Genomic DNA, 144,179 nt, shown 5'->3' on the forward strand with positions numbered 1-144,179 from the left:
GCTGATTGGTGCTACCGCGTGGATGAACCCTAACGCAAACATAAGTGAAAGCAGCCGGACACAAAAGGCCACCTATTTATTGTCTGCTTCCACCTCTAGGAAGTCTCCAGAGCAGGCAAACGTCTGTGCACAGGAAGCAGACGAGTGGTTGCCTGGGGACTATGGGGGGTGGGGTGGGGTGGGGTGGGGGACACTGCAGGAGGGGGCAGTGGCGAGTGACTGCCTGGCGGGTACAGGGGTTTCTCTTTGGGCTGGTGCCAACGTCTTGGAAGTAGATATATAGTCGTGATGGTGGCCCAGCACCGCCAGTGTATACTTGGTGCCCCTGGATGGCCCGCCATTAGCTGCCTTCTCTGTACAAAGTTCCCGTCCGGTGGACAGTGAGAGTTCCAGCAAAGAGAGGGTCCAGCGAGCACGGCGAGCAGGGTCCTGCCAGCGCCATTTCTTTGCAGGCCCAGGACCCCGGCGGTGGGGGTGGGGGCGGGGTGAGGTGGGGTGGGGGAGGGGCTATGGGAAAGCAGTGACCTCACAGGGTCTACGTGTTACGGGGCGTGCTCGACCCCCCCCCCCCAACCAATGAGGGCCCGGCCTGTGGTCGCTAGGATACGGAGTAGGGGCCTGAGAACACCGGTTGTCTTGAGATGTTGGGACCAGCAGGCACAACCGACCGCCCCTCATCCCAGCGCACCGCAGAGCGAGGCCGTCGCAGAAAGCTGCCCAACGGCCAGCATGCCGGGGAAGAGGGGCCGTGGAGGGTCACCCGGTCGCCGCTCCCGCACCGCCCGAGCCGAGCGGTCCTGCTCCGTGAGCCACCTGGAGCGCCTCCTGCGGGAGGGCCACTACGCCCAGCGCCTGAGCTCCTCCGCACCCGTCTCCCTAGGGGCCATCATCCAGTACCTGACGGCCAGGGTCCTGGGGCGGGCGGGCCATGAGGCCCAGAACAGCGGCCGGAGGCGCCTCACTCCGGAGCTGGTGGACGTGGCGGCCCGCAACAACGCGCTGCTCAGCGGCTTCTTCAGCACTAGCACCATCTCCCAGGCGGCCCCGGCCCAGCACTAGCTGCCCAGCGACACCTGGGTCCCCGGCCTCCGGGGGGGGGGGGGCGGGGCGGGGGGCGCGGCCGTCAGGCGCCAGGCTCGCTCACCGACCGACCGCACAGCCCGGGCAGGCCCGGCCTGCCCGCCCCCTTGGGCACAGTCATTGCGAGTCAATAAAGTGTTTCAAGAGACGCCCTGCGCGTGCTTCACTCACTTGGCGGGGGAGGTGGTGGTGGTGGGACACCCCTCGTCGGAGGGATGGAGGGCGGGGGTCTGGCCGGAGTTGGGGGGTGGGGGGGTGGAGTCGGGGGTGACAGACAGAGAGGAGCGGTCTCTCACGGTGACAGTGCACGGGGTGGCCCTGGGTGGGAGAGGCTGGCTGCGGCGGGGGTGGGGGCGGACTGGGGCCTCGGGTGAGGCCGGACAACGGAAGGCTCCCCCGCTGGCTCTGCGCAAGCCGGAGCCGGGCCAAAGTCCCCAGAGGGACGGGGTTCCTTGCGGCGGCGCTCGACACCGTGAGGGCAGCGTGGTGATAGGGCGACCGACCGCCCTGGGTGCGGGATGCAGGGGTGGGTGGCCAGAGCGCTGGGCATGGACTCCCATGGGGCAGGGGCTTTGACGGGAAGATGGAGGCGTGATGGGGATTGGGGTGGGCGGGACACGATCAACACAAAGGCAAAGTCGGAATTAGGGTCACGCGGGGTCAAGAGTTTTTGGCTGTGTTCCCCTAGAGATGCCAAGAGATGCCCTGCGTGGCAACCTGCGTAAACAAGCTGTCACCTAGCAACAGCGGGCGGGCGCTCGGCCAGGCCCCACCCCAGCACCCCTGGTTTGCATACGAAGATTGCACCAGGCACGGCCCCTCCCCTCAAGATTCCTGCATATGAATCTTGCCCCTGAAAGGCTTTTCTCCCAAACTCTCAATTTGCATATGTGACTTTCGCTGGACCAGGCTCCGCCTCCGATCACTCAATTTGCATGTCACCGTGGAAATGGCAGTTCAGCATAGAAAGCTAGAGTAGTAACCACGTCTGAGACCCACGTTTTTAAATTAATTCTATTTCTTTATGCCTTACGTAGTTTTGATTAGTAAGAAACTTTATGCCTACTGCTTCCCTGATAGGGTACTAGCCTTTTAATGAAATTTAATTTCTTCACTTTTAATAATGAGAGTGTAATACCTGCCCACCATTTCAGATTAGTGATTAGAAGAGTTAGAGAGAAATTACATATATATGATATATATATATACACATGATATATAATATATATAATATATAACATAAAATATATTTTTAAAATATATAAAAATATAGTTGTGCTAAAATAAGAATTTACCAAGTAGTGGGGATAGTACTGCATGCAGTCCATGGCACTCTGTTATTTCTTTTTTTTGTTTTATATATTATGCAATAAAATCACCCTCTTTTGGAGCCCAGTTCTATGAATTTAGCACATGTATATATGTGTGTATCCACCACCACATTCAGGCCATGGAACAGCTCCAGCAACCCAGGAAAGTCCCTGGTCTGGTACTGCTGGCCCTGTTTAAGTGCTTGATTTTTGCTAAACTAACGTTTGTTCAGTAGAGTCCTGGGTGGGGAGTTGGATGGTGAGCCAAGATTCAACAAAGAGCACAAGGGAACGTGAAGTAGAGAAGTTTATTGCTGTACTCACAGGTCCCGGATGAGGTACGCAGCACGCCTGGAGGGCCACGCAGGGTACAGGCAGCGGGCAAGCAGCAGGACCTGCGGCTTATGCCTTTATTAGGGTCCATAGGTGACGTGTTTCTGAGGTTCCCTGGATAAGGCCAGATTGGCAATTCAAAACCAAAAAAAGAGCAGGGTCTTGGTAAGCTCTGTGGGAGTCCTATCTAAGGGACCCACAAGGGGAAGGAGCTGGGAGGCGGAAGAGACTGTTTTATCACCAGGGGCTTTGGGGAACTCATATCAGTTACACTTTCTTGTGACTTTGCTGGCTGTCATCCAGGGCATGCCCTTGAGGTTAGGTGTCTGTCCACCCAAGGCCCCTGCAGGCCCCTTAGCCACACAAAAAGAATGCAGAGGCTGCAGTATTATGGAGTAGTTTAACTAAACTCTCAACAGTTGTCAAACTCTTTCTTCAGACCTAACCCTTGACAACCACTGCTCTGTTCTCCATCTCTAAAAAACTGCCTTTCCCATATGTCTTGCAAGTGGATTCATAAAGTGTGTCAGCTTTTGAGGCTGGCTCCTATCACTAAACATACTGCTTTCGAGGTTCATCTAGATCGTTATGTGTATCAATAGTTATGTTCTATTGTTGAGTAGTATTCCATTGTGTGGATGTACCACAGTTTGTTTACCCGTTGGCCTATTGTAGGACATTTTGGTTGTTTTCAGGTTTTGCAAATTTTTAATAAAGCCGATATGAATATTCATGGATAAGTTTTTGTATGAACTTAAATTTTCATTTCTCTAGGGTAAATACCCAGGAGTTGGACTGCTGGATCATGTGAAAAGGCTCCTCAGGTCTCGTCCCAATTAGCCTCATCCTCATCCCCTAGGGGCAACCACTGTTCTTATTTTTTTCACCACATATTGCTTTTGCCTGTTTTAGAACTTCAAATAATGGAATCATACATGTGAATACTTTCAGTGAAGCCTCTTTTGAGATCCACTCATGTTGGATGTGTGCATCAATGATTCATTCCTTTTTATCACCTAGTGTTATTTAGCTATATTGGTAAACTACACTTGATTTATACGTTCAACAGTTGATGGACATCTGGCCTGTTTTCAGTTCTTTATTATTATGAAAGAAGCTGCTATAAGCATTTGTGTTCAAGTTACTGTGTACACTTATCTTTTCATTTTCCTTGGGTAATTCTTAAAAGTGGAAGTGTTTGGGTAATAGCTTAGGTGTATATCTAGCTTTATGAAAAACTGATAAACTATTTTCCAAAGTGTTTGTACCATTTTATGCTCTCACTATGTATGAGGGTTCCGGTCATTCATTTATCCTTGCCAAAATTTGATGTTGTCAGCTGGTTAGTTTCAGCCATTCTGGTGGATGTATAGTGATATCTCATTGTGGCTTTAATTTGCAATTACCTAACGACTAAAGATGTTGAGCATATTTTCAATTTGCCAATAGAGAGATATTAAAATCTCCAACATAATTGTAATTTTTCTAATATCTAAATAACCATCCCAGCTTTCTTAGGCCTTCAGTTTGTACGGTACATATTTATACTTTTACTTTCAGTCTTTCTTTGTCCTCTTATTTAGAAAGCGTCTCTTTTTAAATTTTTATTTTATTGTGATAATCCTTAAAATGAGCTGTATCCTCAATACATTTTTACTGTACAATATATTATCATTGACTATAGATACAATGTTATACAGCAGATCTTGAACTAATTCATCTTGCTTATCTGAAACAATGCCCATTGATTAGTAACTCTCCTTATCCCCCTCCCCTTAGTACTTGGCAACTACCATTGCACTCTTTGATTCTACAAATTTGACTACTTTAGATACCTCGTATAAGTGTAATCATGCCATATTTGTCTTTCTGACTGTCTTATTTCACTTAGCATAATGTCCTCAAGCTTCATCTGTATTGTTAAAGGGCATTTCTTATAGCCAGCATATAGTCAGGTGTTGCTTTTATACACAGTATGATCATCATGTTAGTCTGCTATGTTGCCAGAGCTGAAAGTAAGTCCTATCAATATTTTAAAGATGTTGGAACCATGTCTTAGTTGGAATTCAGTTTCAAAATACTCTTTGCTCCTCTTTCCTTGGTGGCCTTTGCATAATAGGTTTCCACATGCTCATGTATTGGGAATGAGAATTCAGCATCTAATTCCCCATTCCACTTCTTGCTCCAGATATATTTCTTTTATATGTACAATGATTTATGGAATTTAAAAATCTTAATTAAGCTCTTTAATGTTTAAAAAAATTAACAGTGTTTCTCCAGGCCTACCTAGGATTCCAGAGCCAAAGATAGAGATGAGGGTTCTTTGTAAAAGGCCAAGAATTTGCTTCCTTTTTTAGCAACTTTCTCAAGGTTTTCAGACCATCAGATTGGTACTGTCATATATAGAGGCTTGGACTATCAGTCCTTCTGCTGAATACTCACTGAGTAGGGTAGATGGTCACATCTTATATTTTCCCATCTCTATCTTCTCTGATCATGTTTACTTAATGTTACAGACTATTTTTACTCAGGGATTTTCCTCAGCCCCTAATTTATACTTAACATTTTTTAGTTAATACTCTTCTTTATCATCATTTTAGACATTTTATAATGAGGAACGAATAATCTATACATATACAAACAACTTCCTAGTTTTTATTTTATAAAAAAAGATTTTCACACACAGCAATCCAAACTCAAGTAATATTTGTATGGGACCCTTGAACTGGAGGTGAGTTCTTGGATATTCTTTGTGTATATGTTCCCTCTACAGATAATGGTTTGACCTCATCGGCTGCAGTACTACAACATTAGGCTATAGACAAGAATTTTGCGTTACATATCAAACCTACCTCATAGTACATTAAGTGGATGGGGTTAAGGCAGGCAGAGAAGTACATTATTTCCCTTTTTTTGTCACTACGATATTAATTAGCTTTTAATATAAATTTATTTATTTTTGGCTGCATTGGGTCTTTGTTGCTGTGTGCGGGCTTTCTCTAGTTGCTGCGAGCGGGGGCTACTCTTCGTTGTGGTGGCCTCTCTTGTTGCGGAGCACGGGCTCTAGGCACATGGGCTTCAGTAGTTGTGGCACGCGGGCTCAGTAGTTGTGGCTCGTGGGCTCTAGAGCACAGGCTCAGTAGTTGTGGCGCACAGGCTTAGTTGCTCCGTGGCACGTGGGGTCTTCCCGGACCAGGGCTCGAACCCGTGGCCCCTGCATTGGCAGGCAGATTCTTAACCAGTGCGCCACCAGGGAAGTCCCTACAATATTCTTAACTGACCTCATTTTTCTAGTGAAAGCCAAAACCATAAACTAGTTCAATGCATAATACCTACTTAGGCTCTGTTGGCCCTTCAGATGATCAGTTAAAATGATGCATTTTGCATAACTGTGAGAAATAGTCTTTCTTTTTGCTTTTTCTTCTTATCTTTCCTTTTTTCTCTCTGGGTATGGATCTCTCTCTCTCTCTCTCTCTCTCTCTCTCTCTCTCTCTCTCTCTCTCACACACACACACACACACACACACACACAAGAGACAAAGAGTGGACTCTGTTTATAGACAATGAGGGTCTTTTAGAAGTTTGAGGCTAGTGATTCTGAATCCCAGTGCCATCGTGAGCTAGATGCGGGCAAGTGAGGAAACACGGCACCAAATGGCTATTCTAGGACAATTTCTGAGATGCACAGGCTTGCATTTTCGATCAGTGCTGAGTTGTTGTCTGTATTTGGCAGTTGTGCTGGAAGCAGTCCCAGAATTTTCAGGTGAGTTGATAATTTCTGATGCTGTCTTTTCTTTTGCTACTAGGACAATCTCCATCCCTACCCACCACACATTTAGTTATTACTGTTACTAGTTATTACATTTAGTTATTTTGGTATTACTCATTACTGTTGTGGAATGAGTATAGAAAACATCTGTGAGTTGATACATCCTGATATCATCTGATCAGCACCAGTGAAGAGGAAGGGAGCTGCACTGAGCCCAAGTATTCTTAGAGCACAGAGAATGAAGCTGATTTTGGAGTGAAATGTAAGGGAGAATAAGAAAATTGATGTGAGAAGATAGAAGATGAGATTTTCCTCATTATAAACCCAAGAGATGCACTTGAAAAAAAAACCACTTTCCCAAGCATTTCTTGCTATTCTGTGGACATGAGAGTCTTGTGTTTATATGCAGAAGGAAATTGTATGCTGTCAGGGAACTGCTAAAGCAAGAAGAGGAAGTCAAGAATAAATGGCCTATGAAGTCTTCTGAGAGAGATACCAAATACCTCTTTTCTGCAGAGGTCTGAATATTGTTTGGCTTTTGTGAATGTTTCAGAGTTAGGCTTCTTCCTGTTGATACTGAAACTATCCCCAGAGCCCAGGTTATAGAAAAATTATTTCAGAGAAAGAAATGGGTTCAAGATTAAATACTTTCCTGGAGAACAGAAAAATGGAGTCTCCACCAGCAGAGCAAAGTAGGTCCTCAACACAATTACCTTAATGATTTAGGCCAGATGTCTTGTCAGCGGGGGACAGACTGTATCAGATTTGGAGGATTTTATGCCTATATTAACAAAATTCACTACAAATATATCTTTCCATTTGGTTTATGTAGCCACAGCTCTTGACAGTCCTTCCCTCTGCTTCCCTCCAGAGGACTCTTGGGGACATTACATAAGGTGACACTGGTGAACATCAGCCCTGGCCTAAATGTCAGGAAAATGTATTCTTTCCTTGCTATATAGATAGGGAAACTGTGGTTGACTCTGGGAACAAGTAAGTGGAAAAGCCAAATCCACTCTTTTAAACAATATGATGGTTTGTATTATTCACAGCATCACTAGAGCTTGTGAGATAACTAAATTGTTAACTGTTCTTCAGTTTATTCTGAAGCAAGATGGTGGCTCATGATTTAATGTTGGAAACTTATTGTTACTGTTATTTAGTTGAGTCAATAGTTTAAATGCCACATTTGATGCTACTATCTTTTTTAATTTGTTTCATTTTTGAGGATTGTATTTTTGTTGTTGTTGAAAGTATAATAAGGTTCTTGTTCCAACTCTAGAAAATACGATCATAACTCAAAGCCACTAGGCTCCAGAGCCAAACTCATACTCTTATTATTACCTTTTTGTAGAAGAGTAACTTCAGACACAGAGAGATTAAGTGATTGAGGGAGAAAGGAAAGAGGAGGTCAGTGCTCAAGATCTAGTACCAAGTAGCAGATGTGAGGAGGGGGCATCAGGGTATAAATAAGAGATGAGTTGAGGTTTCTGCACCTGAGAAGTTCAGAAATTGGCAAGAGGTAGAGAGCACAAAGGATGGAGGGTACCAGTTCAGCAAAGAGGATGTGAGGAATTGAAAGCTTCTGTCTCTTCTGACTGGGGAGTTGTTTACATTTTACAAGGGCAGGATTGCTAGATTCCATGCCTGTGTGGGACTCCACCTTCTCCCCTCAGGCCTTCCCTGTTGGGCAGGTCATAGATGAACTACTTTCCATATTTTCTCAGTAAAAGTCTACATTGTAATCTGGAACAGATTTTAGGTAGGGTATGAGATTCTGTGAACTTGTATACCTTTCCCATTAAGTCATAGGCTGATACCTTTCCTATTAGATCATATATCAGAATTGGCTTTAATGACAAGTGATTCTAAGATCCCTACATTATATGATCTGATACTCATCAGAGTATATACGTTCTGGTCATTTGAATGGGTATAGGTGTGTAGAGTGTAACAGGAAATTAAAATAAGCTAAATGTACCAATAAAAGTTGAAGATGAGTGGTTGTGCATGAATCCAAGAGCAGAAGGCAACAGTGTAAACTCAAAAGCCTAGATTTGAGTTCTAGCTCCATAACATATTTGTTTATTTCTTATCAATTTCACCTGTTGATTCTCTCTGTATTCTGAAAGTATTTCTCATACTAGTCCTTCTTGTAATATATGTGATTTTCTGTAATGATGACTTATCTTTGCTGCTTATGTTAGTTTAATCTGTAATCATCTTCTTTCCTTACCTTCTCTCCCTAATCCATTTACTTCTTAGTTTCTTAACTTTCTTATTTGCTCCATTTTTAATTTGTGCATTCTCATGTGCACATCTTTCATCAGCTCAGGAACATTTTTCTTCTAGCTTTAAATTTGATTATTTCTTCTGCTTGTTCAATAGTAGGCTATTCCTCAAAAAACATCAAATATCAACATATTAGCTTGCCATTGTCTGCAAAAGATTATCTAGTTCATCTTTATCAACAATTTGATTTTATACACCAATGCATTGTTCTTGAATTATTTAAGACTCATTTTTTTCATCCATAAAGTAGATATTATACCAACCTTATTTTATGACTCTCCTTTCCACCCAACTTTGTTCTCTCCTTGTGATGTCCTACTACTATTGTAAACAGGACTCTTTTTTAGAAAAAAAAAAAACTCAGAAAGTTTATTCTGTATTTTGTAGATTATTTTGAAAGATATGCTCTTTTTCTGAATTAACTAGCTGCTCTTCCTTTCTCTTGTTCTTTATTAATTTTTAACTTAAACTTCACATTAGTTGCTTTTTTCTTTGTTCAATTTCAGGAAATATTGAGATTTGTCCTGATTAATTGTCTTTAGCTAGAGTGAGTTAACTACCTTTAGTTCTGCTCTATGTCTTCTTGCATCTTAGTCTACTCTACTTTTGATATCTACAGTGATATTTTAGCTTGACTAGAATTCTAACAGTTTTCAGTTCACATTACTCTACACTACTGATATGACTGCTTTATCCTGGACAAAAGTCCAGGACCGAATGTCTTCACTGGAGAATTCTACCAAACATACAAAGAACTTACACCCATCCTTCTCAAACTATTCCAAAAAATGTAAGAGTAGGGCACACTCCCAAATTCATTCTATGAAGCCACCATCATCCTGATACCAAAATCAGACAAAGACATTACCAAATAAGAAAATTACAGATAAATATCTTTGATGAATATAGATGCAAAAATCCTCAACAAAATATTAGCAAACTGAATCCAAGAAGATATATAAGGATCATACAGCATGATCAAGTTGGATTCATTCCATGGTCACAAGGATGGTTCAACATATAGAAATCAAGTAGTGATTCTTGATTGTCTTGAGTGTCTTCCCATTAACAAAAGGGAAGACAAAAGCCACACGATCAACTCAATAGACCCAGAAAAAGCTTTTGACAAAATTCAACATCCATTCATGATAAAAAACTCTCACCAAAGTTGGGTATAGAGGGAACATATCTCAACATAACAAAAGGCATTTATGACAACCCCACATAATACTCCATGGGGAAAAGCTGAAAGCCTTCCCGCTAAATTCAGGAATAAGACAAGGATGCCCACTCTCACCACTTCTATTCAACATAGCATTTGAAGCCTTAGACAAGCAATCAGACAAGAAAAAGAAATTAAAGTTATCCAAATCGGAAGGGAAGAAGTAAAAATGTCAGTATTTGCAAATGACATGCTACTGCATATAGAGAACCCTAAAGTATCTGCACAAAAACTGTTAGAACTAATAAATGAATTCAACAAGGTAGCAGGATACAAGATTAATGTACAAAAATCTCTTGCATTTTTTTAATAATGAAATATCAGAAATAAAAAGTAAAAAAACAATTTCGTTTAAAAACACATACAAGAAAATAAAATACTTACGAATAAACCTAACCAAGGCGGTGAAAGACCTTTACACTGAGAAGTATAAAACATTGATAAAGGAAATTGAAGATGATTCAAAGAAATGGAAATATCTCACTTGGGGTTGGGAAAATTGCTGCCACTCACACACAAAAAATGGGGCTTCTGTTAGTAAATAAAGGGAGAAATAAATACTGTGTATTTCATTAAAAGTGTCTGATGCAGGCTGATAAGACTTGAGACCATGGAATAGTATCCTGGGTTTCAAAATAGAAGAAAACAGTAGCTGCCAGAAACTACATTGTACTCTATTTTGTTCAGACTCATCTGATATTGTTTCCAGCACCTTAAGAAGTTTATTGTCAAACTAGACAGGATTCATAAGAGATTTCCACGTATGGTGAGGAGTTTGAAAACCATTTAGAAGGAAGAAAAGTTGAGAAAATTTGGTTTGTGATCCAAGAAAGTCCAAGAAAGTCACTGTGCTTAAACATCTAAGGAAGCATCACGGGAAAGTGAGCTCAGTCCTGTTCTATGTAACTCCACGTAATAGAAGTAGGATCATTAAATAGAAGTTGCAGCAGGGAGGCCAGGGTTTCAGTCAACTTGAGAAAACACTTTAACAGAACTATTCAACAACCATGTTTCAAATCCCCTGTTACTAAAAGGTGTTTAAGCAGATGCCAGATGACCAATTGCTGGGATTCTGTAAAAGATATTCAGGGACTGTGTGGCGGGCTAGCCAAGATGAAATTGGAGGTCCTTCACCCTACACAAAATCCTTTGGGAGTTATACAGTATTTTGCTCCATTGTCTATCTCTAAAGTTCCCTCAGGCTACCTAAAGAAAGTCCTGAAGAACCATACAGCTCACGCCTGTGAAGGAGAGAAACTTGGAATCACTTGCCCACAAAAGACATCTATCAGCATCCTTTCTGCTTTTTATGGTCGTAAAGTCCCTGATGAAAACTTTTGTCCAACTCTAACTGGTAAGACCAGTGAAAATGCCACCTGTGTGTCAATCACAGCTAGACAGGTAAGATCCAACTTCTCAGAAAGCAAGGGCCCAGGTAACTTTGCATTCAAAAGGAAACCTATCTAATTTTATTTGAGAAAATAGTAGATTAGATATGTAATTACCAGGGAAATGTGAGTAAAATGGAAAAGAAAGAAATTAATCATAGATGACTTGACTACACCATTTAGATTAGAAGAGTTTTGATTTTAGTTACATAATCTTAATTTGACCATTTCCCTTCCTCTCTCATATAATAATAGCTAACATTTTTTGAGTACTAACTATGTGCTAGGCATGTTGTTTGGCACAATACATGAATTCTCTCCTTTAATACACATAACCACGTGAAGTAGGCACTATCTTTAAATATCATTTTATAGATGAGGAAACTGACGATCAGATAGGTGAACTGATTCTCCCAAGGTTACACAGCTATTCAGTGATAGAGGTTATTGGTGACCTAGACGGAGCTGGATTAAGGTATCTATCATTTGGGAAGCTTCCTAGAGCTCAGTATCTAATAGAAGCTAAAATATACCTGAAATCAATTGAGAACATTATAGTTCTCCCTAGAGGCTAATATATAAGCAGCTTCCTGACTGACATCATTTAATCCTTATCTGCTTGAGAGAATACACTGTCCATCTTTACTTTCTTGGTAGCAATTCACTTAATCTTATTCCTGCCACCACTAACTCCACTGAGGTCACTATTGATCCTCATGAAGTTACATTTGATGGATACTTTTATGTTTTTATCTAATGTGACTTCTTGGTGTCATTTGACACAGTCTACCATTCCACCTTTCTTTAAACACTCAGTTCCTCTGGTTCTTATGATACCATGCTCTCTTGTTTTTTTTCTCACCTTTAAGTGCTGCCTCTCTCATTCCCATTTTAATTAACCACAATAATTGTTCGGCCACCTGGTGTTTTTAACCATTTCTAGAACCAGAGAGTATTCAACTTGTCCATATATTAAAAGCTTTCATTTCTGTATAAATTAGATTTGAAAATAGCCTTTTGCTTAACTTGTGCCAGGAATTCGTATCTCTATTTAACATACAAAGAAATACAATTTCACAGAGGCAATTTGTTGATAATCACATAGCAAGTAAGTAACAGAGCTGTAATTCAAGGCCTTAGTGTTTATGTCTAATCCATCACTATATATACATTCTCTTCTCAGAGTTCCGTAAATAGAATGTCTAGATGTCAGGGGAAAAAGAAACATTTTATTGGAAAGTTAAAGAATTTAACTATTTTAAATTTTGTAAAATTCATTAGTGGAAATAACACATTGATGTGAACTTTTATTCAGTAATTTCTCTCCCTTTTCCTTCTTCACAAGAAACTCCTGGATGAGTGCAAGGACCAACGCTGGTGTCAGATATCTGTGAATAGTCAAATGTTTGGACAAGATCCATGTCCTGGCACATACAAGTATCTTGTAGTATCTTATAAATGTAGACCAGGCAAGTTTCACAGCGGTATTTAAAATCAAGAGGGAATTTACCAAAAAGGATGGGACCTACATAGTTTGTGGGCTCATTTCTAAGTGCAGTTTCTGTTTTCATGCTTAGCAATTTGAAAAGCACTGCATAATACCTTAAGTTGTATAACCCAGAAACACAAAATACTTCTTGGTGACAGTGGCTTACTTCTATTCTATAATTAAAGAACGATTTGAAATTTACCTAAAAGTAAGAGCTTTAACCCTCCTCTTATTTAAAATTTTTTCATGGAATCCCAAATTTGGGTTGTAATCCTTCTGATAGCTGATTTCTACAAGTTCAGATGACTCTATTATATATTTCTCCTCATTTTAAGGAGGCTCAAACTATCAGTGCTTCAAAACAGTTTAAAAATATAAATGTTGGAATGTAATATTGAATTTGAAAGGGAATCTAAAGTATCAACCTTGTTTCCTAGTGAACTACCGAATAAAGACAGTATGTGAGAATGGTACGCTGAGGCTTCGGTGCAGAAATAAATCTGTCTTGACAATTTTCTCTGCAAATTATGGCAAATTCATGGAAGGAAAACAAGAATGTGATGTAATGAATAAAAATGGACCTGTCATAGGTATGTTGGAAATAGAAGACACACAAATCTACAACAGACTTTTCCAAATTCTCTGTTCAACATTAGTGATTTACTGAACTTTAAATAATGGACTAATATATTCCAGATCACTATGATATCCAACATATAAGCAATGTTATGAGACTAGCACTGAATACATAATATGTACATTCTCAGCTGGTTCAAAACTATATTATGAGCAAGAGTATAATCTTGATCAGCTAGTTCAGGGCCACAGAAATGTTGGTTTTGAAAGCTATGCCTTATATGTTTTGCAGAGACAGTGTGGGTGTAAGACAATGCTTAGTTTTAAAATGTGCAAACTCAGTAGCCTCTGCCTACTCCAATTTATCCTGAAGTGTATGCCACAGAAGAAATTAACATCCCTAAGAATTTAATTGGAAAACCCAGTTACATTGACATTCTCAGTTAATAATGCAACATTGTATCACATTATTGCTGAAGTGTGCTGAAACTTTAGTATCAATAAATAGGGTCTGTGTGCAATTTCCAGGGCCATAATTTCTGTCTTTGGCCTATACTGCTCTCATTTTCAGTGATGCTGCTCCGTGATTACTGTTGCATTGTGTTGCTTCCTGGTATATTCATGGTTCTCTAGAAGGCATGTTTCTTGAATGCTTCAGGTTAAAAGGCTTTGAATAACCTTTGTTGATTTGCACAAACCTTGGCATAGTTCAGGGCAAAATCTTCATGAACGTTTTTCCTATTACACAGGATTATGCACAGGATTATTTAGTTTACCTCTGGTCCAGTGATTCTCAATCAGAGGTGACTTTAACCTCTTTCCCAAAGACACTGTGTCTGGAAACATGTTTGGTTCTCACAACCGGGGGCAGTTGTTACTGACATCTAGTGGGTAGAGGTCAAGGATGCTGTTAAACATTGTACAATGCACAAGACAGCCCCCTACAACTAAGAATTATCCAGCCCTAAAAGTCAATAGTCCCAAGGTTGAGAAACTCTGCTCTAGTGATAGAGCGTAAGATACCTCTGACCTGGCTCCCTCATCCACACTTCAATTCCTTCTTCCGTAAGAGACAGAAGAAAATTAATATTAAAAAATTTTAGCCATAAGCATTTTCCAAGCCACTAGTCAGTACTAATATCTTTAATTGCTAAATACATATAGATACTGAAAATCTAAAATAATACACTGCAAACTCTATATTCAGAGCAGTAAAAAGAATTTGAGCTGGTAGGAGCTTGGAGAAAATTAGAATCTTTAAAACCCTTGGCAAACAAAAATTGTATTGCACTTTTTCAAGTACAAAAATCACAAGAGTTTCTTTCATGCATTTCAGAGGAGAGAAAAACCTAAGACTAGGCATTATTTGATATTGGCCAAGAACCTGGGAGGTCCTATGGTTTTGCTTCCTGGGGAAGATAAGCCAAGATGCTGGCTTCTCTCTAAGCCAAAAGACAGTTCTGGACCTGGTGTTGTGTTGAAGCCTGGCAGTATGATGTGACAGAAAAAAAAAAAATCAAGATTACTCTTTCCATCCAAGAATAATGTGCATTTGTTGCTGTTGCCCAGCATCTATTTTCTGTCCTACCAACATCCTGAATTTCCTATTAGGAAATTATTAACATCGACTATAGTCTAATGGGACAATACTATTCACTAGCCAAGGAGTGGGCATGCTACCCAAGTCAGGCCAATCCAGTAGATATTCTTTCCATGATCATTTGTATCTCAAGTAAAGTGACAAAGAGGATAACAGTATCCAGATTCATTTACCCCAGTGGTGGTACCCTGAATAGACTGTTTTGACCGCAAGACCATCCTTTTAGTTCTGTTTCCTTGCGACCTCAAAATATTTTGCATGTTAAAAAAAAAAACACTCTCAAGCCTGCATTGCAGAAATACCTATTCTTGTTCTCCTATGCATTCTACCTCTTTTTTTCTTCCCAACTCTCAAATTATTTGTTTGTTTGAATCATAACCAACAGAGTGCTTAGCTCCTGATGCTCTACAAAGAGTCTTGAGACAGTGTCAAAAGAGAGAAAACTGTACATTGTTTGCAGATACAGCTACTTTTGGTGAACCTTGTTTCCCAGGAGTGAAGAAACAGCTGCAAGTTTCCTACATATGTGGTAAGAAAAACAGGGTATCTCTATCACTTAATAAATTACTGTGAGAAAGCTACAATATTATAAATTATATTTTACAATTACAATAATAGCTAAAATCTGTATAGCACTTTTCAGTTTAAAATTTTTTTGGCATCCATGTTTCTCACTTGATCATTACAATAATCCTGTGAGGTAGGTATGTATTATTCCCATTCTATAGAAAAGCAAACAGAAGTTCAGAAAGAAGAAGTAACATGTTCAAGTTTATACAGTTATTAAGTGACTTTGGTTCCATACCTGTGAGATATTCAGGAGAAAATTATAAGTAAGCAGGTATATATATATATATATGCGTATGGATCTGAAGGTGAGGCCAGTAGTGAAGGTATTAGGAGATGTATCTTTTGGGGATGCTTAGGTACAAGTGGTAGAGGTCAACGTAAGCTGATTGAGCAGAAAAAGAGTTTATTAAAAGGGCAGTGGATGTCTCAAAGCAGTTATTGAGAAGGATGTATAACCTGTCTCAGCTATACACCGAAGAAAAATGCCCCAAACTGTACTTTGGAACTTTCTGGTAAGAAAAATGCTTATTCCACTAAACAGCTGCTGCCACCAAAGAGAGAAAACTTATGTCTCTAGCTTCCAAGTCAATCTGGCATAGACACATCTGATTGGGGGAGCCTAGGTCATGTTACAAATCCCTAGTTGTAAGGGAGATTGGAAAAGTCAGTATCTAGAATTTTCATCTCCTGTGATAGGAGGTAGATTTTTCTCTGCACAAAAACCCATAATGTGAGTTAATACTGCAGTCATAGAAAGGGGTTAAGTCTTTGAGTAGCCAAAGTGGTTAACATAGCTATCACTCATATATCTTAAAATATGCTTACATTCTCCTTAAAAGGTTAATGATATTTATCCTACTCATATTTATAGAACGGGGAAATCTCCAAACAATAAGGTGACCTAGCATGATAACTGTTGTGTATAGTTTGAAGAGAAGAGGGGCTAGAACAAAGTCCAAAGGAATATTAGCCTTAAGATACTTTCAGAGAAAAAGAGATTTCAAAGGGGACTAAGAAGAGATAAGTAAAGTATGAAGAAGATGAGAAGAATGTGATGTGAACGCATAAAGGGAGAAGACTGATGGAAAGGAAGAAGTAATCAACTGTGCCTATAATGTTAAGAGGGACAGTGAGATGAAAACTTAGAGATAGCTCTAAGGGGATGTGAGATCACAGAGAAATTTTTATTTTTGATTTAAAATATGTCAACACTTTTCTAAACTGAGAGGAAGGAGCCATTCCATACATTAAAACAATGGCCTCATCTTCTTTGGTTTTTGGCAAATCCTTATTTTGAAATTGCTTCAGTCCAAAGTCTTCAGTACTTTCCAGTTCAAGAGTCCTTAGTACTTAGTGTACACTCCTTACTTCTGTGCTTTGAAATGTCATTAGTTCATTTATTTCTTCCTCTGTTCTGTGACAATGCCTAGACCATTACCTGATTCAATACTTAGAATTTATTCCATGGAAATAAATAGGTATGATAATGCTGTCACTTTAAAATTCAGGTTTAACACTAATTTAGTCTCTCACAATATATTATTTTTTTAATGAATGTCCGCCAAATATCAACTTTCTATCCATCCCCACTATATGAACAGTAACTGCAATTCCCATGCCAAATTTTCTACTCCTTGATGTTTTGCATTTCAGTGCCTATAAAGCTGCTGCAACAAATGGACCATAGCTCACTGGACCCGTTTACACTGTCTGATTATATATATGGTAAGTATCAGAAGACATTCTGCATAGTAGGACTGCCTACAAGTGAATGATTAGAAATGGAATAGCTAAATAGTTTTATTTAATACTAAATTTTCTTTTCTTTATCCTTTCCCCCCTTAAAAAACTTGGATCCAAACTGATCTCTTGCAGAATGCCTTCCTATAAAATATCTCTTCCATTCTGACACAGTCATGGGAATTTAATCTAATCTAGAGAGTCTTAAGTGCAAAAATAAAGCCTCATAAAAATGGAATTTAATATTTGAAATGGTACTTTGTTGTCTAACTCTATTGGAAATCTTGCCTAGAATGTCTGACGGTGGAAAGCTTCTTCCATACAGTAGATCCCTTCCATACAAACAATCTCTGGGACTGAGATGTTATATCATAATTAGATATTTAAATTATAGAGTTAAATTATAGAGTTAATATATAATAGCAGAGTCTAAGGTGATTAGTCCAAACTTCATTAATATTTGACTCATTCTCAAATGGCAAACTTCCTCCAAAAAGTTTTCTTTTATTTCATTTTTTGCAGATTTTTGTAGGTATAATTTACATACCATAAAATTCACCCATATTAAGCATACAATTAGTGATTTTTAGTATATGCACAGAGTTGTGTAACCATTACCACGGTCACATTTTAGAACATTTTATCACCCCTAAAAGAAATCCTTTACCCAGTAGCAGCTTATATTGGATTCCCAAGAGACCTATTGGCTCAAAAATAGTTAAGAATACTGATATATTATCAGTCCAATGCAGTTTTCAAATGATGTCAAATGCTATAGACCTTTTTGGTGAAAGTATATGTAGAAAGGTGAATTTTTGAGCAGGTCCCTTATAGATGCTCCTAGATGACTCTGCCACTCCAACATACCCAAAGCTGGCCAACAAACTGGGGAGACAGAATAGGTTACCATTCCCCTGAGACACATTTCCCGTAGGGTTGACTCACTTCCTATATGGTCGTCAGGAAAAGAAGTATCCCTGCTCCATCTTATACAAATTACTCTCACAAACACGCATGCATCTTCATTCCTTGAGATCTCTGGCACATGGATGACAATTTTCTTTTCTGTAGTAATGAGTGAAGTGTTCTGTTTGTGACTATTAGATCAATATTATTAATTGTGTTGAGTTTTCACATCCCTCCTTTACTCCTGTAAGTTTTTGATTATGGATGTTGAGGCTATGTTATCACTTGCCTAAGATATTACATCATCCTGGTGCACTGACCTTTTATTTGTATGTAGTGACCTTTTAAGTCTTCAGTAAGTTTTATTATCCTAACGTCTATTGTGTTTGATGTTAATATAGTTGCACCAACATTTTGTGGTTTGCATTTTCCTGTTATAGCTTTAAAGTTCCTATTGCTTTCTACATTTCAGGATTGGCGAATTTTCATTTTATTCTGATTTTCAAATTTATTTGCATAGAGTTGAGCAAAGTAGACTCACATAGAACTTTTAAACTTTTAATTTTGAAATAACTTCAAACATATAGAAAACTTTTAAGAATAGTACAAAGAACTCACCTAGGTTCTCCATTTAAAAATATTTTTTGTACATCATGCAGGGACTTCCCTGACAGTCCAGTGGTTAAGACTCTGGGCTTCCACTGCAGGGGGCATGAGTTCAATCCCTGGTCAGGGGACTAAGATCCCACATGCTGTGTGGCCAAAAAAAATTTTTTTATCACATATGCTTTCTTATTATATCACCTAGCCATCTATCTCTGGGTATATATCCATAATACTATTTTTCTGAACACATTGAGGATATGTTGTAGATTTGATGCCCCAGTATTCTAAAGTAGTTCAGTGTATATCTTTAAAACTACAAGCATCTCTCATTCATAAGCATGGAGCAAAAACCATAACCATTGTATATCCATAAAACCCTTGAAATCTGGGAATTAACACTGACAAAAACCACCATTAAATCCAGATACCCTTTTCAAAAATTTCCAGTTGTTTCAATAATGCTCTTTATAACTATATTTTTTTCTGATCTAGGATTCAATACATGATCATATGTTGCATTTGCATTTCATGTTTTTAGTTTCAGTGTAGTCTCTTACAATCTGTAACAGTTCCTTGGTCTTTTCTCTCATGATCTTGACATTTTTGAAGAGGCATAGACCCACTGTTTTGTAGAATGTCCATAAGTTCAGATTTGTCTAGTGTTTCCTCATGATTAGATTCATGTTATGCACTTTTGGCAGAAATACCATAGAAGTGACATATTTGTCCCATTACTGATCATGTTATCTTTGAAAACTTGGTTAAGGTCATGGGTCCCAGTTTTCTTTACTGTAAATAAATTTTCCCTTTGTAAGTAGTACATATCTTGTAGGGAGATGCTTTATATGAATGTCTTGTTCCTCAACAAACTTTCACTCACTATCAGTGATTTTTGCCTGAAAGAATTATTATTTTGGTTGCAAAATAGTGATTTTCCAATTCTCATTTCTTCTACATTTGTTTGTTGTAATTCATTTTTAAAAAGAGGTTTCCTTTCTCCTCATTTATTAAGATACTTTCATTGGTTTTTAAATGCAGTGTCTAGATGTGGATTTCTTTTTATTCACCCTGATTGGTATTCATTGGAATTACTGAACCTGTGGATTTCATCAGTTCTAGAAAATATAAGCCTTTATAACTTCATATATTACCTCTGCTCAGTTTTCCTCTCCTCTCCTTCTAAGCCTCTGATTAACCATATAGTAAAGTTTCATACTCTATCCTTCATGTCTTTTATCTCTTGTATTTATTTTTTATCTCTATGCTGCATTCCAAATAATTTCTTCTGGTCTATCTTCCAGTGCTCTAAATTCAGCTGTATCTGATCTGCCATTAAACCTATCAGATTAATTTTAATTAAAATTATTATATTTTTATTTACAGAATTCCTTTTGGTTCTTCTTCAAATCTACTGGGTCATTTTTATGGTTTTTGCTCTATATGCATATTTTCAATCTCTTATTTACATAAAATATATTAAACAATGTTATTTTATATAGTGTTCTTGATAATTCCTTATGCTCCAAATCACTATACTGCTTCTGGATCCTTCAGGAATTAGGAGTAGGTTGGAGTACGAGAGAGAAGTAAGGAGACAAAATGGTTTTAACTGAATAGTGCTGTTGTAATATGGTATTAGTGTCCTGCAGGTGGCAGGTGCCCTAATGTTGGTTGTTTCCCTTTGGGGATCCTTTTGGGACGTTCAATACTGCACTCCTTCTGGACATAATGATGCACTCTTTGTCTTACCTCTCATGAACCTACACAGCTTTTAAGTTTCACTAGGTCCCATTTGTTTATTTTTCTTTTTATTCTCATTACTGTAGGAGGTGGGTCAAAAAAGATCTTGCTGTGATTTATGTCAAAGAGTGTTCTGCCTATGTTTTCCTCTAAGAGTTTTATAGTGTCTGGCCTTACGTTTAGTTCTTTAATCCATTTTGAGTTTATTTTTGTGTATGGTGTTAGGTAGTGTTCTAATTTCATTCTTTTACATGTAGCTGTCCAGTTTTCCCAACACCACTGATGGAAGAGCCTGTCTTTTCTCCATTGTATATCCTTGCCTCTTTTGTCATAGATTAGTTGACCATAGGCGCGTGGGTTTATCTCTGGGCTTTCTATCCTGTTCCATTGATCTATATTTCTGTTTTTGTGCCAGTACCATACTGTCTGGATTACTGTAGCTTTGTAGTATGGTCTGAAGTCAGGGCGCCTGATTCCTCCAGCTCCATTTTTCTTTCTCAATATTGCTTTGGTTATTTGGGGTCTTTTGTGTTTCCATACAACTTGTAAAATTTTTTGTTCTAGTTCTGTGAAAAATGCCATTGGTAATTTGGTAAGAATTGCATTGAATCTGTAGATTGCCTTGGGTAGTATAGTCATTTTCACAATATTGATTCTTCCAATCCAAGAACATGGTATATCTCTCCATCTGTTTATGTCCTAGTCACATTCTCTGATGTCCACTCTGGCCCAAGGGAAGCAATACACTTTATCTTTCAACCAAAACTTGGGCAGTGAAGGCTGCTCCTCACCAACTGTATCTCTGCTTTGTTATTTCAAACAACTCCAGCTAGCCTCTTGTTTCTGGACTTTTTAAAAAAGAGCCCGTTACCAAGTTCTGTGTCCTTCAAACTCCAGGGGATACAGATAAAGCTTGCTCCAAAATTCTCTTACATGTTTTACTTCAGTAGTAGTACAAGGTAGGACTGTAAACTTTTTTATCTCAGCACATCCAGCAGGGATGATGTGGGGTTGGAGGTGACACATCCATACTTTATGAGGGTAAAAATTTCCTCATGTGAAAAAGGATAGTGTATGAAAAGCACTTAACCAGGGAGGGGAAACAGCACTCCACACACTATCATCTGATGGAAGATGCTTCAAAGAAATTTGTGCTACCAGCCTCTTTCCACAAGCACTCTCTCATTCTTTTATATAGCCTGGAGATGGATGATTACGAGCTAGAAGACACAAAACTGTTTCGGAGTCAGCCCTTTATAAGTCCTGCTCAGATGAATGGTCAACTACCTCTCTTTAATGTGGAGGTACTTGGACCTATTGTTCTCAACAGCAATTCTGTGGCAGGAAAATTCCTATTCTAGTATCTGTTTTTATAGTGTATTCTAATTTTTTGTGCTCAGTGGCAAAAAATTTAAGGTAAAGTTTTCATCACAATCACCTTCTAAGATAAGGCATAAGGCTACTTGAGGGAGCAGCTGTTGAAATGATTAGAGTTTTAGACTGAGAGATACATAAGGGGATTTGAAACAAATTTTGTTCTGTGTGGTGTGTAACACATAAAGCTGATGTGCTTTAGTCTGTGAACAGTGTCATGGCTAAGAAGCACAGTTCAATAGCTGAATATATTTTTAAAAGAGATAAAGTTCTTTACTTTCATTTCTTAAAATCTTGAAAGGGTATATGTAGACCATAGCAACGTTTCTTTAAAACTCCTTTTCAAGCTTCTGTAGGACTTTGTTAAAGATTAACTTTTCATAGCTTTTTTGGGAAACATATTTGTGTTTCTTTTACACATCTTACTGAGAATCTTCGGGGATGGGGTGGCAAGAAGGCTGAGTTTCATGTGTCCATCTATTGAGGAGATTATGCTTTCTGAGGGCAAAGACTTCATTCATCTTTATTGTGTCACCAGCAGTAAAGTACCTAGCAATCAGAGGCGGGTAATAAATATTTGTTGAACATTTCATTGATCAAAGCAAGTCACATGGCCATGCTGGGTTCAATAGGAAAGGGATGTATAATGCTTCTATGGGAAGCATCACTTCATGGTAAAAAACTGGAATATCTGGTGATGTTTTGTGCTGGTCTCAGACTATTGATAGTGATGTCATCAGCTAGAAATGTCTAGAAGCACTCACTTGGACCCGTAATACTCATAGTGAGCTCCTAAAGACATTTCCCCTTTCAGAGCCAATGTTGTGGCCGGACCAGCCCTTGTGGTTATTATGATTGCAAGACACACCTCAACAACAAACATCAGGGAACGTTGAAAAAAATCAAAGCAAGTTTTATTATTCATAGGTCCTGGAGGGTACACAGCATGCCTGGGGCCACACAGTGAGGTCCCAGGTAGAGAGTGAGAGAGAGGATATGGGGTTCTGCCTTTATTGGGATTGAAGGTAGGGTGCCTAGAGTTTCACAGGTTCACTCTTTATTGGTGAATTTAAAACATAAGAATAGGAATTAAAGTGCAGGAAGGGAAAAGCCAGAGCTTTCTAAACAAAAGGAAACTTGGGGTTGGGGGTGCCCTGACTCTTTATCTAGTAGCTGGCAATGTATTTGTTTGCGATGGATGTCTTTGAACATAAGAAATCAAAAGCTAATAGTCAGGCACTTACACCACGGGTGAACAATAAAACCATCTAGCATGAGTTATCCTTCTGGTCACCAAATATTCAGTATGGACAATACAATTACCTATTATCTATCAAACAATAAATCACTCAGAAAGTCCCAATCACTGACTGTATTGAGCTCAAAGTTTGGGATCTCTAGGTGGTATGTGGTAGTCTCTACATTAAGTCCAGATATGACTCCTCTTGATCCAGAAACACCTGAACTAAAAGTGACCGGAGGTGGAAAGTATTGTTTGATTAGGCCTTTGTTCTGTTCCTTGGGAGTAATTCTCCCACTGTGTCCTTATCTATGAATCTTGGCATTTTCCTTTAGAAAAATCTTTCTTTTTCTTTTATTCTTTTTGGTAATATTTGAAATATGAGGCTGTAGTTAGGGGCTGAGAAGCTCTCTGCGAATACTTCTTATCCATGAAAGGGTTGTTTTAAAATCCACAACCATCATATTTTCCATTAGTTAAGACTTATTTTTATTTTAGCAGTACATTTTCTAAAATTTATTCAACTTTTTAGCTATTTTGTTTCAGTCAGATCCATGTACCAATAGCTGTACCCACAATATTTTTTAATGTTAATTTTATTGGAGTATAGTTGATTTACAATCTTGTGTTAGTTTCAGGTATACAGCAAAGTGATTCAGTTATATGTATACATATATTCATTCTTTTTAGATTTTTGTCTCATATAGGTTATCCCAGAATATTGAGTAGAGTTCCATGTGCTATACAGTAGGTCCTTGTTGATTATCTATCTTATATATAGTAGTGTGTATATGTTTATCCCAAACTCCTAATTTATCCCTCCTCCACCCACATTTCCCCTTTGGTAACCATAAGTTTGTTTTCCATATCTGTAAGTCTATTTCCATTTTGTAAATAAGTTCATTTGTTTCATTTTTTAAAAAATTAGATTCCACATGTGATATCATGATATTTGTCTTTGTCTGACATTTCACTTAGTATGATAATCTCTAGGTCCATCCATGTTGCTGCAAATGGCATTATTGCATTCTTTTTTTTATGGCTGAGTAGTATTCCATTGTATATATATACCACATCATCTTTATCCATTCCTCTGGCATTGGACATTTAGGTTGCTTCTATGTCTTAGCTATTGTAAATAGTGCTGCAATGAACATTGGGGTGCATGTATCCTTTCAAATTATGGTTTTCCACAGATTATATGCCCAGGAGTGGGATTGCTAGATCATATGGTAGTTCTATTTTGAGTTTTTTAAGGAACCTCCATACTGTTCTCCATAGTGGCTGTACCAATTTACAGTCCCACCAATAGTGTAGGAGGGTTCCCTTTTCTCCACACCCTCTCCAGCATTTGTTTTTTGTAAACTTTGATGATGGTCATTCTGATCCCTGTGAGGTGATACTTCATTGCAGTTTTAATTTGCATTTCTCTGATAGTTAGTGATGTTGAGCATCTTTTCATGTGCTTTTTGGCCATCTGTATGTCTTCTTTGGAGAAATGTCTATTTAGATCTTCTGCCCATTTTTTCATTGGGTTGTTTGTTTTTTGATACTGAGCTGCATGAGCTGTTTGTGTATTTTGGATATTAATCCCTTGTCGGTCACTTCATTTGCAAATATTTTCTCCCATTCTGTGTACCCACAATATTTTTAAAACATGTTCTCTCTCTACACTTAATTAAATTAAATCTTCCAGATTTCTGTAGGAGAACTACAACCTTAATTTCTTTTCCCTGCACCATTTTTTATTTTATACACCATGAAAGGATTTAATAGGTACCAAATTATTTGATTCAGAGTTTAAAATTTCTCCTTCATTTATGAAAGACATTTTTTTCTGGACATAGAACTCATTGTTAAAAGTCTTTTTCTTCTAGCACTTTAAATATGTCATCCCACTGCCTTCTAGCCTCAATGGTTTATTGATGGGAAATCAGCTGTTAAGATTATTGAGGATCCTATGTACATTATGAGTCACTTTTCTTTTGCAGGTTTCAAAATTCTTTTCATCTTAAACTTTCAACAGTTTTGTTATGATATGTCTAGGTATGAATCTCTGAGTTTTCTAACTTAGAGTTTGGTGAGTTTCTTGGATGTGTAGTGTTATGTTATTCATCAGATTTGGGGAGTTTTCTGTCATTATTTCTTCAACTACTCTTTCTGCCTATTCAACTCTCTCCTCTCTTTCTGGGACTCCTATTATGCATATGTTGGCATGTCTAATGGTGTCCCACAGGTCTCTGAGGCTATGTTAATTTATCTTCATTACTTTTTCTTTCTGTTTCTCAGACTGCATAACTTCAGAGAACTAAAGGAAAGTATGAAAACGATGTCTCACCAAATAGAGAATTTCAATAAAGAGAAATTATAAAAATTCAACTTGATATAAATTCTGGAGCTGAAAAGTATAACTAAAATGAAAAGTTCACTAGAGAGCTCACAGCATATTTGAGATGGCAGAAGAAAGAATCAGTGAAATTAAAGATAGGCCAATTGAAATAGGAGGGACAGATTCTCTAAAGAAAGCAAGTTGAAATAGGAATGATAAAATAGGTATAGGTATGGATTAGTTCAGATTAAGGAAGACGAGGGAGTTTCTTTTTTGAGAGTGGAGATAGGGATGAATAGGTGGGGCACTGTAATGGTAGACACATAACATTATGCATTTATCAAAATCCATAGAACTGTACAACATAAAGAGTGAATCCTAATATAAACTGTAGATTTAGTTAATAATAATATATCACTATTGATTCATCAATTGTAACAAATGTATTACACAAATGAAAAATGTTACTGAGTTGGCCAAAAAGTTCGTTTCGGTTTTTCCATAACACGGTTAGATCCTATAGAATATAAAGTCATTAAAACAAATTTAGGAAAATACCTGAAAGATCTACATCAAAAAGTTAACAGTCAGCATTCCTAAGTGATGATATTGCCGGTGGTTTTTTCCACTTTCTGTATTTTCTAAGTTTTATCATAATATATCTCATGTTTATAATAAAAAAAAGACAAAGATAAAAAGTTAATCCATCTCTCGGTGGGAAAGAAAGGCTATCTGGTCATTTCATGAAAAGATCATAATATTGTGAACATAATACTGCTCTAAAAAATAAAGTCCTTTTAAAAAAAACAAAAGAAAAAAGATAATACTGCATATATAATGTTATCTGCTTTTTTCCAAGTAAACTCTCAGTAGCAGTTTCTCCTGTCATAATAAATAATTTTTAGATATCCAAAAAGACAACTAATTATAGGTAAAGGTCATAAAAAGATAAATTCTTCTTTCTGAATTGATAGCAAGGGGAGAAATATGTGTCTCTCTGGTGTACTGTGTTGCATTTAATATGGAACTGGTGTGAAATAAGCACCTTCTTTGAAGGTAGGAATAGGAAGTGTACCATTTTATTCTCGGTAATTTGAACTTTGACAAATGAAAAATGCGTATCCAACTACTATCTTTTGTTTGAGACATTAGGAAAAACCCCCACTAAACCATGCTTGGGCTCTACATTTATAAAGATTAAATAAACACGAAGGCCCAGTCCAATTCTTATTCAATGTCTTAGTCTGCTCAGGCTTCCGTAAGAAAATACCATAGACTAGTTGGTTTAAACAACAGAAATTAATTTTCTCACAGATCTGGAGACTAGAAGTTTCAGATCAAGGTGCCAGCATGGTCGGTTTCTGGTGGGAACTCTCTTCCTATACTGTAGACATCTGCCTTCTCACTAGATGTCCTTAAATGGGAAAGAGAGAGAGGGACAGAGAAGGAGGGACAGAGAGAGAGAGGCAGAGAGACAGAGACAAACAGAGAGAGAGAGAGATCCTTATGTTGTCTCTTGTTATAAGGGCACTAATCCCATCATGAGGGCCCTACCATCATGACCTTATCTAAACTTATTTTCCAAAGGTTTCATCTCCAAATACCATCACATTGAGGTTAGGGCTTCAAAACGTGAATTTGGGGGTAGCTACGCAATTTAATCTATAGCATTCAGGAATACAAAACCATCAAGAGACTAAAGAACTGGTTTGTCATTTGTCATTTATTCTTTGTTTGTTTTAGTATTTCTCATATCTGCCCCATTATAGAGTATTCTCAGAAGGATCTACCTTGGCTAAGCGATGAGATCAATAAACACTTGTCTCCTTGAACGATGCCCATGATCCTTATGGGTCACTGGTTTATTGTTTTCCTCACAGGCGTCCCTGAGAAAATGGGCCTGTATTTCCTGTGCGGTGTCTCCGGAGGTCTTATCTTTCTATTATGCATCTTTACTCCCAAAGTGACCTTTATCCAGGACTTGAAAGAAGTTTTCTGGTGTAAAAATTCCAAGTTGGGCAAGAGAAAGCTACAGGACCAAGAGGAAGAAGAAGAAGATAACCACAACGATGACAGTTCTTCTGGCTCCTCTTTCCATCATTTTACTCACACCTATCCAGCCTCAAATAGCCTGTTTTGCCCTGAACTGACTGCAGTTTTAGAGCGTGCAGCTAAGGAAAGAAACCGAGAAAGAGATGAAATCTGGATAGCCAAAGAACCTAGTCCCTATGCCATTTACAAAGTCAAATCTGCCACAAAATAAAATGACCCAGAATATGCTATTTACCTGAGTACCAAGTGTAAAGACAGATGATCGTATGTTTTAAATACAGAAATGCCACAAAATACTGGGTAATAGGGATGGAAAAGTATTATTGTTTATATATCAGTTTTCAAAGGTCTGATTGAGACCATGAGCTTTCAGGTTACAGTAAGGCCCCATAAGCTATATGACCATACTAAATTTTTTAGAAAGGTCTACAAAAAGGAAAATAGAAATGAGGTCATTAGTGTGAAAGTTTGTTAATAAGCAGGGGAGTAAGCCCTGGAATTTTTGGTAGATAGGGAAAGAAATTACAACATATAAGCCTAGGATACTACCTATATCAATGAGTTCACCTGATGAAAAGATACTTTTAAGCATATATTTAGGATTTTATAAAGGCTCAGAGATGAGGTGGAACAAGCACTTGACAAGGAGTAGTAACAGGACACATGAACTTCAAGAGGTCACTCAATTTCTCCATTTTATGATCTATAAAATATACTTAAAATTGTGATTGTTTAGAAAATCAAATGGATTATTGTATGTAAAGGTGTTATATAAAATGTAATTTAGGGTGGCAGGAGTTACTATGTTCCAATTGTTGGCACTTTAGAATCTATCTATATTCAAAGGCAAATCAGCAAAAATACTAACCTTATGTGGTACAGTGGATTATTCATTTGTGGATTGTCAGGTGTTAAATACTGCCCATTAAATGTCCTTTTTAAATAATTCATTCATTTAACATCTCCAAATGCTGGGTATTGGGGATATAGAAATGAATAAGACAGCCCCTGCTCTCAAGGAGTTCACAAATTAGTCAGGGGAAACTGGCTCTTAAACAGAATATGGGGGTAGCATAAGGTGCTAATGTGCAAAGGGCTGAGGTCAGGGAAAAGGCAAAATAATAAAGAATATTAATAACTAAAACATACAGGGTAAAAAGAGGCGAGGCTACGATTGAATCTTGTAGGATGACTAAAAGTTTGCTAGGCACACTAGATGGTGGGAACATGGCATTCAAGGAAAAGGAAAAAGCATGTGAAAAGGCACAGAGACAGGGCCAGGCATGGCACGTTGGGGGAACTGCAAATAATTATATATAAGATAACGTGTAGAATAGTGTGCAGTTTTTAAGGGCCACTCTGGGTTCAGTATGGAGATTCAATTAGGAACAAGGACAAGAGTGAAGGCAGGAACATGTTAGAAAATATTTTTAAACCTTTTAGAAATGTTTAGCTAAAATATATATAAATACATTTTAATCTGTAAACTTGTATTGATATTGACAAATTGCCCACAAAATTTACTCCCATAAGATAGACACACACCAAAGAGTGTATGAATGCTCACTTCTCCACATCTTAACAATGCATACTAAAAATCTAAGGGAATCTACCCCAAATATGCTTCTCACCTTCCCTCCTATAAGCCTGAATTCTTTCTATATCTTTATTTATTGTCTTTTTCACTCATGTCTGAAAGTGTGAAGCACAATTTCTTTTTAAGTCCAGCTCACAATAATTGCAAGAAGTGTGTGTTTATTTCCACATGTTTTCTTTTTAAAAAATATTTCAGACATACAAGAGTGTAGATGATAATATAACAAATAACAATCTACTTACCACCAAGTTTTAGCTCTAAAGCATCACAACGATAGCTGAAGCCCCTGTGTATTCTTCCTTGATCTCATTGCCCTTTATTCCTCCAGTCCTTATTCCCCAGAGGTCATCATCACCTGAATTTGTAATTTATCATCCACACACAGATTTTTATTCTTTTGTTACATATTCATGGATTGCATAAAAATATCAGAGTGCTGTTCTGCCTTTTAAAAAACTTCATGTAATTGGTAATATATTGTACATATCTTTGTGCAGGTTGCAGTGCTCACTTAATCTTACGTTTGGGGAATATGTCCACTTGGGTAATCATGATGATGCAAATTGTTCTCAGTTGTGGCAGGATGATGTTTACGAGGAAGTCAAGACATTGGGATGTCAAGTAGCATTTACTACCTGTGCAGTGATTAGAAAGATGGTGAAGTCACTAGGCTTCTTATGTGTCTAGAGATGTGCTGTCAAATAGGGTAGCTATTTGGCCACATGTGGCTTTTTACATTTAAATGCAAACTGAATGAAATTGAAAAATCAGTTTCTCAGTTCCACTAGCCACATTTCAAGTGCTCAAAAGCCACATGTGACTAAGGGCTACCATATAGGACAGCACAAATAAGAAACCTCTCCATCATCACAGAAAGTTTCTATTATATACCAAATGGTGGGATTTCTATTATATACCAAATGGTGGGATTTCTATTATATCCCAACTTAACTCATTTGTTTCACTCCTACAAAAGACGGATGGGTCGTGGAAAATGACAGCAGATCATCACAGATTTAATTCGGTGGCAATATCAATTGCAGCTGAGATTTCAGATGTGTTGTGAGCTCTGGAGCAAATCGACAACCCACAAAGTTTCTTTTCTCCGGTTCCCCACGATAAACAAAATCAGAATAAGTTTGCATTTACAAGGAGTATTAATTTTACTGTCCATCCCTCAGGGCAATGCCAGATCCCTTGTTCTTTGTTGGGAGTTGTGATATATATATATATATATATATAAAATGTCTGCCATAAGGAGGGAGATTAAACTCTGTGGAAGTTCTATGGAAAGTCAGGATATTACTTCTTAAGTGAGAGCAAGTTGCTGCACCTCACACTACTTATGATTAAGAAAGAGGCACAATAATTGGTGTGTCTCTTTGGATTTTGAAGACTGTGTACATTGATTTTGTATCCTGCTACTCTACCAAATTCATTGATTAGTTCTAGTAGTTTTCTGGTGGCATCTTTAGGATTCTCTATGTATAGTATCATGTTATCTGCCAACAGTGACACTTTTACTTCTTCTTTTCCGATTTGGATTCCTTTCATATCTTTTTCCAGAATCCTCTAACCTCTCCCTCTTTGACTAGCTCCTTTCCTTTCAGTAAGAAACATGCTCCGGTCCACTCTCCCTTTCTGAAAATAAATATCCTCAAATGGATGGGTCTCCTCTTCCTCATCTTCCTCACAATGTCAAACTATGTGCTTCACTGTAGAGTAATCCAGCTGGGCCCTTTTTGGGGACACTTCAGTATCAATATCCTTAGATATTTTTCTCTTTCGTTGGTCAGATGGCCCACAGAATACTCCTCCAGCTGCCAGAATTTTAGGGTCAGAGTTGGAGAAGACTGGGGGTTTATAGCTTTCAGGGTGCATACCTCCACTTAAGCCCTCTGTTTTCAATATGAGACTCCAACTGTTGGCTATGTTTGGGAACTCCCAATCCAGATTGTCTCTGCTTTACCCTCTCCAGAGAATAACACTTCAGACTTCTGTCAGGGCAGGGCAGGGCCAGACACTCAGCGCAGGCAGGCATCAACTACAGAAAGGGATTTTGAAAAGAATCTACTTCTTACTTTTCAAAAACCCTCATTAGTTTGGTACCCACTCCCCTTTCACCTCCCCTTCCAGAGTTACCTGTTGCAACCCTTGAAGATTCTTGTGAGGAGTGAAGGGGGGTTAGTAAATCAGGTTGTTTTCTGGCTTTTCCCACTAAGGGCTTAGAATTCCTAGTTTGTGGACTTCTTAGTTGTCTCTTTTCCTGCTCCTCTAATCTTTTCAAATATTGTTTTATAGTAGTTTCAGTGGGGTTTTGGAAGGTGAAGTCAGATGTGGAAGTATCATTGCAGGCATGGATGTCTCCCTGCCTGTCTCATTCACCCTACACATCTTTGTTATCAAGCCACTCTCCCTAAGACACTCCAGACTCAGCTTTTCTCATCAGGCTCTCTGATCTCTTCTATGACCTTTCTGCTCTTTCAGCTCTCAGCCCTCAGACCACCTACCCCAAACCAACTTCCTATCCATAAAGGCCATGCTTGATGTTCAGACGCCTTGCCAGTACTTCTGCAATTCACGACCTGTCTACTCTCTCTGACCCTTAGCATTCCAAATACTTTTCCAGCTCTGACTCCCATAACTTTGCTCTTTCTCTCTAAGTAGAATGCTGATTTCTATCAAACACACAGGCTAACCCTGGTCTCTGCTATTTGTTCAAATAATGATATTGGTGACAATGATAAACTACTAAGTACTGAGTGTTTATTATGTGCTGCTCACTATGGTAGACACTTTATACATATGATGACCTCATTTCATTCTTTACCACAGGTTTATCAGATAGATGTCATTTTTTACCCCACTTTGCAGGTTAAGAAACAGAGGCTCAAGGAGAGAAAGTGGCTTCCCAAAATTCGCCAGGCTAGTAAGAGACAGAGGTGGAATTCAAGCCAAGGTTGGTTCAAGTCCATGCTCTTCCTACAACACTATGCTGCCTCAGTCAAGGTATGAGAGAGGGAGCTAGAAAGCAGAAGGTGAGAGGACACTGAGTACCTGAATTGGAGGGAGTTAACCACCATCAGTGGGGCAAAGGGTAGACCATAGGTAATGATGGGGCTAATAGAGAAAAGCCTTCACTGACTTCACAGGTTTGCATAGCATTGACCCTTGTGATCTTCACTTGTGCACACGATAAATTACCATGCTTATCCACCCACATAGAAAGTAAGCTAGAACACCACTATTAATCAATATAATACACACCTACATGGCTTAAGACAATGTATCACAATTGTAAGAGATGTTTGATTAGTGTTTTCGAGAAAGGAAGCTTGGATTCTGTTAATCAAGCTAAGACTTTACACTGTTTCATAGTCTGGCACAAAAACAGACATGATAGCGATGAGTGTGATCCACCAAGAAAGTGTGCAGTCATATTTTGCAAACTCAATTTAGGGAATCAGGGAAGAAGAATATCAATATGGAAAAGATTTCCATTCAAGATGTTACAGTGAGTTCATGCTGTGGCTCGCCTTGTGCTCCAAACACACAGCAATGATGGCAAAATATAAAAAGGTAAAATAAAAAAGGAATGGTCAACATACACACAAAAAGGATAATTGTCTCTGTGCTGAAGCAGCAGGCTTTTGCTGCACTGGAAGCAAACAATGGTGTCTAAAAGTTAAGCTCCTGCTATGAGCAAGATGGAAGCTCACTGCTTAAAGCCAAGAGCCAGGATGGAATTACCCACAAACCCACCAACCCCTGAATGTAAATCAGGAAAAAAAGAGCTACTACCAAATCTCCCAGCATCTTTGGCTCTCGTGAGCTGCAATCTTGAAGAGGTGAGGACACGGACACAGGCTGACCTCACAACTAGGAGCTGAGCCAAGACATCAGCTGGCTCTGTGAGTGGATCTCCAATATGCCCAAGAGCTTCCTGGGGCAGTGATGTGAATAGGTCCTGTAAGGTGCTTTTGATCTTAACAACTGACTGGTATTTTGCAAGATTGTGGTAAGAAGGAAATATGCTGAATAGGTTGATTGATTTCCTTCTATCGTCAAGGTTCCACCTTTGAAAGAGGTAAAATTAGAGAAAGTGAAGAACAGTTTTTAGAAAGTTGGGGGGGTGTTTGTGGATGTTTGCAGACTATTTGCAAAACAAATGTAGATATTCTCATGGTTCTTTTAAGATTTTTTGGGAAAGACTGTGAAAGTGGAGATGATTATTATCTATGATTGGTCAGCTAGACTGTGTAAGTATGGGAAAGGGGGGTAGGAATTAACATTTATTGAGCAATATAGCAAATTACTTTAAAGCATTGTCTCTGTGGCCAGACTGTGAAGGTTCTAATCCAAACTCTGACACTTATTTAGCTATGTGATCTTGGGTAAGCCACTTAATCTCTCATTGCCTGTATTTGTTTATTTCTAAAATGGGGATACGGTTGCTGTGGGGATTAAAAGCACTTAGAACTGTGTCTGGCACATAGCAAGCACTATGTAAGAGTTAGCTATTATTATTGGTCATTATTATGTGCCGCAGACATCTTAGTTAATAATCAGAAATTTGTCACAAAACCCTGTAAGGTAGGTATTTTCCTTACTGTACCCATATAAGAAAACTTAAGCGATGAGAGGCCAAACAAAATTACAAAATGGCACAGCCTTTAGATGCCACTTAGTCCAAGGCCTTCATTTTAAACTGAAGAAGAGAAAACTGAAAAGCAAAATGCAGCTAGCAGCAAGAAGGTAGGATCAACAGTCATGATTTGCGTGGGACTTTCCCAGTTTTAAAACTATAAGTTCTGCAGCCCAGGAAACCCCTCTCAGTTTGCACACACTTGAATGCTTGGTCTCTCTAGATGAAGATGAACAAAATTCAACGCCAGTTAACTGCCAAACATAAAAAGACACACAGAGAATGTGATATTTTCTGGTGAGTTTGTTTGAAAATAATTCGTTAATTTATTCTCATTACAACAAATCCGTATTATGAAATGATTATGTTAGGTGCTATGACACCATATTAGGTGCTGTGCTCTTGACTCTCTACTGACCCCATCCCACTATAGCAAAAGGTAAAAGTGACTCTACAGTGAGCTTGGTTGACACACACCCATGCTTACATTTTCAGGGACACCAGAAAGAGATGTGAAAAAGAAATCTCTCACGTAGAAAGTTGTCAATGACCATGATCAACACTCAAATAATTCCTTTTCCTCTTTCTTCCTCTGAGGAGAGTACACTGTAGAAAAGTATTGATTGAAAATTTAGGAACATGAGGATGAAATAATTAATGAATCAAGGTCCCAGGGAAGACAGAAGGTAAAGGGAGTCCTTCAGTAAGGGAGAAGATTGATCTGTGTCCTTATCACCCCAGGGCCATGAATATGTTCTTTCCTTGTCATAAAGCAATGCTGACCTCAGTTATAGTGTAATTTTCAAGGCTAATTTAGGCAAAACTTCAAAAAAGGTAAATATCCTGATGAAGACTAATGAATGGTAACATATTTTAAGAGTACATAATAGTACAGAGAAAAGGCGGTATGTTAAAATGTTGTTACTTCTATTCTAATTGCTAAAGGGTATACTCTTTAAGACGTGAACTTAATTATCAATCCTTTGACCTAAGAGGAAAACACATTTCATGGAAGACCCCTAAAGATTCCTATATAGTACAATTAAAATGCAGAAATATTTGAGAACATATTTTGGAGCACTGGATGGGTCAATAAAATAATGTATAAACTATTAAATGTGAACTAGGAACTTCCTGAAAGCATCAGATTACGCTCTATTCTCTGTCAGAATACTAACTTTTCTTTGACTTGTGACTCCTAGCCTCACTAATAATGCTTTTTTCCTCTTGTGCACATCCTAGCCTGGACTGTCTTTCATCATTTTATAGCAGTCAATGTGGTTATTGTACAGCTTCGCTTTCAATGAAAGCCAAGGGAGAATAAACCTCACACCTATCTCTCTGTGTCTGTCTATTTCTGTCTCTCTTTCCCTCTCTCTCTTTCCACATATAAAGGAAAGCCATTAAAAAAATAAAAGAAACAGGGTATTATACTTAACCCAGTCAAATCTTGGCAATTAACATGTATAATATTTTAAGATAGGGAAAAAAAAGATTAGCAGAAATGGAGGAAAACAGATTGTATCCTAAATTCCATCAAAAGCCAAAAAGCAATTTTGGATAGTAATCTCCAGTTCTTTGGAGGCACATTATCGATTGTGATGAATTCCCTGAACAATCTTAGAGACTACCCCTCTGTACCCTTTGTTGTGTTTTGTGTGTATGCACACAAGCGTGTGCATATGTGTGTGAATTACTATATGGAACCTCAGAAACGTCTAAAAACTTTCTGCAATTATCCCTCACAGAATTACCAAACTGATGGGTTTGTTTCACAGGAGCTATTGTGACTTCTCAGTTTTACTCCTCAAGAGATGACTTAGATAGAGATAACTCTTCTCACAAGCTAAAACACTCTGTATTCAGTTCCTACCTTATCACTGAGCTTGTGATATGAAGCAATTCCTACAATATCTGTAGTTCTAGGAGACCATAGAGAAAAATTTAGGGTTCCAGTTAAACTCTTTAATCCATAGGCCTATGTAAAGGACTGTCCCAAGGTATCCTCTAGCACACTGGTTCTCAAAGTGTGGTCTAAAGACACCTGGAGCAGTCCATGAGATCCATTTAGTGGGTTTGTGTATTAAAAACAATTTTTAATAACAACATTAAGATGATATTGCCTTTTTCACTCGAATTATCTGATGAATGTACAGAAGACTTTTTTCCAGAGGATACATGACATGTGATGATGTCATCTCTCTGATAGCTGATGGATGTGTGCTTTTTTGTTCTTAAATTTTAAACATTTCTAAGTTTTAATATCTAATACAATTAGGAGCAACAGATACGACCCACATCCAAGCATTCTTTGGGGTCCTCAATAACTTTTAAGAGTGATTAGGTGTCTTAAGACCAAAAATGTTGCAAATCTCTGCTCTATTAAGACTTTGTTATTCCTAGAATGCATTTCTTTTTAACAGATTCTGTTGAAACAAATTTTTACCTAGTGACTATTACTGTTTCTCTATCAATGTGGTGATTATATTTCTGAAGCAGATTGACCACAATTACATCAAAAGGTCCAAAAACCAAATGAGTCCATGTTATAACTTGGGGAAGAAAGCTACCATACTAGATGGCTGACATTGGCTATCTCAGAAGCCTCTCTCCAAGGTTTTCCCTATTAGAGAAAGGGGAGGTTTTTGTTTTGTGTGATGAGGTAAGGAGACAATTTGAAGTCGGTATTGACACAATATTATTCTGCTGATATGAACTCCGGTAGCCAGGTTGTCAGGTGTGTTCATAATACCAATGCTGTCAGTTTTAAGCCTGAAGACCCAAGAGACGAGCAGTGTTTAATACATCATCCCTTGTTAAATAGCAGCCACAGAGTTGGCGGTAGCCAGTGAAGGATTCCCTGCCATGTAGGACGCGCCAGTTGTCTATAAATAGGACCTGTGAATGGGGAAAAAAAGAGAGAAAAAACACTCAGAACAAGGGCAGACCAAAGGAACCCTAAATCAGAAGAGATCATTTAAAATAAAAGCTTTAGGTTGTTCTCTGGTTACATTCAATGAAGTGTTTTTCTTTTGAGATTAAACAAACATTTGGAAACTAGGATGTACATAGCTCTGTAGTAGGCTAAATGGACGTAACAAAGGTAACAGCAGGTTACAGGCCCTGAACTTTGAGGAGCTTGTATTTCTTGAGTAATTATTCTCTTATCAAAACAAAGCAAACCAGATCATTGGTTTCTTTTTTTTCTTTCTCTTTAATTGTTATTATATATGTTCTCAAAGAGTTCAACTATTTCATTATGTCTTATGCTAAGCTAGAGATATTCTTTATCCAGAGGAAATATCAAGAGCAAAAAAAAAAAAAAAAAGGAATCATAAAGCCAGAAGGACCCTTAGCTCTTAGGGACTATCTAGTTCAACCCCCTCATCATACAAATAGAGTCACTGAGTCACTGGCGAGAGCCTGCTTCTAGGTCATTTAGTGAGTGAGTGGTAGGACCAGGGCCAACACCCAGGACTCTTTTCTCTTTTTCCTTTGAGACATTTTGACTCACATATTCAATAGGTACTCATTCTTCACTGCTTCAGTATAACAAGCTTACTTGACATCTTTTGAGTTTGGCACCCACCCTGCCAGGCTTTAGTTTGACCCAAAACTCATTCTCAGGTTTCCTCAACTCTATTGTTAGAGTCCGGTGTGCTGTATACCAACGATGGACAACATCATAAGGTACGGTATTGATGACAGCCCGGTCATAGTTGTTGTACCTAAGGTGAAATTGTGAGAAAGAAAGATCTCCTCAAACACATGTTAAAGACATCTGTTGCTTATTAAGCAATTTTATATAAGCTTTCCCTATACTTATTACTTGTCCCATGATGAGGTAACAATAATAATGTTCTCTCATGACTATAGGATTTTAGAGAAGAGCTCCACTGCCTGTTGACCATATTTTGTTTTCTTTTGGAAAATCTGAGGATAGGGGATAGAAGAAAGCTTTAGCTGGTTTCTACCATCTTAGAATATTATGTTTTATCTAAAGAACATTCCCTTGGCCAAATTTCATAGAAACATTGGGGAAAGATCTGAGCTTTCTCCTCACCAAGCTTAGGTTGGCAAGAGTTTGTACTAACAAAGCTTTCTTTTTAATAGGATGACTTACAACTTTTCAGGTGTTTTCCTTCGTGGGAGAAATCCTAGCTACAGCCTAGTAGAGAGTTTACCCAGGAATCTTCACTGATTCATTCATTCAACCCTAACATTTACATGAGCACTTGCTATGTGCTAGGTGGTGTGTCAGGCATTAAAGATATAATGGTGAACACAGCAGACATGATCCCAGCCTTTGGGGATTTTACATTCTATTGAGAAAGATAGATGATGAACAAGTAACAAATACATAACTAGTTACAGATGTTATGTAGAAAAAAATAGTGTTAAGTGATAAAAGAAAATACTGGAAAGTCTATTTCAGAAGGATTGTTGAGAGAAGGACTTTTTTTTTTTTTTAAAGAAGTGACATTTGAGCTGGTACTTGTATGATAAGAAACCAGCAATATGACAAGCTGAGAGAAGCACGTTCCAGGCAGAGAACAGCAAGTACAAAGTCTTAGGGTGGAAAGTCGTTTTATGTTTGCAGACAAGTGAGAAGGCCATGTGGCTGAAGCTGAGTAACCAAGGGGAATAATGGTAAGAAGTGAAGTGGAGGAGGGCAGCCATGGGCCAGATCATGTATAGCTCTGTAGGCTATGGTAAGGACTTTGGATTTTATTCTAAGTACTGTGGGAAGCCACTGAAAAAGCTTTGCTAAGATATTGGATTTCTTTTTTACCTAAGGCAAATTAATTTTTTTACTGAAGTATACTACATATACAGAAAAGTACACAAATCATAAGCTTGATGAATTTTCATGATGTGAACACATCCATTTCACTAGCACCCAGGTCAATGCATAGATAATTACCTGAACCCCAGAACATTCCCTGTCCCCCTTTCCCATATTGTCTCTCCCCTCACCCAAGGATAACTACCATCATGACTTCTTTCAGCAAAGATTAGTTTTGCTTATTTATAAAACTTTATATAAATGGAATACTACAGTATGTACTCTTTTGTGCCTGGCTTCTTTCATTTAACATTATATTTAGGAGATTTATCATCATTGTGCTATATGGCAATAGTTCATTCATTCTTCATGTTGAATAGAATTTTATTGTGGGACTATACCACCACAATTTATTCATCCATTCTCTTGATGGACATTTGAGTCATTTCTGGTTTGTAACTATTACAAATAGTGCTGGAGGTTCTGGTCCATGATGGAAATCTAGGAGGCTCCTGAACTCACCTCCTCCCATGGACACAGCAAATCTACAGTTACACAGGGAACAATTCCCTATGAAGAAATCTAGAAACTAACTGAGTGACTCCTACACATTGGGTGAATGAGAATGTATAAGAAAGGCTGAGACAATCTTGCCATGACCCTACCCCTGATTCAGTGACATATAAACATATAATCATGTAGAAACTCACAACTCCCAGCTTCTCCTTGAGGACTGAAGGGTTTGAACCCAACATCTAGTGCCCCAACTTTTAAGACTTCCACCTGAGGGATGGGCCCCCAAAACACATAGCTTTGAAAGACAATGGGGCTTGCAATCATGAGACCCAAAGGACTATACCAAACAAAGAAACACTTCTTAATAGGTTTGTGAGGACTTATTGTGGCTATCCCCCCCCAGGCCTACCACAGAGACAGCAGACATAAACACTCATATCCCAAACTTTCCCTAAAAGAGGTCTATTTGCATACCTTAAAAGCTGCTGCCTGAGGGTCAGGTTTCTAATTTAGCACACATCTATGAACAGACTGTGACCCTCCCTGGGATGGGAAAGGCCAGTGGGCACCATCTTCACATTCTTCCTCTGGCCCACTCCAGGTCACCAGTGTCTCCCTGGAATGAGCTTGTATACATGTTTGGTAACCTGGTTTTTGTGACTGCTGCACAGGGGACACCCCCCTTGATCACATGGCTCTGGTAGTCAGTGGGGTTTGAGTTACAGAATCCACAGGACTGTAGCAAACAAAGAAACACTTCTTAACTGGCTATCTCTTCATGGCTTAGTGCAAAGAGGCCAAGCAGAAGCCCTCAGCTCCCAGTCTTTCCCTGAAAGAGGTCTACTTGTATACTTTAAAAACTGCTGTCTGAGGCTTCCAATCAGCCTGCATCTGGTGCTGACTGAGATCCTTCCCTTTGGGACACTGACAGGTCTTGACATACCCTCGACTACTGGGAGCCACTAAGAACAAAGAAGGCACCTTAGACAATCACAAAGGTTTGAGAGACAATCAAGAGGTAGAGCTGGGCTGAACAATAAGGTTCATCTCCTACATGAGACCACTCTGTCAAAACTGAGAGAAGTGTGAAAAACCACAGAGAATCAAGGAAAATGAAGAAACAGAGGAATATGTTATAAACAAAAGAACAGATAAAACTCCAGAAACAGACCTTAATGAAACTGAGATTAAATGGTTTACCTGATAAAGAGTTCAAAATAATGGTCAAAAGATTCACACCAGGTTAAGAGAACAATGCATGACAAAGTGAGAATTTAAACAAAAAGACAGAAAATATTTTTAAAAAATGTACCAAACAGAAAGCACAGAGTTGAACCCTGGGCCATTTGGGTTCACAGTTAATAGCTGAGTGTTAAGTGACCTTTAACAGATTCTGATTTTAATAACAAAATTTGATACACTTACATATTTCATTTAGTGTAGGATGTCAATGTTTACAAAACAGACATACTGTATGTAGCATTACAAATATGCTGCCTATTAAACTGTGACTTTCTCAACAACAACAACAAAAAAGAAAGCACAGAGTTGAAAAATATAGTAACTGAACTGAAAAGGTCAATAAATGGATTCAATAGCAGAATAGATAAAGTGGAAGAAAGGAACAGTGAACTCCCAGATAGGAAATTGGAATTATCCAATCAGAGGAGAAAAAAAAAAAGAATGAAAAAGAGTGAAGATAGCTTTAGGGAATTATGGGACTCAGTCAAGCAGACCAATATTTGCATTACAGGGGTCCCAGAATGAGAAGAGAGAAAGGGTCAGAAAGCTTATTTTTTTAAAAAAATAATAATGGCTGAAATCTTCCCTAATCTAGAGAAAGAAACAGACATCCAAGTCTAGGAATCCCAGGGATTCCCAAGAAGATAAATCCAGAGACCCGCACTGAGACACAATATAATTAAAATGCCAAAAGTTAAAGACAAGGAGAGAATCTTAAAAGAAGTAAGAGAAAAACAACTTGTTACATACAAGGGAACCCCCGTAAAACTATCAGCAGATTTTTCAGCAGAAACTTTTCAGGCCAGAAGGGAGTGACATGACATATTCAAAGTGCTGAAAAAAAAAATCCTCCAATCAAGAATACTCTACCCAGCAAAACTGTCATCCAGAATTGAAGGAGAGATAAAGAGTTTTCCAGACATGCAAAAGTTAAAGGAGTTCATCACTACTAGACTGGCCTTACAAAAAATGTTAAAGGGACTTCTACAATATAAGCTGAAAAGAAAAGGTGTTAATTAGGAACAACAAAACATATGAAAGTATAAATCTCACTGGTAAAGGTAAATGCATAATTAAATTCAGAATACTCTAATGTTGTAATGGTGGTGGGTAATCACTTATAAATTCAGTATGAAGGTTAAAAGACAAAAGTAGTAAAAATGACTATAACTACAATAATTTGTTAATGGTTACACAAGGTAAAAAGATGTAAACTGTGATGTCAAAGACATAAAACACAGGGGAGAAAGTAAAAATACAGAGCTTTAGTATGTGTTTGAACTTAAGTGTCAGCTTAAAATAGACTGTTATAAATATAAGATGTTTTAGATAAACCTCATGGTAACCACAAAGGAAAACCTATAATAGATACATGAGACAAGGGAAAAGAAATCTAAGCATAACACCTACAGAAAATCATCAAACCACAGAGGAAGAGACAAAGAGAAGAAGAAAGGAACAAAGGAATTACAAAATAGCCAGAAAACAAATAACAAAATGGCAATAATAAGACAGTATCTATGACTAATTATTTTATTTTTTATTATTTTTATTTATTTATTTATTTATTTATTTATTTTATTTTTGGCTGTGTTGGGTCTTAGTTGCAGCATGCAGGATCTTTGTTGTGGCACACGGGATCTTTTGCTGTAGTGTGCGGGCTTCTCTCTAGTTGTGGCATGTGGGTTTTCTCTCTCTAGTTGTGGCGCATGGGCCCCAGAGTGCGTGAACTCTGTAGTTGTGGCATGTGGGCGTTTACTTGCCCCATGGCATGTGGGATCTTAGTTCCCTGACCAGGGATCGAACTGGTGTCCCCTGCATTGGAAGGTGGATTCTTTACCAGTGGACCACCAGGGAAGTCCCTATCACTAATTATTTTAAATGAAATGGACTAAATTTTCCAATCAAAAGACATAGAGTGGCTGGAATGGATTGAAAAATAAGACCCATCTATATGCTGACTACAAGAGACTCACTTCAGCTTCAAGGACATACACAGACTGAAAGTAAAGGGATGGAAAAAGATGTTCCATGCAAATGGAAACCAAAAGAAAGCAAAGGTAGCTAAACTTATATCAGAAAAAATAGACTTTAAGCCAAAGACTGTAATTAGACACAAAGAAGATTATAATTTAATGATAATGAGGTCAATCCAAAAAGAGGATATAAGATTTATAAATATTTATGCACTGAATTTAATAGCACCTAAATACATAAAGCAAACATTAACAGACATAAAGGGAGAAATTGACAATAACACAATAACAGTAGGGAAGTTTATCATCACCATACTTACTTCAATGGACAGATCATCCAGACAGAAAATCAATAAGGAAACAGTGGCCTTAAATGATACATTAGACCAAATGGACTCTATATATATATATATATATATATATATATATATATATATATATATATATATATATATATATGTATATAGAACATTCCATCCAAAAGCAGCATAATACACATTTTTTCCAAGTGCACATGGAATATCCTCCATGACAGATCACATGCTAGGCCACAAAACAGGTCTCAACAAATTTAAGAGGATAGAAATTATATCAAACTACTTTTCCCAATTACAATGGTATGAATCTAGAAATCAATTACAAGGAGAAAACTGGAAAGTTCACAAATATGTGAAGATTAAACAACATGTTACTGAACAACCAATGGGTCAAAGAAGAAATCAAAAGAGAAATAAAAAATGTCTTAAGACAAATGAAAATGGAAATAGAACACACCAAAACTTATGGGATGCAGCAAAAGCAGCTCTAAGAGGGAAGTTCATGGCAATAAACACCTACATTAAGAAATAAGAAAGATCTCAAATAAACAATGTAACGTTACATCTCATGGAATAAAGCCCAAAGTTAGTAGAAGGAAGAAAATAACAAAGATGAGAGCAGAAATAAATGAGATAGAGATGAATAAGACAACAGAAAAGATCAATGAAACTAAAAGCTTTTTTTTTAAGAAGATAAACAAAATAGACAAGACCTATAACTAGATTTACCAAGAAAAGAGAGGACTCAAATAAAATTATAAATGAAAGGGGAGCTATTACAACTGATAGCACAGAAATACAAATGACATTAAGAGACTACTATGAATAATTATACATCAACAACTTGGGCAACCTAGAAGAAATGGATAAAAATTCCTAGAAACATACAACCAACCAAGACTGAATCATGAAGAAATAGAAAATCTGAACAGACCAATTACTAGTAAGGAGATTAAATCAGTAATCAAAAACCTCCCAACAAAGAAAAGTCTATGACCTGATGGCTTCATTGGTGAATTCCACCAAATATTTACAGAAAAATTAATACCAGTCCTTCTCAAAATCTTCCAAAAATTTGAAGAGGAGGAACACTTCCAAACTCATTTAATGAGGCCATCATTACCCTGATACCAAAACTGATAAGGACACTACAAGAAAAGAAAACTATAGGCCAATATCATGGATGAATATAGAAGCAAGTATCTTCAAAATATATTAGCAAAGCAAATTCAACAGTCCATTAAAAGGATCATACACCATGATCAAGTGGGATTCATTCCAGGGATGCAAGAATGGTTCAACATCTATAAATTAATATGATATACCATATTAACAAAATGAAGGCTAAAAATCATGATCATCTCAATAAATGCAGAAAAAGCATTTGACAAAATCCAACATCCATTCATGATAATAACTCTTAACAAAGTGAGTATAGAGGGAACATACCTAGACATAATAAAGGCCATATATGACAAACCTACAGCCAACATCATACTCAACTCTGAAAAGCTGAAAGCATTTCCTCTAAGATCGGGAACAAGACAAGGATGCCCACTCTCACCACTTTCATTTAACATAGTACTGGAAGTCCTAGGCACAGAAATCAGACAAGAAAAAGAAATAAAAGGAATGCAAATTGAAAAGGAAGAAGTAAAGCTGTCTGTATTTGCAGACTATGTGATATTATATATAGAAACCCTAAAGACTACACCAAAAAACTGTTAGAATTAATAAACAAATTAAACTGCAAAATATAAAATCAACATGCAGAAATCAGTTTCATTTCTATGCCCTAACAACAAACTATCAGAAAGGGAAATTAAGATAACAATCCCATACAATTGTATCAAAAAGAATGAAATACCTAGGAATAAATCTAACCAAGGAGGTGAAAGATCTGTACACTGAAACCTATAAGACATTGATGAAAGAAATTGAAAATGACACAAATAAATGGAAAGATATTCCATGCTTATGGAATAATATTGTTAACATGTTCATAACACCCAAGCAATCTACAGATCCAATGTAATCCCTATCAGGATTCCAATGGCATTTTCCAGAAAAATAGAAAAAGCAATTTTAAAATTTGTGTGGAACTACAAAAGACCCAGAATAGCAAAAACATCTTGAGAAAGAGGAACAAAGCTGGAGGCATCAAACTTTCTGATTTCAAACTATATTACAAAGCAATCATATCAAAACAGTATGGTACTCACATAAAACCACACACATAGACCAATGGAACAGAATTGAGAGTCCAGAAATAAGCCCATGCATATATATGGTCAACTAATATTTGACAAGGGAAGCAAGAATCCTCAATGGGGAAAGAAGTTTCTTCAATAAATGGCGTTGAGAAAACTGGACAGCCACATGCCAAACAACTGCACTGGTCTCCTATCTTATGCCATACATAAATATCAATTCAGAATGGATTAAAGACTTGAATGTAAGACCTGACACCTTAAAACTCCTAGAAGAAAATATAGGGTGTATGCTCCTTCACATTGGTTTTGGTGACGATTTTTTGTTTTGACAAAGCAAAGGTGACAAAATAAAAAATAAAGAAATGAGACTACCTCAAACTAAAAAGCTTCCCCACAGCAAAGGAAATCATCAACAAAATGAAAAGGCCACTTACAGAATAGGAGAAAATATTTTTAAATCATATATCTGATAAGGGGTTAATATGCAAAATATATATAGAACTCATACAACTCAATGGCAAAAAAAAAAACAACCCTTAAAAAGTGGGAAGAGGACTTGAATTAAAAAGTGGGAGGAGGACTTGAATAGACATTTTTTCCAAAGACATATAAACGGACAACAGGTACATGAAAATGTGCTCAACATCAGTAATCATCAGAGAAATGTAAATCATAACCACAATGAGATATATCCTCACACCTATCAGAATGGCTATTATCAAAAAGACAAGAGATAACAATTGTTGGTGAGGATGTGGAAGAAAGGAAACCCTTGTACACTGTTGGTGGGAATGTAAATTGGTGTAGCTACTATCGAAAACAGTATGGAGGTCCCTCAAAAACTGAAGAATAGAACTACCATGTGATCCAGAAATTCCACTTTTGGTCACATATCTGAAGGAAGTGAAATCACTATCTCAAAGAGATATCTGGGGCTTCCCTGGTGGCGCAGTGGTTGAGAGTCTGCCTGCCGGTGCAGGGGACACGGGTTCGGGCCCTGGTCTGGGAGGATCCCACATGCCGCGGAGCAACTGGGCCCGTGAGCCACAACTGCTGAGCCTGTGCGTCTGGAGCCTGTGCTCCGCAACAAGAGGGGCCGCGACAGTGAGAGGCCTGTGCACTGTGATGAGGAGTGGCCCCCGCTTGCCACAGCTGGAGAAAGCCCTCGCACAGAAACGAAGACCCAACACAGCCATAAATAAATAAATAAATTTTAAAAAAAAGTCTCTTATAAAAAAAAAAAAAAAGAGATATCTGCACCCCCTGTTAACTGTAGCATTATTTCCAATAGCCAAGACATGGAAATAACCTATGTAACCATGACAGATGAATGGATAAAGAAGATGTGGTAATACACACACACACACACACACTGGAATATTACTCAGCCATAAAAAGCATGAAATATTACCATTTGTGACAACATGGATGGACCTTGAGGGTATTATGCTAAGTGAAATAAGTCAGACAGAGAAAGACAAATACTGTATGATTCCCCTTATATGTGGAATAAAAAAACTGAACTCATAGAAACTGAGAACAGATTGGTGGTTGCCAGAGGTGGGGTTGTGAGGTGGGTGAAATGGGTGAAGGTGCTCAAAAGGTACAAACTCCCAGTTAAAAGATAAGGCCTAATGTACACTATGGTGACTAATTAGTTAATAATACTGCATTGTATATTTGAAAGTTGCTAATAGAGTAGATCTTAAAAGTTCTCATCACAAGAAATAAAAAAAACTGTAACTAAGTGGTAATAGATGTTAACTATTGTGGTAATCATTTCACAACATGTACATATATCAATCAACACATTATGTTGTATACCTTAATCTAATACCAATGCTATATGTCAATTATAGTTCAATAAAACTGGAAAAAGAAAATAGTGCTGATATGAACATTCCATTACTTGTCTTTTGGTGAATATATATATATTCATCTATGTTTGATATAAATTTAAGAATGGAATTACTGGGTTATAGGGTATGTATATACTCAGCTTTAATAGATACTGCCAAAGCTATTCTTTTAAAAGAGAAAAAAACATTTAATGGTACCTTTTTTGGACATCATACAGTATTCATTAGTGTTAGATAGTACATGGCACAATCAGAGCCAATACTCTTAGTTTTCTCACATATAAAAATGAGCATAACAACATCTGCTTAGCTGACCTCATAGAGCTATTGTGAAAATCAAATGAAAGAATGCATATAATAGTCCTTCATCCCAGGCTTCAAGGAGCCATGCGCATAGGGAAAAATGGGTGAGGAAGCATAGTTTTCACCAGGGTCTTGACACTCACTGTCACTTCCGGAAGCCCTCAGTGCTGTGTTAGGCACTTGGTCAAATATTATTTCATTTAATCCTTTCATCACCCCAGAAGGGAAGGTGGTATTAGCCTCCTTTCACATGTGCAGCAACTGAAACTTAGGTTAAACCTGCCACAGAGTTTATAAATAGCAGAGTGGTTTTGAAATCAGGTCTCCATAATACTTTAACTCATTGTTTGTACCAGAGAGCAGAACAATGATCTAATTCCTGTGTATGCTGGTTCATAAGGTCAACTTTTTACACATCATAATTGTGATCTCTTGACTTCAAATAGAGATTTGAAGTTTATAAGTGTTTTCATATACACAATCTCATTGACCCTCTATCTGATAACCCTGTGAGGTAAGTAGCACAGCTATTAATTATTATCTTACTTTATAGATAAGGAACATAAAGATAAGATTTGTCCAAGGTCACATGAGATCTAGTATTCACTATTTATATTATATTAGATGATGTTGTTTTCTAAGGCTGATAGCAAGAAGCAGCAGGAAAAGTGTATTACAGATTAGTAAAATGGATTTGCAATTTTTTAATATTTAGAATAAGATGACTTTTGCACAAAGTGATGTCATTATATTATTGCATAATTTTTCTGTTTGGTTTTTTTTTCTGCTTTGATATGATGCAAGAAAGCCCTGGAAGTAGAGGAAAGCAAATAAAGCAGATACTTATCTGACAAGAATATCTAGGGAGTCCTAATGAAACTATTCCTCTTATTAGTTGACAGAAAATTAAAGATTTTCCAAGTACAGAGAGCTCAGTGATTGAATGGAAGATGCATTGGATGGGCACTGTACTCTGACAGATCACTGTTACAATCCCAGTTCAGATGTGTGACCTTAGAGAAACATTTGATCACCTTGAGCCTCAATTTCTCCATCAGAAAACTGAGAATAATAATAACTTCCTTATATGGTTATCAGGATTATATGAAGTATTATATATTATGAACTAACACCGTGCTTGACACATAGGTGGTCAATAATGTTAGCTAAAATAAACACTAGTTAACTATCTCAAGCCACAAAAATGAGCCCTAGAAACCATGAAAGTCTTCACAGTAAGTTATACTCAGACTTGGAGGACAGGGTTAGACTAAGCTTTGAATAATAACGGCTGAAGGATAGGTAAGTAGTTGTACCAAAATATTTGCATTTTAATACCCCTTGCTCTAAAATGTTTTAATAAGGTTTAAAATGTGAATAGGTATTGCACCTATTATAATGTCTCATTTATAGAAAAAGCTTACTTACATACAGAGCATGCCATATATATATATAGCCATGCCACGCAGCTTGCAGGATCCTAGTTCCCCAACAAGGGATTGAACCCAGGCCGTGGCAGTGAAAGCGTGGAGTCCTAACCACTGAACTGCCAGGGAATGCCTAAGCATGCTATATTTTTATTTTATTAAAAAATATTGAGCACTGTGTTCTGCTTCTGATAATGGCTAAGTAAACTCCTATTACATCAACCTGTTCCTCTCATAGGTGACAATTTAAAACTCTGGACAAAATACAAAAACCAACTATCCACAGGTACTGTAGAGGCAGATATTGGAGGCGAGGAAAGAAAGAAACTGTACTGGGTGAGTTTCCCATTTTCATGGCATCTAGCCTGAGGGTATGCTACAGCCTTCACCATACAGGGCAGTTAACACCCCAAAAGAAATCTCTCAGTCTTTCTGTCCTGAAGAACCAAACGACAGAGTTTGGGGAATCCACTGCCACCAGAAGGTGAAGAGGAAAACCTGGAAAGAAGAGAATCAGAGAAGAGGAGCACAAAACTTTATAAGCTCTACCCCAATATGTGGATTACCCCTGATTTTCACATGTGCAAGAGAAACTCCCAGCATTACATCTAGAGCTAAAATAACTGAAGTTTGAACTATCAAAGAACGGAGTTTGAAATCTGAGCACAATTAAATTGATTGCCTACTAAAAAAAAACCCAAATCAACATTCTTTAGAGAAATATAATCTAGAGTCCGAATAACATAATATTCACATTCTTCAGAATTCAATTCAATATTATTCAATGTAACAAGGACCAGGAAAATGTGAACTATTATCAAAGGAAAAAGACAATCAAAAAACGTCAGCCCTTATATATCTCAGATGTTGGAATTATCAGACAACATTTTTAAAGCAGCTATTATCACTACATGCAATGAGGTAAAGAAAAATATGCTTGTAATGAAGGGATAGAAACTCTCCGCAAAAAAAAAAAGAAACTATAAAAAAGAACCACATGTAAATTTTAGAACCGAATAATACAACATCTGAATTAAAACATTTACTACATGGACTTAACAACAGAATGATGCTGACAGATAAGAGTCTGTGAATTTGAAAACTGGCTAATTTCATTTGATCTATCTGAAGAAAAGATTTTAAAAATTTTTGAAAAGAAAATGAACAAAACATCAGGGACCTGTGGGACAATATCAAAAGGTCTGACATGTGTGTAACTGGAGTTCCAGAAAAGAAGAGAGAAAAGGGGGCAGAAAAAATTTTTGAAGAAATAATGACCAAAATTTGGTGAAAGACATAAATTTATAGATTCAAGATGCTCAGAGAATTCCCATTTGGAAGAAAATAAAGAGCACCACACCTAGGAATATCACAGACAAATTGCTACAAATCAAACATAAAATCTTGAAAGCTCCCAGAAAAAATGTTTACATGGTGCATAAATTAAAGTATAATTCAAAACATGTATTAAAATAATCCATAAGAAGGTAGGTAAGGAGGAACAGAAAAAAAAACGATCAGGCAAAAAGAAAACAAAAGATTAAAAATAATATATATAATATATTTGGTTGATTATCAATAAGGGTGCAAAGACCATTCAATAGGGGAAAGGATATAATCTCTTCAACAACAGTGTTGGGACAACTGAACACCCAAAAGGAAAAGAACAACGTTGGACCCTTAATTCACACCATAAACAAAAATTAACTTAAAAATGGATCAGAGAGCTAAATGTAAGAGCTAAAACTATAAAACTCTTTGAATAGATCACAGGAGTAAATCTTCATGACGTTAGTTTAGGCAAAGCCTTCTTAGATACAAGACAGAAAAACACAAGCAACGAAAAAATAGATAATTTGGATATCATCAAAATTTAAAACTCTAGCACAACAAAAGAACACAGGGGAGTAAAAAGACAAGCCACATGCTGGGAGGAAAATAATTGTAAATGACATATCCAATAAGGAACTTGTATCCAGAATATTTAAAGAACTCATAAAACTTACCAACAAGAATTCAAATGATTTGCATTTCCCTGATGATTAGTGATGTTGAACAGCATTTCCTGTGCCTGCTTTTCCATCTTCTTTGGAAAAATGTCTACTCAGGTACTCTGCTCATTTTTAAATTGAGTTGTTTTTTGATGTTAAGTCGTATGAGCTATTTATATATTTTGGATATTAACTCTTAACAGATGTATCATTTGCAAATACCTTCTCCTGTTCAGTAGGCTGCCTTTTCATTTTATTGACAGCTTCCTTTGCTATGCAAAAGCTTTGTAGTTTGATGTAGTCCAATTTGTTTATTTTTGCTTTTGTTTCCCTTCCTTGAGGAGATATATTGAAAAAAATTGCTAAGACCAATGTCAAAGAGCATACTCCCTATGTTTTCTCCTAGAAGTTTTGTGGTTTCAGGTCTTATATTTAAGTCTTTACTCCATTTTGAATTTATTTTTATATATGGTGTGAAAGAGTAGTCCAGTTTGATTATTTTGCATGTAGCTGTCCAGTTTTCCCAACATCATTTATTGAAAAGGCTGTCTTTTCCCCATTGTATATTCTGCATCCTTTGTCATAGATTAATTGACCATAAGTGCATGGGTTTATTTCTGGGCTCTCTATTATGTTCCATGGGTCTATTTGTCTGTTTTCATGACAGTACCATACTGTTTTGATTATTGTAGCTTTGTAGTACAGTTTAAAATCAAGGAGCGTGACACCTCCAGCTTTGTTGTTCTTTCTCAAAATTGTTTTGGCTGTTCAGGGTCTTCTGTGTTTCCATACAAATTGTATAATTATAGTTCTAGTTCTGTGAAAAATGTCATTGGTATTTTGATAGGGATTGCATTGAATCTTTAGATTGCCTTGGGTAGTATGGACATTTTAACAATATTAATTCTTCTAAGCCATGAGCATGGTATATCTTTCCATCAATTTGTATTATCTTCAATTTCTTTCATCAGTGTCTTGTAGTTTTCTGGGTACATGTCTTTTACCTCCTTGATTAGATTTATTGTTAGGTATTTTATTCTTTATGATGCAATTATAAATGGGATTGCTTTCTTAATTTCTCTTTTTGATTGTTCATTGTTAGTGTATAGAAACACAGAGATCACTTCACACTTATCAGAATGGCTATTATCAAAAAGATAACAGATAACAAGTGTTGGAGAGAATGTGGAAAAAAGGGAACCCTCGTGCACTGTTGGTGGGAATGTAAATTGGTGCAGTCACTATGGAAAACAGTAGAAAATTTCCTCAAAAAATTAAAAATAGAACTACCATATGATCCAGCAATTCTACTCCTGGGTATGTATATGAAGAAAACAAAAACACTAAATTGAAAAGATATGTGCACCCCTATGTTCACTGCAGCATTGTTTACAGTAGCCATGATATGAAAGCAACTTAGGCCCCATCAATAGGTGAGTGGATAAAGAAGATGTGACACACACACACACACACACACACACACACACACACACACACAGTGGAATATTCCTCAGCCATAAAAAAGAATGAAAATCTTGCCATTTGTGACAACATGGATGGACCTAGAGGGCATTGTCCTAAGTGAAATAAGTCAGACAGAGAAAGACAAATACCATATGATAGCACTTATATGTGGAATTTAAAAATAAAACAAATGAACAAGCAAAACAAAAAAGAAACAGAGTCAAAGATACAGAGAACAAACAGGTGGTTGCCAGATGGGAGAGGGGAAGGGGGATGAGAGAAATAGCTGAGGGGCATTAAGAAGTACAAACTTCCAGTTACAAAACAAATGAGTCATGGGTATGAAATGTACAGTGTGGGGAGTATAATGAATAATTATGTAATAACTTTGTATGGTGACAGATGGTAAGTAGACTTATCATGGTGATCGGTATGAAATGTATAGAAATATCGAATCACTATGTTGTGCACCAGGAACTAACATAGTGTTGTAGGTCAATTATACTTCAAAAACAAACAAACAAACAAACTCTCAGAAAAAGAGATCAGATTTGTGGTTACCAGAGGCAGAGGGTGGAGGGGGGAGGGGGAATTGGATGAAGATGATCAAAAGGTATAAACTTCCAACTGTAAGATAAAAAATTACTAGGGATGTAATGTACAACATGATAAATATAATTAACACTGTTGTATGTTATACATTAAAATTGTTAAGAGAGTAAATCCTGAGTTCTCATCACAAGGAAAAAAATATTTTTTTATTTCTTTGATGTTGTATCTATATGAGATGATGGATGTTCACTAAACTTACTGTGATAATCATTTCATGATGTATGTAAGTCAAATCATTATGTTGCACACCTTAAACTTATACAGCACTGTATGTCAATTACATTTCAATGAAACTCGAAGGAAAAAAAAAAGACAAATGATACAATTTAAAAATCGACAGAAGATTTGACTAAAGAAGATGTACAAATGGCCAAGAAGTAAAATGAAAGAACAAATGAAAAGATGTTCAACATTGTTAATCATCAGGGAAATGCAAATCAAAACCACAGTGAGATACTACTTCACACCCACTAGGACGGCTATAATCAAAGACAGATAATAACAAATGCTGGTGAGGATGTAGAGAAACTGAAGGCCTCATACATTACTGGCAGGGATGTTAACTGGTACATCCAGTGTGGAAAACAGTTTAGCAGTTCCTCAAAGGGATAAATGCAGAGTTACCATATGAACCAGCAATTGCATTCTTAGAAATCTACCCAAGAGAAATGAAAAAAACATGTCTACATAAAGACTTGTATGCAAATGTTCATAGCAACATTATCTGGAATAGCCCCAAACTAGAAATAATCCAAATGTTCATTACTGTTGAATATATAAACAAAATGTGATATATGTAAAGGAATACTATTCAGCAATTAAACAGATACATATTACAGCATGGATGAACTTTGAAATCATTATGCTAAGTGAGTGAAAGAGAGCTAACACAAAAGACTATGTATTGTATGATTCCATTTACAGAAAATGTCCAGAATAGGCAAATCCATACAGACAGAAAGTTGATAAGTGATTGCCAGGGGCTGTGATGGGATGGGGTGGGGGTGAGGGAATGGGAGAGTCACTGCTTAAAGGGCAGGAGGGAACATTTTGGGTTGACAGAAATGTCAAAAAGTGGATTGTGATGATGGTTACATGACTTTGTAAATACAATAACAATCACTGAATTATATACTTAAAACATATTAATTTTATGGTATACAAATAACTTTTTAAATGTTTTAAAGGTTTAAAAAATGTTAATGCACTTAATATCCCAATTAAAAGATTGTCAGACTGGATAAAAAAGCAAGACTGAAGTACGTATATGCCATTTATTTAAATACAAAAACATAGATAAGTTAGAAAAAGAAGATAGAAAATTAAATAGCATGCAAAGTGTAAGTATAAGAAGGTTGGAGTGGCTATATTAATTTCAGATAAAATAGACTTCAAAACAAAGTTAAAGAGGGACATTTTATGACAAAAGGTTGTTTCATCAGAAAGACATAAAAATCATAAATGAGTATGTGCTTAATAACAGATACTCAAAAAACATGAAGCAAGAACTGATGGAATTAAAGGGAGAAATAGACAAAATCACCGTATTATTTGGATATTTTAATGTTGTTTTCTCAGTGGCTGACGGAATAATTAGTCAAAAAAATCAGAGAGGACACAGAATACAAAATAACATGGTTAAAGAAAGAACACATAAGCAAAATCAGAAAATATTTTGTACTTAATTATCATGAAAATAAAACATCAATATCTGTAGGATGCAGGTAAAAAGGCTTAGAGGTACAAACATAGTTTTTAATGATTATATTAAAAAAGACTAAATGTATAATATCAATGATCTAAGGTTCTACCTTGGGGGACTAGAAAAATGAGAATAAATTAAACCAAAAGTATGTAAAAATAAAGGAATAATGAAGATAACATAAATCAATAAAATAGAAACAAACGATAGGGAGAATTAACAAAGCAATACGGTGGCTCTTGGAAAGGACAAACAAAATTGGTAAACGTTTAGCTAGACTAAACAAGAAAAAAAGAGAGCTAAAATTACTGATACCAAGAATAATCATTACAGAGACGATAGACATTATATGAAAAGAATAAGAGAATATTATGAATGACTTTATGACAACTTAGATTAAAAAATTGAAAACTGACAACTTAGATAAAATGTACAGATTTCTTGAAAGAACCAGTAGAGGAAACAAAAATCTTACTAGCTCTATATATACATAAAAAATCGAATTTAATATCCAAAACTTTCTCATAAAATAAACTCCATTCCCAGACAGTTTCCCTAGTAAATTCTAACAAACATTTAAGGTGGAAATAGCACTAATACCACACAAACTCTTTGGTAAACCAGAGTTTTACAAAGTCATTACAAAACAAGAAAACTGTCGACCAATATCCCTCTTGAACCTAGATGCAAAACTTCTCAACATGATATTATTAAGCTGAAAGCAGCTATGTATATGTAGCAGCTACCAATTTATTGCTTCTCAGTTCTGAATGCATCCTTACATACAATACATGTTCTTGATTTAAGAATTCCTTTTAGCATTTTTCCTTTATAGCGAGTACAACATTAAACTTTCTCAGTAGCTGGCTTTGGAGGGACACTGCAGGAGAAAGACATTCTCTTGCTATTTCTGGCCCTAGCCAGGTCTCTGCTGTGTGGGTGTGAGGGCATCAGGTGGCACCAGCCCTCAGGGCCCAGGACACGGTCCCTATGCCACCTTGCAGCCTCATCCTGGTGACAACCTTTCCACAGCCCTCTCAACATAGTAAACCAGAGCCCCTGAACGACCTGCAGGAGGCCTGCTGTGTTCTGTGGGATCACACACTGAAAGTAAGTCTGAGTGCCAGTGAAAGCAGGAAGACTTAAGAGCACCTAGATTGCATGCTTTCACTGGCACCTAGGCTTCCGTTGCACACTCACACCACCAGTTGCTGATTGCCTGCTCCCCTGCCTGCCTGTACTCTGGAAGGGTGGCCTACTGTTTGCTCAGCAACTCTAGACCAGCTCCTGCCTGGCTAAATCAGCAAACTTCTCTGATATCAGGTGGCTGAACCACTCTTTCTTCCGGGTCTGAACCTCTTCCATGTTTATTCTTCCTTGGATACTCTGCCTCAGCCCTAGGGTACTATAATGAATTTCCTCATATCTTTTTTTTAAATTTTGTGATGCATGAAAATTATACGAATTTCAACTTTCAGTGTCCAGAAACAGAGTTTTATTGGAACATGGCCACATGTATTCACTTATATGTCTAAGGTGGCTTCCACACTACAATGGCAGAGTTGAGTAGTAGCAACAGAGACATATGTGGTGCTCTCATCATTTTGCACCACTGCTCAGCACATTACAAATTGTGGTGATACAGTTATTACTACCAGCATTTTGAATGTTACATACTGTCATTCCATAATATTAAAAAATTTTTTTATTACCAGTGCATACCCATAATGTTGGAACAACAAAAGAGAAAAGTGGACTTAAGTGTCATGTGTTTAACGCACAGAGGAGTATGGATTATTTTGTTATCAAATTAGATGGCAAAGTATTGTGTTTAAAATGCAATGACACTGTAGCTGCTCTGAAAGAATATTATATACATTAATTTCCTCATATCTCATAGTCACTCTTTTATCCTAGTTCCTAATTCTTTATATTAAACTTTCCCTGTTTAACCTACCATGTAGTATCTATCTCTTGACTGGGTCCATACACATGCACACACACACATATACATATATATGTGTGTGTGTGTGTGTGTATAGTAATAAATTATGATCAAGTACAGTTTATCCTAGGAGTGCAAGGTTGGTTTAACATTTGAAAATAAATTAACGTAATTTGCCATATTAACAGAATAAAGAAGAAAAATAGTATGATTATTTCAATTGATAAATGAAGATAAAACATTTATCAAAATGTAATACCCATTTATGGTTAAAAAAAAGCTCTCAGCAAACTTGGAAGGGAAATTCCTTAATCTGATAAAAGACATCACTAAACCCTTACAGCTAATGTCATACATGGCAAAATAGTGAACACTTTCATCCTAAAGATGTCTCTTCTTGCCACTCTTATTTAACATAATAGTGGAGTGCTAGCCAATGCAATAAGATAAGAAAAACAAATAAATAAGCATATAGATTGGAAAGGAAAGAATAAAACTGTCCCTACAACATGATTGTCTATATAGAAAATTCCAAGAAACCTAAAAAATAAAAACTTCTCAGGACTAATGAATGACTTTAGCAGGGCTATAGAATAAAATGCTAATTTAAAGAGAAATAAATTGTTTTTATATAATGGCAGCAAACAATTGGAAAATATTAAAATTTTATTTTATAATACCATCAAAACATAAAAATACTTAGAAATAAAATAAACAAAAGATATACAAGATCTCTATCTTCAATAATATAAAACACTGATGAGAGAAATTAAATAAGACCGAATATATAGAAAGATCAGGTTCATGGATTGGAAGACTCAAAGCTGTTAGTTTGTCAGTGCTCACCAAAATGATCTATAGATTCAAAGCAATCTCAATCATAATCCTAACAGGCTTTTTCCTAAACATTGAAAAGCTGATTTTAAAATTTATATGAAAATATAAAGAACCTAGAACTAAGGCTGGCAAACTATAGTCTGTGGGCCAAACCCAGCCTCCTGCCTGTTTTTGTAAATAATGTTTTATTGGAACACAGCTACACCCATTCATTTACGTATTGTCTATGGCTGCTGTTGTGCTTCCACACAGTATTGAGTAGTTGCAATAGAGACCATATGGCCTACAAGGCCTAAAATATTTACTATTTGGCCCTTTACAGAAAAGTGTGTAGACCCCTGACCTAGAATATCCAAAATAATCTTGAAAAATAACAAAGTTGACAAACATATTACCTGACTTCAAGAATTACTCTAAACCTGCAGTAGCCAAGACTGTGTGGGGCTGTCATAAAGATCCACAAATAGATAATGGAACCAAACAGAGGGTCCAGAAACAAACTCACATTTATATGGTCATTTGATTTTTGACAGAGTTGCAAAGGTAATCCAATGGGGGAAAGGAAGGTCTTTTCAACAAGTGGTGCTATAACACCTGAGTATCCACGTGTATAAAACAGGAACTTCTACCTTTACCTCACAACATGTAAAAAATTAGTTTGAGATAGATCACTGACTTAGATGTAAAAGATAAAACCATAACACCTTTAGAAAACATAGGAGAATATCATTATGTCATGGGGGTAGTCAAAGATTTCTTATGCAGCTCACAGATTCAATGATCATTAAGGAAAAAACTGATCAACTACATTTCATTAAAATTAAAATTTTCTGCTTATCAAACATCACGGTTAAAAAAATAAATAGGTAAGCCACAGACTAGAAGAAAATATTCCTAAAACATATCAGGTAAGAACTGGTAACCAGGGTATATAAAGAACTCCTACAACTCAAGAATGAAAAGACAATCCAGTGAAAAAATGGGTAAAAGACCTAACTAGATACTTAGCAAAAGAAAATATATGAATGGTCAACATGCACATGGAAAGATGCTCAACATCATCAGTCAACAAAAAATGCAAATTAGAACCCCAAGGAGATAACCACTATAATGGCTAAAATTAATAAGACTGACACCACCAAGTATTAACAAGGACGTGGAGTGGGTACAACTTTCATACACTGTTGATGTCCATGTAAAATGGAACAAGTACTTTAGTAAAAGTTCTGGCGGTTGCTAATGAAACTAAAAAGTCATCTACTCTATGATCCAGCAGTTCCATTCTTAGGTATTTATCTGAGTGAAATGAAAACACATATCTACAAAGATACTTTTACATGAACATTCATGGAAGCTTTATTCATAATAACCCCAAACAGGAAACAGCCCAGGTGTTTATTCATAAAAGAATGGATTTGTTCCATGATATGAATTTCTAGAACAGGCAAAACTAATCTATGGTGGTAAAAAATCAAAACAGGGTTTTCCTCTCAGTGTATGTGCAGGGTTGGACTGAGAAGGGGAATAAAGTTACTTTCTGTAGTGATGGTAATATTCGATATCTTGATAGGGGTTTGGGTTACATAGGTGTATGCATTTTTCAAAACTCAGCAAGTGTATATTCAATATTTATAACATCACTGTATGTATATTTTATATCAAAATTAAAGATCTGTAAACAAATATTGAACTTTAGACTTAAGGTTATAAATGTTGAAGTATATTAGGGGGACATATACTCATATCTGCAATGTACTTTCCAATATATCAAAAATAAGATTAATTGATAGATAAACAGAGAGATAGAAAGATGGATAGATAGGTAATAAAGTAAGTATAGTAATATCTCAATGGTAGAATCTAGGTGGTGGGTATATGAGTTTTCTTGTAAATGCTTTTCAACTTTTCTGTATTATGAAAAATGTTCGTAATAAAATGTTGGGGAAAATATTGAGCACCTACTCATTGTTCTAGGCAATTGAGATATAAGAATGACTGAGGGAGAGTTTTCCAGTGGAGCTTATCCCAGGGAAGTGATTTAGTATTTATGTAGTTCCTACTACAATCCAGGGGCAAAGACAGGGGCAACAATTTATTTTTATCCTCACAATTCGGTGTGAAGGAGAAGGCTTGAAATGAGGGGAGATGATGAGTTCAGTTTTGAATAAACTGTGCTTTATGATCCTACAAGATACTAGGTGGCAATATCTAGTAGACTATTGGATATACACAGGTCAGGAGATTTGCATAAATCTGGGCAACAGTCAAATGTTGTTGTTATCATGCCTTTGGGTACCCTTAGCTATTTGGTGACTGAGCACAATTTAATAACTGTTTTTTGTTTTCAAATGTTTTCCTTTTTAAATGCTATGTGAAATATCTGCCCCCTCCAATCTAGCATTCCTTGTCTGTTGGCCTATTCATTGTTCCATGGGAATTATAATAAGAATGGAAATTGTACTAATAGAAAGCTATACAATAGCAATATTAAAATGTGACAGACATAGGATATTAGGAATTTTCATTACATTAGAAGACTAATATCTGACAAATACATTACACTGAGAGATAGTTCTTTGGTACTCACCTGATCATATAGAGCTCTTTATTCCACGGGTAGATATTTAAGACTGGCCCTACCCCAATCATGTGGTTGTGACATTCTCCAACATTTTCAATATATTCATGCTTCAATGGCACATTGCTGAGGAGTTCAAATTCCTCAGGTGCCTTCTGAAGTACCTGTTCTGCTGCATAGAATCCATCTACTAGCAGTGTCCTGCCACCTGTTCCTTCATGCTTAAGACAGTGAAACACTTGAATGCTAAAGAGGGGGAAAAATTAAATTATTCTGTTCAGTGGAGAAAAGAGAATATATCAAAATTTTAGAAAAAATATATATGAAATGATTATTGACTCCACTTGTGTCATTTTCTTTTCACTAAGAAATAAATCTCATTTCCCAATTGCCTTCCCTTCATAGCCAGCTGTACTTTTTTGTGCTTTGAAATATTAATGCCACTACAGGTTCCTCCTAAGCATATTTAACATGTATTGATGGCTATATGTGACAGACCCAGGGAATACCGTCATGAATAAGGTATAGTCTCTGTTTTAAAGAAGGCCAGTCTACTAAGAAGAGATGAAGCAAGTAAGTACCAACAGGCACTATAATAAAGTTGTATACAAGATACAGTGGGGCCATAAACAGAGGAAATTATTGTAGTGGTGTGCTGTATAGAGAAATGTTTTTGGAGGTGGATGAGAATGGTTTTGCTTAGTCTTAAAGAATGAGCAAGAGTTGGGCTGAAATGAGATTGAGGTGAGGAGAGGGCATTCCAGGCAAAAAAAAAAAAAAAGTATGACCAAAGATATCAACGCAAAACAACAAGGAGTTTAAACTGAGATGGGAGATGAACTGGTGGGAAGCAAGATGACAAAAAACATGGAAAACAACTTGGATAACTGAAATAGCAGAGAAAAATACTGAGGGCTTGAGCTTAGAGAAGGGTTTTATAGAAAAGAGGACACACCTAAGCAACATGACGGAGGACGAAGAACAGGCAAATATCTAGAATGACTGCAGGTTTTTCACCTGGACAACCTGACAAATAATAATGCCATCTGTCAAGAGAACGCAGGCAGATGCATAATTGGATGATAATAAGGGGGTGAGAGGGGTTGAGGAAGAGGTTCAGTTTAAGGACATGTTGAAATAGTTGAGTTATATATGGCTGAAAATTTAACAGGAAAAGGAAATGCAACTATTAATGGACTGGAAAACTACAGTAAAAATTTCAAATTAACAAGGGGAAAATAAAATTAATAGTAATTTAGGAAAAAAGCAAAAATAAGGAAAAGTAAACAACAAAGTAAAATAAGTAATAAACATAAATAAAGATAGAAGGAATAAAATCAAGGAGAACCTAGGGTAAATACAATTAAAATGAGAAAGGTCAGTTCTGGCTATGTTGACCTTTCTGTGAAATTTCTAGGTTAGGATTACTGAGCAGCCAGTTGAAGATGTTTACCTTAGAAGAGAGGTAGATTTTGTAGTTGTCTGTAGGTGATAGCTAAAGCCAAGAGCATGGAAGAAGTCATTTGGAGAGATCATTTCAAGTAAGAAAAGAGGGAGAAGGAGAAAACCTTGAGAAACAACAATATTTACAACATGGACAAAGGAAAATAAGCTGGCACAGGAGACTGAGGAAAAATGGCTATAGATATAGAAGGAAAACTAGAAAAGAAAGGATATTTAAGAAGAGGGAGTGGTTAATGGTCCCAGGGGTCAAATAAGATGAAGACTGAAAGGTACACACTGGGTATGGCAATAAGTTAGTTGCTGGTGACTTTGGAGAGATTAATTTTAATTGGGAGGGGGGTGGATAAACTAGCTGACTACAGGTTTGAAGAGTGAATGAGAAGTGAGAATGAAAAGACACTGAATGTAGACAATTATTTTAATAAGTTTAGCTGTGAAGGTGAGGAGTAAGGCGGGGCTGTAACTAGAAGGAGATAGAGTGTACAAAAGTAGAGATTCAAGAAATGAGAAGCTGATAGGAAGGAGTCAATATGTATGGAAGGCTGAAGATACAGGAGAGAGAAATCCCCAAGGAGGTTGGAAAGGATGAGATCCTGAGCAAAGGTAGCTTTAGAAAGCGTAAGGCATATAACAATGATGATGATGATGACAATGGCTAAAATGATAATAATAATAGCTAGTATTTATTGAACATTTATTATGTTCTAGGAAGTATGCCAAGTGCTTTAAATACATCATGTAACTTAATCCCTAAGCAATACAAATGGACAGGTTTTATTACTAGTCCCATTCTACAGATGAATAAACTGAGGCATAGAGAGGTTAAGTTATTTTCCAAGATCACAAAGCTAACCTATGTTCCAGGTGGGATACAAATCCAGGTCTGGTTGATGCCATAGCCTGAACTCTTAACTACTCTCATTATACTGCTAATGTACTTGGTCCTTGCCATTGATTAGAAAGGGTTAAATTAAAGGCACAGACAACCGTGTATCTCTGGTAGTGGTCAGAGAGAAAAGAGCTAGTCAATATTTGAACCTCAACCCCTGTCCAACTGTTTCTCATCCCATTTCCTCATATTCTTCCTTCTGCATCCTGTAGAATGAGGATGCAGGGCTTTTTGTATATCGATAACATTGAGCAGGATGTCAAAAAGATGCTTTATTCTTCCTCCTCTGAACCAAATATTCTTAGGCTCCAAACCCTTAAAGGAAATCAATGCATCATGTCAAATAATTACTATTTCTTTTCTGTGGTGAGAAGATTTAAGATCTACTCTCTGTTAGCTACTGGTAATAATATTACAGTATATGACCATATCAAATCAACACATTGTACACCTTATATTTACACAATGTCATATGTCAATTATATCTCAATAAAGCTGGAAAAAAGTATGGTATACGTTATCTTTGACTCAATAGCTTCTGAGTCCATGTGAGAAGGTTATTTTTCATTCATTCCTCCTCTCCAACTTCTTGTAAATTGGATTTAAATTCCTCTTACTACCATACCCAAAGTAGCTGTGTTTGGAAGATTGAACCCTTTGCAATATAACAACTAAATATGAAAAACTGTACAAATTCCCAAACTAATGGTTAATCAATACATTTTTGGTAAGTTAATTGTAATTACTTTGAGAAAAAATGTAAATTAAACAAAATTTACATCCATTTATGTAGTCAGGTAGATTTTCAATCATTTCAAAAATTTTAATTCCTATAAGTCTAAAGAAGACTGAGCTAGGGTGTTTAAAAATGATCATGTTTCTAAGGAGAAAAGAAACAGTCATACAAATCAGCAGCAGCAGATATGATCTTGGTTCAAATAAAACAGAGAATGATTAAGAAACTATTCAAGACCATCACACGTAATGATCCCACTTTGGAAAATTCTAATCCACCTACCCACAGGGCTCTTGAAAATAGGTAGTGTCAGTGTGCCGATCCAGAGCTAGCTTGGTGTATGCAGTGTCACCCCTGGAGAAGTCTGAAGTGAAATACCACATCCTCCCATAGATGGTTTCTCTGTCAAATGAAGTATAGGAAACCTTTCATTCTTATCATTCAAAACTCTTTCCAATACTTTCTTTAATTATTCACAAATAACAATAGATTGTTTGGCTCCAGATTTCCATCTATAAGGTAAATATGACAGTTGAACACATCACCAGTCTAAACAATTCCTCCACTGAGTAATATTCTAGGAAGCTGGGGGGAAAAGGGTGAAAGGATAATATAGTTTGAAAGCTTAGGGAATCATCCCACTCTGTTTATGTATCTACTTTTAATAGCTTTCACACTCAAACTTCTGTCCTGCACTCACCTTCCTCACATAGAAAAAGATGTTTTGGGGTAGTTGCTTTTAGAAGTGATTAATGTAGATCTTCACCCATCTTTTAGACATGGAGGAATAAGAAAAAGAGAAAGGATAGTTTATATTAGCAAGTATTTAGTGAGAGTTGCTGTATCACTGTTATTGTATCTCTCCTTGAGGAGAGATACAATAACATCATGGGTTTTGATTTCATAGTTATTTTCCTAGTAGGCTCAGATCTGACTAAAGGTCACTTTAATTCTTTAGCTTTCAGAGTTCATCTTATTCTCTGAACCCTCAAAATCCAAACAGGAAATGGCCTTCCTTTTGAACTATCACCTCTAAAGCCCTGTCAACTTATTGCCTACTAGCACAGCTTTTTTACTTGATAGTTCTCAAACTGTGTTTGAAACTGAATGGTTCACAAATGTTAATTATGCTCTACTAGGATAGGGCAAATGACCCAGCATACTGTCTGCTACACAATGAGCTATATCTGGCTCTTATGAAATAAAAGGAAAGTACTAATTATAACCAAGTTGGTTTACATCACATTTAATACTACAGAAGATAAATCTATATACTACCTAGAAATGCAATGGAAAGAACATTGTATTTAGGATCAGGAAACCCGAGCTATCTGAATCCCAGTTCTACTGCTTACAAGCAGAGCAGTCCTGGGCAAGCCACTTAATACATTTGAGCCTCAAGAGCCTCATCAGTAGAACAGGAGATAAAATACACACTTATCAGGATTACTATAATGACCAATGAAAATAACGGATTTGAATATGCTGGTTAAATGCTATACAGTATAAAGCAGTAGTATTAACAACCAGGCTCTGAATTAAGCCTTAGGAATAATAGAAGGTCAAAAGCAGATGATCTTTAGACACCATCTTATTCAATCCTGTTACTGATCAGATAGGAAAATAGAGGCTACTGGGGCGGCGGGGGTGGGGATTGAGGGAAGGGGTGTGTGTGTTATGCAGTTGTCTATGTTTACCCAACTGCTTGATGGTAGAACTCAGACTACTATCTGGTTTTCTTTACTCACAGTTAGTGCTCTTTCTAGTGTACAATGACTAACTCCTACTTTGAGCATCACTGGGCTCGAAAAAAATACCGATGACTTTGAAGTCTTCACCATATTTAACATGTAAGTGTCTTTAGAGATTAGAAATCTGGGCTTCAAATAAAGCACTATAAATGGGAATCCCATTGTTCAGGCCACAAAATATTCTGGAAAAACGAGGGTGACCATACCTGTCACTGGAAATTAATTTCTGCAGATATCAGGAAACTAATGACTTACCTGATCAAGCTGATCCTTTCTGCCAACTTCTCTGTGTGTTCTTGAGTAGGAGGGACATTTTCTACAAAAGCAATTCCATAGAGCAGAAAGTTCTGTAGAAAGTTCTTCAGTCCCTCCTTGGTTTCTAAGAAGCTCTGGAAATCTACAGATGGAACTTGGGCTTGCTGGTAGATTTCAGCATTCCATAAGATTCTAGGCTGGATGACCTTTTGTTTCTGCCCTTCATAGCTGTTTTTCACCAGCCAATCCAAATCATATCTAGTCACGTGACCATCTGGCCCTTTTAAGGGAAAAATAAAAGGCATTAAAAATAATAATTATAAATACTGCCAATAATTTACTGGTTAAGAATGATGTCAGCTGTAGATTAGAGCAATTTTATTTAAGAAGAAAAATAAAAGGTTCAAAAATAAATGCTTCCAAAGAAAGGAAAAACAAAGAGTAACTAAAAGAATACCTTGTTTTGGAAAGGGGCAAACCATTTTTTGTAAAACAATTGTTCTTTAAAAGAGTACCCCGAAGAAGACCAAGTCTCCTGTCCACTCACAAGTGAAAAAGAGTGTGGTCTCATCCAGACGAATGGTCTTTGGCTGGATACATAAATCCACACTGGCAGTGTCTAGGCTGCGCTGGTGAGTCTTAGAGTTGTAGCAAGATGCTGAGCGGCAGTGGTCTCGAAGCCAGACATAATCGAAGCGCATCACGGTGTTAGCATATTGCAGTTCTAAGGAAAAGATCACACTCTTTTTATATTATTATATTATTTTACATTATTTATTTTGTAAAAATAAATAAATATTTATTTAGGAAAACTAAAAAATCAGGACCCAGAAAACTTCCTTCAAAAAGTCTTCTACCAAGAAATAAGCAAGAGCAATGAGGGGGACACTAGCCCCCTACTAGATATTAAAACATAGTATAGAACTTCTATGATTAAAACAGTGTGATGTTGGTATAGGAAAAGGCAGATAAAACAACAGAAGAGTATAAAAAGTCCAAAAATATACATGAATGCATATAGAAATTTGGTACGTAAAAACTGGCAGGTGTAATCACTGTGGAAAATATGAATTTTTAAATAAACGGTGTTGGGACAACTGATAATCATTTGCAAAAAGATAAAACTGAGTCCATACCTCATATTGTCACTGGGTGTCCACGATAAACTCAAAACAGATCAGAGTTCTAAATTTGGAAAATGAAGCCATTCAAGTATATAAAAAGAAGACATGGATAGAGGATATAAAGGAGGTCCTTGTACCATTCTTGCAACTTTTCTGTTAGTTTGAAGATGTATCAAAATAAAAAGTTAGCAAAAAATCAAACTTTCTTATACATCAGGTTATTCATTTAGACAAGGTAAATAAAAAGGAGTTCAAATTTATAAGAGGAACAAAAACTATAAAGTGTCTGGGAAAAAAATGAAAATGTGGAAGACTACTATGGAGAAATCTATAAAACTATCCTGAAAGACTTGAAGGAAACTTGAATGGAGAAATATGCTCACAGATGGGCAGATTCAATAATGAAAAGATAGGAATTCTCCCACAAATTAATACACAGAACTCCATGTACTTTCAATCCAAATCCCAGTGAAAATTTTCATGTACTGGACAGGCTAATTCCAAGAATCATACTCAGAATTAATAAAGTAACAATTTTGAGAAAGAAAAAGAAAGGCATGGAGGGGAAGTCTTACTAGATATAAAAATGTATTATAAAGCTATAGTCATTTAAAAAGTATGATATTCATGCAGAATGGACTAACAGATCAAGGGGACAGAATAGAGTCTCAAAACAGACTCAACTGTACATGAAAATATGGTATATGTTAAAGGTGGTATTTTGTAATAGTGGTGAAAAGATAGATTACTCAATAACTAGTTTTGGAAAAATGAATCTTGAAAAGTTGATTCTAGAGTCACGTCAGCCTCAACAGTAAACTACTGATAGAGTAAAAGATAAAAAATAAAACTGTTATATATTGACAACTCTGAGGTAGGAAAAGCCTTTTTAATATGACACAAAAAGCATAAAAGATAATTTGTGTATATGAAAATAAAAACCTTCTGTTTTGCAAACAATGTAAAAAACAAAGTTAAAAGACAAGTAACAGGAAAAATCTTTTTAACATAAAAGGGTTAATACCCAGGATATAGAATAAATCCTTGTGATCATTAAGATAGAAACTCAATAGAAAAATGACCGAAGGATATCAATAGGAAAGTCACCAGAAATGACCAGTAAACACATGAACTGTTCTAACCTTAGTAGTAATCAGAGAAATGGGTATTAAGATATCATTTTTTATCCATCAGAGTGACAAAAATTTTAAAGTTTGATTAAAACATGTGTTTTCAAAAGATGTGGAGAAATGCATACTCTCAAACACTGGTAATGTGAGTATAAATTGGTGAAGACACAGTGAATGGCAATCTGGAAGTTTCTATGAAAATAATAAAAAATGTGTATATTTATTGCTTGACCCAGAAATTTACCTCTCAGTACTTACCTTATAGAAACCGTCACATATGAAGAGGTATGCACAAGGATATTCATAATAGTTTTGTTTATAATAGCAAAATAATTAGAAAATAAGACTAAATGTCTGTCAGTGGGGGAAGTCGAGGAATAGCTGAATAAACTGTGGTGTATCTACAATGAGATCCTAATAAACAGTTAAAAAATGCAGTATATCTGGACTCCTCAAATTAACTTTGTACAATGTTATCATTCTCACTTTAAGGACAGGAAACTAAAGCTCAGAGATGTTAAATAACTTTGTAAGATCATATAATCATTAGGTGGTGAACCTAGGACGTGAACTCAAGTTGTCCAACCCCAAAGTTCTATGCTAGTGTTTCTCAAAGTGTAGTCTTGAGAATCTCTGAAGGTGAGACTTCAGGAAAGGCAGAGTAAGGAGCTTGGAAAATCCTCTCCCCCAATAACAATGATAAAACTGGACAAAATTACCAATAACCACCATTTTAGGACCTGGAAATTGACCAAAGGCTTACAACAAATTAAGAAGCATTTAGTCAAGAAAAACTATTGAACCTTGGGTAAGAACAGTGGGAATCTGTGTGTTTTAGCTTGGGGTGCTTCCACTCCCTACCCCACCCCCACCAGCTCCATCAGCAATAGTTCTACCAGGGCAGGCAAGCCAAGAAAGCCAGCAGCTTTGCTGCTGAAGGGGACTAAATTGATTTGGAGCAGAGCACATTAAAACTCCATGCCCCTGGGTGTTGAAAACAATCAAGGAAGGCATACTGGTTGGGACAAGCAATAGATCCGCAGAACAGCCAGAAATCTATCAGGGGGATCAAGGGAATGGGACAGCTATAGTGGGCCTTGGAAAGCCCCCTCACATCCCCTGTGTTCGGTAAGGCTGTGCACACATGCAGGGCTGTGTGCACAATAAGGAGAGAATGGAAAGGTCCCTAGTTATCTACATGCCCCTGGAGGAATGTGAGGCACAATGGAGACATGTGAAGAATGGCAGAAACTGAAAGCCTGGGCAGACATATAAACAGCCGAAACTTTGCGTGCCCCAATCCACACACACATCCATTGGCAAGAGGTGGAAGCCTTACTGGCTTAAGGTTTTTAGCTTAACCTCTGACCAACTGTTAGCCGGCCACTAAACTATACGAGGGTTTCTCAAACCTTGGTACTGTGGACATCGAGGGCATCCCTAGCCTCCGCCCACTAGATGCTAGAAGCATCCTCCTCGTCAGCTGTGACAACTAAAAATGTTCCCAGACATTGCCAAGTGTCTCCTGTGGTGGCAAAACCCCCCCAGTTGAGGACCACTGAGTTATGCTGACCCCACTGTGATACAAAGAAGCCACAGTTAAAAATAAAAACCAATTACTCCAGAGACGTCAATAAACAAATAAACAAAACACACATACAGCAACAATCCCCCTGCGAGGTCAGAAATCAGTTTCTGTATTACCTAAAATGTCCAGATTTTCAACAAAAAACCCTGAGATACATATAGAAACAGAAAAGAGTGACACTTGCAGTCCATACAAACTGTCTGAGAAGAGTATTACAAGAAATCCTATTGTCTAAGTCAGACATGCTGCTAGTAGGTAGCTTATTACCTGGGAGGAAATGCCTTTCCCTTCTAACATCCTTGGGAGAGAAGCAGAGCGGACCACTGGGGCATCACCTCCATGTACCTATAACATCTTCTAGTTATGAGTCAAAAGTTGGTGTTGAATGCTTGAAAATCCAGACACTGAAGTTAATTGAAAGAGCCTCTGATATAGCAGCTGCTGATACTGTGGAATGGGGCTATTATTTGGTGGTGATCTGAAGTTGGAGTTCTTGACCTAGGATCCATGGAATGATATGTAAAACTGTGTGTGTGTGTGTGTGTGTGTATGTGAGTGCGTATGTATGTGTGTGTGTAGTTCTGTATTTTTCTATGGAGAGGATCCACAGCTTGCAACAGAATTTCTATGAGATTCATACACTAAAAGTATTGAGAACCACTCCCTTAGAGTGATAAAAGTGATTAAGTACCACCAACCCTCATTCAGATTGGTCATTACACTGAGGTAATCCAGGGTTTTGACAAACTATAACCTTCAAGCTCTTGCACATGCAGTTCCCTCTGAACAGAACATTCATTCTTACCTTCTCACCCTTTTTCCCTTGCCTAATTCATATTTAAATATTCATGACTCTGCGCAAATCCTGCAGGCAGTCATTTATAACTCTTTAGTTTGGGTTAGGTAACTCTCCTCTTGTTCTTATAGCACTCCATATGCTGTCTAAAAGCATTTATCACACTGTTTTATAACTGTCTGTGTGTTTGTTTTTGCCATAAGACGGTACCTTGAGGATAGGGAGGGAATGTGTCTTCTCCATCACTGCATGCTTCGCGTTTATCACACCGCCTGGCTCCTGGTACTTGCTCATTCAGAAATGAGAATGATCCTGTCGTCAAAACTATGGATGATCTTCTCCTGCCCTATTAGATGGGTGAGAAGTTGCCAGGCACATACTGTACAGTAGTGGAATAATTTGTACTATGGGGATGGACTCATATCTTAAAAAGCTCCAAAAAATCCCCTTCATTTTAGTCAAGTTGGTATGCTTACTGTCCTTTCCATGGCTGCAATTCATTATTACCTCTGCTCTTGCCATTTTTCTCCTTAAAATTACAGGCTCCTCTAATTAAATGACCATCTTTTCTTTCAAAATCTAGCTAAAAATTAATTTAATTCAAGGAAGCTTCCTTGACTAACCCTACATTTTCTTTGAAATTAAGTAGTTGGTATGTATCAATTTAATTTGCATTTGCATATGGCATAAGCTATTTATGCTCCTTATATTTATTTACTCATTTTATGTTTTATGTTTACATTAAGGTAGGGACTATGTCTTCCATCTTTGGTTCTCTAGAAGTTCTCAGTTCTGTATAAAGTTGACACTGAACAAATGTTCATTAATTAGGTCTTGCCAAAATGTCAATACAGAAGAGAAACTTAGGACTCAACTCATTTCTCTTGTAACCTACATTTAATCAATCACCAAGGTTTGTTACTTCCGCCTCCTCTGTCACTCTGAAATCCACCTGACCTCTCCATTTCCACTCTTTTCTCCTGCCACCTTCAGGCAATCATCATCTCTAACAGTGGGCCTCTCTATAAAGCGATTTTTAAAATCAGAGTACTAAAATCAGATTGAACTTTGGAAAAACTGCTCTAGTTTCTGGACCATCAAGGGAGCAAGGCAAGGCTGTAGTAATCCTGGTAGGATAGTTGCCTCATTGCTGCTTTGAAGCTCATGCTATCCTATATAACTCTAAACTTCTTCATTACTCGAATCATGTATCTCCTGAGTCGCTTTATTTTTAAATAAATGAAGATCAGCTTACTGTCTTTTACAGTCACCCCGTCATCCCTTCCCCTGTCATCATTCTTGGCAGCTTCATCATTATTAATTGTAATACCTTCATAATTTTCATTTCAAACACCCTATACTCTGACTACCTGTTGTTCCTTCTCCAGCTCAATTATTCAGGCACTCTTCACTGTAATAATCCTTCAACTACACAAAAAGCTCCAATCCATTGACCATAAGCTCCTTTTTGTTATCCATCATCTTGCCTCCTTTAATGGCTTCGATTCCCTCCTTACAGGGCCCACCTTCCATGATCCGTCATTTTAATTAATTCCTTGCCAACCCCCTTAACTCCCTTGCCCCCCTATCGCCCTCTGCCAATGCTTCCCTGACAAAGCTCTGACCCGGATACACTCAGGTCCACACCTCCTCTGTGCCTGCAGCCAAGCAGCTAAACATTGTTAGAGAAAAAAAATTAAACTGTATTGGTTACTTTCATTTTAAAATCATCACCAAAAATATCAAATGAGTACTCAACGCTGCCAAACAGTCCTTGCATAATTTCTTAGTAAAATCACTTACTCACTCTCCAAGAAGACTATTATACATAGTGTCTTCTCTCCTCAAACTGCCACCACCACCTCTCCCTTCCCACTTTCAACTGATTACCTTGCTTACTCCTTCAAAGAGAATATGGAAGCAATTAGAAGACAATCTCCACAAACCCATGCTCCACATCCACCCACTTACATGCATCTGTGCCCATATATTCTGCCTTCCTTCTTGTTACTATGGTTGAAATATCTGTGCACTTAATCAAGGCCAACACTCTCATTTATGAATCAGATCCTCTCCCTTTCCTACTCAGGTACTACACTTCTGAAATTTTTCTATCCCCCTCTTTTGCATCATCAAATTGTCCCCTCCTACTGGATCATTCTCATCAGTGAACATGTTGCAATGTCTTCCATCTTAAAACAATATCCCCCTCCACTACCACTCTACCTCATATTCCCTTTCATAGTGAAACTTATGGCTTGAGGTTTCTACTACCTCTCTGTAAATAAATTTGTTTTAAATTTCAGAATGATTTTAATTTTATAGAAAAGTTGCAAATACAAAGAGTTCCCATATAGCCCTTGCCCAGTTTCCCTTATTACTAATATCATACATTAGTATGGTAAATTTGTCACAACTGATGAATGAATACTGATACATTATTTATTAATTAAATCCCATAATTTATTTGAATCTCATTAGTTTTCCCCTAATGTCTTTTTTCTGTCCCAGGATCCCATCCAAGACCCACATTACATTTAGTCATCATGTCTCCTTAGGCTCCTCTGGGCTGTGACTTTCCTTGTTTTTGATGACCTTGACAGTTTTGAGAGGTACTGGTCAGGCATTTTGTTAGAATGTCCCACAATTTGGGTTTATCTGATGCTTTTATCATGGTTAAAGTGGGGTTATAAGTTTTGGGGAAGATAGCCACAGAAGTGAGGTGCCCTTCTCACCATATCATATCACTGGTACATGCTATCAAAGGTAGTGTTTGCTACATTTCTCTACTTAAGTTACCCCACCCTCCTTCCATATTCTATTCTTTGCCAGCAAATCACTAAGTGCAGCCTGCATTCTAGGACTGGGGACTTAAGATCCACCTCCATAGTTGGGGGAGGAGGAATATCTACATAAATTATTTGGAATTCTTTTGTATGGGACATTTATATGTACTCTCCCCATTTATTCATTTATTTATATCAGCACGGATTCATGGATATTTATTTTACACTTTTGGTTATAATCCAGTATTACATTATTTATTTTCTTGCTCAAATTGTTTCAGCATTGGCCATTAGAAGCTCTTTTAGTTAGCTCCTGTGTCCCTTTAACATTGCCTCATTTTTTGGAGCAATTCCTTACTTTCTGGGACTTCAAGATTCTCCAGGCTCATCTTGTATTTTCTCTGACCCAGCTCTAGAATAGTCCATTTTTCTAAGGAGCCCTTGGTTCCTTTTCTTGGAGCATGGTATTAGAAACCAAGATCTGGGTGTGCTCATTGCCACTGTGGTGTCATTGTTTCCAGGACCTCTCAGCAGCTAGAGCTAGGAAATATACTAATCTATGTGTAAAAACATTATCTATATAGCCGACCCTTTAACAACATGGGTTTGAACTGCACAGGTCCACTTATACACAGAATTTTTTTCAATAGTACATACTACGTACGGTACTACACAGTCTGTGGTTGGTTGAATCCGAGAATGCGGAAATGTGGATACAGAGCAACTGTAGCAGGGAAGAGCAAAATCAGACTCCACGGTGGATCTGTTTCTTTTATTTTAACCTTTGCTCTCCGTTGCTTTTTGTTACTATAATCACTAAAAGGATGTTGTCTATAGCTATTGGCATACATAATGGCCTGCCTCGGGGAACCCTGCCCCTCTGCCTGAATGTTAAACTAAAGTGCCTTTGTTCAGCTCACAGGGAAACATCCTGACCCTGCCCACCAGTGAATGGCTGCAAGAAAGAAGAAATTAACACATCCCCTCCCCGAGGCTGGCCAAACCAGGGGATGTTTTGCAAGACTTGTGGCCTTTTTAGTTTACTTCCTCATCTCCTCCCCCTCTCTTTTCTATAAAAGAAACTGACATCCAGACCCCGATAAGATGATACTCTAGGACATTAGTCCACCATCTTCTCGGAGGCCCGGGTTTCCAAATAAGTCACGGTTCCTTGCCTCAACACCTCGTCTCCTGATTTATTGGCCTGTTGTGCAGCGAGCAGAGCGAGCTTGGACTCAGAACTGCGTATACAGAGGGCAATCTACAAGTTATATGTGGATTTTTGACTGCACAGAAGGTTGGCACCCATAACTCCTGCATTGTTCAAGGGTCAACTGTAATTATTTCTGCATCTATCCATCTGTATCTATATTAGGCTAAACATGAGTTTATACTGATGTCTTCAACTATAATCCAGTACCACATGATTCATTCTAGCAGTTCCCCTATACTTATGGGTAACCACACTCTCCAGACCCCTAGCAACCACTGATTTGTTTTCTGTCCCTATAGTTTTGCCTTCAACAGAATGTCATGTCATTCCTTTTGATTGCTGAATAGTATTCCATTGTATGGATGTACTATAGTTTATTAATGAACCTATTGAAGGATATTTTGATAGCTTTCCACTTTTGACAATTATGAATAAAGTGGTTTTTCATGTGTGGGTTTTTGCTGTGGACATAAGTTTACAAATCAGTTGGGTAAATACCTAGGAGTGCAACTGTTGACAAGTCCATGTTTAACTTTATAAGAAACTACCAAATCCTCCTCCAGAGCGGCTATACTATTTTGTATTATTACCAGCAATGAATGCAAGTTCCTGTTGCTCTGCATTCTCATCAGCATTAAGTACTGCCAGGTTTTTTTTGGATTTTAGTCATTCTAATAGGTGTATAGTGGCATCTCATTGTGGCTTTAATTTGCATTTACCTAATGAAATCATGTTGAGCATGTTTTCATATGCTTATTTGTCATACTTTTGTCCTCTGGTGAAGTGTCTGTTCAGATCTTTCTACCCTTTTAAAAACTGGGTTATTTGTTTTCTTATTGTTAAGTTTTAAGAGGTTTTTCTAAAATCTGCATACAAATCTTTTCTCAAGCATGTGGTTTGCAAATATTTTCTCCACGTCTGTGTGGCTTTTCTTTTCATTCTTTTAGCAGTGTCTTTCACAGAGAAAATGTTTTGAATTTTGATATTGTCCAATTTACCATTTTTTTCCTTTATGCATTAAGCTTTTGAAGTTGCATCTAAGAACTTTTTGCTTAATCCAAGGTAACAAACATTTTCTCATACAAGTTTTATAGTTTTGCATTTTACATTTAGGCTTATGATCAACTTTGAGCTATTTTTTACACAAAGTATGAGGCAGGTGTGAACGTTTTGTTTTGTTTCGCTCTTTTGCATAGGGATGTCCAACTGTTCTAGCACCACCTGTTGAAAAAAACAGTCCTTTCTCCATTGAATTGACTTTGCACTTTTATCAAAAATCAGTTTACCATATCTGTGTGGGTCTATTTCTGGGCTCTCAATTTTGTTCCACTGTTCTATGTATCTATCCTTTTGACAACACCACACTGCCTTGATTGTAGTTGATCCTTGAACAACATGGGTTTGAACTGTTTGGGTCCACTTATAAGCAGATTTTTTTTCAATAGTAAATACTATAGTACTACCTGATTTGCAGTTAAATTGATCTGTGGATGTAAAACCACATATATGAAGGAACTGCATATATACAGAGGGCTGACTGTAAATTACACTCAGATTTTTGACTGCTCAGAAAGTTGGCACCCTAACCCCTGTGTTGTTTGTGCCAACTGTACTAAGGTTAACTTAAGCCCTTTGACTTAATTTTTTTCCAGAAGTGTATTGGCTATTCTGATACCTTTGTCTTTCCACATACATTTTAGAATCAGTTTGTCAATATCTATAAAAAAGTCTGCTGGGATTTTTTGAGTGGGATTGCATTGAATCTATAGATCATACTGAGCATTCACATCTTAAAAATATTGGGTCTTCTAATCTATGAGCATGGAAAGTCCTTCCAATTATTTATGTTCTTTCATTTTTTTTTATCAGTGTTTTGTAGTTGTCTGCACACAGATTGTTGCTTACCACAAATTTTGATAAGTTGTATATTCATTTTCATTTAGTTCAAAATATTTTTAACTTTCCTTGAGACTTATTTTACTTATACATTTTTTGGTAGTGTATACCTTGATTTCCAAATATTTGGGACTTTTCTGTCATAGACTTCTAGTTTTTTTCTGTTATGGTCAATGTACATACTCTATATGTTTTTAGAGTCTTTAAAATTTTTGAGCTTTGTTTTATGGCCCAGAATGTGGTCTACCTTGATGAATGTTTCATTTAAACTTCAGAACAATGTGTACTTTACTGTTGTTGGATGGATGGTTCTATAAATATCAATTGGGTCAAGTTGGTTGATGGTGCCTGCTTAATCTATCGATTACTGAGAGAGGTATTAAAACCAACTGAAATTGTGGATTTCTTTATTTCTACTTTTATCTCTGTCAGTTTTTGATTCATGCATTTTGATGGTTTATTGTTAGGTGCTACATTTTTAGGATTGTTACATGTTCTCTTGGAGAACTGACCCCTTTATCACTATGTTATGTGCCTCTTTATCCATGATAATCTTCCATGTTCTGAAGACTGTTTTGTCTGAAATTAACATAGTTACTGTTGTTTTGATTAGCATTGCATGGTGTTTCTATTTCCATCCTTTAACTTTAAATTTTAAAAAAATTTAAGTAGACTATTTTTTAGAGCAGTTTTAGGTTCACAGCAAAACTGAGACAAAGGTACAGACAGCTCCATATATCCCTTGTCCCCACATCATCCCTTAACATTTATCCTGAGCCTTTATATTTAAAGTGCGTTTCTTGTAGACAACATATAGTAGAATATTTTTTTGATCCATTTTGACAATCTTTGTATTTTGACTGGTGTGGTTAGGCAATTTATATTTGAAGAGATTATTGATGTAGTTGACTCTAAATCTACCTTCTTGCTGTTTTCTATTTGTTGTATTTACTCCTTGTTTCCTTTCTTTTTTCCTCTTTTTCTGCCTTCTCTGATTTTCCTTGGGTGTTTTTTATGATTCCATTTTATCTCATTTCTTGACTTATTATTCATACTATTTTTTAAAACTTTTTTAGTAGTTTTCCTAATGTTTACAATGTACATTTTAAATAATCTAAGCACACCTTTAGATAACTCTAAAAGTGTCATCCAAAGTGGCTGTACTATTTTGCATGCCAACAGCAATGAAAAAGAGCTCTGATTCCTATTCATCCTTGGTAGAACTTGGTATTGTCAGTTCTTTTGACTTACCTTATAATAGAATATTCCTAATTTCTCCCTCCTATCCTGTCACATTGTTGTCATTTGTTTCACTTTTATATGTGCTATGAACACCAAATACACTGCCATTACTATTTAAATAATTAAAATTTAGTGCAATTAAGGAAAAAAGTTTATCTTCACTCATTTCTAACACTCTTCATTTTTTTATGTAGATCCAAGTTTGTGACCTATATCATTTTTCTTCTGCCAGAAGAAATTCCTTTACAGTATTTTGAGAAGTTATATGAGAAAGTCTATTTCCCTCTCACTTTTGAAGGATTGCTGGATATAGACTTCCAGGTTGGCAGTTTTTTTCTCCTTTTAATACTTTAAAAGTGTCATTCCATTGTGTTCTTGCTTGTATAGTTTCTCATGAGAACTCTGCTGTAATTCTTCTGTTTCTGTGTAAGTGAAGTGTTTTTCTCCCCTCTGACTGCCTTCAAGATTTGCTCTTTGTTTTCACTCTTTTGCCTAAGTGTGGGGTTTTGTGTGTGTGTGTGGGGGGGGGGTTTAAAAATGGATGCTAAGCTTCTCTAAGCTTCTTGGATATGTGGTTTGGTGTCTGACACTTATTTTGGAAAGCTTTCAAAAATTATTTCTTCAAATATTTCTTCTGCTTAGTTCTTTCTTTCTTTTCTTTCTGGTATTCCATTCATGTATATGTTACAACTTTTGATATTGTTCCACATTTCCTGAATACTCTTTGTTTGTTTGTTTGTTTCCACTCTCATTTTCTCTGTGCATTTCAGTCTGGGTAATTTCTATTGACCTATCTTTATATCTGATTCTATCCCTTGTTGTATCTTATGAGCCCATCAAAGTCATTCCTCATTTCTGTTACTGTGCTTTTGATTTCCTTTTGATTCTTTCTTATATTTTCCATCACCCTGCTGACATTATCTATCTGGTCTTTCATTTTGTCTACCTTTTCCATCAGAATCCTTAAGATATTAGCCATAGTTATTTTAAATTTCCTGACTGAAAATTTCAACACCTGTGTCATATGTGAGTCTAGTTCTGATGGTGTTTTGTCTCTTCAACTTGTGTTATTTCTTGCCTTTTAGCATGTTTTGTAATTTTGTCCTTGTAGTTGACAGCCAGACATGTATAGAGCAGTAGACACTGAAGTAAATAGGAATTTATGGGTGACTATATCAATCTGGCCAAGAGCTGGGCTATGTTTGACATTTACTGTCTCTATGGGTACCAGAGGCTTTAAATTTCTCTAGTGATCTTGTTTTTATCCCCCCTCTTGGCCTTGGCCCTTCTCTTTGTGCTTCACCTCAGAGACAGTCTGTCTTTTGCAGCTGTAATCCACTGCTATTTTAACTGGAGGCTTATTAGTTGGTTGTAGTGGGGGGGGAGGGGAATTCTCTAATCTTTGGATTGAGTCTAAGTCTTTGGAGTGCATAGTGGGTCTGTGTTTTGGGAGTGTGGCCTTCACGGTTGTTTTTGTCCCTTTCCAGGGTGTTGTGAGTTGAACTGCATTCCCCAAATAGATATGTTGAAGTCTTAACTTCTAGTACATGTGAATGAGACGTTATTTGGAAATAGGGTCTTGGAAGATAATCAAGATAAGATGAGGTCATACTGGATTAGCGTGGGCCCTAAATCCAACACATGGTCCCCTTATAAGGAGAGAGAAATTTGACGACACAGAAGAGACACAGGGAAGATGATGGAGGCAGAGAGTGGAGTGATGTTGCCAAAGAACACCAAGGATTGTTGGCAACCAGAAGAGGGAAGGAAGAGTTCTCTCCTAGAGTCTTCAGAGAGGACATGGCGCTGCCAACATCTTATCTCAGACTTCCTGCTTCTAGAACTGTGAAAGAATAAATTTCTGTTGTTTATGCCAATTAGTTTATGGTAATTTGTCACAGCAGTGCTAGGAAACTAATACACAGGGGTAAAGCTTTTTTCCCCTATGCCACCCAATACTTTCCCTGGCTATAGAATTTCCAGTCTATGTCTTTGAAACTCTCTCCCCTGTATACTGAGGTTTTTTTTCTTCTTTATTTTTTCTTAGATGAGACAGGGAGATAGAGTGGGGCTGGGGCATAGCAGACTTCCTTTTCCCTAGCTGGGATGAGATTTTCCTGTTACCCTATATTAGTTTTGTCTTTCTTGCAACCTGTAAAATAATCCTGGAAATAAATGGTTAGAAGTCTTCGCAACTTCACAGAAAGTACTTTCAGTCCACATGAAAAGAATCTGTCATTGCACAATAATGTAAATATACTTTGCACTACTGAAGTGTACACTTAAAATGGTTACGGTATTAAATTTTGGTTTTTTTGTCACAATTAAAAATAAAGTATCTGCCTCTACACATCTTACCAAAATGATCTTCATGTTGCTGCCAAACACAATTCAGAGACTTGGAGGCTGTATGGTGCCAATGGATGGCTAATGGAAATAAGCTTTTGAAGTTGGGCTGTTGAAGGGCCCAACATGTGACTCGTCCCCTCAGCAGGTCCTGGAGCCTGCTTTGTAGATGGGACAACCTGCGGCACCACATCCTAGAAAATTTGACAATGAGAGTGTTAGTAACAATATAAAACAATGTTTATAAGGCTGTAGGAATGATACTACATATCTAACTATGTAAAAGAACAGATTTTATTATCTCAACCACAGCATTAAAGGAGAAATTCTGAACAGCTAAGCATAAGTGGTTGATAACCATTACTTCTGTCTTCTCACCAGCCACTCATATTATGCATTGCAATCTTGCTTCCACCCCGCTATCTAACTGAAGTGGTTCTTTAGAAAATCACTAATTTTAACCTTCCAACCACATATGGAAGGATTGCTTTTTAGGGCTTATCATTCTGGGACTCTCCACTGTGACACTATTATCATCCTCATCCTGAATCCTTGAAACTTTCTTTTCCACTGATTATGTGTGATTGTGGGCAAGTTTCTTAAACTCTCAGTGTCTCTGTTTCCTGTTTTGTAAAACGAGGATGACAATAATACTTATCCCATGGGTTTAGTGTGAGGACTAAAGTACTTAGAACTTTGTTGTCACATAGTAAGTCCTATATATGTCCTATATATGATATGCTATCATTCTAATCATCATTATTATTGTGGTTATTATTAGGGATAAACTATATCTATTGGCAAAAGTACCTTGATAAACTTGCTTGGAGTTGGTGACACCCTAAGTGTCATGGTTTCAGAAATATTAATAAAATAACTTCATTTGCATAAGATCTTAAAAGGAATTAATTCATCCTGTGGGAAAAGATGGAGAAACCCATGCCACTGCAGAGAAGCTGTATGGTGCTTGACATGAACCTTCTCAATAACCCCTTAAGGTCACTAAACCCGCTAAAAATGCTTATTTTGAGTGGATATATACATGTTAAGTGTGTGGTGTAAGCTAATAAAGGGACTGATTGGTTTCATACACAAAGGCCATAGCTAGAGACATAATAGAATTTGCTGATGAATTAGGGAGGGTTCTGAAATAGGTTAGGAAATTGAGAGTTAAAGTCTAAGACAGAGGCTGGCAAACTATGGCCCATGCCTATTTTCATATGGCCACATACAGGTTTTACATTTTAAAGGACTGTAAATAAAAACAATAACATTGGACCAAGACCATATGTGGCCTGCAAAGTCTAAAATATTTGCTATCTGGCCCTTCAGAGAAAAAAATTTCCAACCCTTAGTCTAATGCTTAATTCTTAATCAAATACTCTTCTCCATTTACAATGGCTTACTCCCCACAAAAAACACTCTTAAGCAAGTGCATTCATTCATTTCTTCATTATTTCACTTGACAAATATTACTAAGCATGTGTAAATAGGGTACTTTCTTAAGTACTAGGAATACAAATATAATCAATCCCAGCCACCATTCAAGAATCTCATAATCATCTAGTATGGAAGAAAGACAACTACTACTATCTATAGTAGTTTTAAACACAGAGTACAGTGAAAAAGTGCAAAGGAGAAAGTGGTTAACTATGCCTGGGAAAACTGGGAGGACTCCATATGATCAGTGTTCTTTGTAGAAGTGCTTCATTGTTTTCTATTTACTTACAAAATAAAATTTGCTCATTGTAGAAGATGCTGGAGTAGAAGGACCCTGAACTCATCTCCTCCCAGGGGCACACCAAAATTATGACTATGTACAGAGCAGCTATCTATGAGAATGACCTAAACACGAGCAGAAAAGACATTCCACAACTAAAGATATAAAGGAGAAACCACAATGAGATGGGTAGGAAAAGTTGAGATGCAGTATAGTCAAGACCCATACCCCTGGGTGGGTGACCCACAAGTGGGAGGATAATTACAATTGCACAGGTTCTACCCAAGGAGTGAGGGGTCTGAGCCCCCACATCAGGCTCCCTATCCTGGTGGTCCTGAACCAGGAAGACAAGTCCCCAGAACGTTTGGCTTTGAAGGCAACTGGGGCTTACTTTTGGGAGAGTCAGAGGGCTGTAGGAGAGACTCCATCATTAAAGGGCACACACAAAATCTCACACACTCCAGGACCCAGGGCAGAGGCAGTAATTTGAAAGGAGCCTGGGTCAGACCCACCTGCTGATCTTGGAGAGCTTCCTGGAGAGGCAGAAGGACACTGCAGCTCACCCTGGGGACACAGACACTGGTGGCAGCCATTTGGGGAGCTCATTCTACCATGAGGACACTGGTGCTGGCAAGGAACATTGTGGAATCCTCCCTCTAGATTATTAGCACCAGGACCTGGACCCACCCCCAGCCTGTTAGCACTAGTACTAGACTCCAGGTCCTGACTCTGCCCACCAGTGAGGCAACACTAGGCCCAAGACGACCAGGGCCACAACCCCACTAACCAACAGGCTAACACCAGCTCCAGGACCTCCCTGGGCCACAATCCTGCCCATCAGGAGGCTGACACCAGCTTTAAGACACCGTGGGCCCCTCAGCTAGCTGCCCCAGGATCCAGACCCACTCAACAGTGGGCTGACACCAGCTTTGTAACATCAGATGCCACAGTCAGCCATGTCAGGAACTGGCCCCATGCACTGGCAGGATGATGCTTGATCTGGGACAACTGGCCCTGCAACAAGCCACACTGACTGGGTTCTGCCCACCCATGGGCCAGCACTAGCCCTGGGATTTCCTGGGGCTCTGCAGCCATCCCTCTTGAGACCGAGCCCAAACCTCCAGTGGCCAGCAGCCTCTGTACAAGGCAGAGCCTGATAATCAGCCAGACAGGGCCTGCCATACCTACCAGACCACTCATAGTAGTCAGCCCCCCACAACAGAAGGGCCCACACAGCCCACACAGGGGGCACCCCCAGGGCATATAACTCTGGTGACCAGAGGGGAGTGCACTGCTCGGACACATAGGATGCCTCATAAAAAACGCCACTTCTCCAAAGTTGGGAAATGTAACAACCTACCAGATACATAGAAATAAAAATAGCAAATTAGGCAAAATGAGGCAATAGAGGAATATGTTCCAAATGAAGGAACAAGATAAAATCCCAGAAGAAGAACTAAGTGGGGATAAGCAATCTACCCAATAAAGAGTTCAGGTCATGATCATAAAGATGCTCAAAGAACTTGGGAGAAGATTGGACAAACACAGTGAGAACTTTAACAAAGAGTTAGACAATATAAAGAGGAACCAAGCAAAGGTGAAGAATGCAATAACTGATATTAAAAAGCACACTAGAAGGAATCGACAATAGATTACATGATACAGAGGATCAGATCAGCTAACTGGAAAACAGAGTAGTGGGAATTACTTAAGCTGAAAAAAGAAAAAAGAATTTTAAAAAATGAAGACAGTTTAAGAGACCTCTGGAACAACATCAAGTGTACTAACATTTGCATTACAGGGGTCCCAAAAGGAGAAGAGAGAAAGGGGCAGAAAACATATTGGAAGACATAATAGCTTAAAACTTCCCTAACCTGGGAAAGGAAACAGACATCCATGTCCAGGAAGCACAGAGAGTCACAAACAGGATCAACCCAAAAAGGAACACACCAAGACACACTGTAATTAAAATGGCAAAAATTAAAGATAAAGTGGGAATATTAAAAGCAGCAAGGGTAAAGCAACAAGTTACATACAAGGGAATTCCCATAAAGTTGTCAACTGACTTTTCAGCAGAAACTCTGCAGGCTAGAAGGAAGTGGCACAATATATTTAAAGTGATGAGAGGGAAAAAACTTCAGTCAAGAATACTCTACGCAGCAAGGCTCTCATTCAGTTTTGATGGAGAGATCAAGTTTTACAGACAAGCAAAAGCTACGAGGGTTCAGCACCATCAAAACAGCTTTACAAGAAATGTTAAAGGTACTTCTCTAAGTGGAAAAGAAAAGCCCACCACCAGAAATATGAAAATTATGAAAGGAAAAATCTCATGGTAAAGGCAAATATATACAGTCATGGTAGAAAAATTAACCACTTATTAAGCTAGTAGGAAGGTTAAAAGACTAGAGGAGTAAAATCATCTATAACCACAATGAGTAGTTAAGGGATACATAAAACAGAAAGATGCAAAATAAGATGTCAAATAGTAAACACTGGGGGAGGAGGGTGAAAATGCAGGGTTGTTAAAATGCATTCAAACTAAAGAGATCAGTAGCTTACAATAATTACATATATATGTGTGTGTATATGTATATATATATATATATATATATATATATATACATATATAGTTTGCTATATATAAATCCCATGGTAAATACACATCAAAAAACTATAATAGATACACACACACAGAGAGAGAAGAGAAAGGAATCCAAATATAATGCTAAAGATAGTCATCAAATCACAAGGGGAGAGAGCAAAAGAAGAAAAGAACAACAATTTAAAAAACTACAGAGACAATCCCAAAACAATTAACAAAATAGCAATAAGTACATACCTAACAATAATTAAGTATTTATTTATGTATTTATTTATTTTTATTTTTTGGCCACACAGCATGTGGGATCTTAGTTCCCTGACCAGGGATTGAACCCGCACCCCCTGCATTGGAAGCACAGAGTCTTAACCACTGGAGCACCAGGGAAGTCCCAACAATAATTACTTTAAAGGTAAATGAACTAAACGTTCCAATCAAAAGACAGAGTGGCTGGATGGATACAAAAACAAGACCCCTATTTATGCTGCTTACAAGATACTAACTTCAGATCTAAAGACACATACAGACTGAAAGTAAGGGGATGGAAAAAAGGTATTTCGTGTAAACAGAAATGAAAAGAAAGCTGGGGTAGCGATTTTTATATCAGACAAAATAGACTTTAAAATAAAGACTGTAACAAGAGATAAAGATGGACATTACATAATGATAAAGGGATCGATCCAACAAAAAATATAACAATTTTAAATATAAATGCACCCAACATAGGAGCACCTAAATACATAAAGCAATATTAACAAACATAAAGGGAGAAACTGACAGTAACACAATAATAGTAGGAGACTTTAACACCCTACTTACAGCAATAGACAGATCATCCAGACAGATAATCAGTAAGAAACATTGGCCTTAAATGACACATTAGACCAGATGGCCTTAATAGTATATATAGACCATTCCATCCAAAAGCCCCAGAATACACATTCTTTTCAAGTAACATGGAATATTCTCCAGGATAGATCACATGCTAAGCCACAGAATAAATCTCAGTAAATTTAAGAAGACTGAAATCACATTGAGCATCTTTTGCAAACACAATGCTATGAGACTAGCAATCAACTACAAGAAACAAAACTGTAAAAAACACAAGCACATGGAGAATAAACAACATTGTAATAAACAACCAAGGGTCACTGAAGAAATCAAAGAGGACATCAAAAAATATGAATATGAAAATGAAAATACAGTGATCCAAAATCTATGGGATGCAGCAAAAAAATTTCTAAGAGGGACGTTTATAGTGATTCAAACCTACCTCAGGAAACAGGAAAAATCTCAAACAACCTAATCTTACATGTAATGGAACAAGAAAAAGGAGAACAAACAAAACCCAAAGTTGGTAGAAAAGAAATCATAAAGATCAGAAAAGAAATGAATGAAATAGAGACTAAACTACAATAGAAAAGATCAACGAAACTAGGAGCTGGTTCTTAAAAAGATAAACAAAACCGATAAACCTTTAGCCAGACTCATGAAGAAGAAAAGAAGGCCCAAATAAGTAAAATCAGTAGTAAAATACAAGTTAGAACCAACACCAGAGAAATAGAAAGGATCATAAGAGATTACCGCAGAAAGTTATACACCAATAAAATGGACAACAGAGAAGAAATGGAAAAAATCCTAGAAATGTACAATATCTGAAGACTGAATCAGGAAGAAACAGAAAATATGAACAACAGACCAATGACCAGTAATGACATTAAATCAGGAATGAAAACAACTCCCAACAAACAAAGGTCTAGGATCAGATACCTTCGCAGGTAAATTCAACCAAACATTTAAAGAGTTAACACCTATCCTTCTCGAATTATTCCCCAAAACTGCAGAGGAAGGAATAGCTTCCAAACTCATTCTACCAGGCCAGCATCACCCTGATACCAAACCAAAGATATCAAAAAAAAGAGAAAATTACAGGCCAATATCACTGATGAACATATATGCAAATTCCTCAACAAAATATTAGCAAACCAAATTCAAAAATACATTAAAAGGATCATACACCATGACCAAATGGGATTCATTCCAGGGATACAAAGATGGTTCAATATCCGCAAATTAATCAGTGTGATACACCACATTAACAAATTGAAGAGAAAAAAATCATATGATCATTTCAGTAGATGAAGAAAAAAAAGCTTTTGACAAAATTCAACATCCATTTACGATAAAAACTCTCAACAAAGTGGGTATAGAGGGAACATACCTCAACATAATAAAGGCCATATATGACAAGCCCACAGCTAACATCATACTCAACGGTGAAAAGCTGAAACCATTTCCTCTAAAATCAGGAATAAGACAAGGATGCCCACTCTCATCACTTCTACTCAATATAGTATTGGAAGTTCTAGCCAGACCAATCAGACAAGAAAATAAAATAATGGAATCCAAATTGGAAAGAATGAAGTAAAACTGTCACTGTTTGCAGATGTCGTGATATTATACGTGAAGATCCTAAAGATGCCACCTAACAACTACTAGAACTCATCAATTAATTTGGTAAAGTTGCAGGATATGAAATTAATATAGAGAAATCTGTTGCACTTCTATACACTAACAATGAACTATCAGAAAGAGAAATTAAGAAAGCAATCCCATTCACAATCACATCAAAAAGAATAAAATACCTAGGAATAAATGTAACCAAAAAGTAAAAGACATGTACTCAGAAAACTGAGAAACCAATGAAAGAAACTGAAGACGACACAAATAGATGGAAAGATATACTGTGTTCTTGGATTGGAAGCATTAATATTGTTTAAATGACCATACTATCTAAGGCAATCTAGCGACTCAATGCAATCCTTATCAAAACATCAGTGGTATTTTTCACAGAACTAGAATAAGTAATTATAAAATTTTATGGAAACACAAAAAAACCCAAATAGCCAAAACAATCTTGAGAAAGAAGAATAAAGCTGGAGGTATCATGCCCCTGATTTCAAACTATACTATAATACTATGGTAATCAAAACAGTATGGTACTGACACAAAAACAGACACATAGATCAATGCAACAGAATAGAGAACTCAGAAATAAACCCACACTTATAGGGGCAAGTAATCTACAACAAAGTAGGCAAGAATATACAATGGGTAAAAGACAGCCTCTTCAATAAGTGATGTTGGAAAACCTGAACAGCTACATGCAAAAGAATCAAAAGTGGACTACTTTCTCACAACATTCACAAAAATAAACTCAAAATGGATTAAAGACTTAAATGTAAGACCAGAAACCAGAAAACTTCTAGAAGAAAACATAGGCAGTATGCTCTTTTACATTTGTCTTAGTAATAGTTTTTTGGATATGCCTCCCTAGGCAAGGGAAACAAAAGCAAAAATAAATGGGATTACATCAAACTAAAAAGCTTTTGTACAGCAAAGGAAGCTATCAGCAAAATGAAAAATTTGCCTTTTGAATGGGAGAAGATCTTTGTAAATGATGTATCTGATTGGTTAATATCCAAAATATACAAATAATTCACACAATTCAACATTAAAAAAAGCAAATAACCCAATTAAAAATGGGCAGACAACCTGAATAGACATTTTCCCAAAGAAGACATACAGATGACCAACAGGCACATGAAAAGATGCTCAATATCACTAATCATCAAGTAAATGCAAATCAAAACCACAATGAAATACTACTTCACACCTGTCAGTATGGCTATTATCAAAAAGCTAACAAATAACAAGTGTTGGTGAGGATGTGGAGAAAAAGGAACCCTCGTGCACTGTTGGTGGGAACGTAAATTGGTGCAGCCACTATAGAAAACAGTATAAAGTTTCCTCAAAAAATAAAAAACTGATCTACCATATGATCCAGCAGTTCCACTCCTAGGTATTTATATGAAGAAAATGAAAACACTAAACTGAAAAGATATATGCACCCCTATGTTCACTGCAGCATTATTTACAGTAGCCATGATATGGAAGCAACCTAGATCCCATCAATATATGAGTTCAAAAAGAAGATGTTACACCCACACACACACACAGACAGACTGGAATATTAGTCAGCCATAAAAAAAAGAATGGGGCTTCCCTGGTGGCGCAGTGGTTGAGAGTCTGCCTGCCAATGCAGGGGACACGGGTTCGGGCCCTGGTCTGGGAAGATCCCACATGCCGCGGAGCGACTGGGCCCGTGAGCCACAATTGCTGAGCCTGCGCGTCTGGAGCCTGTGCTCCGCAACAGGAGAGGCCGCGATAGTGAGAGGCCTGCGCGCCGTGATGAAGAGTGGCCCCCGCTTGCCGCAACTGGAGAAAGCCCTCGCACAGAAACGAAGACCCAACACAGCCATAAATAAATACATAAATAAAAATTTAAAAAAAAAAAAAAAAAGAATGAAATCTTGCCATTTGTGAAAACATGGATAGACCTAGAGGGTATTATGCTAAGTAAGATACATAAGACAGAGAAAGACAAATTCTATATGATCTCACTTATATGTGGACTCTAAAAACCAAAACAAATTAACAAACATAATAAAACAGAAACAGAGTCATAGATACAGAAAACAAACAGGTGTTTGCCAGAAGGGAGAGCAGTGGGGGGAGGAAAGAAATAGATTAGGGAGATTAAGAGGTACAAATTTCCAGTTGCAAAATAAATGAGTCACCAGTATGAAATGTACAGTGTGGGGAATATAGTTATAGCTATGTAGTATCTTTGTATGGTGACAGATGGTAAGTAGAGTTATCCGGGTGATCATTTAAAAATGTATAGAAATATCAAATCACTATGCTGTGTAACAGGAACTAACATAGTGTTGTAGGTCAATTATACTTCAAAAACAAACAAACAAACAAACAAATAAATTCATAGAAAAAGAGATCAGACCAGAGGCGGGGAGTGGAGGGAGAGGGAATTGGATGAACAAGATCAAAAGGTACAAACTTCCAGTTATAAGATACATAAGTACTAGGGATGTAATGTACAACATGATAAATATAATTAACACCATTGAATGTTATACACTAAAGTTGTTAAGAGAGTAAATCCTAAGAGTTCTCATCACAAGGAAAAAAATTTTTTTCCTTTTCTTTAACTTTGTATCTATTGAGATGGTGGATGTTCACTAAACTTATTGTGGTAATCATTTCATGATGTAAGTCAAATCATCATGTTGTACACCTTAAACTTATATAGTGCTGTATGTCAATTATATCTCAATAAAACTAGAAGAAAAAACCACTTCCTCACTGTAAAAAGAAAAAAAAATCTAAACAACTGAGAAATATATAAAATAAAAAGTCAAAGCCTCCTTCCCTCATTATTTGCCATTCCCATTCCTTCAAGGAAACTCATCAACAATCAACAGTTTGGAGAACCAACCTCAAGATCACATACAGCTGAAATCTCCACAACTGCCACACATACATACAGAAATACACTTTTTTTGTTTTTTTGGTGAACATAGTTTTCAGATCACTTGGGTAAATGCCGAAGAGTGCTATTGATGTTTTACTTAACATTACTAGAATCTCTGAAACTGTCATCCAAAGTAGCTGTACTATTTTGCATTCCACCAGCAATGAATGAGAGCTCCCATTCTTCTGCATCCTTGCTAGAACTTGGTATTGTCAGTTTTTTGGATTTAGCCATTTTAACAGGTGTGCAGTAATATCTCATTGTTGTTTTAATTTGCATCTCCCTAATTATGAATGATGCTGTGCATATTTTCATATTCTTAATTGCCACCTATATATCTTCTTTGGTCAAGTGTCTGTCCAAAGATCTTTTGCCCACTGTACATTTTTTTAAGCAAGATATTTTTTAGAGCAGGTTTAGGTTCACAGCAAAATTGAGGGAAAGATATAGAGATTTCTCATACACCTCCTGCCCCTACACATGCATAATCCCCACCATTATCAATATCCTCCACCACAGAGAGATACATTTGTTACAAGTGATGAACCTACATAAACACATCATTATCACCCAAAGCCCATAACTTATATTAGGGTTCACGCTGGGTGTTCTACATTCTGTGGGTTTGGGCAAATGTATAATGACATGTATCCTTTATAATAACACACAGAGTATTTTCATTGTCTTAAAAATGCTCTGTGCTCTGACTATTCACCCCTCCCCCACCATGAGTTTTGATATGCAATATTTTCATTTTTTAGCCAATTAAAATATTTTCTAATTTCCATTGTGATTTTTAAAATTCGACCTACAGGTTATTTAAAAGTAAACGTATTTTAGAGGGATTTTCTATTTTTATTTTTATTATTGTTTTCTAACTTTATTTCATTGTGGCAAAAAAAACCCTCAGTGCAACTGTAAATTGTTGCTGTATGGTCTAGCATATCATCTATTTTTCTGGGTGCAGAAAAGAATATATATTCTGTAGTTGTTGCATAAGGTCATCTGTATATGTCTGTCAACTAGGTTGTTTGTTAATATTATTGTTCAACTGTTCTATATACTTATTGGTTTTATTTGTCTTATGATCTGTTAGTTATTGAGGGATATGTATTAAGATCTCTGATTATGACTGAATTTATTTACTGGACATCTGTCAATTTTTGCTTTGTATATCTGGGTTGCATACAAATTAGAACAATAATTTTATCTTCTTGGTGGATGGCCTCTCTTATCATCACAAAATATCTCTTATGTCTAGTAAAGAAACCTGCCATAAAGTCTTGTTTTATATTATTATATCTAAATCAGGTTTTTTTTGGGGGGGGGGGTAGTGTTTGTGGTGTATATTTATTCCACCCTTTTGTCTCTTATAAACACCACATATGTAGTTAGATTTTGTTTTTTAACCTCATGATTTGTCATTTAATTAATGTGTGAAGTCAAATATTTGCTTTCTATTTGTCTTGCCTGTTTTGTTACCTTTCTCTCTTGCTTTGCTTTGCACTGATTAGGTAATTTGTATCATTCCATTTCCTCCTTTGTTTACTTGTTAGTTATAAATTCTTTTACTGTTTTTTTAAAAGCAGTTATTCTAGGGATTATAACACGTATCTTTGATTTTTTTAAATTATAATGCAAATTAAAGAATTTATATTAACTATCTTCCTTCTTCAACTGCTGTTGTGTATTTTAATTATACACACACACAAACACACACACATACATCCCACAGGGACATTCAGATCTACCCACATATTTAACCTCTCCATTGCATCCATTTTATATCCCCAAGCTTTCATTTGGGATCATTTTACTTTGTATCTCCAAGTGTTCATTTGGGATCATTTTACTTCGGCCTAAAGATCCTAAATATTTCCTTTGGTGTTTGGTGGAAGGTTCCGTAAGTTGGGACCATCTAAAAACATCCGTCTTACTTTCATTTCGAAGGCTATTTTCATTGGCTATAGAATTTTCGATTAGCAGTTAGTTTCTCCAGCATTTTGAAGATATTGTTCCATTATGTTCACATTGTTTCTGTTGAGAAGTTAAAGCCAATCTAATTGCTACTCCTTGTAAGGTAATACATCTTTTTTCTCTAACTGTTTTTAAGATTGTTTCTTTTTCTTTATTTTTTAGCAGTCTTTATTAAAATACATCTAGATGAGGTTTTCTTTATTTATTCTGCTCTGAGTTATAGCACTTTTTAAATCTGTGACTTCATGCATGATTAGGTTATGTATATGGCACAACTGACATTAAGAAAGGGAGATGATCTTTGGTGGGTCTGACCCAATCCAGCAATCCCTTAAAAGGGACAGGCATCTTTCTGGTGAAGGAATCTGCTGTCTGCTTCTATTGCCTTTGAAGATGGAGAGGACTTATGTGGCTGATATGCAGCAAGGAAACAGCAACCTCAGTCCTATAGCCACACGGAATTGAATTCAGCCAACAATCTGAATGAGGGTGGATGTGGATTCTTAGCCAAAGCCTCCAGAAAAGAATACAGCCTACCCAACACCCCAATTTCAGCCTTTAATACACTGACCAGAGAACCCAGTAATGCCATGCCTGGTCTTCTGACATACAGAACTATGAGACAATAAATGGATGTTTGTTTAAGTACTAAGTTTGTGGTAACTTGGTATGCAGCAATAGCAAAATAACACAATACTTTGTTACTTTTGGAAAACTCTTAGTTATCACCTCTTCAAATACTGTTTCTGCACCATTCTCCCTCTCCTCTCCTAGGACTCCTATTACAAATGTATCAGATACTTACATGTACTAGGTGCCAGGCATTCTTATAAGTGCTGACCCACTGCATTATATCTCTATCTGCTACCATCCCAGTCCAGGCCCACCATTATTTCTCACTCAAAGGCTGCAAAAGCCTCCCAACTGATCTATCCATACACACATTTGCCCTCCCTTCAAATCATTTTGCACACTGTAGGAATGGTGAATTAAAATATATATATTAGTATGTCATCCCTTTTGAATGGACCCCTAGGGCCTTCAGGGTAAAGTCCAATTTACTTATCGTGTTACGTAATGCCTCCCATTACCTGATCCTGAGCTACCTCTCAGCCTCACTTCCTGTTATTTACATCCTTGTACTTCATTGTTTATAGTTTCCCAGACCCACTATACTTTCCTAATTCTGAGAAACTCATGTTCATGCTTTTTGTTCCCTCAAACTGGAAGCCGTTCCTACTCTGTCTTTTATACGTCTTTCAAGAATCAGTGGAGGTATCATCTCATCTAAGAATTCTTCCTTAAAGTCACAGAATGAACTAGTAGCTTTCTTTTGTTCTCTCACTATAGTCTGTTTATGCCTCTGTTTTCCTTCTCAATATATTTTGTTGAAATTAGATGTCTTTATGTCTTTCCCACCAGTAATACTTGGACATATCTCAATGTGAAGACCTCTGGGTCATTCATTTTTGTACCCTAACATCTAGCATGGTTCCTAGTACTTAGGAGAATTTCATAAATGTTTGTGGACATTGGATTGAATTACTTTTCTTCCAGCTTCATAGCCTCTTTAAATCTGGTAAGATGTCTGCTCTAAATCTTCAGTTAAGTAAGTAATAAAAATATTGATGATGTCAAGCCAAAGGTAGGGTTTGCAACAGGCCATCTAAAACTCTTCCTTTGCTTATGGTCTGCTATCAGCACTCTTTTAGTATTGTAATTTAATTAATTAATACATAATTGTATTAGTTATATAACCCATCAACATGGATTCATAATTCTTGTTCACAAGGGGGTCATAAAAGACTTGTTAAAATCTTGCTGAAGTTTCATTCATTCATTCATTCATTCAATGTACATGTTATAGCTGTCATATTTCCATAAACACCTCTAATAATCAGAAATAAAAATTAGATTTGAGTGGAACGTCTTTGTTTGTTGATAACACTGTGTAATTTTCTAAGTACTCACTTACTTGAAAATCTGTTCTAGAAGCTAACCCAGGACATATTTAGTTTATTGATTAGTAGATTGAAAACTCTTCCTCCTTTTCCTTTGTTAGAAGTGGTAGTATACTTATATAAGTCCAGCGTTAAAGCACCTGTCCTTATTCTCCTTAATTCTTTTGCTCATTGAGAATAGTTTAACAATATCAAGTTAAAACTTATCCATCCCAGGGCACATGTACTTTTTCTTTCTGAGAACGTAGTTAAAATTGTTCTTGTTGTCTTTGCAAATATGTATTTATACAAGCCTGAGGTAATTTGGGGCCTTAACCTTCCAAATACTAATCCTTTAGGCAAGTGCCACCTGTTATATTCATCCTTCTTTTCCATCTTTTATATGTTATTCTTAAAAAAATAGCAACTATTAGGTCATTGTAAAACTTCCCTTGCAACCCCATAGTTTCCCTCATTTCTCCTTTAATAGAATAATTTGCTGTTTCATAGTCAAAATGATGTTTTTGAGAGCTTCCCAACCTTTAGAGTCTAAAGCCATCTTAATGTAAATTAAAGTCCAACAAGTATCAATCATAATAACAGAAACTTTTGGAGAACAGCCATAGCTAGAAATTCTAGTCAGAATAAGCAATTACATAATAGGTCAATCTGAATCTTTTCATGGTTATTACTAAGGAAGAAGCATTACCCCCTAAAAGGCTTAAAGCCAAGAGTCCATTTAGCTCCTGTCAATGTTTCCTTCCAAATGTCTCTCAGATTTGTCCTTCTCTTTCCATTCCTATAGATGCCTTCATCGCCTCATACCTGGACGACTGCCATAGACTAGATGGTTTCCTTGCCTCCATTCCATCCATATTCCAATCCACTTTCCATACTATTGCCAGATTAATCTTCTTAAAACACTTTCATCATGTCACTCTCCTGCCTGAGACCTAGCTCAAATGTCACCTTTGTAAAATCTTCCTAACTCCCCTAGGAAGAGTTAGTAGCTGCCTACCCAGTGTTTTCACAGCTCTTTGTGCATACCCTTATTAGTGCACTTACAACACATATAATAATTGCCTGTTTAATTATTTTTCTCTTCCCATTTGCTGAAAGCTCCTTGAGGGCAGACAAAAGGATTGAGTCATCTCTTTACAATGGCTTCACATAATTGGCTCCATCTATCTTGCCCACTGCCTCAGGGCCTTCACATATGTTGTTTCCTTTGCCTACCATATTCTCCCTCTCATTCTTCCTGCACAATTCATTTAACAAACATTTATTGGGTGTCAACTATGTGCCAGGAACTATTTTAGGCACTTGGAATTTATCGGTGAACAAAACAGACGACAAAAATGCCTGCTTTCGTGGAGCTTATCCTCTAGTGGAAGGAGGTAGACAAAGATAAACATAATAAATGAGTAAATTATATAGTATATTAGAAGGCAATAAGAGCTATCTGGCAGGATAAAGGGATGTGCTGGAGGTAGTAGGACATTTAAACAGGGTGATCAGGGTAGACTTTATTGAGCAAAATGATATTTGAAGAAAAAGGGAATTATTCATGAAGATATCTGATGTAAAGTAGGCCAATACGAAAGCTCTAAGCTGAGATTATCTGTCATATCTGTGTCTGTGTTTAACTAGTGCAATAATATATTGGATTACATGAGTTAAAAGAATGCTCCTTTACATCAGGGCCTCAAAATTAAATGCCCACAGGGGCTAGGCAAGTAACATAAATAGGTAAAGTATAAGAGACAATAGGGGATTGTGGTAAGAGCGGTGAACTGAAGAATGCTTGATCTGTCCAAAAATCCTAGCCACTACTCAGCTCTAGCTAATTATTGCCAGACAGTCCGAATGTTGCCAGATTTGAGAGGAGCCAGAAATGCACGTTACATAAGAAATCTCCCAATTTGTAATGTTGACAACTGAATTAGTTCGGGTGCTCTGAGAAGGAGATGCCATGACAGGAAGAGATGTACAAGTGGTTTATCAGGGGAAACATATGTGAGAGAAAATGGAGACAGAGTTTGAAAAGACTGGGACAGCTGTTGGGCCATGATGTAGGTCTAATCCCTGTGGAGGAGGGTAAATGCAAATCAAAACCACAAAGAGATACCACCTCACATCTGTCATAATGGCTATTATTAAAAACACAACAAATAACAAGTGTTGGTTAGGATGTGGAGAAAAGGGAACACTTGTGCACTGTTGGTGGGAATGTAAATTGGTACAGTCACTCTGGAAAACAGTACGGAGGTTCCTTTAAAAATTAAAAACAGAACTACCATATGATCTAGCAATTTCACTTCTGGGTATTTACCCTAAAAAGTGAAAGGACTAATTTGAAAAGATACGTGCACCCCTGTGTTCAATGCAGCATTGCTTACAATAGCCAAGATATGGAAGCAACCTAAGTGCTCATTGATAGATGAATGCATAAAGAGATGTGGTATACACACACACAGGAATAATGTTCAGGCATAAAAAAAGAATGAAATCTTGCCTTTTTCAACAACATGGATGGACCTAGAGGTTATTATGCTGAGTGAAATAAGTCAAACAGAGAAAGAGAAATACCATGTGATTTCAGTTATATGTGGAATCTAAAAAACAAAACAAATGATTAAACCTAACAAAACAGAAACAGGCTCATAGACACAGAGAACAAACTGGTGGTTGCCAGAGGGGAGAGAGGTAAGGGCGGATGAGAGAAACAGGTAAGAGAGATTAAGAGGTACAAACTTCTAGTTACAAAATAAATGAATTGTGTGGATTTAATGTACACATAGGGAATATAGTAAATAACATTATAATATCTTTGTATGGTGATAGGTGGTAACTAGATTCATCATAGTAATCGTTTTGTAATGTACAGAAATATCAAATCACCATATTGTACACCTTGAAGTAACATAGTGTTGTAGGTCAATTATTCTTCAATTAAAAAAAACAAAGTCAAAATGGATTGGACATAAATGGAAGATAAAACTATAAAACTTGCAGAAGAAAATATAGGAGAAAATCTTCGTGACCTTGGATTAAGCAAAGTGTTCTTAACCAAAAAGTAGAATTTACAAAAGAAAAATGATAAATTGAACTTAATAAAAATTCAAAACCTTTGTCTTTCAAAAGACACAATTAAAAAATGAAAAGATAAGTCACAGACTGGAAAAAATATTTTCAAATCATATACCTGATAAAGGATTTGTATCTTAAAAATATAAAGAATTCTTACATCTCAATAATAGGAAGGGAAAAAACCTTATTGAAAAATGGGCAAAATATTTAATAGACTTTTCTCCAAAGAACATACACAAATGGACAAGAAACAGATGAAAAGATGTTCAATATCATTACGATTAGGGAAATGCAAATCAAATTCAAAATGAGATATTACTTCACACCCACAAGGGCAGCCAGAAATTTTTTAAAAGGAAAAATAACAAACATTGGTGAGGATGTGGAGAAATTAGAACTTTTATACACTGCTGGTGGTGCATGTAAATGTAATCAATATAAAATGGCGCAGCCCCTTTGGAAAATACTTTGGCAAAAGATCAGACATACAGTTACTATATGACCCAGCACTTCCACTCCTAGGTACCTACCCAAGAGAACTGAAAACATACGTGCATCCAAAATCTTGTGCGTAAATGTCCATACCAGCCTTATTCACAATAGCCAAAAGGTGGAAATAACCCAAATGTCCATAAACAAAAGGTGGTATATACATATATTATATACCATTATTCGGCCATCAAAAGTAATGAAGTACTGATTCACATTACAACATGGATGAAACTTGAAAACGTCACACTAAGTAAAAAGAAGCAAGTCACAAAAGATTGCATACTGCGTGATTCCATTTATATGAAATGTCCAGAATAGGCAAATCCATAGAGACAAGAAGCAGATTAGTGGTTCCCAGGGGCTAGGGTGGTAATGGGGACTAAGTGCACATGGGCAAGAGAGAGGTGCCACTGAGGTGATGGAAATATCTAATATTGGATTATAGTGATGGTTGCACCACTCGATAAGTTTACTAAAAATCCTTGAATGTACACGTAAAATGAGTCAAATTTATGGTGTGTAAATTATATCTCGATACAAAAATTTAAAAACACTTTGGGAAGTAGAGAAAATAAAGTTTGTGTCAATTGACACAATTTATTAGGGGTCATACAGAGCTCACTGGGCTGTTGTATGTTGTTGATGCTGTCGTTGTTGCCGTGGTTATGGTGGCTTTCCCATGAGGGCTGAGGGTCAAGCAGTGATTTGGGTCTTTTACAATAAAAATTTTAAAAATTAACAGAAAAAGAATGTTGCTGGGTTGAAATTCTGAGTAGCAGTGGGGGCGAAGAGAAGTGGATGGGTTTAAAAACATATTCAGGATGCGGAAGTGACAAGATTTTGTACTGATTAGATACTGGGAATGGGGAAGAGTGAGGACGCCTCAGACTTCACATGCTTCAAGTTGAACTCCTGTCGTCCTCTCAAACCTACTGTCCTCCTGTGCTGCTAACCTCTTGGAGTGGAGCAGCACCCTGGCACAGAGTAAGCGTTCATTGATTGTCTTTGGAGTGGAAGAATGAACGAACAGAGTAAACATATGGCCAACGCATCCACCAGGTCCTCCAAACAACCAGCCCTATACTCACCCACAAGGTCAGCTCAGCAGACGTCTATCAGAATTTCCCTCTCACTCTATTGACCATTTGGGAAATCAACAGGTCCCACACCTGGAACAACACTCACATTCATACCGGTGGCCACTCCTTGCCTAAACCCTGCAGCTGTGGCAGGGACCGGGTTTTGCCCAAAGCCTCTCATCCTGTAAATTCTTTACACGTGGGCAATGGCAGGTACATGTACAGCCCATATGAGCATGGGGGACGTTTGGTGTTGTAGAAAGAGGGTCACAATGGTGCCCAACTGGTGGGTCTATGTTCACTTTGGCTCCAAGCAGAAAGAGACGTTTCCCATCCGAGGGGGTTTATTAATCCAGGGCCCACAGCTCCACCCACCCACCATCCTGGCAGGCAGAAAACACAGCTGCCAGAAACACTGCAGACAGTGAGTGATCAATTTGGATATTTTACTGCTGTTCCCAGGGTTGACAAGCAGAGATCCAGAACCGCTTGCGGTTCCTGATACAGATACCAAAACCAGGAAGTGATCCCTCCCAACCCACCCTTCCCAGAAATAGAGAATGAGGTGGGACACGCAAAAGACGCCCCCAGACTCAACCGACAAATTGAAAATTCCCTTCATCATACTGGTTATGAGATAAAGTATAACCTCTTTAAGTATCGTGATACATAAGCACATTTACCTCTCATGGTTGTGAAGATTACAGTGTTTTGCATAATATATGGTTGCCGTTATCATTATCACCAGTTCCTTAATGAGGAAGAATCAGAATGACAGCACAATGTCCTTCCGTAGTGTTTCTAATTCTTTGCCTTTATAGTTAAGTTAATGTAAAATAAAGTGTAATTTTTACTACAGTGTTTCCTGAAAGGGCAATACCAAGCTAAGAGGCAACCCTAAAAGACTGCTGTATGGGAAGGGAATATGGACGTATTCCCACACATGGGAGCTCAAGTTTGTCTTTCAGTGCCTGAGTATATAGTTAAGTCACCAAGTCTTTTACGATTAGACTTTTGCCAGGCAGTGTACTATGCTCATTCAGCCCATAAGGTTTTGGACAATCATCTGTCATCTGGTTAAAATCTTTCATGGTAAGGCATTCAGAAGAGCATTCTTCAGAGTTAACATTCAACTAAGGCATTGAATGAATGTTCTTTCCAGTTTTCAGGGCAGTCAGTAAAGTAAGTAAGCCTAAATAGGCTTTTCAGAGTTGTTTTCAGAACAGAGAAAGAGCTGCCTTGCCTAGCTTCCCCAGTGCCCTGCCCTGCCACTCCTCACTCTTGCCAGCTTTCCTGCTCAGGAGGGGCAGAGAAAGGGTAAAATCTGGGCACAAAACACTACCAAGAAAGAAAGTCAGTGCTGCAAGGTCTTGCAGACAGCCGAGTTCCACCTTCCACTGCGCTGCCCAGCAAAGTGAAGCAGGGGGAGGGTAGGGGCTCGCCGAAAGCTAGACCCAGTCAATGACAGACCCAGGGCGGGGAAGTCCGGTCGAGTTGGAGACAATGTACTCTGGGCGTCAGTCCCGGCGCAAGGTTGCTCCAGCTCTTCCAGCTCCGCCCAAGCACTAGGCCCATCTGACCCCGCGCTGAGCTCCGGGCGGGCTGTGTTTCGCACAAACCGTGACGAGAGCCCCGCGGCAAGGCACGAGTGGCCTTCTCCTCTGCCGGGGTAAAGGTGAGTACCAACGCCCCGAGGCCGAGCAGCCGCCTCTCACTGCGCCAGGCCTGAAAGCCAGCGGCTGGGCAAACCCACTCATCGCGCCCACCCAGAACACCCCTTCGCCGATCCACAGGGCGGAACCCACCTGTGCCGGAGGTCGCGACTCCCCGTTCAGCAAAGCGGGACGAACTGCAAGCAAAGAGAGCCTCGGAAGGCAGCCCTGCGCCCGCCTTTCGCTTTTTGCCCTGAAACTGTCGGCTCCGCGCTCCCCTCCCCCAGCGCGCTCGGACCCGGCGCCTAGCCTGGAGGCCCCGCCCCGCTCCTTCCGGCCATGCAGGGTGGGGGCCTCGCGCGCCTGGGATCAAGCGGGCTTCGGGGCGTGCTGGAGCCTCTGATGCAACAGGGCTGAGCCGGGCCGCTCTGGTTGATTGCCTTCATTTAGCAGATTGGGAACCACAGGCGCAGACAGGAAGATAGACCCAGAAAACTACGCGTGTAAAACCTAGGTCGCCTTGCTTGGCGTTTCAGGACTCCTCCCAGTACGCTCCTATTTATGGTGGTTTATCGAGGGTCGCTGGAACTTAAATTCTTCCGATATCCCTCCACCACTTTCTTGAACTTACATCGCATACCACTCCACTGCTGGACTCCCTCCAATTTACTTGAGCACCTTGAATCCAAGGTCCAGGTGCAGTGTTAAGCACGTTGAGCACTAGAATGGAACGAGCCGTTAAGAATTCATATCTTATGCACGTAAAAACTGAAGAACAGTACATATTACAAAGAAGGACAAAAAAATGCGCTGAAATAGTATGTGCGATGGAAATTCAGGGCAAAGGGAAGAAATTGAGAGCAACAACACGTAACAGATGTAATGTATAGACATTGAAAATGGGAAAGTGAGCAGTATTGTAGTTATTGGAGATTAAAATTGTTACTCAAAAGGGTAATAATAAAGGAAAAGATCTGTAGAAGTCAGCATCAACAAAAGAAGAAAAAACCCTTCATACTTTTACCCTGGAATTCTTGCTGCCAGACGCTTTACCCCTATTTGTCTATTTGGAAAATTGATCCTTTTTCGTGGGTCCAATATGACCAATGTATCCAGCACAGGCCTCAAGTATACCACTTACCGTTTTGGATTATAATTTCTCTCTTTGCATGCCTGTGTCCCCCAATGAGCACGTACCTTCTTGAGAGCAGAAAATTCATATTTTTCAAATTTATATTCCAAGTCCCTAGCCCAGACCTAACAAATATTGTGTTTAGTGAATATTTGTTTAGAATTGTGTAAACCAGTGAGTAGAAAGAAAAAAGGCTATAGCTAGGATGCGAATTAATATACAGAGGAATAACTGAATGAAGTGAGATGATGGACTGAGACTGGTGCTCATTCAGGCGGCAAACATTGATGAGTGTCTACCGAACCCCAGGTGCAGTATTAAGCACTGGGTGTAAAATGGTAAAAAAAGCAAAGCAAAACAAAACAAAACAGATAAGAGTTCATGCCCTTATCGAGTTTAAGAACAAACAGGAATTGGCCAAGCAACAGGAAAAGGAACATCCCAGATGGAGGGAACAGTATGACCAAAGGTCCTGTAGTAGGAAAGAACATGACAGTAGCAATTAGAGTGATAAGATCAATAAAGGTAAGGTGAAATCAACAGATAGAAAGTACTCAGAAAGAGGCAAGAGGTTGATAGATAAAGCCTATAAGAGTCGGAAAAAGAAGCCAGTTGCCTTAATAATAGTAACCAACATTTATTAAATTTGTGCTATATGCCAAATGCTGAGCTGTGTTTTATAACAAACACTTAAGATAAATATTACTGTTATCCCTGATTTAAGGATAAGGAAACTGGGGCACAGAGAAGTTAAGCAATTTCACCAGGATCACACAGTAGTTAAGTGTCAGGGCTGAGATTCAAACCTAGGTAATCTGGCTCCAGATTGGAGGGCAAGAACTGTAATAAAAGCACAAATAAAAACTACAAAGAACTCTTTTACAAAATATGTTCATTGTTCTCAGATATTTGGCATCTATCAGAAACAATACTAAGAGCTTCAAGAAACAATGTCCTGGACCCAAATATTAATGCTCTAGACATAAGACTTTGGCACAGACATTGGTTGGTATTGGCAGTGGTGGTGGTGCCTTTGGTAGGTGATACCATCAAGCAGCAATGATCTTAACATTAGGCATCAGCAGCAAGCCAGAGCACAGGAAGTAGAAAATAGTTGACATGAGTGCTCTTTTCTGGAGCACATATGAGATCTTGGGCAAAGGACATCAATTCTTTAACCCTCAATTTCCTAATTCACAAATGAGCATAATAATAGTATCTGTATTACAGGTTTGTGGTGATGAAATGAGACAATATGTGTAAAGTGCCTGGCCATATCTGACACACAGTAAATGCTCTATGAGTGTTAGCTGCTATGACGGTGATGCATTTTAGTGACTGGAGGGGAGGCATGACCAACCAGGGAAGGTGTGGCTCAGGTACAGTTTGGGGAAGGTGATATGGCATATCAGATAAATATTGAATAGGTAGTGAAACAAAAGTTTATTTCCTCCTCTTTGCATCAATTAAATCATTCCCCCTCTGTTATAATTGCTTACTTGTTGGTTTCCCTTATTATGATTTGTGTGTTTGTGTGAAGAAGCTAATATAGTGTCTAGGACAGAGTGGGAACTTAAAGAACATTTGTTGAATGAATGAGTTAATGTCTGAGTAAAAAGCAATAGGTATAAATGTGCTACAAAACAGGAAAAGAAAAAAACCAATGATAGTATCTGGGCTTTATGTTTTAGCCACTCTGGCCTTCCTTTATGTTACTAGAACTCACCAGGCTTGTTCCTGCTCTGATTCCAAAAATATAATCTGCTCATTTATTTGTCTCCACTTGTACTGCTAATACTTAAGGCCAAGTGTTGGCAATTTTTTTTAGAAAAAGGTCAGGCAGTAAATATTTTAGGCTTTGTGGGGCACATGCAGTCTGTCTGCCACTATTCAAATCCATGTTCTTTGAGCAAAAGTAGTCACAGACAATATTTAGATGATGAGTGTGGATATGTTCTAATTAAACTTTATTTACGAAAATAGACAGGAGGCAGAATTAGGCCTGTGGGCTCTAATTTGACAATCCCTGCTCTAGACTAAATTACCACCATCTCTTGCATTGTATAAGAAAGATATGTGGGAGTCACCATCTCTGGCCAACATCTACATCTTGGTTTTATCAGCATCTTAGTGAAGCTTTCATGCTTTCTAATCCTGTTCATCACCTTAAGAGTTGTTGAAAAGTGATTCAAAGTGTGTATTGTAATTTTGAATTTTTATTCATCAAAATGGTCTTTAAAAGAACCAACTACTAGTGATCTTTGAAAGGTTAAAAAATAAAGAAAAGAAAGAAAGAAAATGAACATTCATAATAAAAGTAACTTTTATTATGTAACTAAAAGTGACTTTAGCCAGAAAATAAATATTCTGTACACAGTGCAATGTTGAATTTGGCTGAGGCTTTGGTCTATGACAACAATTCTACTATACACTCTATACAGAAACAAGTGAATGCTAAAAGTTTTCAGAAGAAATCGTCTAGGCCATGCAAAATTTCCCTCATCTACTGATGGATAAAAATTTGGTAAAACCTGAAAAGTGTATTAATTTTGTATATGAGGATATGAACAGGGTATGGACATTTCTGACTCTCAACAGAAATATGATTCAGCACAAATTTAGTAGCCTGTACAATAAGTTTACACCGAAGAGGCATTTCATTAGTTTAAATTGACAAAAACCTACCTGAAACTAACTTAAGTGAAAGAGAAATTTATGGAAAGGTAATGGGGTGTCTCACAAAATTCTAGGAGTGGAGCAATCAGAACTTGGAAAGAACAAGGTACAGTTAGGCCTCAAGAATGGTCAAAACCAAGGATTCAAATGCCATCAAGACTCTATCATTCTTTAATCTCTATTCTTCCTCATACATTTATTTGTGAGCTCTCTCCCTCTCTCTCCCTCTCTCTCCCTCTCTCTTTCTCTCCCTCTCTCCCCCTCCCTCCAAAGCTCCTTTTGTTTCTCAGGTCCATGCAACAGGAAATAGGGTTACTGACACCTTCCTAAATTTTCATCTTACAGCTTCAACCACTGGAGAACACTATGCCAGGTTGGATCATCTGAAAAGCAGATGCCAAGTTGGCATCTAGAGATTTATTGTGGATAATGATTAGCAAGATAAAGAGGAGGAGCAGGAGTGGGCAGGGAGAGACTTCAGACCACAACACAGGTCTGACGCTTGTTAAAGGATAGGAAATGAAGGAGGAATGGGTAGGAAGTGCCTCAGATCGCAGTGCAACTCTACGGAAGTAACAGCCAGTCCAACTGGGGAATCCAGAGCAAAGGTTGCTGATTAGATGAATCCCGCATTGGACAGAAATGGCCCTAGTATCACTCCTGTGCTCAGAAAATGGCTGGAGGTGCTGGGACGGGAATGGCCTTGGATCAAATGATGCAAAAATATCCTAACGGTGTTACAATTGGAGGCTGTTGGCTGACTACATTCCTCACAATAGGTTTCTTCTTGAAAGAAAATCTGCAAGGCACCTCCAGGGCTGCCACAGACACTGTGGTCCCATATCCATAAATCTGAGGGAGGGATTCATCAGCCAAGTTTAAGTCTGGTGCCTATGCAGAACCAATCAACTGTAGCTAAGTGAGTGATGTCACATTATATTAAAGGACAGTTTTCAAGAGTGAGCAATCATCCCAGTTTGGCTAGGACTGAGAGAGTCCCTGGGATGTGAGACTTTGCTAAAACAAGGATGGCTGGTTATCCCAGAGGTACCCATCTTAATAGGGATGGGAGGGGCACTTAAGACCATCCTATAGGTTGTATACTATATAAGCCATTGCATTTTACTGCGTTTTATGGAGGAAATTCTACATTATAATGCTTTTATTGGATTAGGAGAATTTATGAAAGTCTAAGAATTAATCCCTTGAAAATGCCAAAGGTGTCATACTTTATTTCATATCATGCTCAGTCTCCTGTGCATTTATACATGCTTCCTCCATCTAGAAAGCTTCTCTCACTGAAACCTCTCTCCCTTTACCCCTCATACCACCGTTAGAAATGCCTCTTGCCCATTGCTTTGCTTTCTATAAGGAAGGATTCCTCTAAATGAAGATTAAATCACGTAATGAACGCTAAGCACCTATTTAGAGCGTAGCGTAAAGTGGTGGCTTGCATCAGTCACAGCTCTTAGTTGCATGCAACAAAAGCTGAGTCTGGATGATTGAAGCAGGAAAAACGTTTAATAAACCTATACTGTGAATGGCACTAGACCAGCACTCCTGCTGTTACAAAAAATCGTTAAACTGCATAAGATATGTAAGGAAGCTATTTACAGTTATTGAACAATACTCAGCACACTGACTGTGACCCACAGAAGAGAAACTCACAATGTAAGCCCTCAGAATCACGTGAACTCTTTGCCTGTTGACGATTTCCTGACCCCAACGCGGAGAGCTGGGGTCCCCAGCTGAGTTTGGCAGTCTCACTGAGCTCAGGAGGCAAAGCTGTGCAGATGTTGGAATGAGCAAACATATGTCTTGGGGCTTTCAGCAAATCTTTAAAAAGAGTGAAAAGGTCATAGAACTTATTGTTCTTGGTTCCAAGACTTACTATAAAGCTACACTTATCAAAACAGTGTGATACTGGAGTAAGAAATGACAAATAAATCAGTGGAAAAAATTAGAATCCAGTAATAGACCTACACATATATCGTTATTTATTTATTTATTTTTGGTTTGTTCAATCATGCACCCATCAAAGAACATTTGGGCTGTTTACAGTATTTTTGTATTGTGAATAAAGCTGCTATGAACATTCATGTACAGGTGTCTGTGTGAACACAAGTTTTAACTTTTCTGGACTAAATGCCTATGAATACAATTACTGGGTTATATTCTAGTTACATGTTTAATATTTTAAGAAACTACCAAACAGTTTTCCAGAGTGGCTATGCCATTTTACATTCCCACCAGCAATGTATGAGAGATCCAGTTTGTATGCAACCTTTCCAACATTTTGTGTTGTCAATATTTTTTATTTCAACTGTTCTGATAGGTCTATAGTAATATTTCGTTGTGGTTTTAATTTGCATTTCCCTGCTGATTAATGATGGTGAACAAATTTTCATATGCTTATCAGCTATCTGTATATCATCTTCAGTGAAATGTGTCTTCATGTATTTTGCCCATTTTTTGCTTGGATTATTTCTTATGGTTGAGTTTTGAGAGCTCTTTATGTATTTAAGATACTAATCCTTTGTTGGATATGTGGTTTTTTTCTCTTTCTCTGTTGTTTCTCTTTTTTTTTCATCCTCCTAAGTATTCCATACAGTAAAAGTTCTGAATTTTGATCAGGTCCAATTTATCAATGTTTCTTTTATTGGCTGTGCTTTAGGTGTTGAGTCTAAGGACTCTTTGCCCAAACCTATATCCCAAATAACTTTCTCAGTTTTTTCTAAAAGTTTTATAGTTTTGTGTTCTGTATTTAAGTCCACAATCCATTTTGAGTGATCTTTTGTAAAGTGTGAGACTTAGGTTGAGGTTTATATTTTTGCCTCTGGATGTCCAGTTGCTCCAGGACAATTGCTTGAAAGGTTATCCTTACTCCATTGAATTGATTTTGCACCTTTGTCAAAAATTATTTGGATATATTTATTTGCGTGGGTCTATTTTTGACTTTTTTTTAAATAAATAAATTTTTTTCTTTATTTATTTTTGGCTGCGTTGGGTCTTTGTTGCTGTGCACAGGCTTTGTCTAGTTGCGGCGAGCGGGGGCTACTCTTCGTTGTGGTACATGGGCTTCTCATTGCGGTGGCTTCTCTTGTTGTGGTGCGTGGGCTCTAGGCATGTGGGCTCAGTAGTTGTGGCTCACGGGCTCTAGAGTCCAGGCTCAGTAGTTGTGGTACACGGGCTTAGTTGCTCCGTGGCATATGGGATCTTCCCAGACCAGGGCTTGAACCCGCGTCCCCTGCATTGGCAGGCAGATTCTCAACCATTGCACCACCAGGGAAGCCCTATTTTTGACTTTTTAATTCAGTTCCATTTATCTAGGTGTCTGTCCTTCTGCCAATACCACACTGCCTTGATTACTTCAGTTACTTTTATCTAAAGTCACCAATACCATTAAATAGGAAAGGAAGTCTCATAAACCATTGAATATTGAAGAAAATGAAGCTCAAACTTTACCTCATACCACACACAAAATTTAATTTAGGATGAATCATAGACATAAACATAAATGCTAAAACTATGAAGCTGAAAGAAGAAAACATGGGACAATATCTTCATGATCTTGGGTTAGGATGACAGAAAACAGAAAAAATCATTAACCATAAAAAAAATTGATAAATTGAACTTCATCAACATTAAAAACTTCTGCAATCAAAGACATTGTCATAAAAATGAAAATGTAAACCATGGACTGGAAGAGAAAATAGTCACAATACATATACCTTACAAAGGTTAGGTATCTAGAATACATAAGGAACTCTTTGAAAGATAAAGCACAAACAAGCCCAATTAGAAAGAGACAAAAGACTTCAATGTGTACTTAACAAAAGAAGATACATGAATGACCAATAAACACATGAAAATATGCTCAATATCATTTACTCTTTAGATGAAGGGGAAAAATCACAAAGACAGAACACTTCACACCAATACAAATATATAAAATTTAAAAGAATGATACCATCAAATGTTGGTGAGAATGTGGAAAAATTTGAACTCTCATACCTTGTTGATGGCAAAATAAACTGGCACAATTGCTTTGGAAAATTATTTAGTAGACTCTTCTAAAGTTAAAAATACACTTTCCCTATGACTCAGTAATCCCACTTCTACTTATTTACCCGAGAGAAATGAGAATACAAATTCATACAGCATTTTGTACACAAATGTTTATAGCAGCTTTATTTGTAATAACTCCAAACTGTAAACAATCCAAATGTCCATCAATAGGCAAATGTATAAACAAACTGTACATCCATAAAATGGAATACTACTCACCATAAAAAAGAAATGAATTACAAGTGACAAACATGGATCAATTTCCAAGACATTACGCCTTGCTTCTATTTTTAAATAAACTACTTATTTTGGAACAATTTTACATTTACAGAAAAATTGCAGAGTACAGAAATTTCCCATATAACCACCACTCAACTTCCCCTCATGTTAACATCTTACAAAGCCATGGTACATTTGTCAAAACTGAGAAAAAACTACCAATTAAATGCCAACTATTTGTATTTTAAAAAGAAACATTATGCTGAGCTAATGAAGCTAGACACAAAAGAATACATACTATGACTCAATTTATAGGAAATTCTAGAAAATACAGAACTAAGGTATGGTGATTGAAAGCAGAATAATGATTGCCTGGGGCAGAGAGAATGTGGGTTTACTGAAAAGAGGAATGAGGGAATCCTTTGGAGTGATGGTAATGTTCTGTATCTTGATTGGGATGTTGGTTAACACAGTGTATACATTTGTCAAAACTCACTGACCTGTACAGTTAAGATTTGTATATTTAACTGTGTATAAATTATAATTGATAAAAATTAAGTTGGAAGAAAGGATATTTAGAAAGAAAGAATCGCTGTGAGGCATGGAGAATCAGGTATAGAGCTAAGTTTCCAAGTTCAACAACCGAAAATTCACTGCACACTGGTGTGGTGAGGAAACCACTATTCTTACCACTGATACTTCTGCATTACTGTAGTCACTTCTATGCTGGAAACTCAATCTGGCAACTATTATGGCTGCTCACAGAGAGAGCATGAAAGAACAACTAAATTTTCTGATCAAACTCTGTCACAATCATTATGGTCAGTTTACTTATTCTCTTTACGTGATTCTAAATAGTTTTAAACCATTGTTTTAGAAGACGTATTCCATGCATGTCCTGTATTATAAATGGCTTTAAATCCATTTTGGATTTACACCAAGAAATGCATAAAACAATGAAAAAGTATACTTTAGTCACCTCATCATATGAATTTTTCTCTTATTACCTATTTCTTTCTAGTCTTACTGCTGGTGAGGCAAATCCTCTGGGTTCTGGAGTCTGACAAATCTGTTTTTATCCTGGTCCCCTTGCATTGTCCACCCTAACCCTTATTCGCACCCACTCTACCACTCCCCCACTTCCATGAGTCTCCTTTTCCTTAAATTAAATATTCCCTGTGGTTCAACTATTTCTCATAAATTGTGTCTTTGGGAGTCTGGAGGCCGAGTTCCCAAATGATGTCCTCTCCACTCCGGGAGTCAGGATGATATCAGGCAACGTCCCTTCCTTCCAGTACGGTCAAAGATTTATTTGGGCTTCACAGGGTACTACCAGTAGTGCTGGGCCCAAATTCTTCAGTATGACTGACCTCCTGGGCAAGAGACTCAGGGTCTCTGGGACTCCAGAGCCTCCCAAGGCATTCAGGGTGCTCCTCATCTATATCCCATTGTACCCCAGAGCAGCCATACATCTAATAGAGGGACCTCTCCAGCAGAGCTGTGCAAGAGACCCCCTGCACTGCCCCTACTCTGCCCATACTTTTACTACAAACTCTCAGCAGCCAAAGGCCATCCCCAAAGTACAGGCTGGGTGATAGCCTCTCCACAGTATAGGGGCACCCCCTCCAGCTTTGAGGCATTTTTTATTTTTAAAAAATTTTATTAATGGAAAATTTCAAATCTATACCGAAGTAGAGAGAATGGCATAATGATCCCCATATACATATCACCCAGCCTCAACTATTCAATTCATGGCAAGTTGTGTTTCACCTAGATTATTTTGAAGCAAGTCCCTTATATTTTATCATTTCATTGGTAAATCTTTCACTTTGTAGTTATAAAATAAAAGGACTTTTAAAATTTGACAGAACCATAATACCTTTATCACACCAAACAGTATTTCCTTAATATCATCAAATATTCAGTTGGTATCCTAATTTCCTACTGTCTCATACATGTGGTAAATGTTTTCTCTTTTTCAGTTTGTTTGACTCAGACCCCAGTAAGGTCCAGAAATTGAAACTGGTAAGTTTATTTTTTAAATCTCTTTGAATATAGATTTCTACTTTATCTCTCTGTTTTACTTTTTCTTGCCATTTGTTTGTTGAAGGAGTGTTTATCTGTAGTTTCCCAGAGTCTTAATTTTGCAGATTATTTATGGGCATGTTTTTAAATAGATTTATTGAGATACAATTCACATACCATACAATTCACACATTTAAAGTGTACAATTCAGTCACTTTTACTATATTCACAGAATTGTGTATTCGTCATCACAATCAAGTTTAGAAGAACATTTTCATCACGTTCCAAAGAAACCCTGCACCCCTTAGCCATGATCTTCCACTGCCCCTGCCACTGGCAACCACTAATTTACTTTCTATCTGTATAGATTTGCCTGTTCTGAACATTTCATGTAAATTGAATCATACAATGTGTGTTCCTTTGTGACTGGATTCTTTCACTCAGCCTAATATTTTCAAGTTCAATTCATGTTGTAGCATGTGTGTCAACACTTCATTTCTTTATATGACTGAATAATAGTCTATTGCATGAATACACTACATTTTGTTTATCCATTTATCAGTTGATGGACATTTTTATTGTGTCCTCTTTTTGGCTTTTGTGAATAATGCTGCTATGGACACGTGTGTACAAGTTTTTGTGTGGAGTTATGTTCCCATTTATCTAATAGTGGAGTGGCTGGGTCATATGGTAACACCGTTTAACCATTTGAGTAACTGCCAGATTGTTTTCCACAACAGCTGCAACATTTTATATTCTCACTAGCAGTGTATGAGGGTTCCAATTTGTCTGCATCTGTGCCAACGCTTGGGTTTTTTTTAATTGTTGTTTTTTTGTTTGTCTTTAATTATAACCATCCTAGTGTTAAGTGGTATCATATTGTGGTTTGGGTTTACAGGTCCCTACGGACTAATGATTTTGAGATATTTTATGTGCTTATTGGCCATTTGTATATCTTCTTTTGAGAAATTTCTATTCACATCCTTTGTCCATTTTGAAACTGGGTCATTTGTCATTTTATTATTGAGTTGTAAGAATACTTTACACATTCTGGATACAAGACCTTAGAAGGTATATGATTTGCAAAAATATTCTCCCATTCTGTGAGTAGTCTTTTCACTGTCTTTTTTTAATTTAAGTTTTCTTTTATATTGGAATATAGTTGATTTACAATGTTGTATTAGTTTTAGGTGTACAGAAAAGTGATTCAGTTATATATATATCCATTCTTTTCCAGATTATTTTCCCATATAGGTATTACAGAATACTGAGTAGAGTTCCCTGTGCTATACAGTAGGCCCTTGTTGATTATCTATTTTATATATAGAAGTGTGTACATGTCAATCCCAAACTCCTAATTTATCCCTCCCTTCCACGTTTCCCCTTTGGTAACCATACGTTTGTTTTCTATGTCTGTGAGCCTGTTTCTGTTTTGTAAATAAGTTCATTTGTATCATGTTTTTTAAGATTCCACATATGTGACATCATATGATATTTCTCTTTCTCTGTCAGACTTCACTTAGTATGATAATTTCTAAGTCCATCCATGTTGCTGCAAATGGCATTATTTCATTCTTTTTTTTATGGCTGAGTAATGTTCCATTGTATATATGTACCACAACTTCTTTATCCATTCCTCTGGCGTTGGACATTTAGGTTGCTTCCAAGTCTTGGCTATTGTAAATAGTGCTGCAATGAACATTGGGGTGCATGTATCTTTTTGAATTATGATTTTCTCTGGATATATGCCCAGGAGTAAGATTTCTGGATTGTATGGTAGTTCTATTTTTACTTTTTTAAGGAACGTCCATACTGTTCTCCATAATGGTTGTACCAATTTATACTCCCACCAATAGTGTAGGAGGGTTGTCTTTTCTCCACATCCTCTCTGGCATTTATTGTTTGTAGACTTTTTGATGATGGCCATTCTGACCTGTGTGAGGTGATATCTCACTGTAGTTTTGATTTGCATTTCTCTAATAGTTAGCAATGTTGAGCATCTTTTCATGTGCTTTTTGGCCATCTGTATGTCTTTGGAGAAACGTCTATTTAGATCTTCTGCCCATTTTTTGATTGAGTTTTTTTTTTTTTTTGATATAGAGTTGCATGAGCTGTTTGTATATTTTGGAGATTAATCCCTTGTCAGTCACTTTGTTTGCAAATATTTTCTCCCATTCTGTGGGTTGTCTTTTCATTTTGTTTATGGTTTCCTTTGCTGTGCAAAATCTTTTAAGTGTAATTAGGCCCCATTTGTTTATTTTTGTTTTTATTTTCATTACTCTAGGAGGTGGATCCAAAAAGATATTGCTGCAATTTATGTCAGAGAGTGTTCTGCCTAAGTTTGCTTCTAAGAGTTTTATAGTATCAGGTTTTACATTTAGGTGTTTAATCCATTTTGAGTTTATTTTTGTGTATGGTGTTAGAGAATGTTCTAATTTCATTCTTTTACATGTAGCTGTCCAGGTTTCCCAGCACCACTTATTGAAGAGACTGTCTTTTCTCCATTGTATATTCTTGCCTCTTTTGTCATACATTAATTGCCCATAGGTGCGTGGGTTTGTTTCTGGGCTTTCTATCCTGTTCCATTGATCTATATTTCTGTTTTTGTGCCAGTACCATACTGCTTTGATGTCTGCAGCTTTGTAGTATAGTCTGAAGTCTGGGAGCCTGATTCCTCCAGCTCCATTTTTCTTTCTCATGATTACTTTGGCTATTCAGGGTCTTTTGTGTTTCCATACAAATTCAAAAATGTTTTGTTATAGTTCTGTGAAAAATGTCATTAGTAATTTGATAAGGATTGCATTGAATCTGTAGATTCCCTTGGGTAGTATAGTCATTTTGACAATGTTGATTCTTCCAATCCAAGAACATAGTATATCTTTCCATCTGTTTGGGCCATCTTCAATTTCTTTCATCGGCATCTTATTGTTTTCAGAGTAAAGATCTTTTGCCTCCTTAGGTAGGTTTATTCCTAGGCATTTTATTCTTTTTGATGTGATGGTAAATGGGATTGTTACTTTAATTTCTCTTTATGATCTTTCATTGTTAATGTATAGAAATGCAACAGATTTCTGTGCATTAATTTTGTAACCTGCAACTTAACCAGATTCACTGATGAGCTCTAGTAGTTTTCTGGTAGCATCTTTTTTTTTTTAATTAATTAATTAATTTATTTATTATTTATTTATTTATTTATGGCTGTGTTGGGTCTTCGTTTCTGTGCGAGGGCTTTCTCTAGTTGTGGCAAGTGGGGACCACTCTTCATCGCGGTGCGCAGGCCTCTCACTATCGCGGCCTCTCTTGTTGCGGAGCACAGGCTCCAGACGCGCAGGCTCAGGAGTTGTGGCTCACGGGCCTAGTTGCTCCGCGGCATGTGGGATCTTCCCAGACCAGGGCTCGAACCCGTGTCCCCTGCATTGGCAGGCAGATTCTCAACCACTGCGCCACCAGGGAAGCCCTCTGGTAGCATCTTTAGGATTTTCTATGTACAGTATCATGTCATCTGCAAACAGTGACAGTTTAACTTCTTTTCCAATTTGGATTCCTTTTATTTCTTTTTCTTCTCTGGTTGCCGTAGCTAGGACTTCCAAAGCTATGTTGAATAAAGTGGTGAGAGTGGACATCCTAGTCTTGTTCCTGATCTTAGAGGAGATTCTTTCAGCTTTTCACCATTGAGTATGATTTTAGCTGTAGGTTTGTCATATATGGTCTTTATTATGTTGAGGTAGGTTCCCACTATGCCCACTTCCTGGAGAGTTTTTAATCATAAATTGGTGTTGAACTTTGTCAAAGGCTTTTTCTGCATCTATTGAACTGATCATATGGTTTTTATTCTTCAGTTTGTTCATGTGGTGTATCACACTGTTTGATTTGCAGATATTGAAGAATGCTTGCATCCATGGGATAAATCCCACTTGATCATGGTGTATGCTCCTTTTAATGTATTGTTGGATTCGGTTTCCTAGTATTTTTTTGATGATTTTTGCATCTATGTTCATCAGTGTTGTTAGCCTGTAATTTTCTTTTTTTGTGGTATCTTTGTTTGGTTTTGGTATCAAGGTGATGGTGGCCTCATAGAATGAGTTTGAGAGTGTTCCTTCCTCTGCAATTTTTGGGAAGATTTTCAGAAGGATAGGTTTTCACTCTTCTCTAAATGTTTCATGGAATTCACATGTGAAGCTATCTGGTCCTGGACTTTTGTTTCTTGGAAGTTTTAAAATCACAGTTTCAATTTCAGTGCTTGTGATTGGTCTGTTCATATTTTCTGTTTCTTCCTGGTTCAATCTTGGAAGATTGTACCTTTTTTAGAATTTGTCCAGTTCTTCCAGGTTGTCCATTTTATTACCATATAGTTGCTTGTAGTCTTGTAGTAGTCTCTTACGATCCTTTGTATTTCTGTGGTGTCAGTTGTAACTTCTCCTTTTTCGTTTCTAATTTTATTGATTTGAATCCTCTGCCTTTTTTTTTTTTTTGATGAGTCTGGCTAGAGGTTTACCAATTTTGTTTATCTTTTCAAAGAACTAGCTTTAATTTCATTGATCTTTTTTGTCATCTCTACTTCTTTTTGTTTTGATCTTTATGATTTCTTTCCTTCTACTAACTTTGGGTTTTGTTTGTTCCTCTTTCTGTAGTTGCTTTAGGTGTAAGGTTAGGTTGTTTATTTGAGATTTTTCTTGTTTCCTGAGGTAAGATTGTATTTCTATAAACTTCCCTCTTAGAACTGCTTTTGCTGCATCCCATAGGTTTTGGATTGTCATGTTTTTGTTGTCATTTGTCTCTAGGTAATTTTTGATTTTCTCTTTGAGTTCTTCAGTGATCCATTGGTTGTTTGGTAACATATTATTTAGCCTCCACGTGTTTGTGTTTTTTACAGTTTTTTTTTCTGGTAATTGATTTCTAATCTCATAGCGTTGTGATTGGAAAAGATGCTTGGTATGATTTCAATTTTCTTAAATTTACTGAGGCTTGCGTTGTGGCCCAGGATGTGATCTATCCTGGAGAATGTTCCATGTGCACTTGAGAAGAATGTGTATTCTGCTGCTTTCAGATGGAATGTTCTATAAACATCAGTTAAGTCAATCTGCTTTAATGTGTCATTTAAGGCCTGTGTTTCCTTATTTATCTTCTGTCTGAATGATCTGTCCATTGATGTAAGCGGGATGTTAAAGTTTCCCACTATTATTGTGTTACTGTCGATTTATCTTTATATGGCTGTTAGCATTTGCCTTATATTTTGAGGTGCTCCTATGTTAGGTGCATATATTTTTACAATTGTTATATAGTCTTCTTAGATTGATCCCTTGATCATTATGTAAAGTCCTTCTTTGTCTCTTGTAACAGTCTTTATTTTACCGTCTATTTTGTCTGATATGAGTATTGCTATTCCTGCTTTCTTTTGATTTCCATTTGCATGGAATACCTTTTTCCATCTCCTAACTTTCAGTCTGTATGGTTCCCTAGATCTGAAGTGGATCTCTTGTAGACAGCATATATACAGGTCTTATTTTGTATCCGTTCAGCCCATCTATGTCATTTGGTTGGAGCATTTAATCCATTTACATTTAAGGTAATTATCGATATGTACGTTCTTACTGTCATTTTGTTAATTGCTTTGGATTTGTTTTTGTAGGTCTTTTTTCTTCCCATCCTCTTTTATTTTCTTCCCTTGTGTTTTGATCTATATTTAGTGTTGTGTTTGGATTGCTTTTCTTTTTTGTGTGTATCTATTGTAGACTTTGGTTTGTGCTTCCCCTGAGGTTTTGATATAGCCGTCTGTATATATACAAGATTGTTTTCAGTTGCTGGTCTCTTAATTTCTAATGCATTTCCAGTATCCTGCATTTGTACTCTCCTCTTCTCATGATTGCCGGTTTTGATATCATATTTGTGTGTGGATGATTTCCTACCTTTACTGTATGTTTGCCTTTACTGGTGAGCTTTCCCATTAGTAATTTTCTTGTTTCTAGTTCTGTCCTTTTCTTTTCCCCCTAAAGAAGTTTCTTTACCATTTGTTGTAAAGCTGATTTGATGGTGCTGTATTCTCTTAGCTTTTGCTTGTCTGTAAAGCTTTTGATTTCTCCATCAAATCTCAATGAGAGCCTTGCTGGATAGAGTATTCTTGCTTGTAGGTTTTTCCCTTTCATCACTTGAAATATATCATGCCACTCTCTTCTGGCCTGCAGAGTTTCTGTTGAAAAACCAGCTGATATCCTTATGGGGATTCCCTTGTATATTATATGTTGCTTTTCCCTTGTTCCTTTTAATAGTTTCTCTTTGTCTTTAATTTTTGTCAATTTGATTAATATTAATATGTGTCTTGGCATGTTCCTCCTTGGGTTTAACCTGTATGGGACTCTCTGCACTTCTGGAACTTGAGTGAGTGTTTTCTTTCCCATGTTAGGGATGTTTTCAGCTACAATCTCTTCTCAGCCCCTTTCTCTCTCTTATCCTTCTGGGACCCTTATAATGTGAATGTTGGTACATTTAATGTTGTCCCAGAGGTCTCTGAGACTGTCCTTATTTCTTTTCATTCTTTTTTCTTTATTCTATTCTCTGGCAGTGGTTTCCACCACTCTATCTTCCAGCTCACTTATTCATTCTTCTGGCTCATTTATTCTGCTGTTGATTCCTTCCAGTGTATTCTTCATTTCAGTTATTGTATTGTTCATCTCTGTTTGTTCTTTACATCTTCTAGTTCTTTGTTAATCATTTCTTGTATCTTCTTGGTCTGTGCCTCCACTCTTTTTTTGAGATCTTGGATCATCTTTACTATCATTACTCTGAATTCTTTTTCAGGTAGATTGCCTATCTCCACCTCCACTTCACTTAATTGTTCTTCTGGGTTTTTATCTTGTTCCTTTGTCTGGACCATATTTCTCTGCCTTCTCATTTTGTCTAACTTTTTGTGTTTGTGGTCTCCTTTTCCACTGGCTGTAGGGTCATAGTGCCTCTTGCTTTTGGTGTCTGCCCCTGGTGGGTGAGGTTGGTCCAGGGGCTTGTGCAGGTTTCCTGGTGGGAGGGACTGGTGCCTGTTCACTGGTGGGTGGAGCTGGGTCTTGTCCCTCTGGTGGGCAGGGCTGTGTCAGGTGGTGTGTTTAGAGGTGGCTGTGAGCTCAGTATGACTTTAGGCAGCCTGTCTGCTGATAGGTGGGGCTGTGTTCCCACCCTGCTGATTGTTTGGCCTGAGGCATCCCAGCACTGGAGCCTACAGGCTGTTGGGTGAGGCCAGGTCTCGGTGCCAAAATGGCAATCTCCAGGAGTGCTCATGCCAATGAATATTCCATGAGGCCTCTGCCACCAGTGTTTTTGCCCCCACAGTGAGCCACAGCCGACCCCTGTCTCCCCAGGAGACCCTCCAAGACCTGCTGGTAGGTCTAGCCCAGGCTCCTATGGAGTCACTGCTTTGTGCTGGGTACCAGTTCATATGAAACCTTTTGTGTGCCCTCTAAGAGTGAAGTCTCTGTTTCTCCCAGTCCTGTGGATCTCCTGCACTCAGACCCCACTGGCCTTCAAAGCCAAATGCTCTGGGGGCCCCTCTTCCTGATGCCAGACCCTCAGGCTTGGGAGCCTGATGTGGGGCTCAGAACTCTCACTGCTGTGGAAGAACCTCTGTGATATAATTATTTTCCAGTTTGTGGGTTGCCCACCCAGTGGGTATGGGATTCGATTACATTGCAGAAACTCCCCTCTTACCATCTCATTGGGGCTTCTTCTTTGTCTTTGGATGTAAAAATATCTTTTTTGGTAGGTTCCAGTCTTTTTTGTCAATGGTTGTTCAGCAGTTAGTTGTGATTTTGGTGTTTTCATGAGAGGGGGTGAGCTCAAGTCCTTCTACTCTGCCATCTTGTCAGGAATTGAGGGTCTGCTTTTAGTTTGGATGCTTGCTGCCTCTTTTCTCAGCTTGTGCTGGCCATTATCCCCTTGATATGGGGTGTGCAGGTGTGGCGGCCTGTGCATGCTCCTGGGATGGTGGGGGCAGTGATTGGCACGTGGCCCCAGGTCTCTTAGCAGATGTGGCAGCCCATGCACTCCCGTGACAGTAGGGGCAGCGATTGGCGCCTGCTTCTATGTCTCTTAGCAGCAGAGGCAGCCCGCATACTCCTGGGACAACAGGGGCAGCACTTGGCACCTGCTTGCAGGACTCTTATTGGTGTCGACAGCCCAGGCCTGCCTCTGGAGCCTAGGATGGCAGTGGCAACTTGCACCTGCCCCTGGAGCTCATGTAGGCAGTTTCCTGTTGCCTGAGAGCACACACAGGGAAAGTTTCACTGTCTTGATGGTATCCTTTGAAGCACAAACATGTTTAATTTTGATGATGTCCAGCTTATCTACTTTTTTATTTTGCTACTTGTGCTTTTGGTGTCATATCTAAGAAACCATTGCCTCAACCAAAGTCATGAAGATTTATACCTGTCTTCTTCTAAGATTTTTATAGTTTCAGCTCTTACATTTAGTTCTTTTATCCATTTTGAGTTAATTTTTGTATATGGTGTAATGTAGGGGTTCAACTTAATTCTTTTGTGTCTGTTTTTAATGTTCTGTTTTTAAGCCAAAAGTTATCACATAAGCAAGTGCTCCCTCAGTTCAGTTTTCTCATCCCAATGTGACATGAGATATCATTAACATTTGTTAGGGGGCTTAAGCTTCATGATCATTCTACCCCGAAGATCTTTCATCAGAAGCCAGAAATAGCATCTCTGACTTTTTAAAAATATTTTTAAACTCTTTTTTTTGGTTTACTATTTTTTAAAACAATTGATTTATTTTTTATTGAGGTATAATTTGCTTATAACATTATATTAGTTTCAGGTGTATACAGTAATGATTCTATATTTGTATATGTTGCAAAATGATCATCATAACGTTTAGTTAACATCCATCACCACACATAGTTAAAAAATTTTTCTTGTGATGAGAACTTTTAAGATTTACTCTCTTATCAACTTTCAAATATTTGATACAGTATTATTAACTACAGTCACTATGTTATACATTACATCCCCATGATTTATTTATTTTATAACTAGAAATTTGTACCTTTTGACCCCCTTCACCCATTTAACCCACCCTGCACCTCTGGCAACCACCAATCTGTTCTCTGTACATTTGAGCTCAGTTTTTGTTTTTGTTTTAGATTCCACATATAAGTGAGATCATATGGTGTTTGTCTTTCTCTGTTTAAGTTATTTCACTTAGCGTACTGCCCTCAAGGTCCATCCATGTTGTCACAAATGGCAAGATTTCATTCTTTTATGGCTGAATAATATTCCATTGTATACCATTATCCATTCATCTGTCAATGGACACTTAGGTTGTTTCCATGTCTTGGCTATTGTAAATAATGATGCATTGAACATGGAGGTGTATATATCTTTTCAAATTAGTGTTTTTGTTTTCTTTCTATACATACCTAGAAGTGGAATTGCTGGATCATATGGTAGTTCTATTCCTAATTGTTTGAAGAACCTCCATACTGTTTTCCACAGTGGTTGCACCAATTTACATTCCCAGCAATAGTGTACAAGGGTTCCCTTTTCTCCACACCTTCTCCAGCATTTATTTGTAGACTTTTTGATGATAGCCATTCTGATTGGTGTGAGGTGGTACCTCATTGTGGTTCTTATTTGCTTAAAAACATTTTAAATTTGAATGTGACACAAATACAGAAAAGTAAAGATATTATAAGTATACAACTCAGTGATATGCACAAAATTAACACACCTGTGTAGCCACAAATTAGGTCAATAAATAGAACATTGCCAGGACCCCAGGAGCCTTCTTCAGGATAACCAATATTCTGACTTATCAGTATAAATTAGTTTTGCCTGTTTTTGAAATTTATATAAATGAAATCTTATTTATTTATTTATTTAGTTACTTAGTTATAATTCTATCTTCATCCGTAAATATTAACTTTATGAGATTCATCCTTAATGTTGTGTATAGCACCAGCTCATTCATCCTCATTACTGTATAGAATTTCATTGTGTAACTATACCACAATTTATCCATCAATTCTACTGTTGATGAGCATTAAGGTTATTTCCAGTTTGGGGATGTAATGTGTAGTACTACTATGAATATGTCTGGTACATGTCTTTTGTAGCACATGTGCATGCATTTCTGTTAGGTACATACCTAGGAATACAATTGCTGGGTCATAGAATATGCATATGGTCAGCTTTAGTAGATACTGTCAAATTGTTTTCCAAAGTTGCTTTTCAAGAGGATCTATATTTTCCTCAAGATCTACTCCCCTACTGTTTTTTGCCACTAGACTCATCACTGGAATCAAGATCTCACCACGTTTCTGGTGGGCAAGTATAAAGTCAGACTCAAGAGGAAATAGTTTCTATTTGATCAAAATTTAAAGATTTTTTAATATTTGTTATATTGCCATAAACCTGAGGGAATATGTACTGGAATGGATTCTAAGGGTGTTTTACCAAGAAAGATGGAATCTAACACCATATCAGGCCAAATTCATTGATATAGGTATACTTACCAAAGATTCTGGATTTAATGCATTTGCTTCTGCAGAAGGAATTAGCTCTAACAGCTTAACTGGCTAGTTGACTAAAATTTGGACTGAATGGTGGCCTACATTTAATGAGACTGTGATGCTAGAACTTCCATGACATAATGTAGAGGAAAGGCTCTAAAGGCTTAGGGGGATAGGAATGATGGAGTGAATTTATGAAATGCAATTTCTACGCTCACCATTGCCACTACCACTACCACCACCCATATATACACTCTGTACCTCATGATGGCACAGAGAACATTCCCTTCTCTAAGGCTTTGAGAAATATATTAGTAAGAGGAGCACTGGTATATTAGGCACCTAGGGCTATTTAACAAACCACTCTAAAACTTAGAAGCTTAAAAAAACACACTTATTTAAATCACAAGTTCGTGGATTGACTGAGTAGTTAGATCTAACTAACAAGAAAACTCCAGATCTGATAGAAACTTGACTTGAATCACTAAAATGGAAATTCATGACTTCTAAGAACCCAGTTCCAAGACCTAAGAAGTTCACAGAGACAGAACTCTGTGACTGAAGGAGAGGCTAGGTCCCTTGAGGAAAGACCCTTCAGCATTGCCATAAATACATACTGTAAATATTTTCCCCAAACCTTCTACAAAGGGACCTGTAGCCATTCACCATGGTGACAACACTGAGGAAAAAAATATTCAGGCCTTTTGGGGGAAAACTAGACACTCTCTCTGAGTCAATGTTAATTTCTGAGGACCCAAATCATCAGTCTGATCCATAAGTCTAAAAGTGGGCTTATGGTGGTAAAATGGTAAGTGGCATTTTGACCTATGTTTGAATAACAGTGGCTAAATACGTAAGATAACCCTCTCTCTGCTTACTCCACCCCCTCCCCCAGTTCTTGAATATATATAGAGTAGACATATTCAGACAGTGGCAGAATCTCTACATTTGCTCTCTGATCTATGAAATAAGAGCTATTATTGCAGGAGGAACCAAGTATAGACCTCAGGAACTTCCTGTTTGTACACAGATAGTAAACCAAAAGCAAAACGTAATGCTTGTGGAAACTGTAGGAATTAGTGACACCATCACAGACTTAAAAGAAGGAGGGTGTTGATACCTATCATATCCTCACTTAATTCCCCTGTTTGGGCTGTGCAGATACAGGATGCATCTTGGAGAATGACTGTGGACTCTTGTAAACTTCATCAGATGGTGACAGCTGCTTTCCAGAAGTCCTGTATTTACTAGAGCTAATCAATACATCCACTGACCCCTGGTATGAAGCTATTGACCAGGAGAATGCTTTTTCTTTCTGTAAGTTTGCAAGGATCGCAAGAATCAGTTTAGTTTTACCTGAAAGGGCCAACAGTACACCTTCATAATCTGGCCTCATGGCTACATCAACTCTACTACTCTGTGCCGTAATATACAAATATGATGACTATCTTGAGTTCCATAAAATATTATGCTAGTCTTCTACATTGATGGCATTACAATGATTGTACCAGATGAAGGGAAAGTAGTACACTAACTAGAGAATTGGAAACAAACCTCATAAAAATTGAGAACCCATTGAATGGTCTTGACACCTTCATAGAAAATCTATTACACATGAAAGTTTGAGTTCATTCTTCAACTCCCAATTCCATTTCATTGATTTATAGATTCCATTGTGTATGCTTATGCCAGTACCACAAAGTTTTGGTTGCTATGGAGCTATGGTCTGAATGTTTGTATTGCTCTAAAATTCCTATGTTGAAATCCTAACCCCCAAGATGATGGTATTAGGAGATGGGGCATCTGTGAGGCTACAGTGGAAAGATGGCCATCTATGAACCAGGAAGTGCATTGATCTTGGACTTCCCAGCCTCAAGAACTGTGAGAAATAAATGTTTATCGTTCATAAGGCACCCAGTCTATATTTTGTTATAGCAGCCCAAAAGAACTAAGACATGTAGCTTTGAAGTAAGTTTTGAAATAAGGAAGTATAAGTACTCTTATTTTGTTCTTCATTTTCAAAATCGTTTTGAATATTCAGATTCCGTTACAATTCTGTATGAATTTTGGGATTCGTATTTCCATTTCTTCAAAAAAGGCCGCTGGGACATTGATGGAGGTTGCATTGAATCTGTAGAGTGATTTGTGGAGTGTTGCTATTTTAACAATACTAAGTATTCCAATCCATGAACACAGGCGTTTTTCCATTTATTTAGGTCTTCCTTAATGCTAACTTTAGGTGTAGTTTGCTCTTCTTTTTCTAGCTCATTAAGGTGAAAATAATTAATTTGAGATTTTTATTCTTTTTTAATGTAGGCATTTAAAGCTTTAAGTTTCCCTGGGCACTGCTTTTGCTGCATCCTATAGGTTTTGGTATGTTGTATTTTTGTTTTCATTCATCACAAAGTATTTTCTAATTTCTTTTTTGATTTCATCTTTGACCCATTGGTTGTTTAAGAATGTGTTGTATAATGTTGACATATTTGTGAGTTTTCCAATTTTCCTCCTGTTATTAATTTCTAGTTTCATTTCATTGTGGTCAGAGGAGATACTGTGTATGGTTTCAACCTTTTAAAATTTATTGAGACTTGTTTTGTGGCTTTACCTATGGTCTATTGTGGATAATGTTCATGTGTACATCAGAAGAGTGTATATTCTACTCTTGCTGTGTGAAGTGTCCTATATTGTCTAAGTCTTGTTGGTTTATAATGTTGTTCAAGTCCTCTATTTCCTTAATGATCTCCTGTCTATTTGTTCTATCCGTTATTGAAAGTAGGATTTGTATTTCCCTAATTATTAGTGATGCTGGGCATCATTTCATATACCTGTTGGCCATTTGTATATGTTCATCGGAGAAATGCCTGGCCAGAGATTCTGGGGACCTCTCAAACTTTTATGCTATTTCAAAATGCTGTTCTTGTTCTCAGTGGCCCCCAAGCATCTTGACTATGACAGGTTCCATTAGCACTCTTAGACAGGCAAGACAGAAACCAGTGCCTTATGCAGCCCCCAGAAAAAAATCAAAATGTTGGATATATGGTCCAGTCCTTTACTTTTCTCCACAGGGAGAAGCTGGGAGCTGGAGATTTTTCACTTTGCACTGAGCTAGGGAGTAGGGCTATGGTTTATGCTAGCTTGCTAGTTCAAACCACAGTTTTTGTTCTTAATGGGTCCCAGGTGACTAGAGTATTCTGGGTCCCATCAGCACTCTTAAGACAGGTGAGACAGAAGCCAATGCCTCAGTCAGCCCCCAGAAAAATCAGAATATTGGTTATATGGCCTAGTCCTTTCATCCCCAGGCATAAGCTGGGAGTTGGGGGTGTTCCTTCAATCATATGGCACTGGGGTGTTAGTAGTGCTTATGTTGAGAGGGTGTTGCAAATATTCCTACTGGCTTTATTGTGGCTGGTTTCACATCACCAGGGACACAGGGGCCTCTCAGCTAGTTTCTGGATTTCTCACAAAGGGAATTGTTCTGTGTATTGTGTTGAATTGGTGTTTCTGTGGGAAGAATGGAGGATCCAGGGCTTCCTATTCTGCCATCTTGCTGATATCATTCCCCTTCTTTGTCTTGAAACAATTTTTAACTTGAAGTCTACACTTCAAATATTCTGATGCTTTATTGGTTAATTGCATACATGTTTAGGACTGTTATATCTCCATGGAGAATTGACCTCCTATCATTACATAATGTCTTTCTTTATCCCTGATATTCTTCCTTATTCTCAGGTCCACTTTGTCTGAAATTAATATAGCCACTCCAATTTTTTAAATTTACAATTGGCATGGAATTCCTTTTTCCATTTCTTAACTTTTAACCTATTTGAGTGTATATATTTTAAATCAGTTTCTTGTCAACAACATATAGTTGGGATCTTTTTGTAAAATTCATACTGACAACCTATTTCTTTTAATTGGTGTATTTAGGCAATTTATATTGAAAGTGACTATTGATACTTTTAGACTAATATCTACCATTTTTGGTAACTTTACTATTTGTTACATTTATTCTCTGTTTTTTCCCCCCTCTTTTTCTGCCTTCTCTGGTTTTAATTATTTTATATGATTTCATTTTATCTTCTTTCTTAGCATTTCAATTATTCTTCCTTTTAAGTTTTCTTTAGTGATTGCCCTAGAGTTTGTGATATACATTTTTTAACTAATCTGGGTTCACCTCTAAATAACACTAAACTGCTTCACATGTAGTGCATAAATCTTCTAACAGAGTATTCCCAATTCCTTCCTCTAATCCCCTATGATTTTTCTTTCAATCATTAAGCCTTTTTATATGCTATAATCACTCAACACATTGCTACTTTTATTACTTTAAAATAATTATCTTTTAGAACAATTAAGAATAATAAAACTTTAAAAATTAATTTTACCTTTACTCTTTTTCTGGTGATCTTCTCTTCTGAATGGAGATTCGAGTTCCTGACAGATATTATTTTCCTTCTTCCTGAAGAACTTCTTTTAATATTAATTGCAGGGCATATCTGTTGGTGATGAATTTCCTCAGTTTTTGTTTTTCTGAGAAAGTCTTTATTTCTTCTTTACCTTTGAAGGATAATTTCATTAGATATAGAATTCTAGGTGGTGGGTTTTTTTCTTTCAATACTTTAAATATTTTACTCCACTTCCTTTTTGCTTTCATGGTGACTGATGAGAAGGCCTCTGTAATTCTTGTTCTTGTTCTTCTAAAGGTAAGGTGTTTTCTCCCTTTTCTGGCTTCTTGAATATGATATATTCTTGATGTTCTCTGAGCTTCCTGGATCTGTGGTTTGATGTTTGTCAATAAGTTTTTTAAATTCTCAGGCATCATTACCTCAAATATTTTATCAGCTTCTTTGTTTCTTTCTGTTAACCAATTAAGTGCGTGTTACACCTCTTGAAATTGCCCCATAGTTCATATATGTTTTATTCTGAGTTTTCACTAATTCTTTTTTCTCCTTGCATTTCAGTTTGGGAGGTTTTCTTGACCTATCTTTACATTCACTGATTCTCTCCTTGGCCATGTCCAGTCTACTGATGAGCCCATCAAAGATATTCTTCATTTCTGTTACAGTGCCTGTGATGCTAACATTTCCTTTTGATTCTTTCGCAGAGTTTCTGTCTCTCTGCTTCCATTACCCATCTATCTGTTCTTGAATACTGTCTACTTTTCCCATTAGAGCCCTTACCATATTAATCATGTTTTTAAATTCTAAAATCTTTGTTGTATCTGAGTCTGGCTCTGATGCTTATTTTGTATCTTCAGGCTCTGTTTATTCTTGCCTTTTAGCATGCCTTATATTTTTATGTTGAAAGCCAGGCATGATATATTGGGTAATAGTACTGAGATAAATAGGCCTTTGGTGTGAGATTTTGTTTTAATCTTGCTAGAAGTTGGACTGTGTTTAATATTTGCAGTAGCTGTAGATGTAAAAGGCTTCAAATTCCTCTAGTGTTCTTGATTTTTGTCTCATTTTGTCTTTGGCATGCCCCAAGAACTACTCATCAGGTAGAGTCTGCATCTTGCAGATTTTTCGTCTGTAATCCACTCTTATTATAATATATAGAGAGTTATTTCAGAAAAAGGGCTCCAGAAGAAACCTGCTCAGAGAAATCTGCAAAAGTTGTGATGTTGGAAAACTACTCTTTATAAATGAGATGGCTGAACAATGGGAAGGTGTGAGCCAAAGGTTTTATATCTGACTAAGTTAACTTTCAGATATAAATACAAGCTATAATGAGCATGCAATAACTCAGGAAATATTATTCCCATGATATTTTCTAAGAAATTTAATAGAAAAAAAGCTTTAGATACCAAGAAATCATAGGAGTAGTTTGGCATATATTCGATGGTGAGCAGTAATTATATTTACCTGTAAAGCTAAGAATAAGTGATAAAGATGGAATGACAAAATAGAGGCAAATATTATATACTCTGAAATATATGTATAATACAAATAACAAAAATGGGTATAGAAGGAGGACAACTTCATAGATACTAACTAGGAGTAAGAAGATATAGGCTTAAATTAGAAGCTGGGTCAGAAGGAGGGGAGAGGCAAAAAGAGAGTACTAGCAAATTTTATTATGATTCATGAAGGGAATCAACAGACAGTATCTTTAAAAGTAAGATAAAAGTATTATATGAAGATATTAGTATAAAATAATGGTTCTTCAAGTGTGGTACTGGACCAGTAGATCCATATCACTTAGAAAGTTGTTAGAAATGCAGATTCTCACGTCCTACCCCAGACCTGCTGAATCAGAACTCTGGAGTTGGGACCCAGCAATTTGTGTTGTAACAGCTCTCCAGGGGATTCTGATATATGCTACAGCTTGAAAACCACTGGAATAAAGATATCATTAGAACCAAAATGAAACCTTTTTAAATGGCAAAAGATACACCAAAAAGTAAAGTGAAATATTTTATGTGCATAAAACACACTCACATACACACATGTATTCATATGCCAAAATTGAGAACCCCCCTTCCCGAAGGTACTATTTATAATAGCAACAAAAATTACAAGGTATATTAAAATAAATCCTATAAAAGGTGTAATACTTTTAGGAAGAAAATTATAAAACTTTAATTAAAAATCTTTTAAAAGACCTAAGTGAATATAGAGTTATACTACATTCATGAGGGGAAGATTCATTGTCATAAACATAGTTATTTTTTTCAAATTATTCTACACATTAAATGAAAATATAATCAAGATATCAATAGGATTTTATTCTTACAGAACTTGACATGCTGATACTAAAATTTATATTATAATTCATGTAGAAGAAAAATAGATAAGAATGATCATGAAAATTTTGAAGAATAAGCATAAAGAACTTGTACTACTAGATAGCAAAATTTACTACAAATCCATAATAATCAAAATACTGTAGTATTAAGGCACACATGAATAGACAAATAATAGATGGAGAAAAATAGTGAACTTATAAACAGAACCAGGTATAAATGTAATCTTATTATATGACACATAGAGAACAGTAAGTCAGCGGGTGAAATGATTGACTTTTCAATAAATGGCATTAAGATAATGGGCTCTCCTTATGGAAACAGATAAATTTAGATCAATACCTCACACCATTCACAGACATTTAATAATTTAATTTCTGGGACTTCCCTGGTGGTGGTCCAGTGGGTAAGAATCTGTGCTCCCAATGCAGGGGGCCCAGGTTCGATATACAATCGAGAAAAGACAGTCTCTTCAATAAGTGGTGCTGCGAAACTGGACAGCTACATATAAAAGAATGAAATTAGAACACTCCGTAACACCATACACAAAAATAAACTCAAAATGGATTCGAGACCTAAATGTAAGACCGGACACTATAAAACTCTTAGAGGAAAACATAGGAAGAACACTCTTTGACATAAATCACAGCAAGATATGTTTTGATCCACCTCCTAGAGTAATGGAAATAAAAACAAAAATAAACAAATGGGACCTAGGGAGACTTCGAAGCTTTTGCACAGCAAAGGAAACCATAAACAAGATGAAAAGACAACCCTCAGAATGGGAGAAAATATTTGCAAACGAATCAACAGACAAAGGATTAATCTCCAAAATATATAAACACCTCATGCAGCTCAATATTAAAGAAACAAACAACCCTATCCAAAAATGGGCAGAAGACCTAAATAGACATTTCTCCAAAGAAGACATACAGATGGCCAAGAAGCACATGAAAAGCTGCTCAACATCACTAATTATTAGAGAAATGCAAATCAAAACTACAATGAGGTATCACCTCATACCAGTTAGAATGGGCATCATCAGAAAATCTACAAACAACAAATGCTGGAGAGGGTGTGGAGAAAAGGGAACCCTCTTGCACTGTTGGTGGGAATGTAAATTGATACAACCACTGTGGAGAACAGTGTGGAGGTTCCTTAAAAAACTAAAAATAGAATTACCATATGACACAGCAATCCCACTACTGGGCATATACCCAGAGAAAACCATAATTCAAAAAGACACATGCACCCCAATGTTCATTGCAGCACTATTTACAATAGCCAGGTCATGGAAGCAACCTAAATGCCCATCGACATACGAATGGATAAAGAAGATGTGGTACATATATACAATGGAATATTACTCAGCCATAAAAAGGAATGAAACTGAGTCATTTGTTGAGACGTGGATGGATCTAGAGACTGTCATACAGAGTGAAGTAAGTCAGAAAGAGAAAAACAAATATCGTATATTAACGCATGTATGTGGAACCTAGAAAAATGGTACAGATGAACCGGTTTGCAGGGCAGAAGTTGAGACACAGATGTAGAGAACAAACGTATGGACACCAAGGGGGGAAAACCGCAGTGGGGTGGGGATGGTGGTGTGCTGAATTGGGGGATTGGGATTGACATGTGTACACTGATGTGTATAAAATTGATGACTAATAAGAACCTGCAGTATAAAACAAACGAACAAACAAACAAACAAAAAAAAGAAAGGACTAGAGGGAACTTTCTTGAGTGCTAGATGTGTTCTATACCTTTATCTTTATAGGGGTTACACAGACATATATGCATATGTGTAGTTTTATTTAGTAATACACTTAAAATTATTGCTTTGTATGTTATATCTTAATAAAAAAATTTAAGTTCCTGTGGCAATTCTTATATTACATTTCTCCTCTGTCCTTTGTTTTCAGTCTCTTCTTTAAACCATGAAAGTCAACACTATCCTGGGGCTTTCAGAGTAACTACCTCTCTTTGGGGCCCATATTATCCCTGTGTCTTCTTTGTTTTATTGCTGATCCTCTTTCTCTTTTGCTTAGGCCAATCTTATATAACAGCTCTAGGATATTCTATTTTTGCCCTCTTCCATGTTCCATGATTTAGGATTGTCCATGTTATAAAGGTCCAAGGGCACAGGGGTACTTATGGAGGATTTGTTCTTTAAGTGTCTTTCAAATACAAAAAGTAGGCCATCATAGACAGTGAGCTATTAGTAACCCTAATGCAACACTGGCCCCATTCCAATGATTTGCTTTTGGAGATAAACAACCTAGATCAGACAAATAATAAAGGGATTCTTTCTGGGCTTTAAGTGCCCACTGAATAATTTCTAACGTGTCTCTAAATAATCATCAATGGCTTTTATAGAGTTACCTTTAAGCTAATTTGCCCTCTTTTCTCATCCTTCCTCTATCCTTATACTTCTAGTCCTTCACATCATGTTACCCATTTTAAACACTTATACTGTTATATTCCTCAGTCATCTTCCACAAAGCCTTTTAAAATTTATCCCCGGACCTCTCACCCTCCACATTCTAAACATTGAACTATTTAAGATGTGGAATATGTATAAGTCAAATTATTCTCCCATATTATTACCTGTACCTTAAGAAACTCACCTTAAACTCACACCCTCCAGAAAGATGAATCGGAAGCATATTTATAATCCCTATGCTGATACATTATTTGCTAATCACAACACAGACCACAGTACTGTTTCAATTAATGGCTAAATATGTTTAGCATTACAAAAATTTTTCTAAATTAAAATCCACAGAAAATACCTAAATCTCCAATGACAATACCTAGACATTCCTCAGTAAATTCCATCACAGTGTGAATGCAAATGTGTAGAAGTAGATACCCTATGCTTGTATGCTCAGTCAATTGAGTTCTCATACATACCAAGTTAGTGAAGAAGGTACAATAGTGTAGTGTAGAAAGCACTTGACCTGTGAGTTAGGCAGAGTAGGTATTATTTTTTCTATTTCACGAATTAGGCCCAGATTGGCAAAAGGACTTGTTCAAGGTCACACAAGGCAGAATCAGAGCTGGAACCTTTCTTTTGCAGTGTTCCTTCCATATTACCATACTGACCTTTTGAAGCCCTTTAGGGGTCAGATTCACTGATCATCCTCAAACAAGAGTTCCCTGAGGAAAGCTGTACCAATTACTAGTCCGTGATCTTTCCTTATCCTCAGAAGTGAACTCATAGCAAACTTTTCCTTTTATATAACACACTTGGCACACTCTATGCCATTTACCTCCATCTATCTCCTGAACCTCTGTATTCCTACCTTCTGAGGCTTTGGAAGGTGCTGAGATAATCTGCTGGGGTGTGATACTTTATTTTAGAGATAATGAGGAAGCTGGGGGCTTGGGAATGTCGAACTAGGAGACATAGAGGAATGATGGGCTGGGAAGAGGAAGACAGTTACTTATTTTAAATGGTTTTTATTCTAGGCTGCTCATGATTTAAACAGTAATATTTTAGCCTGATAACGTTTTTGTTAATCATGCTCTCCCCTGAGTCATTCTGATCCCTGAGGCAAGGAGCCAGTTTTCTTCTGCAGAAAGGTTATTGCTTCTCTTAATGTTCTGAGAGAACATTAAGAGAAGGGGGATGGGGATATCTTGAGGGTTGGTATTTGAGCTTGGTGAGGAAGCAGGAAGAGCACGCCAAGGGCTAGGACAAATCATTCTCCATTTTCTTATGGGTGTCATTCCAAGTCTTAACAATTATCCAACAATTTCATTCAAACATTTGTTCTGAGCATATATCCATAGTGTTCCTATCCATCTGCCTATCAATATCTATCTATCTATCTATCATCTATCTATCTATCTATCTATCTATCATCTATCTATCTATCTATCTAACAGTCATCTATCTATCCATACTGTGCTCTGTTAGATACCAGAATGCAAAGATGAAAGTTCAAGACAGTTTCTGCCCTTAAGGACCTCATGTCATGAGCACAAAACATGGCTATGAGCATAATGTGCTTTCAAACTACTACATGTATATAACTCTGTTTTCTTCTTTGCTCACTAAATATGAAGTAGATTTGAAAAGATGGTGGTATTGCTCCTGTGAAAAGAATTTGTTGGTTTTAGTAAATTCTGCCTGGTATTCTCAAAAGGGGACATTGCAGTGGGAGAGGTTTCTGGCCGAAGTTTGTCAGAAGTGCTGCCAAAGTGTGAAATCAGCCAAGGTTTCTTTGGTGCCCTTCCAACCTCCCTGACTACTGGCTCTGAAATCTCCAGTGCCTTAAAACTGTCCCCCACCTTTCCAAGCCCTCTTCCTATTGCATCTCACCCAGATCTGCCTTACTTGGGAAGTTCCTGCTTGGAGTTTTTCTATTTAGTCTTTTGCTGGTGAAAATGTATCTATACTCTTTTTCAGAAGACTGTGGACTTGGAGACACTAACCCTCTGGAGATAGGCACTGATTCAAGATACACTTAAATAGAGGTCAGCCCTATTTGCCTCTGGTTAATTCTACTATCTGTGCATGAAGGATGGGATTTCTCCTCCTTGTACCAGACCATTAGAAAAGTAGCCTATCCCATTTGTCTTCTTTATCATCTTTCTCTAAGTCAAATTCCACAGTAGTTATGTTTATTTTGCTTCAAGATTCTATAGCTGTTTTACTCTCTATTATGGGTGCTATAATTTAGAAAGAATGCTGTACTAATTTCAACTCTAATAATAACCTAGACAATTCAGTCATCATAGTTGAAAGGAGTTCATTTTGTACAGTGGTTCCTAATCTTTTTCACATCATGATACAAATAGAAGATAGTATTTGTATATCTCACTGGGACAAACAGGCAAGGCTGCTTGCAGCTAGAAGCAACTGGTCTGGAGGTTCCAGCTACCCAAAGCCATTTCTGATCACCTTGAGAGTTAAAGGAATTAGTATCTTATTACATGCCTATAGTCTATTTGTGGAGAACCAATGTGCCAAGAACAACACACCACTTGGGAGGTTCCAAGATTTCCAAGTACTGTCAACTAAATCCCCTAAGTCTTTTTTCACATATGAAGCTCTTAAGTCAAATCTGATCCATCCTGTGTATTTGAAGGATTTTTCCATTGATCATTGTCACATTTCATTTTTTAAAAAAAATATTGGGCCCATTTCAGCTCTCTTCATCCCTATACAGGTCATCAGCAAAAATTTTGAACAAGCCAAGGACTACATTTCTCCCTGTATTTGATACCTTTTATCCCTTTACTTAACATTTCTTGAGCACCTTTTACGTGATGAACAAAACATCTACAGTTTCCATCCTCATGGATCTTATGATGAATCCAGTAAGCAGAACTGTTTTGGTGTAATTGTTCAATTAGTTGTGAGCTCATCTAATTGTGTTGTTACCTTTCTATTTTTTTCATAAGTATATCATGTGAAACTTTGTCAAATGCCTGCATTGTTCAATCCAGATATACCACATATACAGCATTCATCTTATATGCTAACCTAGTAAATGTAAGAAAGAAGTGCACCATGTCTGTAAATAGGCATGAAATTGTAAGTTGCAAGCTTTGCTGTCACTTGCCAGTAAGTACACAGGAAGATTTTGTGGGGATGCGTCTCTGGCTTGCTTGAGGAGAAAGGCTCCAAAGGAAACAAGAAATATGTTTCTGCATGGAAAGAGAAGAGGAAAATGAGGCGGGGTGTGTGTGTCATGGAATGAGAGGGGAGACGTATCAGAGTAATTGAGAGTGACTAGCACATAGCTTAAAGTTATGCCAGTAACTCCAAAAGTAACAAGTAAAGTAGTCACTTGAGGCACACCAGGGTGAGAGGGACAAGATTTTAAAAGGTATTAGGAGACACACAGCAAAGATGGTGGTTCCCAAACAGCAATATTTTCTACAACTTTGGTCATTATGAGTGAGGCAAAAGACATAAAAAAGACTATGAATTAGGCAATGTGGGAAAAGTGTAGCTGTCCAGCTGTATATGCCAGTTACTGACAATATTATTATATATTGTCTTCTGTTAATTGAGCTTCTTAATGTAACATTAGGCCAAGGGTGTACACTATGCAAATTATGATGCTTTGGTAAAAGAAAGCTGCTTGCCTTGGCACAACAGATATCGCTAGCTGTGCCATATACCAAAATAGAGTATTCATAGTAACTTAATTTGGGCCTTTTTTTCTATCAAAAATCAGCATGGGATTTTCAGTACGAAATTTGAGTATTCTATCAAAACTGTTGGTAATACATGTTGGTTCCTAGTGATCACCACTTTTTTTTTCTTCTCATCAGTAATTTCTTTTGGTAATCAGTTCTAAAGCCCTGACTAAACTTTACATTGAGATCACATTTTATAAGTTCTGAAATTTCCTCTTATTAATAAGGAGTATATTTTCCAGCCTCTATTTTTAATAGACTTTATATTTTTAAGAGCTCTTTTAGTTTCATAGCAAACTTGAGCAGAAGATGCAGAGATTTCCTGTATAGCCCCTGCCCCGCCCCCCCCCCCCCCCACATAGCCTCCCCATTATCAACACCCTTCACCGGAGTGGAACATTTGTTACAATTGATGAGCCAAGATTGCTATGTTATTATTAACTAAAGTCCATAGTTTACATTAGCGTTCTCCCTCGTGTTGTACGTTCTGTGGGTTTGGACACATGCACGATGTCATGTATCCACCATTACAGCATCATCAGGGTAGTTTCACTGCCCTAAGAATGCTCTGTGCTCAGCATGTTCATGCCTCCCTCCCCCTCCTAAACCCCTGGCAACCACGGATCCTTTTACTGTCTCCATAGTTTTGTCTTTTCCAGAGTGTCTTATAGCTGGAATCGTACAGTCTGCAGCCTTTTCAGGTTGGCGTCCTTCACTTAGTCATATGCATTCAGGGTTCCTCCATGGCTTTTCGTGGCTTGATAGATCATTTCTCATTAGCAGTGAATACTATTCCATTGTCTGGATGGACCACAGTTTATTTCTGCATTTGCCTACCAAGGTCATCTTGGTTGCTTCCAAGTTTTGGCAATTATGAATAAAGCTTCCATAGGCATTTGTGTGCAGTTTTTGTGTGGACCTAAGTTTTCAGCTCCTTTGGGGAAATACCAAGGAGCATGATTGCTGTATCATATGGTAAGAGTATTTTTATTTTGTAAGAACCTGACAAACTGTCTTCCAAAGTAGCTGCATCATTTTTTGCATTCCCACCAGCAGTGGATGAGATTTCCTGTTGTGCCTCATCTTCATTGGATTTTCATCATTCTAATAGGTGTGTAGTGGTATCTTACTATAGTTTTAATTTGCATTTCCCTGATGATGTGTGATGGGGAGCATCTTTTCATATGCTCATTTGCCATCTGTGTATCTTCTTTGGTGAGGTGTCTGTTCATATCTTTTGCCCATTTTTAAAAATTGGGGTAAGAACACTTAACATGAGATCTAGACTCTTAACAAAATTTTGAAGTGTACAATACAGTACTGTTAACTCTAGGCACTATGTTGTACAGTAGATCTCTAGAACTTATTCATCTTGTATAACTGAAACTTTATATCCATTGAACAACATCTCCTCATTTTCCCCTCTCTTCAGCCCCTGACAACCACCATTCCACTCTCTGCTTCTATGAGCTTGACTATTTTAAATACCTCATGTAAGTGGAATCATGCAGCATTTTTCCTTCTGTGACTGGCTTATTTCACTTAGCATAATATCCTTCAGGTACATCCATGTTGTCACATATGGCAGGATTTCCTTCTATTTAAAGCTGAATAATATTCCAATGTATGTATATACTATATTTTCTCTGTCTGTTCATCTGCTAATGGACATTTAGGTTGTTTCCATGTCTTGGATACTGTGAATAATACTGCAATGAAGATGTGAGTGCAGATACATCTTCAAGGTCCTGATTTCAATTCGTTTGGATATATACCCACAGCTGTATTGCTGGATCATATGGTGGTTTTATTTTTAAGTTTTGAGGACCCTCCATATGTTTTCCAGAGTGGCTATACCATTTTACATTCCCATCAACAGTGTACAAGGGTTCCAATTTTTCCACATCCTCCAAGCACTTGTTATCTTTTGATAATATATATCCTAACAAGTGTGAGATGAGATCTAATTGTAGTTTAGATTTACATTTCTCTGATGATTAGTGATGTTGAGTACCTTTTAGAGTTCTTCCATTCTCCATAAGTCTTTTTTTTTAACATCTTTATTGGAGTATAATTGTTTTAAAATAGTGTGTTAGTTTCTGCTTTATAACAAAGTGAATCAGTTATACATATACATATGTTCCCATATCTCTTCCCTCTTGCATCTCCCTCCCTCCCACCCTCCCTATCCCACCCCTCTAGGTGGTCTCCATAAGTCTTTAAAGATCACCAAGAAGGATCTCATCCATAACTTTTCACAGTATAAATATGAATCATCTGGTCAGAAGTTTTGACCTATTGCATGAACTACATACTTTCCTTTGTTTCATCACCTATATTGGGCTTAAAATTTCCCTTTCCAAAGGGAACTAATTCTGATCTTTTTTAAAAATCACATGTTAACATAACATATGGCCCAAGCATTTTCCCTACATTAATCAGCATATGTGAGAGGTGCTCAAAGGATAATCTGTAGTCGTGGATGCTCACTGCTTTTATGTTATCCATTGTCCCTACAGACATCTTGGACCCCTGTGTTTTCCTTTTATTTTGTTCATTTGTGCTTTAGCTAATTCAGATAAGTGATTACAGATGTTAATTGAATCATAGAATTGTATAGTTGTATCTTTCACAACATGTTCACAGTGAGAAACACCAACAAATTAGAAAGAGTCATTTGCAAAGGTATCATAAGGTTACTAGTAGCATCAAGTTAAAAATGAATACCCATCAATAAAAATACAATGCAAAGTTTGGAAATATATAATTATCCTACCTGTAGGCATAGACTTTTAGAACGTTACATTTTGCAGGTGAAAAACTGATGTTCTGGGAGGTGGAGACCAACTTTTCCTATGGTTTCCATGAGGAAAGATTTTTTTCCCTATACTCTCCTGGAATCTGTCTATTTCTTCATCTACTAGTTCTGATGATTCACCTGACTGATATGAATGGAGCATGTGTAACTGAGCTTCTTCCTCCTTCTGTTCCCTTGGTTGCCAGCTGACCACAGGAAGCATGATTTTTGATCTGCTTCTTCATTCCTTACATTTTACATGGACAGGCTTTCACATAACGTTACCTATGGTTGTATAGTATTGCCTGTGAATGGATGGGTAAAGCTAATTCTTTGGTACAATATTAAGGAAGCCGCATTCTCCGGTATTCGCTTTATCAGTAATAAAGCTAATGTTTTGATTTTCGTGTGCATGACTTCTCTATCTTTCAATTGGTTTCAAACTCAGGAAAGAAAGGGGGAGCTGTATTGCAATCCCCTAAAGCCCTTATAATCAGAAAGTAGAACTCCTACAAACTTAGAAGGCATGTGCAACCTCTGTGGACTTCATCATGCTCCGTTGTGTATCTGGGGAGTCAGTCCAATAAATGTCTTATCAGAGCAAAAATGTTTAGTTTCCTGGCCAATAACTTGTGGATCTCCTGATGGAATACTTTTTTATTACTTCCATTAACAGACTGAAATGCCAACTGAATGACTATTTTCTACTAGTCAACCTAGTAACTTTGGAAAACTCCCACCAGAAAGACAACACACAAGATCTTGTTCTTTTGAAAAACCTTATACTTGTGGCACCTTTCATGCAAGCTTGTAAGCTTTTTGAACAAGGCAGGGATATTTCCAGGGATATCTCAGCACTGTCACATTGAATGAGATGACCTGGAGTGAAATGTGAGGATTCCTACAGACTCTAATGGACTACTACTTCTAGACTGAATGAGCTTGTTATCAAAGGGGACTTCCCCTAGTGTAACAAAATTTCGTCTCTCTTTACCTTTATTGTATGTGCTCTGAATTTAGGAGAAAATCATTCTACCTCCAGCCTTCTAAAATGTAGTTAGGAGAAAGTTTCTATAAATCTTATTTCAGGAGAGAAAAAAAAAATCTTTGACAACTGCAATAGAATGATTCCAGTATCCTTCAGAAGGGACAGGAAAAACCTTGCTGAGTAAGATGCTGGCCTGTCTACTTGTGATTCTGTTATGTTAATCTATAAAGTATCCAATTCTAATGTCCCCTATTTTTCTGGCTGGAGAAACCCCTTAGCAAATACTTAGCAAATTAACAGTCTGTGTTTCTTTGCCAGAGCTTCCAAATCAGCCCTTTCCCTTAGAGCAAAAATAAGGGACCAAAAGTGGGAGAGGAGGAATAATTATACTGTTTAATAATTGAAAAGAGTGCCTTTTGGATGGTGTTTTTTAATACTTTGTTGAAGCAAGGGAAAGAAATAGGAAAGTGTGATGCCTTTCAAACTGGACAAACCAAGTCAGTCTAGGCTGGATTTTATTTAAAGCATTTGAAATTTATAAACTATAATATCACTTATTATTATGTGTTTTATTTTCCTTTATTTTCTTAGCAAAGTTTAATTTTGATAAATTGTGTTTTCAACTGAAATCATAGTGTACTGAGTTCTTTCACACTCTAAACAATATTGAGAGAGGATAGATTCATTACACAAATGAATGATATAAGCTCCTACTCTGTGTCAGGCACATATAAGGCAGTAAAGTTTTCATTATGAGCAAACAATAGATATGGTCCCTATCTTGGTAGAGCTTTCAAATATGCAGGGGGATAGTCATTAAATAATCACATAATAGTAGCCTGTATAGCATTTATAAAGAAAAATTACAGAGAACTGTAAGAGCATATATAGCTGACTTTATTTGAGTTGAATAATCAGCAAAGATTTTCCTATGAATGGGACGTTTACACTGAAAGCTAAAAGATAGTTAAAAGTAAGGTAAGCAAATGGTACGTAAAGAAAGGGAGCAGGAAGACATTCAAGACAATGGGAACAGCATATGAAGAGGCTCAGAGTCATTAGTCTCTAGAACTACAGAATAATTAAAAGAAAAGCAGTGTGGCTAGAAAGTGGAAACCAAGGAAGAGTACCAAACAGTGAGAACAAAATGGTAGATATGGGACAGAACTTTCAGGGTTCATAAATTATGTTAAAGATTGGACTTTAAGGGCATTGGGGAGCCACTGAAAGGTTTTAAGCTGTACTGGTGTGTGTATGTCTGTGGTAGGGGAGGGAGGGAAAGTCAAATTTGTATTTTACAGAGTGACTATTCTGGCTCTAGTAGGCAGACTAGTATATAAGGGGTTAAGAAAGAGAACAAGGGGACCAGTCTAGAGACTACTAAAATCACCATGTGAGAAACTTGAGTTAGTGACTTGAGTTAGAGTAGAAACGGTAAATTGTGGAGATGGGGAAAAGTACTCAAATGTGAGGTCCTTTTGGGAACTAAAATACCACAGAACTTAGTACTAGATTGGATATAGGATATAGGGGATTCCCCAATGTCATTTTGACTTGCTTGACTGCATGGATGGAAGGATTATTTGCTGAAATACAAAATACTGGAATAATGGAGTTTGCTTATTTTTGGCAGAAGAGACATGGTGAGTTCTATTTTAATACTTAGTTTGAGACATCTGTGAAATATCCAAATAGAGATAGTAAAGTAGCAGTTGGATATATAGATATGGCTCAGGAGAGAGGACTGAGCTAGAGATATAGATTGAGTCATTGGCATATAGATAGTACTTTTGGCAATGGGAATGGGTGAGATGATCCAGGAAGAATACATAGAGGGAGGTGAGAAGGCAGCCTGGGACAGGAGCTGGGGAAAGTCCAGCTTTTCAGGGGAGGGTCAAGGAGGACGATCTAAGCAAGAAGGATGAGGAGCATCCAGGTGGGGTTCAAGGGTGCTGCCCCAGAAGCCAGCCGAGAAGGGTTTCCGCGGGAGGGCTTCAGCCTGCGCGGCCACCTGAGGGTCAAGGGACGTTAGGGCCAACAGGTAACCCGGGGCGCTGGCACCAAGAAGGCCCCAGGCGGCCTTGGCCACAAGCCGTCCTGCGGGGGTAATGGAGGCAAGGGCAGAGCGGGGCAGGTTGCGAGACGGGGAGGGAAGCCTATGGAAGGAGCCGGCGCACAGGACTTTGGAGGAGCCGGCAGGGAGAGGAAGGGAGGGCGCAGAGCCCCGCCGCTGGCTGCGGGTGTGATTCCGAAGGAGGCCTCTCCTCCCGCGTTTTCTGAGGATGGGAGGTGTTGAAAACAGAGGGGAAAGAGGGAGACAAAGTGACCGCTACGCTAAGAAAAGCCGAGCAGGGCGGAGAGCTCGGCGCCCAGCTCACAGCAGGGGAAGGGAGGATCTGCCTGGCCTTGCAAAGGAGGAGGAACCGCCTCCGTCACCGTCACAGGAGAAAGGGGGGCAGGATGGCAGGGACTCAAAAGACGTTGGTAGCCTCAGAAGCAGGAGGTTAGGGGGCCCCTCCACACCGCCAGGGAGAGCCAAGCTGAGCCTTGGAGTTGGAGCTCAGCTTCCTCCTTCGCCCGCCAGGAGCTCCCACCTTCCTGTTCTCCCGTCACTTCTTCCCAAGCGCCTGGGGAGATCCGATCATGAGAGGCCCTGGGGTCGTTCGGGAGCTCGCTGGCACCCGAGGAGGCCTTGCCCGTGTCTGTCATGCCTCTAGGTCCCCTCCGCATCGTGGCCCTGGTCATCACCGTGGGCCTCACCTGGCTCGTAGCCAGCATCCTCCTCGGTGGGCCTGGCGGTGGCTTTCCTCGCATCCAGCAACTCTTCGCCGGTGAGTGTGGGACTCTCCCTCGCCCCGCTACGAGGTCCCCGGCGCGGCCGCCTGGGCCTGCAGCCTGAGGCTCGGGGTGGGGGTGGCGGTGGCCTGGGTTTGCTGTCTCTTCCTGGCAGGGCGCCTGTAGCTGCCCTCGGTCCGCCTCCTGGCATCCGGCACCGCCTCCCCCCTGCCACCCAGGTGCTTCGGCTGGAAACGCCAATCCCCGCTAATTAGAATCCTTTGTTCACTGGGGCCCGCGTGAGGGGCAGGGGGGCTTCTGCTGGACGCTGGGGACGCCTCCCGAGTTGTTCCCTGCAGGCTTTCCGCTGGGTTCTGAGATGGGGAGGGGACTCGACACCTCGTTACTGGTGACACATCACCTAAGTACTTTTTTTTTCAACTTTATCAATAAAAATTTCAGAATTTATTTATATGTATAAAAGATATGTATGTATTTACAAAAGACTTAAAAACCATAACCACATTTTAAAATAATCAGTTTACTTAATTTCATCAAATATACAGTGAGTGTTCAAATTTCTAAATGTCTCATAAATGTAAAAAACATTTTATGTAGATTTAAAAAAAATCAGGATCCAAATAAGGTCTACATATTGTGATTGGTTGTCTTTTAAAGTTTTATTTCTTAAACTATCATACACTAAAATCGACTTTTTGTCCTTTTGGTGTAAAGTTTTACACATGCATAGATTCATGTAACTATAATTAGAATATAGTATAGTTCCATTATCCTAAAAATCTTGTTTGTACTATATCTTTATAGTCATAGCCTCCTCCCTACCCCTAACCCCTGGAAACCATTTATCTGTTATTCTTCCCTATAGTTTTGTCTTTTATAGAATGCCATATAATGGGAATTGGTATGTAATCTTTGACTTCTTTCACTTAGTATAATGCCTTTGAGAATCAGTCAAGTTTTTGCGTGTATCAATAGTTGTTATTTTATACTAAGTAATATTTCACTGTATGGAATGTATCACAATTTATCCATTCACCCACTGAATAACATTTAGGTTGTTTAATACTTATGTACAGAATATATTTCGGTCATGTTTTCCTTTATCCAACCTGATCATCTCTGTCTCTTAATTGGTGTGTTTAGCTCATTTACATTTAGTGTAATTATTGATATGTTTGGATTCAAGTCTACTGTTTTGTGTTTCTTTTGTTTATTTTTGAACATTTTCTAGTATTCCATTATAAATCATTTATAGTACTTTTGAGTATTTCTCTTTATACATTATTTTTAGTGGTTGCTCTAGGGATTACCAAATGTATACTTTTCACAGTCTATTTAGAATCAATAAATCTATTTCAGATCAGTATCTTACTAATTCAACTGAAATGTAGACACCTTACCTACCGCCATATAGATACCTTTACCTTCCACATAGTTATGCTATAGTTGTCTTATATATTACATCTACCTACATTGAAAACCCTATCAGAGATCATTATGTTTTTTGCTTTTAACCATCAAACATGTTATAAAGAACTCAAGAGGAGAAAAGTCTACTATATTTACCCAGATATGTACCATTTCTCTTGACTTTTTTTGATTCCTGATGATGTAACTTTTCTTCTGGTATCATTTCATTTCTGTTTGAAGAACTTTTTAGCAATTCTTTTAGAGCAGGTTTCTGGTTTCAAATTTTCTTAGTTTTTATTCATCTGAGAATGTATTTATTTCACCTTCATTAGTAAAGATATTTTCACTGGATTTACAATTCCAGGTTGACAGTTCTTTTCTTTCAGCACTTGGAAAATATTGTGTACTTCCTTTTGGATCCTGTGGCTTTTGATGTGAAATCTGTTTTTCCCCTATTGCTAATATATTTTTGTCTATGGCTGCTTTCAAGACCTTTTCTTTCTCTTTAGTTTTCAGCATTTAATTATGATGTATCTGGGCATGGATTCCTTTGTGTATATCCTGTATGGGGTTGGCTCATCTTCTTGAATCTGTAGATTTATGTTTTTCCCCAAACTTGGGATATTTTCAGTCATTATTTCTTCAAATATTTTTTCAATTCAGCACTCTTTCTCCTCTCCTTCTTGGATTCCAGTGATGTGAATTTTAGAATTTTTGTTATTGTCCCGCAGGTTCCCAAGACTCTGTTCACTTTTTTTTTTCAATCTTTTTTCTCTCTGTTCATATTGGATGATATCTAGTGGTCTATCTTTAAGTTCACTGGTTCTTTCCTCTGTTATCTCTATTCTACCACTGAGTCCATCAGGTGAATATTTTTTCACTGATTGTTTCAGTTCTAAAATGTCTGTTTGGTTCTTCTTTATATCTTTTATTTCTTTACTGATGCTTTCTATTTTAATATTTGTTTAAATAATGTTCACAATTGTCCATCAGAGATTTTTTATAATAGCTGCTTTAAAGCCCTCATCAAATGACTCCAACATCTCTGTCATCTCATTGTTGCTATCTATTGATTGTCTTTTCCCATGCAAGTTGAGATTTTCCTGCTTATTTGTATGCCAAGTATTTTTTTGGTTTGTATCCTGGGCATATTGAATATTACATTATAAGATTCTCAGTTTTGTTTACGTCCTAGGAAAATGCTGATATTTTTGTTTTAGTCTTCAGTGGGCTGTGGGTTCCAAAGTCAGTTCAATTTTTGTTTTTGCAGTACTAATTGCATCTGTCCAGCATATGCGCCACCCAGTGGTCATCCTGAGACCTGAATGAAGATCTACCTGTTAGCTCACTTCTGAAAGTCTTTGGTATATTAATTAGTATCAAATACATTCATGAGCAGGTCAGGGTTGCTCCGGAGTTCATAAACAATTTTATGGGGGTTACTCTTCCAAGTTCCTCTCTCTCAATTATCTCCAAAGTATTTTTTAGCTCCCAAGTCTCTTCTTTTTATTCTTCCACCCAAAACTGCCCACTTCTATGATTGTACCATGTCCAAAGTCAAGCAGAAAGAAGACAAAGAAAGGAAAAAAAGCAATGGGATATGTTCTTACTCTCTTGGAGCGACGACTCCATCCAATGGAGGGAAATGTTCCCCTCTCTGAGTTTTGGCTCCCGCATGCCTCCATTGCCAGCCAATATCACTGCCATAGGATTGCCTGGAGGTTAGGGCACAAGAGAATGGAATAAAAGGAGGAAAAAATGAAAGATTCCCCACCCCCGACCTTTAGGTTTTATGTTTCCTGTTCCTTAAGCCAGGCTTCTTCTGAGTCCTTTTTTGTACTACAGTGTTCACTTCTGAGTTTTGTGTTGCATTGAGTTGAGGCCAGGATATACCAAAATGAAAATCATGGTACTGTTTGGGGTTCTTCAAGTTATGGTATTTTTCCATTATATATTTACAATTGAACAACATTTATAAATTGATCAGGGAATGTTCCAAGTTCAGCCTGGCTTAGGCTCTGAGTTTCTGACCCACTTGCCTTTCACTTCTCAATGTAGGCCAGGCTGACCTGCTGCAGGCCTCAGGAGACCTCTATACTAACAGAAATAATTCTTTGTACCCATAAGACTGACTGGTATTTCAGTTAGGACTTACATTTGCAGCTGGTGAGAAACTCAATCTAAATTGACTTTATCAAAAGGGTAGTTTATTGGCTCATGTAACAGAATAGTCCAGGGATAGGTCTAGCTTTAGATAATATGACCTAACCCAGGACCTCATAATATCATCAAGGCATGAACTCTCTCCATTTCTCAGTTGTGCTTTCCTCAGTATTACATGCATTTTCATATAGTTTCTTCCCTCATTATGGCGAGATGGTTACCAATAATTCCTGGTTTACAACTTCATGACTTAAGTCCAACAGAATAGAGAACACCTCTTTATTGCTTGAACAAGATTCCTGGTATTATCTCTGATTGGATCAAAATGTTTTACTTGAATCATCTGCCCATATCCAAATCATATATTGTGGCCTAGGAGAGTGATTGGCCAGGCCTGTGTTACACGTATGCTCTTGGAACCAGACATAGAGTCAGCTTTACCCAAAGCACACCACACATAAACAAAGCACATTGCTGATCATCAGTGATGATCTTCCCAAAGTAAAATCACGGTGGTTCTACCAGATGAAGAGGTGATGGACGATGGGAGAAAGAATTAACAAATGTATACTATACCCAGAGAACTCAATAACTTCCATTAGGGTGCTTAGAAAGCCTTGCCTTCCCTCTGTACTTTTTGTCGGTCCAGTTAGTCTCTCTTCCCTTGCTGAATCCTTACCCATAAGTTTTAATTATTGTTTGTTCTTCAGAACAGAGGCTTATAGATTGTAATTGAAACCATTTATGAGATGAAATATCCTGAAGTATATATTAAGCAGCGGCTCTAAAACTCTTGTCTCTGGAGCAGCAGCAGCATAGCCTAGGAACATGTTAGGAGTGCAAGTTCTTGGGTCTCATCCCAGACCTAATGAGTCAGAAACTATTGTGATGGAGCTCAGAAACCAGTGTTTTAACAAGCCCTCCAGGTGATTGTGATGTTCACTAAGATTTGAGAACCACTGAACTAGAGAATAAGAAGATTAAAGGACTGGAGGGAAGTGGGAGAAGGAGGACACTAACTTTATCTGTAATATTTATAGTTGTTACAATGAGAATGTGTTCATATATTACTTAGACCATAATTTCTTTTTAACTAGGAGAAGACTTAGGTCCTTGAGGACCACTGACATTTGAGGGACAGGCAGAAAAAAGTAAAGATTGCAAAAGAGACTGCAAAGAATAACCAGAGATGTAGAAGGAAAACCAGGAGCATGTGGTAACAAGAGAAGTCAAAAAGGATGCTTTAGAATGTGTTTACTAATTTGTTGGATAGTTCCCATATTATAAGGTAAGGTCTAAGAGACCAGAGACTTTTTCTGTCTTGCTCTCTGCTGTATTCATAGCATATAGTTGGAGACTTCAAAACTTCTCTCTCTGCAGCTGGTTGAACAAGTAAACAGAAAATTAGTAACGATATAGAATACCTGAACAATACTATCAAATAAGACTTAGTTTGTATTTACAAATACTCCACCTAACAAAAGCAGAATATAATTTCTTTTCAAGTGTGCATGAAAGATTCACCATTATAGAACATACTTTGGATCATAAAACAAGCCTCAACAAATTTGAGTATCAATCATATAAAGTATGTTCTCAGATCACAATGGGATTAAACTAGAAATCAATAACAGAAATATATCTGAAAAATTGCCAAATATTTGGAAATTTAACAATATACATCGAAGTTACCCATAGATCAAAGAAATCTGAACCA

At 37.4% G+C, this 144,179-nt stretch overlaps 2 protein-coding genes across 4 annotated transcripts; one reads left to right on the forward strand and one right to left on the reverse strand.

Annotated features, from left to right (window-relative positions):
- Positions 1 to 582: 582 nt before the first annotated feature.
- LOC132357468 (histone H2A-Bbd type 2/3-like) lies at positions 583 to 1,083 on the forward strand. The gene has a single exon (XM_059910951.1). The coding sequence runs from the start codon at positions 730 to 732 to the stop codon at positions 1,057 to 1,059; it is 330 nt and encodes a 109-aa protein (XP_059766934.1). The 5' UTR covers positions 583 to 729; the 3' UTR covers positions 1,060 to 1,083.
- Positions 1,084 to 34,146: 33,063 nt separating this feature from the next.
- TMLHE (trimethyllysine hydroxylase, epsilon) lies at positions 34,147 to 99,102 on the reverse strand. 3 transcript variants are annotated; one of them, XM_059911418.1, is made up of 8 exons: positions 98,937 to 99,101; positions 78,855 to 79,036; positions 65,269 to 65,445; positions 64,722 to 65,001; positions 62,998 to 63,117; positions 59,636 to 59,872; positions 37,421 to 37,586; positions 34,147 to 36,756 (listed from the first exon to the last, which is right to left on the reverse strand). In XM_059911418.1, exons 2-8 carry the CDS (start codon positions 79,033 to 79,035, stop codon positions 36,625 to 36,627), a joined length of 1,293 nt encoding a protein of 430 aa, XP_059767401.1. In that variant the 5' UTR covers position 79,036; positions 98,937 to 99,101; the 3' UTR covers positions 34,147 to 36,624. The 3 variants fall into 3 exon arrangements, with proteins under 3 accessions (XP_059767401.1, XP_059767402.1, XP_059767403.1); XM_059911419.1 differs by having other exon boundaries at positions 37,448 to 37,586; positions 98,937 to 99,099; XM_059911420.1 differs by lacking the exon at positions 59,636 to 59,872 and having other exon boundaries at positions 98,937 to 99,102.
- Between the last annotated feature and the right edge of the window lie 45,077 nt (positions 99,103 to 144,179).

This window comes from Balaenoptera ricei, chromosome X (assembly GCF_028023285.1).
Source record: "Balaenoptera ricei isolate mBalRic1 chromosome X, mBalRic1.hap2, whole genome shotgun sequence".
NCBI lineage: Eukaryota > Metazoa > Chordata > Mammalia > Artiodactyla > Balaenopteridae > Balaenoptera > Balaenoptera ricei.

Coding starts and splice junctions, on each gene's coding strand:
- LOC132357468 (XM_059910951.1), top strand. CDS start 730: ATGCCGGGGAAGAGGGGCCGTGGAGGGTCACCCGGTCGCCGCTCCCGC.
- TMLHE (XM_059911418.1), bottom strand. CDS start 79,035: ATGTGGTGCCGCAGGTTGTCCCATCTACAAAGCAGGCTCCAGGACCTG. Junction 65,002..65,268: donor GACCACACTCTTTTTCACTT/GTGAGTGGACAG, acceptor TTCCCTTAAAAG/GGCCAGATGGTCACGTGACT. Junction 59,873..62,997: donor TATTTTCAAGAGCCCTGTGG/GTAGGTGGATTA, acceptor CCCCCTCTTTAG/CATTCAAGTGTTTCACTGTC.